Here is a 135,071-nt window from a genome sequence, read left to right on the forward strand (position 1 = left end):
GCACTTCTTCTCTGCATCTCCAGGACCCACCGACTGACCTCACAAAGGGAAGAAGATGGCGTAGAAAACCACAACTGGCCCTTAGGGCTCTGCTCAGAAGTGACACTGCCATTTCTGCCGACGTCTCATTGGCCCAAGCAAGTCACATGGCCACTCCTGAGTTCAAAAGGTAGGGATGTATCATCTTCTGGTTGGTGGTGGTAGTGGTGATGGGGGTGGGGTGCGTATTGAGGAGAGAAGGAGCTGGGGGAGGGACCATGAGCATTTTGAACAATAGTAACAGTCTACCGCAATGGTTCTTTCTCTTCAGGATAGGACCACAGCCAGTACTGACTAAATTTCTTATTAGAAAAGCAGTAGAAGTTTCACGGCCGGGGAAGAAAATAAGAGAAATGAGAGAGGTGCTTGGGTATGGAGAGGGGGAGTATCAAGGGAAGAAAAGATCTAAAGGTGGGTCCTGCCCTGAGGACACAACCATGAGAACTCCGATGTTGGTTATGGGCGAAACAGCCCAGGTCCGGTCAGTTCAGGGAGCTCATGCTCCTCACTTGCCTGTGGCTGTGGTGAGCACAGCCCGGCTGCCTTGTGGACAGAGTCTCAGTGGCCTCCTGGCCTCAGAGCAGGACAGAGGCCCTGCTGGCTGGCTCTCCAGCATTCTGCCCAAGGCTGCATAGGGACCTTGACTTGAGATCCTGTGGGAGACAGGGGGGCTGTAGGGGAGAGAGAAATGAGGTTCCTGTGCCCCTTTAATTTCTCCAAGGGCTAGTAAGGGAGGGCCTGAAAGTCCAGGGGAAAGTGGTTCTGCAGGAGGAAGACAATTTAGAAGATGAGGGAACCACATAGAAAGTGGACTCCAGAGAAAGATTCAGAGGCTCCTCCAGAGAAAGATTCAGAGGCTCCTCTGGCTGTGGGTAACAAAACCAAGATACTAGAAAAACAGATGAAATAGCCTCCTATCCAGCCTACAGAAAGTAATTGGGCAGGAAGGGACCCCAAGAGGGTCATGGGCCTGGCCTGGGTCACATGCCCACCTCTGTGACAAAGGAGAGTTAGGGGAGCTTCAGCCCCACCTCAACCAGATGGAATGGATTTCTTACAGGAAATGTGATTCTCAGATCCTAGGAGAAGCCTGCTAGATGTGTCCTCTGGGGAGTATGCATCTCTCTAATAGGCTAGTAGCCCCCAAATCAATTCAGCCTGTGAGCACAGAGCTGGGGACACACCTGGAGGTGTCGTGCCATCAGCCACCAGAGCCCAGGAACAACCAGTGGGGTGCTTTGTAAGATGGAGCTATTGAAACAGGGAATTATCCAAAGTGACTAATAATAAAATACTTATTGTCCCCCGAGCAAAAATGGCAACAAAGAGGAGAGACTGTGATGAGTGCAGAATTTAAATCAGTGCAAAAAGAAGCAGGCCAACTCGGGGAAGGTCCTGCTTGCCTCCTGGATGCCTCACTCCAGAATCAGCTCAATGGGGGGCTTCTCAAGGGCTCCAGGACAGAGTGCCTGGGCTTAAGGCTTGATTGTCACTGGATGACACCAAATAGTTGGTCTCTCCTAAGTCATCATTTTTCTGTAAACCAGGGACAGCAAATGCACATCATTCATGCCACCAAATCCTCATTTGATGTCCGTGGTAAAGAGATCACAGCTTTATCATGGTCTCCTTGTAGCCATCTCCACTTTAAGCTGAGCTTCAAACACAGGGTTCTGAGCAAGATAAAACAGGGACAAGAGTCACAATGCCTTCTTTTGCTGCCAGCGCCTCTTCTGAGTAAGGAAAACATTTCTCAGAAATCCCTTAACAGTTGTTCCTTGTATCTCCTGGACCAGGACGGGATTGTATTCCCACCCCTAGACAACTGGCCAAGGGGAGCAGGATGGCCATAGCTAGCCAGTCAGGGACTGCAGACATTGCTGTCCCAGCCAAGTCGAGGTGCAGGAGGGCACGTGTCAGAAGGCCAAGACCAACAGTATTTGCCTCAAGATAAAGCTGGTTTTTGTTTTGTTTTGTTTTGCAATCTCAACTTTTTAGGGTATAAATAAGAAAAGTTTTATTTTTCCAGTAACTGCCTGGGGCTGTGCTAGGTGGGAAGCCGTTTCCAGCGAGGTAGCAGAGCCCCATAACAACACTGTCTGATTCCATCCTTACCTTTAGTGCTTTCATCCAGCTACTTAAGCAGCCTCACTTTGTTCCTCAGGCCTCTGTCCTGGTCATTTTAAAACTTCAATCCCATATCCAATGTGAAGGCCTGTTCTGCCTCCTCCAGCCTAGGCTAGATGGGTTCTTGGAGGAGCGGGGATGGGAGATGTGGGTTTTTTGCCACAGACATAGGTAGGGCCCACTTCTCAGTGACAGTGAACTTGTCATGGTGTCTCTAGTGGCATCAGTCACAGACAGTCACTAGGATGTCTTCCATACAAACTACGAGATATTTCATTCCTAGTAAGAAAGCTTGTCGACCAAGAGCTGTGTGGCCTTGCCCTGAGCTCTGGTTTGCCTGTACAAGACAGGAGTAGGTAATCTAATTGTACAGACTTGGATATGTGAGGAGGGGGAGAGAAAAATCTAAGAAGGAACAGACAGAAGACTTCCCAGGGCTTGATTTGAGCTGGGCCTGGCAGAAATAGGGAGGCTCTGGCAGACTGCTTTGAGGAGAGGCATTCTAAGTAGAAACTACGGCTGAGTGAAGATGCAGAAGCAGGAGAGTCCGTCCACCCCAGGGGTGGAGCTGACAGCCTGGGAGGGGGTGGTGACGGGAGGTAAGGCAAGTCAGATGTGCAGCCTTGAATGCCAACCCAGAATGGCACACAAAGCCTCTGGCCCCGCCCTCCCAGCTGTACTGACTGCCTGAATAGCTCCGGTGTGCGTAGAACTGTGGCCATCCAACCTCAGTGTCACCAGAGACCTTCGAGATCACCCACTGATCTCGTTATCAAGCTGTGCTCCCTTCCTCTCTGTCCCGTGAACATCCTGGACTCTACTGAGGAAACATTAACTGAGCCAGGCTGGGTGCCAGGCTTCCACGGGCCTGGCCCCCTCCCTCGGAGTTCAGCTTGGGTCTGCTTTAGCTCCACCGCGAGAAGAAAGTTAAACGCACCAACGACACTGATGGCTTTGACACAGAATCCATAGGAGACATTTTCTTTTCCTTCATTTGACTAAAGGGTTTTCCTTAGGCCTGGCTGGTGAGCATCAAACCCACACATTCCCACAGAGGGCACGCTGTTTCTCAAAGGGCCCAGAGGCCCTGCCGCTCGCTCCCTCTCTCCCAGCTGCTTTGTGAGCTTTGCCAGGCGAGAGAAAGGGAAAGCTGAGGCATTGCTCCTCGGGAAGCCTCTTTCGCCAGTCCAGCAGTCTTGGAGCTGAGGAGTGGACTTTCATTTTGTCCCCAGAGGGCAACCCTCCCGGAAAAGGTCACAGAGTGAGTCAGGGCAAAGCCAAGTCCGAGGCCAGGTCTGGGCTTTCCCTGGCATGAGGCAGCTGGACAGAGTTGGTGTTTCTCAGGGCTGGAGCCAGCCATGCAGGAGAGCTCCGTGAAGGTGGACCCCAGGGGTGGGCTGAGTGAACGAAGTTCAGTGCCAGGTCAGACTGACAAGGCAGGCCTCTGGGTGGGGTCCGACAGGTCCAAGGAGCAACAGGGATCATAAAAGTAACAGACACAGCCCTCTTGCCCTTTCTTGACAGTGTCCACAGTGCTTTCCACCTTGTTCTCCCACTGACCCACTACAAAAGGGTGCACAGAGAACACATACAGAGTCTAAGGTCTGGTTAGGTTTTCAGGAAGTTCGGCTGGTGGGGTAAGAGTAAGGCAGGAAGCCTGCCAACACCTCTGCCCCCAGCACCACCCACTTTCATTTTTCCTAAATGAAGTTCACTGTATTGTTTTCTTATTCTAAAAAATAACATGCACATTCCCCCAAATACCTGGAAATATAAGCAAAGGAAAAAGTCACCCACAAGGCACCTTCCTCTCTCTGCTTCTGCCGGTGACCAGAGTCCTTCTAGAACTGTCTCTGTGCCTAATTGGGGCAGATCCTTCCTCTGTCTGCATGGGAGCAAAGGTGGTTACCTTGCTGCCCTGTGAGGGGAAGTTCAGGAATATGGGTTCATGTCTGGGACGTCGCCTGCTGGTTGGCACTTTCCGGCCTAAGGGTTCACAGGTGGAAGCCGCATCTTGGCCAGAACCTCAGCAGGCGATCAGCTGTCCTCCTGAGGGCTGCCCACTGTCTTCCCCAGCAGCCTCCCACTGGCCTGTGCTGGAGAGGTGAGCGGCAGTTTTCCTGAGCAGTCAGGGGAGCATTTACATTGATCAAGACCCAGCAGGAAAACAGGTGGCCCACCCCAATTAGGATAATTTGAGGAAGGCTTAATGAAGGGACTATTTACAAAGGTGTGAGCAGGATGTAAGAAACCACAGGAAGAGTGCAGGGTGTGAGCTGTAACATGGGGCTGTCAGCACCCCTAGACCCAGACCACTGAGGTGCTTCCCAGAACCAGGAGCTGTGCTGCCTGGAAGAGGCCTCTCCCCTCTCCCTTGGGTCTCCTCCCACTGCTGATCCCATTCAGAAACCAGAGGACAAGGGAGCCTACGGCAATGACACAGGTCAGCCTTCTCAGCAGAGAGCAGAGAATCAGTTTAGGGAAGGAAGTGGAGCAAAAGAAGATAACCAGCACCACAGGACAGGGCGAGGTCAAGTGACAGGACAGGCAATGGGACAGTATCTGCCTGCTCATCCCAGTGCCCCGCCCCAGATGGGAAGGCCTCTTGATTTCTACCTCTGGAGGAATCTCACTGAGCGCTCCTACCTTCGCAACCTCACTGTGTCCTCGCTTCCTCTCCATCCTCTCCTAGCCCTTCCTCACGCCCACATCTCCCAGAGTCTCTCTCCAGCTCCCTGAGAATCCCCACCCCTCCTCTACTCAGAAAAGATGCTTCCTGTGTCCCGCAGACGCACTCCCAGCCTACAGCGCTATAGCTCCCAGCTGCACTAGTTCAGGCTGTGGGGGAAACTTTCTCCTGCCGGGCTTCGCTGGCTCCCCAGCGGAGGACAGGCTCTGGCCCAGAACCCACCTCGCCTTCCCCATCAGCAAGGAGCTGCCCAAGAGCAAGCACCCTCCTCAGCACAAGTATTCGTTTTCTTCCTAAAACAGCCCAGGCTGTCTCATGTGAAGAAGGGACATCATCTTCAAAATAAAATGAATTTGATCATGTGTCAGTGAAATGAGTCTATACTTGGGTGCTTTTAAAATGGGTTGCTATTGTCAGTGTTTCTCCCATTATATATTCTAACTGGGTATTGATACTGTGTAAAAAAAAAAGCTGATTCTTAAAAATATTAGTCTTGCATTGGGCTGTACACCAGAGATTGACACATTGTAATTGACTGTACTTAGATAGATAGATAGATAGATAGATAGATAGATAGATAGATAGATAGATAGATAAAATTAGTCTTGGACCTGGCTCTCATTTGAAATTTTTTATATTAATTTAATGGATTTTCTTAGTTTTTTCCAGGGAGAAGCCATAATGAAAACTTCACTCGTCTTTTTCCAGCATTTGTACCTCTAATCCCTTTCTTTGTCCTAGTATTGGCTAGAATTCCCGAAACAGTGTGGAATAACAGTGGTGACAGCAAGAGACCTTATGTTTTTTACTTTAATGGGAACATCCCATTGTTTTACTGTTAAGCATGATGCTTAAATATGCTTTACTGTTTGTTCCAGGAGACCTCTCTTTATTCTGCTACGGGAAAACAACAGATTTCTCTAAAATGCAGTAATGGACATTGAATTGTAACAAAGATATTTTCAGCATGTGTTTAAATGACATTTTCCCCTTGACTTGTTAATATTATAAATTGTGAATATATTTCTTAATACCCTTGAAATAAATTTTACCTGGTCATGATATATTTCTCTTAATAATACACTGCTAGATTGAATTTGCTGATATTTTATTTAGGACTTTGGTATTTATATTCTTAAAGGTTTTTTTGTAATTCTCAGATTGTGGAATCAGGATCATTCTAACTTCATGACATGAAAAGAAGTTTTCTACGCTTTAGAACACATAAACAGTACCAGAATCATCCCTGTCTCAAAGCTTTGATAGAATTGTACTGCCCATTCATTTGGGTTCAGCTCTATTTGGGTAAGCAGTAGTGTTTTCCCTTTTTTATGGCTATTTTTTTATGGTTCATTTTGATTTTTTCTCTTCTTATTAAGTATTTATAACTTATATTTTCCTAGAAAATTGCCCAATTCAGAAAAACTACTAGTGGAGAGTTGATATTATTTTTCTGAACACTTCTAAAAAGAAGTTACATCCTCTTTATTACTAATATAGTACATTTGAGTTATCTCTCCTTTTAGACTTTTTTATTGATTTGATTTTATAGAGATTTATCCATTTGATATGTCTTCCAGCTCTAGGATGTATTTTTGCACTTCTGCTTCTTTTCTATTTTTATCTATATTAATTTCTTTGTTCAATTTTAAATACTTTATTATGGAAAATTTCAAATCTACAATGAAAGTGAAAAATCCATATACCCACCATCTAGATTCTACAATGAACATTTTGCTAATTGCTTTATCACTATTTATCCATCGATCCTTCTATCCATCCATGTTATATTTTATGTATTTCAAATTAAGTTGCAAACATCAATACATTTCACCTCTAAACACTTCAGCATTCATTCATTAATTAGAGTTCAATATTTGTTTATGGTTCTTTAATTTATTTTTTGTAACTTATCTAGCTCCTTTAGTCCAGCATTAGTTTATTTATTTTTCTCTTTTTAAATAATTGGTAAAATAACATTTACGGTTTATTGGCCAGCTATCATGTTTCAGGCCATTTTAGGGGAAATTTTTTAAGATCAGGGGAGAGCCTTCTCCAGGCCCCAAATTAGGTAATAGATTGTTTTTCCAAGTCAACAAATGTAAGGTTCAGAATTCTAAGATACATGTCTTAGTCAGTTTGGGTTGCTGTACCAAAATACCATAGGCTGAGTAGCTTTTAAACAACAGAACTTTATTTCTCAAAGTTCTAGAGGCAGAAAGTTTGAGATCAGGACACCGGCATGGTCGGATTCTGATGAGAGCCCTCTTCCAGGCTGCAGACTGCTGGCATCTACTTGTATCTTCATGTGGCAGGAGAGAGGGAGCTTTCTGGGGTCTCTTCTATAAGAGTACTAATCCCATTCATGAGGACTCCACCCTCATGACCTAACCACCTCCCAAAGGCCCCACCTCCAGATACCATCGCACTGGGGATTACATTTTAACATGAATTTCAGTGAGACACAAACATTCAATATGGATATCAGTAAGAAAGGATTTTCGTTCAAGTCACTTTCCTTTCTTTTAAAAAAAACCTATTATTTTCAAATCAAAAAAGTATCAAGTAATAAATCATTACCTATACATTTTTCTCAGCCCTTTGATAGTGAAGCTTCTCCCTTTACTGGTTCCCAAGCTCTGGGCAGAGGCGAATGTGTTCCCTCTCTTAGGAAGCGGGCACAATAAGAGGATCATCTACAGTTTAGCTACTTGGACATGATGTAGTGACTGCTTCTCTCCCTTCCACCTGCCTCCCTTCCTCTTGCTTATCCAGGATTGACAGTGATGTCATCTAACTACAGCTTTTCTTTCTCATTTGGAGCACTGAGAGATGAACTTGGTCTGTATGTTAACAGGAATACTATACTACAAATCAGTGAAATGTAAAAGCTAGCAAACTCTCCAGGCTTTGTTGTATCTTACATGTATTACCTCATGGAACTAGAGTAGCTTGAGCCTCATGTTTCACACTCTTCTACTGACAGTTCCCACTGGAAGGAAAATGGCCAAGAATGACCAAGAAGGTTCCTAGACCACTTTCTCAGGATTATCTAAGGATTCCTTTCACACAAGCATAGTATCAGTGTTTTAAATGAATTATTTCATGCAATTCTCACAACTTCTCTATGGGATAATTAGTGTTATTAATACCATTTACAGTTGATATAATTAAGAATTGAGGAGATTAATTTCTTCAAGATCACATGGCTGGGAAGGAACAGAGCAGGGATATTTTGAACTTAGGTCTAATTCAAAGCTATGATCGTATTTATTATCCTGTATATTTTCCTCTAAGTACAGCTTTGGCTGCATCCCATATATGTCCTAACAACAATAATAAAGAGAGCATAACCCAATAAAGTAAGGGGATTTTCTGCCAATGTTTTTCTCTTCCACACTTTTCTAGTTGCCATGGCTTCTACCTATGGAGCTGTTACAATGAGTTTTTTTATTCCAAAAAACTGTTCAAGACCCAAAGCCTGACTTAAAGCATTACATGTATTTTAAACCATAGTTTAAGGAAGAATTCATAGTAATGTAGGACTTTAGACACTGAGAGGCCTTAATCATAGAGTGTAGAACATTCTGGGGAAACATTTAGGACAGAAACAAAATTCCCCCTTCTGAAAAGGGAGACATGGTAGACATCTGCTGTGTTTTGGCTGCTCAGTGTGTGGAAAAGTCTTTGAGTGTAAAAGATTTTGAATCTAACTATGGAAGCTGAAGAGAGGCAGACATTCCCCTGTTCTCTTTCTGAAAGCTTGTGTGACAGCATGTGATCCAGGCTCAGCCAAACAGGTGCTCCTGCCCAAGAATCTCTGAGTCTTGAGGAGCTGACCCAGAGGTGTAGAGAGGGGCTGGGAAAGATTCTGGATTGCTTGAATATTTATCCCCAAGAGACTGAAGTAAATGTGGCTGAATATCCATCAATATGCAAGTTTACATTTTCTACCATCAGTGGAATTTGGACTTGATCTATATATACAGAGAAACAGTTACCTTTTTACAAATCTAAATTGTGAGTGTTACACACACAAAAATAAGTGATGTTTAAAGAGTGCTTTTAAGTATTGTCTCATTTAATTTTAAAAAATCCTTTAAGATCAGTGTTACTGTCTTTGTTTCAAGCACCTGGATCAGAATCACAGTCGGTGGGCAGCAGAGAAAGAACATGAACTTGGGCCACATGACTTCAAGTCCATGCCCCAGGCTCTTAAGTGAGTATTCCAATTGTCATTCATCTATGAACACCTGTTTTGATTTCGCCTTTCAATGCTCTAGAAAATATTTCTTTTTAATAGTAACCTATAATGGAAAAGAATCTGAAAAAGTGAATCACTTGGCTATACATCAGAAACACTGTAAATCAACTATACTTCAATTAAAAAATAAAATTAAAAATAAATATGGCCATACAAAACCAAAAAATTCTAAGTAGTTCAAAATTTTTTAGTTAATCTTTTGTTAAATTTTAGTTTTATTGCGCTGTGTTCAGAAAATTTGACTGAACAGTTTCTACTTTAGGGAATTTATCATGGTTTACTTTAAAGGCCTAATATTTGGTCAACTTTTATATTTGTTCCATAGAAATTTGAATAATGTTGTCAAATGTAAATGGTCTTAACACAAATTAAAAGGCGGATATTATCAGCCTAGATGAAAAGAAAGACTCAACTACATCTTGTCAACTACAAGCTGGTCACTTTTAATGTAAAGAAGCAGCAATGTTAAAAGTTAAAGAATGGAGTGGTGGTAAACATTTCTACAGTGCTTAATATTTGTCAAGAACATTCTAAGTACTTTACATGTATTAGCTCATTTATCCTCACAACCACCCTACGAGGGAGATACTAGTACTACTATCCCCATTTTACAGAGAAGACTGAGAAAACTGAGTCAGTTAACTTGTCCAAAGTCACACTTGTCCAAAGTCACAGGAAGTGTATTTGCCTGACATAGGGGAGGGAGTGAAGAGGGCAGTGCCCAGCCTTGCTGTTGCCCTATTGGATATTTGAAGCCTTTGGTGTTACAAATTCTACCCTTAGAATAGCAAGTCAGTTTACTTCAGTGCCCATTTATTGAAAGGTCTTCAAATTAGCTTCCTTCAATTAGGGTTTACTGAGCCCCTTCCCCAGTAAGGAGTTACTCTGGGGCGCCTCACTCAGGTGCCCCAGGCTATGTCTTTATGCAAGTGCTCTTCTCACACAGGAGTGGGTCTGGAAGTTGAAGGGACCTACATACGCTGAAGAACTTGAATGGGCACAGATGGGCCAGCAGCCCAGGCTGCTGAGGGAACAGCCTGAGAAAGGCAAGGAGGTGGGGTATCTCAAAGCATGTTTGGGGAATATCAAAAAGTCTAGTTTGACTGGAGCATGGGATGAAATTAGGGAGTTGAGGAGACAGGTCTGGAGCCAGACTTAAGGAGTGGGGGATTTGGCTTGGCGTGACAGGGACAAGAGGACAGGTCAGAGCGGCTGGAAGGAGCCTCCTTGGAATGGCCACGCAGGAGGGTTAGGAAGTGCCCAATTCCAACCTTAGCTTGCCCCAGAGGGTGTGTGCTGGGGAGAGGATGGAAATGTCATTCGGAGCCCGATGTCACTAGGAAGGGGAAGGTGGCACACTCGGGGCTTTAGGTATTTGTGGGGGTCAAGCCGTGGCGGGGAGAGCATCGACTCCTAGCGACGCGGGTCCAAACCATCCCTCGCACCCCGACAGTAAGCCCCGCGGTCCCTGCAGCATCAGCCGCTGAGCATCTACCGGGAACCGGGTAGGAGGCGTGGGGTTCCCTCTACACCCCTATTCCGCGTCCTGAGGTGGGCAACCCGGGCCAGAGATCCGGGAGGCCCCGGGCTCCCTGCCTGCCCCTGGAGAGCCCTGAGCGGTCGTTGGGGTCCCCTTGCGGAGCAAGTTTTCCGGAGTCGGGCGGGAAGGCTCGCGGAGCGTGGGGCGCGTGGTTCCTCCTCCAGGCAGCCGGCGGGGTGGCCCCAGGCGCCTCCTCCTGCAGCTGCCGCTGCCGCTGCCTTATAAGGCGGGGGCCGGGCCGCGCCGGGGGAGGGGCTGCGGCCGCCCTGCCTCCTCGTCGGCTCTCGGAGAGGATCGGGGCCGGGAGTACAGCGCAGCGCAGCGCAGCGCAGCAGGAGCCAAGCAGCGCGCGGAGCGGGCCATGGGCAAGTCAGGTGAGCCCTCCGGACCAGCAGGGCCGGGGTGCTGGGATGGCTCGGGAGTCCGGGGTTCCGGGACTCTGGCCGTCACCCTTCCTGCGGGGGGCTGGATCCCCGGGGAGCAGGTCGACCACCTCCTCGGTGGGTACATGGCGCTGCAGGACCACTAGTTGCGGGATGGAGGGGCGCACGGTGCAAAGCGCCAGGAGGCGCAGCGCGGGCAGTTTCCGGGGCAGCCAGGAAGCCGGGTGGCCGTCAGGCCACCGGGAGAGAGGGAGGGAAGGCGAAACCGCGGGAGGGTCCTCCAGTCTGCGAGCCAGAGATTGCGTCAGGGAGGGCTTCCAGGCGCTGATGGGATTAGCGCTCAGCGTCCGGCCAAGGCGTGGCTTTTGCTTTGTTTCAGGACAGAGTTAGAGTTGGAAAAAGCCACCAAACTGTGACAGCATCTCTTGCTGTAAAGCAGCTTGCCCCGACCAACCCTCCTAAAGACAGTTCTGAGCATCCTTTTCTTCTGTCGTCGCTCCTCCTCCCGAGTGCCCACTCTGTGCCAGGCTCTCTGCCGGGGTACACACTCTGGCTTCCCCCTTTACTGACCTGTCGTGGCCCATCCTCACCCGACTGACTATCCCGGTGAACTCTCTGAAATGCAGATCTCCTCCTGCATTCCCTAACACCTTCCATCCCATTGTCCGTAGGTGAAAGAGTACACACTCTTCAGCCCCACCGTGGGGCCCTCTGGGAGCTTATCTTCACCCCTTCCCTCCCCTTGCACTCAGCTCTCCCGAGGCTGGAACCCTGCGCCCTTCCCCTGGATTCCCTTCCCCAGCACTCACCACTTCCCCAGCACCCCACCCACTTCTCTGAAGTTGAAAATTCTCCCCATCCTTCTTGGCTGAACTCCTGGGCTGGGAGCCTGTCCCTGATTTCCCTACCTACTGTCTTCTTTGTTGCAGCCCTCCGAGCAGTCAGGTTGGGACTCTAGACCCGTGTCCCACAGACTCCTCACTTCTGGCAGCCAAGGGCCATGTCTATCTTAGCATAGTTCATGCCTCTCAGGAGGCTTTTAAAGAAGAGCTGTTGAACAGAGTTCAAAAGTCCTGCTTCATGGGAAGTTCAGGTTGTCAGCCTCAGATAGGTAAGGCTGGGTCCATTCTTGAATCTGTTCTCAAGAATTGGACTTATGAGTTCCCAGTGTTGAGAGTCAGTGGCTTTCCCTGGCATTGGTCCTAACCTGCCTTATCTACAATGACAAGCCTGGCTTTCCGCCATGGCTCTGCTAATCACTTGCTGTGTGATCTTGAGCAAAGCCCTTTCCTTCTCTGAACCTCAGTTTCCCCATCAGTACAATAAGGATGGTCCATTTCATCCCCAGGATCCTCCACAGTATGGAAAGGTGACGTAAGGAGTTGTCATGTAATTAAAGAATAGGATGATAAGTGGCGTGACAGGTATGAGAGGGCATCTTGAGAGCTTTAATTGGGAAATTCCTTTCTCTATATATTAGGAGAAAATCCACAAATTGTCTAAAGTTACATTTTAAGCAATTGCTTCTGACTTCTTCCCTAAGAAGCAGCTTTCCAGAACTGCTGGCTGCCCATTCTTCTCTCTGTTCATTCATCCCTCTCTTCTTCCCTCTATTCCTCCCTCCACCCTTTCCTCCCTCCCTCTTGTCCTTTCATTCCACCATCTATCAGCTCTGTACCAAGCTGTGGACCCAGGGCTATGTAGGGGGTGGCCCCTGTCCTCAGGATTGTTCATTTGGATTGTGAAATGAATCATAAAGCTGATTGGGGGGATAGACAGGCACCACATGGGTCTAGCAAGGGGTGGAAAGTGACCCAAGCCAGGAAACAGGTGTAGATGAAGAACAGTGGGAGCTCAGGAGAGGGGAAATCTCTGCCCAAGGGGCCCACTGAAGGCTCCTGAAGGACATGGTCAGATCCCAGAGTGTTTTGGAAGTTTGAACTTTCTCTGAGACACCTAGGGTGTCATTGAAAGGCATCTATCTACAAGATGCAGGGCCAGAGCTGTACCAGGGTGGAGGGCAGATCAGATGGGGAGAGGGTGGAGGTGGGGTCAAGGAGAGGCTGCTGGTTACTCAGGTGAGAGAGGACAGAGATATCTAAGGGACTGGGGACGAAGCGGGGATGAATTTTCAAGACGGTATCCTCAAGCAGACTTGGTGACTAACTTGTAATGAATAAGAAGGAAAGCTCAGCAGTGTGAATCTGGGGCAGGAAGGTGGTGACACCCTCTAGGACTGGAGATGCAGAGTCCAGCAGGATGGTGGTGGAAGGCAGGTTAGAGCTGGTTCAGGCAGTGGCTACCTCCACTCCTACCCAGGGACCTTCCAGGATGCTGGCCCATAGCCACATGCATTTTATTTGTCTCCCCCCAAGACTCTGAGCCTCCTGGATGGTTTCTGATTCCCCTAAGGATCTCCAAGAGAAAGTGACTTTTCTGGGCGACACAGGCCCAACCTTGACATTCCAGGCCACAAGCCTGAGGCTGTCTGTGGCCACAGGACAGGCAGGGGCTTTATGTGTTTCCCTAAAGGGGCTTTATGTGGTTCCCTAAAGACCTTCATAAGGAGCTCACCTCTTCTGGACCTGTTTCCTCATTGCTACAGAGGAGCCCATCTCTTTTTAATCTTTAACTTCAGATACACCCCAGAGCTGTTGGAGTAGTGGGCATTGCTAGGGAAGTGTCACATAACCAACACAGCTTAAATTCTAGAAGTCACTTGGCCCAGAGACTCCTAGGTCTTGCTCCTGGCCCTGGTCTTCCTGCTGGGCTTCAGTTTGCAGCTAAGCAGAGAAAGGCAGTGAATGGCCTGGAGCTCAGTGGCAGCCTCTAGTCCCTAGTAATAGTGATTACCAGTTATTCAGGTCCTACTGTGTGCCAGTCTTGGAGCTGATATTTCATATATGTTACCAACTTTTGTAACAGCCCTGCAAGGCACTTTTTATCAGTTTTATAGATTTACAGAGGCTGAGTACCTTGGCCAAGCTTACACCTGATCAGTAAGTGGACGAACTGGGATTTGCACCCAGCTCTCTGACTTCCCAGCCGTGCGCTGACCCCTCCACCACACCGACCCCTTGTCATCCTGCCTCTCTCAGACTGGACTCCAGCTGTACGGACATCTACATACCCTCTAATTATTTCTAAGAATCTTATTGTCCCTCGACCCACATCTCCCACCCCCAGAGATTATCAGAGCAGAAAGACCTGCGGGGAACAACTAATCCAGAAATTTTCTCCCTAGCAGGCCTCACACCTCTGCAGGGCCAAGTCAGTCCCAGCAGTTCTGTTTTCATCTGTTGATTCTAAAGAAAGTGTCAAAGAACGGGTTTCCCTGCGTTGAAGATGTTTGAAAACCACAAGTGTTACCCTTCCTTTTCACGTAGATGGGGAAGCAGGGCCCAGAGGGACAGGGACTTGCTCAGTGCTGGCGGGCGGGGCAGGCTGGAGGGGCCGGTGCTCTCCCTGCCCTGGCTCCTCAGCCCTTACTATTGTCCATCGCAAAGGGGCGGCCTGGGGTGAATACTCTGGGACAGCCTTGTCATTCTTGGCTTTGGGAGAGAAAGATGTTATGTAAGGTGGAAAGCATGTGAGATTTGGGGCAAGGGAGGGACATTCTTAGATCTGGCTCTAAGGTGGACTCACTGTGTGACCTCGGGCAATTCACATGTTCTCCCAAAGACCAAAGTTCCCTCTTCTGTAATGAGGAGAATCCCGTCCTCCCCAGTGCTGGTGCAAACATCTCATTCATTTGTTCCTGTACTCATTTACTCACTCAGTAAATATCTGCGCTCAGAGGTACTAAAAGAGGTCATCAGAGATCAAGTTAAATACCAGCAGCCCTGCTCCCATTAAAACCAGGGAGGGCATCGTTAGGGCAGTATTTCTGAGGCCAGAAGCTCTAAGGTTTCTGCCCAACAGTAATGTTAGTAATGTTAGTAAGTATAGTTGACACATAGTAACTGTTCACTTTGTTCCAGATCTGTTCTAAAGCATTTACATAGATTCATTCATTTAATTCTCACAACAACCCTGTGAGGTAGATACTGTTATCCCCATTTTGAACAGGGAGGAAATGAGGCACAGAGTGATTGAGCAACTTGTCCACAATCACACAGTTAGTAAAAGGCGGAGCTGGGATTTGCCTCTTGAATTTCCTGGAACCCAGGCTGAAAGAGTTACCCATCTGGAACTCATTTTTTTAAATCAACTTTTTATTCTTCCTTCCTGATAAACTAGCAAAACCAGATTTGCCCCAAAGGCTTTCTAGGCTCTTGCCAGGGGACAGAAGGGGCCTGTCCATAATTCCTGCTCTGGCTTCTGACGGCCCTGGGCCTCTTTGGTGGGGAGTCTGGAGAGGGCAGAGAAATGAGTCAGCTGGGCTCTGGGAGGCCTCCGAGGAGGTGGAGGAGAGGACAACTGATGCTGAGGGTGGAGCCTGTCCTGGCCAACAGCCTTGAGGGAGGAGGGGCACTGACCTCCTCAGAGTCTCTATCCAACAGTTAGAAGCTTGGGCCCTAAAGGACCTTCCAGAGCCCTCAGGTCAGCCCCACCCAAGATGCCTGCTCCCTCCCTTGGCCTTTTGGCTGCCCAGGCAGCCCCTTACACCTTTAGCAGCCCCAGATCTGCCTGGAACTTCTTCAGCCCCTGATTTTCCTCTGCAGCCCCTCAGGCAGGTCTGATAAAAGCCTTGGCACAGAGGAGGCTCTTGAGAAATCTGTTCTTTTCTCCTCTTCCTTCCTCCTTTTCTCTCCCCTCAGAGATTTGAAGGCAGCTGCCAACCCCACTGGGCCTGATCCTCCTCCCAGGTCCGGTGGCCCCACTGTCTCTCCTTCCTGATTTCCTCTGTCTCATTACCCTCGTGGGGTGGGGTTAAGGGCAGAGTTACTCTCCTTGAGGACCTACCTACCCCTGGACCAGTTGTGGGAATGTGGGCAGGTTACATCCTTCTTGCGTCTGTTTCCTCATCCAAAAAATGGGTACAGTAGTGGAAGCTCCCACAAAGGTGGTGAGAAGTAAATGAGATCACTCACAGGCCTGGCACCCAGAAATGGTTGGCCAGCAAGCACAAGAAAGGACCTCCCTCACTCCAGGCTGGCACACTGAGGCTGTGTGACCTCTCTGAGCCTCAGTCTCCCCCCTCTACAAAACAAGGGCATAATCCCTCCCTTCCCCCATCATGGGGTGGCTCTGAGGGCTCTCCCTGCATAATGCGGGGTTGGGTGGGTTTTCTTTGACTTTTTCTGTACGTTTATCTGTGTTCTTGGCTTTTTCTGCAAAAGGGGTGTGCCTCTTGCTGGGTGTGGTCACCAGTGTTATCTGGCCTCCCTGAGGCTGAGGCCCTGCTCGAGGAACCACCTGGGCTGGGACTGGCTGCTGTGGTGGGAGGGGACTCCTGGGCCAGCCAGAGGTGTGGTCGTGGAGCCCCCAGGCCTCTCAGCCAGGGCTGGGGAGAGAGGGCTCCCCTCCAGACCCCTGAACCTTGGCCCAGGGCACTGGCCCTGCTGGGGACAATGCCCAGCTTCAGCTGGGCCCCGAGCATAGGTTTGGTGCAGGAACTTTCACTTTTGTTTCTCTACTTGTGTAGTGACCTAGTTTTCAGCAGCCTTGTATGTCTCTGCCAAGGAGACAGCAGGGCCTGAGTACTCCGGGGTCCAGTGCATCCTAACCCCACACTCAGAGCTGCCTTTAAAGTAGCTTCACCATAGCAACTCACCATTCCCCTTATCTCCACCTCGCCCTCACAGCCCCAGGATACACCAGATCCCTTCCACCATGGCCCTTTCCTCACCTTTACCTCCTCATCACCTCTTCCAGGGAGCCTTCCCTGATACATCTGAGGTCACCAAAAGCCTGAAGACTTAAGGCAGTAGCTCTGCCTTCTGCCTTGGGCCCAGTTATCATCACCGTGGTTTCTTCCTCATGCCTTTGTTCACAGCATCTCCCTATCTGGTAACCTGTCAACCCAGACCTGCCACATCCTGACATTCAGCATCCCCCTCCTATCCCTGTCCCTGCCCCACTCCATGTTACTGTGACCGACCTCATTGGTTTGCCCCTCCAGGGCCCAGAGTGTTTTGAGTCCCGACCACTCCCTGTTCAATTTCTCCGAAACCCCTTGGAAAACTTGGCCACCACTGGCATGACCTGCAGTTCCCTTTCCTCTCCTGGGTCGGTGTCTAGCTCAGAGCTCCTGAGGGCAAGACCTGGGTCTTCTTCCCTCATGACCCTTGGTGGCCCACTGGGATTTGATTTGAAGGCCCAGGAGACATGGGGGATCTCGATGAGGGAGGAGGAGGTGACGCCCTGCTGGGCCATCTCCTTGGCCTCTGGGGGAAAAGACAACAGAGGAGAGCGTCAGCTGGGGGAGGTGAGCTGGGGCAGTGGAAGGAGGGGTGCTTCTTTCATCATCTGGTTTATACTCTCCTGCCCAGGCCAGTCCTCAGGGACAGGCTCCTGCCAGAGGAGACTAGCTAGGGTGAAGGACCCTCTGTGGCCCTCTCTCAAAACTTACCCAGCTCACCTTCGTTTCCATGGGAGGAACTCCAGGTTCCTGAGGCTGGCGCTCAGTGCCTTCACCATCTTAGCCTGGCCAGCTCCTGTCCAGACATCTGTGGGTCCTCAAATCAGGGGTCACCTTCCTGATCTCCCAGACCATGTTAGGCTACTTTTCTCCAAGTTCCTCTTGACCTGTGCTCACCTGCACCTTGGCCCTGTCACACTGTTGGCTAATGTCTGTTTACAAGGCTGTCTCCTTTCTGTGTGTGAGCTTTGAGGGCAGGGCATGGCTGATTTGTCTCTGGACCCCCAGCCTACAATATGGGAGCTGGCCCAGAGGAGGCAGACACAGAGCAGATGAACAGATGGATGGATTGCAATTGGATGGATGATAGATGGCTGGTTGGATGCTGCTGCTTAGATGATGAATCAATAGATGGATAGATGAGTGATGGAGGATGTGGGAAGGAGGGGAGGTTCCATTTTGGAATTGATATGACTTCTGTCCACCACTGACCTGGCCTCCCCTTGTGTTGAGCTGCACCCCCCACAGGCCTACAAGGCCTGTACTTGCCCAGCTTTAAGACCAAAGAAAGAACCTGGAATCAGTGACAGGGACATCAGTGGTTTAATGGACAGGGGGAGCTTACTTGTCTGAAGCAAGGTCCTAGAGCAACACCCCACCATGTGCAGTGGACAGTGGGCAGTCTTCCCTCCCAGAAACTGGGGGAGATTACCAGTTATAGTGGGATTTGACGTCAGGTTAGCTCATTGGTTACCAGGGAAATCAGCAGAGGGGCACACCCCTCACTACCTCTTCAATAAGAAAAATCACTAGCTTGGGCCTGGGGCAAGTATGTAGGAAGGGCAGTCATGTGAGTAGGTATAGGTGAAGCAGGCGCCGGGTGAGCAGGGGATGTACAGAGAGCAAGAGAACAGCCATCTTGAGTGGCCTGACCATACATTCACTTGGCTTCACCACTTCTTCTCTCCCTACTCCAGCCCCCTTGGCCTTGCCCTTTCTGGGGTTGTAACCCAGTTGGACACAGCCTCCACCTCTCCCTTCACTGCCCTCCTGAGCCTAGCTAATCACAGCACCGCCCCCCCCCCCAACCCCGGTTCTTTTCCCACCCTCCTCTTCACTCCACATCCCGATGCTGTCTTCCCCTAGTCTTCTTCTCTTCATCTGTCCTTCTGTCTTCCTGTTTCACCAGCCCAGTGCAGGCACCCCTCCACCCCAGCCAGGCCTGCTCTCTCTGGGCTCCCACCTCCAGCCCTTCCCAGTCCCCACCACCATTCACCATAGATCTGGTCTGAGAGACCCAGTGTCCTTCAAACATTTTCCTTCAGAAGTCCTGCTACTCCTTGGCCAGCCCCCAACATCTGCTCTAACCCCTAGCCCATCCCCCATGCAGCAGTCAGCAGGCTCCTTCAGAAACAGATCTCCTCAGCTCACTCCCCTGCTCCCATTCAGTCGCTTCCCAATGTCTTGGATAAAGACCCAAATCCCTGACACGTCCCATCGGGCCCTCATAATCCAGAGGGGATGGATGTGCAGAGATGTGTGGCCTGAGGTATGAGCTGGGCTTTGCTCTGAAGCCTGCTGGCCAACTTTCAATGGATTTTTTCTGGGCACTGAGATGTTCATTTTGAAACCACTGCAGCTTCCAAGCAGTTTAATAACGAGGTCCTGAAGGCCCACAACGAGTACCGGCAGCAGCATGGGGTCCCCCCGCTGAAGCTCTGCAAGAAGCTCAACCAGGAAGCTCAGCAGTGAGTCCCCCCGGCACCCCGTGCTGCTGCAGCTGCTGCAGCCACGAATGGGCTCTGGGTGGTTGGAAGGACCTGGGTTGTGGGGGTGGATACAGCCAGGCTTGAATAACCCCTCTGCCACTTACTTACCTAGGCAGGTCCCTTTGTTCCTCTGAGCCTCGGTTTGCTCATCTGTAAAATGGGGATTCAGGGTGCTCAGAAGAGATGCAGGTGTGATACTCCCGATTGCCTCAGCAAGCCCAGGGTGGGGAAGCAAGCTGGGCCCCACTAGTTTAGGGCTCCTACTTGGGGGGCTTCCGTGGGCTGTACTCTAAGGAAATACCACGGATTCTGGCAGGTATTCAGAGGCCCTGGCCAGCACAAGGATCCTTAAGCACAGCCCGGAGTCCAGTCGTGGCCAGTGCGGGGAGAACCTGGCGTGGGCATCCTACGATCAGACAGGTGCGTCATTTCTCAGCTCTCCTCCCCACTGCCTGGCCCCAGCCTAGGATATCCTCCATTCAACTCCTTCTGGCCCCAGAGCCCTGCCTTCCATGTTGTAGCTGGGATGCAGCCACAGGCCCAGAAAGGGAAAAGAACCCCAGAGCTTTCCTCTGTCTGCTCCCAGGGGCTGACTGCAGTTCACCACAAGGCCTCTGATGGCCGGCTCAGGGCCAGGCCTGTGCTGGGTGCCAGGGACTCAGAGATGAGTCAGACTGCCTGCAGCACCACCCCCCCCAACTCCACTTTCAGAAGAGCTCCCAGCTGAGGAGTGGGGGTGGGGATGACAGTTTCTGTGCAGTCTCAGAATGACCCTGGCGGCACCAAAGCATCTCCAGCTACAGAAGAATTTTACTTTCATCATGTTTTTCTAAAAATTTTTACAGTGCTGGTGGATTAACATTTTTCATGAGAAAAAAGTCCATAGAGCTTTTTCCATGTTGGAAAAAAAAAAGTAATAATGGGAAAGACAATTCCTCATCCAAGGTCGCAGCCTGGAATGGTGATCCCACACTGACCAAACATTCTTGAACTTCCTGGCTCTGATAGAGCTGTCGTGGCTTTTTAGGAAAAATGCTGGAGAGAGCTACCTCACACTCTGAAGCTTTCTCCAAACCCCTGCGGGAGAAAGGCTGCTCCCTCCCTGGCTTCACATTCCTGGGAGTTCCCTGGGGAGGCCCTGGGAGTCCTCTTGGTTTCCCCAGCAGTGTCCCTCCAGGAGTGGTGTGCGCATGCTCCTGGAGAAGGCAGGAGTCCGGGGCCTGCAACTCCTCCCCAGGCTCAGACTGTGGGCCTCGGTGGGCCCAGGGAGAAGGGAGAGGGGCCGGAAAGAGCCAGCAGGAGATGTGGTTTCATCCCAGTCTTGCGCTGGCTCCCTGCGGTGCCTTGAGCAAATCTGCTACCCTTGTGGCCCCAGTTTCCCCATCTCTACAGAGAGGGGCTTGGGTAGACGGCCTCTAAGGCAGTGGTTCCCCACCCTGGCTCCACCCTGGGATCATCTGTGGATTAAAAAATACTAATGCCTAGATCTCTCCTCCAGAGACAGCGATAGTCTGTGGCAGGCCCCAGGCATCAGTCATTTTGCAAAGCTCCCCAGGTGGGGCCAATGTGTAGCCACTGTTCTCGAAGGCCCTGATACTCAAAGTGTGGTCCATGGACCAACAGCAGCAGCAGCAGCAGCAGCAGCACCTGAGAACTTGTTAGAAACACAGAGTCATATGTTCCACCCTAGATCTACTGCAGTCAGAATCTGCATTTTAACAAGAGCCCCAGGTGATACTGTGCACTCATTGAAGTTCGAGACTTACTATTCTGAGGTGCGAGGCTCTTAGCTCTGCCCGAGATCAGCAGTTCTCAGGGAAATGCTGCGGGTTTTCTCCTTTTAACACCTGCTGGCCCAGTGGATGCTCCAGGTGAGGACCCTTCTGCCTGCAGTGGAGACCCTGACCCACCAGCCCAATCACCTTTCCCCCTGTGGATTTTTCCAGAGCCCAACTTGGGATGAGATAAGGGCAGATTCTCCCAGAAACTCAGAACATCATTAGAAGCCATTGGAGTATGTTGCATTCAACCCTCTTGTACAGAGGCCCAGAGGGGGGAAGGCCTTGCCCAGGATTACACAGCAAATTACTGGCAGGGTGGGGACACACATGCAGGTTCCCTGACCCCAGGCCTGGGCTCTTCCCAACCCCTCAAAAAGCCTTCTATTCAGCCTAGATTTGCTCACAGGCAGGAGTCCCCATTTCAGCTCATAGGTGTTTTATCAGACATCTAACTGGATGGGTGGTTTGGGGTTGATGGGAGAAGATGGAAGGAAGAAGGAGTTGGTTGATTTTGCTGCTGAGTTTTAAACAGTGTCTTTTCCATACAGGAAAGGAAGTGGCTGATAGATGGTACAGTGAAATCAAGAACTACAACTTCCAGCAGCCTGGTTTCACCTCCGGGACAGGTGAGAGACGTGGTCACATCAGTGACCTGGCCCTGGGCTGGGTTGCTGTTTGGGTCTGGCTTCAGAGAGAAACTAACCCTCTGAAAATCAATCTTTTCCCTTCTGTCTTGTCTCTTTGATATTTCCCCAAAGGGCAAAACTCTCTTCCCCTACCCCATCTCCCAACACACCCACACCCCTCTTCATCCAAAAGCACCCGAGCCACTGACTCCTGCCCCACCACTCAAAGCTCTTCAGGTGACTGGAATGTGTCATGAGGAGGCTGTGAATTTTAAAAGCCTTCTTCTCTGAGGAGTTGCCTCAGCACTTTTAACCGATCATCTTGCTTCTGGTCTTGCTCCCCTCTAATCCAGCCTGCTCCCCAGCAGCCAGAACATTCTAAGACCCTCTCTGCCCAGGCTGCTCTCCTAATTCAACTGCCAGTGACTTCCTGGGGCCACCGAGAAAAGGGCCAAGCTGTTTGCTCTACTCCTGATCTTAACTCCCACCTCCCTCCACACCCCCGCATCTTTCCTCCCTGCGCCCTACTCCTTATGGCCTCCCAGGCTGCTCCTTTCACCTTATGCCCTAGCTTGCAGTTCAGGTGAGCTTGGAGGGCAGAAAGCCAGGATCTGGTCTCAGCTCTGGACTATCAGTTGTGTGAACTTGGATCAACTCCCTGTCCTTCCCTGTCCCCGAGGGAGAGGGACAAAGTGGTGGTTTCTCCAGGACATTCTGAGAGCTGATACTTAGATGCAGGGAGGAGCCAGCTGTGGGACCAACCAGCCTTTCCCTTAGGCCTCCACGGTGAGCAGTAAACATTTGGCTTACTAAAGCCCCGGGCAGCGGCTCCGAGCTCTGGGATCCCTCTTGCCCCTTGCCAGGCCTCACCTGGCTCCTGTCTTTCCTCAGAATCGACTCAGACTCACCCAGGGCCCAGTGTTGGAAAGGGCTATGAGTTTCTCTGACCAGAAGGTGCCAGGGAAACTGAAAAGGGGATTGTCTGCCCACCCCCATTCCTCTACCCAACCCATCCCACCCATGGGTGGAGCACCTATGTCCTCCCACCCTCTGGAGGATTCTTCAGAAGCAGGAAGTGACTGCTCTCAGAGCCAGTCACCGTTTCCTGTGGTTTGTGCTCATCCTTTTGGGCAGGGGTTCTTGCAACTGTGTGGGCAGGACTATGGGGCAGAGGTGGAAGCATCTGCCCGGGCGTCTCTCCTCTCAGCCCTGCGGGGCAGGACGAGAAGGCTGCCATCAGGCCCTGAGTGAGAACTACTGCTTCTGTGGCAGTTAGATCTGAGAGGTGAGGGAGGGAACAGTGTCAGCCTCCTACCGGTGATTAAGGATGTGTAGGCAGAACCTGATCTTTTCATAAAGACCACTGACCAGAAGATGCTTTATTTCATAGCATCAGGATCTGCTTTCTCATGAGTAAGATTCTCGGGCAATTGGACATGGGTCAGAGCAAGTAATTAGCATTGTTTGTGTGTGTGTGATACTTGACAGTCAAAAGCATCTCCACAGAAACAGCCACGTAACCCTCCAACACCATTTGAAGGTGGGGCTTTATTTCACCCTTTTTGCAGAGGAGGAAACTGAGGCCCAGAAAGGGGAAGAGACTTCTTTTTACCTCCTACTCTCAATCCAGCTCCAAGGTGGGACTCTCTCAAGTATCATAGCTGGGAACGGGACTCAACTTTCCATGATCGCTGACCACCTGTCCCACTTATTGCCCCACATCTCCCACCCCTAAAGAGGAAACCCCTAGAACAGCCAGCCCCTATGCCATCCCAGGTGCCAATGGGCAATGCCTGGGGTCACACAGAGCCTGGTCCTCAGACAGGAGCACAGCTTTGAGTGGTGGTATAAGAGGGGCTTTCACGACCCTTAAAGATGCTCAGGTGCATCCCCCAGGCATCAGCTTATCCCAGAGCTGCTGCCTGCTGCACCAGGGTTCTGGGATTCCCTGACCTGAGTCCATGTTGTAGGTGAAAAGGTCTTTGAAACATCCTATAATCCATCTCCACCCCCACCCTCACCCAGGGCAACGTCTTGTGATGAAGGACACAGTTCCATGCTATGTGCTGAGTACAGGGAAGCAACTTCTTGCAGTTCCTTTGATATGGTCTCTTTTAATGAGTAGGTTTGTTTGTTTGTTTATTCTGATATAAATAAATAAGTAATACTTTTATGTGACATGAAATTTGCAAGCTGTATAAGGTGAAAAATCTTCCTTCCATCCCTGGCCTCCAGCACTTTCCCTCCCAACCAGTAAGACAAGTTTCTTGTGGTTCATTCTGGAGTTGTTCTGAACCAGCATTTGTGTAAATATCCTCTTTCTCCCTTTTTTATACCCTGGTGTCAGATGATCTGATTCACACTTGCTTTATTCACCCAGCAGATTGGCAGAGATTGTTCCACATCAATACAGAAAGAGATTTCTCTTTCTTACCTATTATCCTCTTGCAAGGACTTAGTGTATTTTTCAAATGTATATTCTAGGAAGTGTGGGTCCACAGCAGGAAAGAGGATGTGAAACCTTTAGGAAAAAAAGAAAAAGAAGGAAGCTGTTAGTCATTTAGAATTGGAAACCAGTGTGTCTGATGGTTGCTAAGGAAGTTGTGTCCTTTAATTCATCTCTAAATACCCAGGCTTAATTAGCTCTGTGCAAACAGAAACCTCCCCAGTCAGAAGAAAGATTACTTGGTCGCATCTGTTTGGAAAAGGCTTCCCCAGGCACTTGGGCTGCTGGTGCACACGTGCTGTTTGTAATCATTTTCTTAGCAACCAAGGAATAAATGGCAGCTCTTCCTTGTCTGGTGACAGAGTGGGTGGGTCAATGGCCAAAGCATGTGGTCCCTTGGAGAAAAGGCTTGAGCCTTAATGAAAAGACAGTCTGTAGAAACAGTGACACCTGACAAAGCTGCTGAAAGCCTGGAGATGTGAGAGATGTAACTCAACAGAGTCAGGACCAAGGGTGAATTGGAAAGTAGTGTTTCTTCTGTTCTGAGGTGGAAATTAGAGCTTATTGCACAACAGTTAACATGAGTTTAAGGATAAGTGGTGAGGATGCATAAAGTAGTGTTTGCTTTCTTTTAATTTTTGCTTTGATTGTATCACACCAATCCTACTGATTAGTGTTTCTGTTTGGTTATTTTCATAAAGAATCTAGTAACCTCAAACCTTTTACAGATGTAGACAAAGAAACTATATGTAAATTTCATAATTATAAAATGGAGTTCATCTATAGGGGAAAAACACAATTTACATCTATGTGTCTTAAGCAGTAAAGGTGGGGAGGACAAACTCCCGCTCTCTACTCCCAGGAGATGAGAATTTATGGTCATTGAGCAAAGAGTACATTACAGCATCAACTCTTTGACCCCAAAGCAGGAGGGAAGTCAGAAGCTAAGCTATGTTAGCAGCTTGAAAAGTCCAGGGAGTGAGGGGCAGGCAGGCTGAACAGGAGGAGAATGATGCCAGAGAGCTTCGGCAAGCCACAGAAGTGTCTGGAGGGTCAGCTTGAAAAGGAGCTGGGCTGTTTTGCTCAGAGCAGAGCAAATTGAAGGAGGCTGTAACTTATCAAGGTCTCAAAGAGCACAAAATATGGAAGGCCTGCACTTCCAATGACAGCAGAGCCCCATCCAAGATGGTTCTTCCATGTGCCTTTCATCCATTCCATTCATTCCTTCAACAAATTTTTACTTTACACTTTCCATGTGTCAGGTTTTGCCAAGGTTCTGAGTATACTTTGGTGAGTGAATCAGTTTGGTTCCCACCCACATGGGGCTCATAGCCTAGCGAAGGAGCCAAGCAATTAGAAGTAATCAAACAAATATATCATTGCAAACAGTAAGAATGCTATGAGGGGAAAAACAGGGAGCAATAAGACTGTCTTGGGAGGGAGGTGTTCAGGAAATAAAAGTGATTATGAAAATGTTACTCTCTGAACAAGTGATATTTGGGCTGAGACCTAAGGGATGAGAAAACATTGGTCATCAGAAGAGTGTTGCACCCAGTGACCAGTGTGTGCAAGGGCTTCATAGTGGGAAGTAACTGGATATGTTCAAGGAATGGAAAGGAGGCCATTGGGCCAAAGCATTCACTTTCATTTTAGGTGCTACTGGAAGCAATGCAAGGATTTTTAAGCAGAAAAGTAAACAGATATGATTTATGTCTCAAAATGATCACTCTGGCTATGTCAGTGGAAAGTGAATTGAGGAGGCAAGGGTGGATGCTGGAGAACTAGTCAGAGGCTATTGCAATGGTCCAAATGAGAAAAGTTTGTGGTTGGGACCAAGGTTTTGAGAGTGGATGACTTGAGCTGTATTTTGGAGTTAGATTCTTCAGGATTGAATGATGGGTTGTGGTGGGGGAAATGCGGGGGAGGGAGGAGCGCAGAGTGACCCCAAGGATTGTGTGCATAGAGGTACCGTTCATGGAAATGGGAGGGACCAAAATCAAGAGTGAGGTTAAATTTGAGATGCCCATGACTCATCCAAGTGGAAATGTCAAGTAAGTAGTCGTGTTTGGAACACAGGAGAAATTTGGGCTGGGGAAAGACATTTGAGAGCCAGGGAAAGATGAAATTGCCTGAAGAGTACAAGAAAAGAAGAGAGAGCCAAGGATTGAGCCTTGAGAAATGCAGGTCTTCCAGCCTTCACAAGTGAGATGGAAGAGGAGGAGGAAAAGGCAGTGACATGGGAGGAAAGCTAAGACAGGGTGGCATCACGGAAACAAAAAGGAGAGAGTGCTTTGAAAAGGGGAGGCGTCGACTCCATTCATGTTCCTGAGATGTCAAGTAAGATGAAGACAAAAAGCAACCATTGTTGAGGAACATGGAGACCGTTGGTGACCTTGAAGAGTGCAGTTTGGCGGAGGGAGAGGCAGGTGCCAGGTAAGGTGACATCCTAATTGTTAGGGTCACTGGGTTTTGCCATGACCTCTGGGAAACCGTGAACCCTTGGGGCATCAGAAAGTGGTAAGGTGAGTAGAGGCTGTATGGCTGATCGAAAGGATCTGATGCTTCAGAAAATCAGGCAGCCAATATGTTTTGGGTCTCCTTCCTCTGCTTGGTGGTTGAAGACCAGGCTTCCCTCAGCCTGGCAAGATGGTGCAGGGATTCAAGAGTCCCTTGAAACATCCTTCTCCAGACTCTGCTAACCAACCTATTTCTCTCTCCCCCTGCCTGTTCCCCTACAGGACACTTCACAGCCATGGTGTGGAAGAATACAAAGAAGATGGGAGTGGGGAAGGCATCTGCAAGTGACGGGTCCTCCTTCGTGGTGGCCAGATACTTCCCAGCGGGGAATGTTGTCAACCAGGGCTTCTTTGAAGAAAATGTCCTGCCTCCAAAAAAGTAATTTGTCCAATGTAATGGGAAGGTGGCAGACTTAAGAACGTGGCTATGAAGTGCCTAGAACAACAAAAACTCAGCCGTGTGTCTGTCCCTGTGGGTGTATGTGCTTGCGTGTGTGATGCTGTGAGAGTCTCTTGCTCTCTTGCAGAACACTCAGACCATTCTGCATGAGTTCATGGTTATCAAAGAAGTGAGCATATGAAGCCTTTACCCTGAGGGTTCCCTAGACCACAATTATTTGGACATTGGGGGAAAAAAATCAATTTTTAAACTTTATTTTTTAAGCAAACTTCTTTTGTACCTTTCTTACAATATCCATCCCTGGCCTTTCTGTATTCCAAATGTTTGTGATGCTGAGAAAGTGAAGTTCATTTTATGTGACCTTCATGCATTGTAATCTACTTTTGGTAGATATTTAAGAATATTAAACCATCATTTAAATGTGACACAAAATACAGTTTTAAACACATAAACATAACACATAAAAATAAAGCAGCTTCCATTAGAAACACGAGGTAGGCAGGGGCTCTATTTCACAGATTTGTTGCGATTTCTCAGTTATAAGACATGATGTCATCTGCATGCCTCCTGGAATTCTCTAATGGGATTGCCAAAGAACAAATGGAGAAAAAAGCTTTACTTCCTTGCATTTTTCTACCTTCTACTACCCCTTGTCCACCACCTGCCTTTTTCCTTAAAACCCTCTGGCATTTCAGAGTTCAATCAATATGCACCCCTTGGTTTCTAGGGAGCTGGGCTTGGCGTGAAAGTCACCCATCCCCCACGGGTGGCCCAGGGCCTGTTCTGGGAGAAAGCCCCTCACACTGCCTGGGCTCTTGGCCAAGCAGCCTTGGACGATGAAGTCAGTGAGTGTGGGGATAAGGGTGAGCTCACTCAGGGCCCCCAGAGGAAGCCCTCCAGCCTCTGCCCTCCCGCCTCTGCCCTCCCCCACCCTTCTGCACAGGGTGGGAGCCCAGGCCTGGCAGCTGTGGCTGCAGCTGTGCTGTTGCTCCCTCCAGGAATGTGTGACAGGCCCAAATGTTCCAGGGAGATAGCCCAGGCGGGCTTAGAGTTGCTAATTTACTTCTGTGTTTTGCCTCAATCTATGCAGTCCCCTTGAATAACAGTTTCACATGGGCCATGTGGGAGGGACCCACCCAGGTCCCAAGCTGGGTGTCCCTGCAGGTGGTGAGAGCAGGGGCCTAGCAGGCCAGTCTGTGAAATATGCTTCCTGAAGGTCTGTTTCACTGTGAACACAGTCTCATGCTGTGCCCTTCATTTCATCCAGAGATATTAACTAAGATGACAATAAAATCTTTTTCCTTTGTGTAATATCTTACTCCCATGTGATTCATGCCCATTCTTAGTGAGTAAGGTAATTCACAACTCTGAGTTCCCATCTTAGGTAACTCAAGATTCTGAATACCTCCAGTCTCTCCCCTGTAGACTGTGTTCCTTAGGTGGCATGTTTTGTTTCATTTTTTAGTTTGTATGTGTGTGTGTGTATATATATGTATTATATATATATATTAGGCGGTCATGTTTCGAACCATGTGACCCACTATCACACAGCTGACTGGACTAGAGTGGACACGTGACCCCAGGACAGCCAATCCCTGGGCTGGCCATGGACCAGGACTTTGAGCCAAGAAATAGGGAGAGAATTTACCAGTGGAACTGAAAAAATTAAGGATGCCATGAGTTTGAATTAAAGCCATGGCAAGCCAAAGCTATAACATGGCAAGCCCGGTTATGAGTTGGAAATACATAGGCATGAGAAAGCCAGTTGTTAGAGACATAAAACAGGTGGAAATACTGAAAGACCGTTCCTGACCTTTCTAGTTCCAGGCCAAATGTGTATCTTTAAAACATGACCTGCATTTTCTTCAGGGCTTCCCAACAAATTGCTGTATCAAGTTATGGCCCCCAGAAGGTTAGAATATTAGAGTCGCCTCCTCTAGGGCGTCTTCATGAGTAGAAAAAAAACGGGGACCTAGGCAGGAAGCTGAGGATGGGTGGAGCAGAACCCGGCTGAGGGCCTTGGGCTGAGGCACTATTCTGGCCACACCTGGGCAGCTACCACGAACAACACAAACTTAATGACCAGTCATTGAACTTCCTGGTGGTTCCCAGAGACACCCTCTACCCAATACCCACACATACATAACCAGGTGGTGGATGCTGGCAGGCAGCCAGACTCTTTAGGCTAGAGTCTGTTTCCTGAGTTGGCCAGGGTAAGGAAAAAGCTGACCAGAGGAGCTTTCCAGGCTGAAGACAAGCCAGACAACAAAGCTGGCTGAGTGGGTGGGCACAAATTAACTTCTTTAATGGGTTTCCCACAAGTTCAACAAGAGCTGGAGACAAACCAGACTGCCAGCTCTCCCTTGCAGCCAGAGGGCAGAGGAAGGAGTCAGGAACCCTGGCTCCCATCCCTTGCTCTGTGCACTCAGAGTTGAACAAGCCCCTTCCCCTCTCTGGGCCCCAGTCTGTCCAGCTGTACAGGATCTGGCACATGGTGTTACGTCTACTGGATCCTCTCAGGTCTCCATGACACCCCCTAGGCCCAACTTTTTTACTGGAAGGAAGCATCTGATGAGAGACCTTCCCACCCTGGTGTTCTGGGGCTTGAAACAAAAACAAAGGGGCATGGCCACCACCTCTACCAAAGTGGGTGTAGGGGCCAAGGACTGTTGTGAAGCACCAGGACCTGACCCACCCATCCCCTACTCTGGGTGGGCAGGCCTGGAGGCCAATGGGGAGTGACAAGTGTCTGGCATCACCCTGGGGAGACCTCATCCTCCTCTGCCAGAGTCACTGCTGCCTCTTGCCTTGCCCCTCCTCTCCAGCGATCAGGGCTGGAGAAGCAATTAAAGCTCAATTATCTTCACAGGGAGAGACTGGACCAGGTGGAACTCACCTAAGCCACACAGTCCGCCGAGGGGCTGAAATCCAAGCCTCCTTCCCAAGGGGAAAACAGAAGGTCTTAGCCTTGTGCAGACAAGTACCTCAAGAGACTGAGTGCCTTATCCCATTCCAGCATCAAGGTGAACAAACTCATCATTAAAAAGGTAGGAACTCATAAATTTCAAATGACCAAATCCCCAAGTAAAGAAGCTAGGTCTGGAAGGAAAGGGTGAGGGAGACAGACAGTGAATAATAGAACTTGACTACACCAGGGAGGGGTAAGAGCTGGCAAGCTCACATTCCCGAGGCTCCAGCGACACTGAGTTTTCCTCGTAGGGGCGCCAAGGACGGCCTGAGGGTCAGGAGTGGGGCTCAGGACCCAGGTTGGAGGGGATCAGGGGCTCGGCCCGAGCCCAGGTGCTCTCTGCGTGCCCTCGCCAATGCCTCCAGGATCTGTGTTTCCCCCCCTCCTGGGAGCCCGCCGAAGGCTGGTCCAGGTGGGGCCCGCAGGAGCCGGCCCTCCTCCGTGGGAGGCTCTGGCTGGTCCTCATCCCCTCCCGGGCACAGACGCGCCACGGGAACTCGGGGAGCCCTATGCCCGCTGGGAGGAGGGGAGTGCGGCGGACGTCCGAGCCGTGCCCACGAGCACCCCACCTGGCGGGGCACCGAGGGGGACGCCCCGAGTCTGGATGGCTTCTCTCTGGCTGCCTGGCCGTGCGCCTGCCGTCTGGGGCTCAGTACCCCCGTCTGTAAAATGGGCACAGGTGTATTTGTGGCTCTCGTCTGAGGCCCAGCCACGGGAATCCCCGGGTCTGCGGACGATCTATGCCCCGTGGCGGCCGCGCGGCTCTCCTCCCCAGGGCCCGGGCGGGGCGGGGCGGGGCGGGGCCGAGGGTGGGGGCGGGGCGCCGGCTCGCAGGCCGGAGATGACCCTTCAGCCCCACCGCGTGGCCGCGAGAAGCGCAGGGAGCCAGCCCAGAGGGGATGCGGGATCCCAAAGTTCCCAAAGACCACGAAGGTGGAAGGGAGCAACCAGGAACGCCAGCGCTTGGAGAACTCATGTAATACGAAATTAACGGCAGTTCGCATTTATTGGACGTGTGTTACGAGCCCCACGGTGCTTAACACTCTCTAGTCGTTTTCTCTTGTAAACTCTTAATAATCTTTGAAGCAGGCACTATTATCATTCCCATCTCACAGAGGAGGAAACAGGTTTAGAGAGAATGAGCCACTTTTCCGAGTCCATATTTGATAGAGAGCACTGACCCATCACAGATCCCAACATCTTACAATCTAGAGACTTGGAAATGTGAAATGTCCTAGTTTGTGGTGGAACTTAAATAATCAGGGCTTTGGAGGCCCTCCCATGCCCCAGTAGGAGGCTAACTCCTGCCTCTCTGCCCCAGTGCCTGGCCTCCACCTCTCCCTCTAATTTATAAAACCCATGGCCACAAAGGGCGGAAGCCAAAGGACAGAGGTTTTCTTCTCTGATACCCCGGAGCCTTGGCAGAGAAAGGTGCCTTGGGGCTTGAGAATTAGACAGGAAAGCTGAGTAGTTAGTTAAAAGCATCCTAGAAGTGTAGGGGAAAGGCCTATGTTACAAAAGGCCTGAGTTCCAGGCCCTGCTCTACTCTGGCTGGCTATGTGATCTTGGATAAATCTCTTCTCTTCTCTGGGCCTCAGTTTCCCTCCTGTACAATGGACATTCTTTTAGATGATCTAATAATCCCTTCCCCCAGCCTCCCTAACCCTCCCATCCTCCCTGCCCAAAATGGCTCTGACATGCCAGAAGCAGCCCTGAACTGAGGCTGAAAGTCTCAGGTGGGAGTTGCAACCCATCTCTGAGTTTCTTCCTGAGTTCTGAGCCCTGGCAACAGGTCCTGGTCAGGTATCAGACTTTGGCAGGTCAGGGCCATCAGAGGGAAGAAAAGCCCTGTGCCTTTGAGAAAGGCCTCAAGGGGGTCTGCATTGTGATGACCTCATCCACTCTATGACATCATCCTCTCTCCCACCCCAACTCCTCCCTGATCAACTGCTCTGCAAACAACCATCAATCTGAATCCCAAAGGCCTGAGAAAATCTGTTCTCCAGTACCTGCTGCTGATTGTCTGCCTCAGCCAGCAAGAAGCACCATGAAATTGGAATTCACTGAGAAAAACTACAACAGCTTCGTACTGCAGAATCTGAACAAACAGAGGAAACGCAAAGAGTACTGGGACATGGCCCTGACTGTGGACCACCACATCTTCTTTGCACATCGCAACGTACTGGCTGCGGTCTCTCCACTGGTGAAGAGCCTCATCTCCAACCACGACATGAAGACTACCGATGAGCTCTTTATCACCATTGACCCCAACTACCTGAGCCCGACTACAGTGGATCAGCTCCTGGACTACTTCTACAGTGGCAAGGTGGTGATCTCAGAGCAGAACGTAGAGGAGCTCCTTCGTGGGGCCCAGTATTTCAACACACCACGCCTTCGAATCCACTGCAATGACTTCCTAATTAAATCCATCCGCCGTGCTAATTGCTTGCGCTACCTCTTCTTGGCTGAGTTGTTTGAGCTCAAAGAGGTATCAGACTTGGCCTACTCTGGCATTCGAGACAACTTCCATTACTGGGCCAGTCCTGAGGGCTCCATGCACTTCATGCGCTGTCCACCTGTCATTTTTGGCCGCCTGCTCCGAGATGAAAACTTGCATGTGCTCAATGAGGACCAGGCTCTCAATGCACTCATCAGTTGGGTGTACTTCCGGAAGGATGAGCGGGAGAAGTATTTCAAGAAGTTCTTCAACTACATCAATCTTAATGCTGTCTCCAACAAGACACTGATGTATGCCAGCAACAAGCTGATGGGCATGGAGAACAGCTCAGCACACTCAACACTGATTGAGAGTGTCCTGGTGGACCGCAAGCAGGAGAGGCCAACCAGCCTGCTGAGCTACCAGCGGAAAGGGGCCCTGCTGGATTCAGTGGTCATCCTAGGTGGCCAAAAGGCCCATGGCAAGTTCAACGATGGGGTGTTTGCTTATATCATCCAGGAGAACCTGTGGTTGAAGCTCTCAGAGATGCCCTATCGAGCAGCAGCACTTAGTGCCACCTCTGCTGGTCGCTACATCTACATCTCTGGTGGCACCACGGAGCAGATTTCAGGGCTGAAGACGGCTTGGCGGTATGATATGGATGACAACTCCTGGACCAAGTTGCCCGACCTGCCAATTGGGCTTGTCTTCCACACGATGGTGACCTGTGGGGGGACCGTGTACTCAGTGGGTGGGAGCATTGCCCCAAGGCGGTATGTCTCTAACATCTACCGCTATGATGAGCGCAAGGAGGCCTGGTGCCTGGCAGGGAAGATGAGCATCCCTATGGATGGCACAGCCGTGATCACCAAGGGTGACCGGACCCTGTACATTGTTACCGGGCGGTGCTTGGTGAAGGGCTACATCTCCCGGGTCGGGGTGGTGGACTGCTTTGACACCAACACTGGAGACGTCGTCCAGTGTATCACTTTCCCCATTGAGTTCAACCACCGGCCCCTGCTCTCTTTCCATCAGGACAACATCCTCTGCGTGCACAGCCACCGGCAGAGTGTGGAAATCAACCTGCAGAAGATAAAGGCCAACAAGACGACCACTTCAGTGCCTCTCTTGCCCAATAACTGCCCCTTGGATGTGTCCCATGCTATATGCTCCATTGGAGACAGCAGGGTGTTTGTATGTGGAGGTGTCACCACAGCCAGCGATGTCCAGACAAAGGACTACACCATCAATCCAAATGCCTACCTGCTGGACCAAAAGACAGGCGAGTGGAAGACCCTGGCGCCCCCACCAGAGGCACTGGACTGTCCTGCCTGCTGTCTAGCCAAGCTACCTTGCAAGATTCTTCAAAGGATTTAAACAGCTTTTAAGTGGGAGAATAAGTAACTGCATTATTATTATTCACAATTTAATGAGAGAGAGAAAGAGAGGAAGGTGGCCTGTTGGTTCCTTCTTAGTCTATGTTCAGCCCTGAAGGTGGAAATCCTGGGCCAAGGCTCCTCCTAGTGAGGGGAATTCAGGGCCACCCCGTCACTGGAGGGATCTGAGCTGAGGCTGGAAGGACCCTGGTGGGTGAAGTTGAGGCATCTCCCAGGCACCGGCCAAGCTGTGGTCTGGAAGGCCTCCTATTCTAAATCCCTGTAGTCACTTTGCAGGCATCAGCTATCCTGAGAGGTAAAGCATTTCCTTAGAGTTGTGAAGCCTCAGGCTCCTCCAACACTCATTTCTGAGTCTGCCCAGAAAGGTAGGGGAAGGCCAGTTCCAGGTTGGGAGAGGAGCCTCCCAGGCTGGGGAGAGAGAAGGTGGTGTGGGCCAGACTCAGGGATGGGGGCGAAGGGAAGGGGGTAAGGGTGGGAGAGGAGGCAGGGTTAGTTGGCTGTCATGCCTGACCACTCAGCTGTGGTGTGTTTGTGTCTCATTTGTGGGGAAGCTGGGGGTGAGGAGTTACTTACAATTGTTTCCAGTAAGCAAGTTTCATTGGGAACTTTCTCAGGGAGTACAAGGTCTGAGGAACTGGGGGTGGAAGAGAGATGATTGAAGGGAGAAAAAAGAAACCTACATCTCTATTGGAGAGAAGCTTGGAGATGAGATGAGATGACAAGATAAGAGAGACAGGATGGTGTAGTAGTGAAGGGTTTGGACACTAGATAGATGGCCTGGTTCAAATACCAGTCCCATCACTTATTGGGTAATCCCAGGCAAGGTACTTAACATCTCTGTGCCTTAGTAAACGGGGGACAATAAGAGTGCCTACCTCATAGGGTGATGTGATGTGCAAAATGCCTAGGACAGTCTCTGGAATATATTAAGTGCTTCAGGAGGACTTTTTTAAAAAGTACTTACTTTAAAGTATTTTAAAGGAAAAAAAAAAAAAAGATACATGAGCCAAAGGTCCAGGCTCTTGGGCCCTTATATTAAGTTAGGTCCCATAAAATGTTCTTTGAGACTCCCTACCTCAAAGCCTTAGTGAGATCTCCTCGATTCTAACTACCTGCGTTTCCCTTTCATTCATTTGTGTACTTACATATAATCCTCAACAATTTAGAAGAAACTCATCTTTCAAGGTCAAGTCCTTGAACACCATATATAATTATCATTCATTCATTCATTCACCCCATTCATGAATTTACTTACTGTCCACATGTCTGTTCATACACACGCACACACATATACACACATGCGCACACGCACACACCATTCACTGAGGCCTCTCTCTGCTGGTCCCTGTTCTAGACACTAGGGTCATAGGGGTGACACAGACAATCCCTGTCCCTGGGAGCGACTATCTATACCAATGCCAAGGAACAGGAATATTATACAAGCAACATAAGTAATTTAAATTTTTCTAGTAGCCAGGCTAAAAAGTTAAAAAGAAACAGGTGAAATTAACTGTAATACTATATTTTATTTAACCCAATAGATCTAAAAATTATCATTTATACAAGTAACTTATGTAAACGTTCATTAATGAGATATTTAACATTTTTTTCATACTAAGGCTTCAGAATCCAGTGTGTACTTTAAACTTACAGCATGGCTCTGTTTGGACTAACCACATACATGAGGCCCCAGGGAACCAGCGGCTACTGTGTTATACGATGCAGGATGCTTTAGCTATCCTCGTGGTTCAAAGCTGCCCCATTCTCTTCTTTTTCCCACTCAATCCTGCTCCACCTGCTCAGTAGCAGCTTCCCGACCTCCCTGGTGGGTGGCCTCCCTCCTCAAAGCCTGCCCCTCTGCCCAGGTCTCCCTTTCCTCCTCCCAGGCGACAACTTGGACTTCACAACTGACCCTCTCTCCCTGGAACTTTTCCCACGTTTTTCACCTCTCCAATCCTGGGCAGCCCCCACCTCTGTTCACCTCACAACATCACACAGCTAAGCCCACCCCCACCTCCACCCCCACCCCACCAGGCTTAGCTGACCCCGAGTCACCTCTTATGACACCTGATGCCGTTCCCTACAGCTGATTCTCCAACCCTCTCTGGTGTCCTGGAAAGCCGCCCCTCCCCTCTCTTCCTTCTCAGCCACTTACCTCTCATTCTGCTTCCAGAACTCCAGAGAAACAGAAGTCAGGTGACCTGAGCTAAACAATCCCATGTCCCCTCCAAATCTCCCCAGAGCTTCTGCGGTTTTTCTGCACCTCAGAGGATGAGGTGTATTTATTTTTTAAATGGAGGTACTGGGAATGGAACCCAGGACCTCGTGCATGCTAAGCATGCACTCTACCACTGAGCTATACCCTTCTGCCCCATAGCAGAGATTATGGTCTTAAAAGACATGGCTTGTGAACTACAACCCAGGTCTTCGAGCTGGGGTATATGAAGTCTTTCCAAGGGAAATTCAGACATGCATAGTGTTAAGGGAATTAGTTTCCAAATCCTCAACTTTTTCCCTAAAATTGACCGACCTGTGTAGGGGATTTCATTCTAGTTTTCTTTTCCCATCTTCCCTTTCAAACTTATCTTTTAAACACTAGACACACACACACACAGAGCAACCTTTACCCATCCCAGATATTCCCAGTATGCACTGCCCAGGATGCCACATAAGAGTATAACCTGGTATCCATGAAGTGTTGGTGAAGCCTCCTTTCATCAAGACACCAACATCCAAAGAAAGTTTGTTGTATTTTTCTGTCTTTATCTATACAGTGTTTCTGTTAAGGTGTAGAGTCTGGTATTAGAAGCTAGGGTATTTTGGTCCAAGTTGGGTTGTTCAGAAATGTTCAATAGCACAGTGGAACGATGACATTTCTAAAAGCTTTACTGAGATATAATTCACATACCATACAATTCACCCATTTAAAGTATAGAATTCAATGGCTTTTACATATTCACAGAGTTGTACAATCATTGCCACAATCAATTTTAGAACACTTTCATCACTCCAAAAAGAAACCTTATACCTCTTAGCTGTAACCCTCTAACTCTCTCATTTCCCCAGCCCTAGGCAACCTCTAGTCTACTTTCTTTCCCTATGGATTAGCCTTTTCTTGCTATTTCATATAAAATGTGACCAGTCATCTGGCTTCTTTCACTTAATGTATGTTTTTAAGGTTCATCCATGTTGTTGTGTATGCCAATAGTTCATTCATTTCCATGGCTGAATAATATTCCATTGTGTAGGTATACCACATTTAATGTATCCATTTATCAGGTAGTTGATAGACATTTGGGTTGTTTCCACTTCTTGGCTATTATGAATAACACTTTATGAACATTTGTGTATAAGATTTTGTGTTCACATATATTTTCATTTCTCTTGGGTATAAACCTAGGAATAGAATTGTTGGATTAAATGGTAACTCTATGTTTAACAACTGGAGGAAATTCCAGGCTGTTTTCCAAAGCAGCTGCACCATTTTATGTCCTCACCCGCAATGTATGAGAGTTCCAGTTTTCCTGCACCTCACCAACACTTCTTGTCTGTCTTTCCACAGATAGTCATCCTAGTGGGAGCAAGTAGCACCTCACTGTGGTTTTGATTGGCATTTCTCTGACGCCTAATGATGTTGGATATCTTATTTTTGATAACAGTTGTATAATAATCTTGCCTCTTCGGTGCTCAACTGTTATTAGAGAAGGTAATACTCCTGAGGAAGATTTCTGTGAGGACAAAACAAAGATAGCATGGCCCAGAAACACCGACAGTCACAGTGCATTCTTTCATTCAGCCTGCAGAATCATGATGTGTCTGTGCCTTCCTACCTAGCCATCTGTCTTAGAATAATTAAGATTTTTAAAAGTATGTTAGAAAATACCCACTACTAAGCATACCCTCTCTGCATTTTCACCTTTCTCAGTAATGAGAAAGAGCTTCTGTTTTCTTGGGTCTAGTTGCATATTTTGTACCATTTGAAGGCTGACGTAAAAATGTCCACGTTTACTTTCGAAAGAGTAGTGTTATGTCTTTGAACAAAATAAATATGTCAGTTAGCACACCTATTATTGGAATGCTTTATTCAAACTCATAAGAAACATTTAAAACCTTTTTTATTAGGAATAAAACACACATAGAAAAGCAACAATACTTAATTGTATAGCTTAATGAATTATTGTTAAGTATCCACGTAACCATGACTGAGTTCAAGAAATAGAATATTGCCAATCCCTCAAAAGTCTCCTGTGTGGTCCCCTTCCTGATTATAATCCCTTCTCTCCCCTCTGACCTTTATGATAATGTGTTCCTTGCTTTTCTATATCATTGTACCATCTAAGTAGGCATTTTTAATACATAGTTTAGTTCAGCCTTGTTTTTGAACTTTACGTAAGAGAACTGTGCAGTATGAATTATTTTGTGTCTCGCTTCTTTCACTCCAATTGTGTTTTTACAAGTCATCCATGTTATTGTCTGCAGGGGTAGTTCCCCCCACTCTTCTCTTTGGTACTCTGTCATATGAACTTATTTTTTTTTATTTATCCAGTCTCACGTTATTGGACATCTGCGTTGTTTCCAGTTTGGACAGTTACAGACAATGCTATTCTTGTGACTGGATCTTGATGCACATGTACTCAAGTTTATCCAGGACATATACCTAGGAGTGGAACTGCTGTCTTCTTTAGTAGATAATAGCAAACTCTTTTGCAAAAGTGACTGTGCCAATTTACATTGCCATCAGCAGCATACGAGAAGTCCTGTTGCTCCACATCTTGCCAGGACTTGATATTGTCAGACTTTCTAATTATAGCCAATCGGATATGGAGTATTACCTTGCCGTAGTTTTAATTTGCATTCTCTTGATTGATAATTATAGGTTAAGCACCTTTAAATGTTTATTGGACATTTGGATTTCCTCTTTTGTGAAATTTTTGCTTTTTTCTATTTGGTTGACTATTTTCTCTTTTTGACTTGTTGGAATTTTTAATGTATTCTGGATATGAGCCCTTTATCAGTTTCACAAGTGGTAAGTATCTTCTCCCACTCTGTGGCTTGTCCTTTCACTCATAATGGTATATTTTAGTTTTAATTAGTCTCACTTGTCTTTTCCTTTTTGGTTACTGCTCTTGATACTTGAATAAATCAGTCTCTACCCCGAGGTCACAAATATCCCATGTGGACATTTAACTGTCCCACTGGCAGTTTTCCCCACTTCTCTGCAGTGCCACCTTCATTGCGAATCACATGTCCATACATGGGTGGATGTGTTTATAAGCACGCTCTTATTCCACTGGTCTGTTTGTCTGGCCTTATGCCAATACCACAATCTCCATTACTACAGCTTTACCATATCCTACACAGTTTAGAATTCATCAAGATCACACACACACACAAAAAAAAACTGTTGGGATTTTGATTGTGATTGTGCTGAATTTATAGATCAATTTAGGGAAATTTCATATATTTAGAATATCAATTTTCATAATTCGTGGACATGGTATATCTCTACATTTGGGGGAATTTTCTTTAATTTCACTTAAAGTTTTATACTTTACTTGTAGAGGTCTCACAAACTTTTGTTAGATTTACTCCTGGGTACTCGACATTTTAAAATTATATATATATTCTTAAATATATATAGTTATATACATTATCTATACAGTATTCCTTTAAAATACACATATAGTAGTCTTTCAAAAATTCATTTTTTATAGTCTGTAGAAATACAGTTGATTTCTGTATATTGATTTTGTATTTAGCAGATTGTAGTTCAGGATGTGAGCCCTTTATCAATTGTACATGTGGTAAGTATCTTCTCTCCACTCAATATGAATAATAGCTTTAAATGTAAAATGTAAAACTACAAAACTTTTAGAAGAAAACATGGAGAAAATCTTTGTAACCTGTGGTTAAGCAAAGATTTCTTAGATATGACACTAAAATCACAATCCATTTAAAAATTGATAAATTAGACCTCATCAAAATGAAAAACCTCCTCTAGAAAAGACACTGTTAAGAGGATGGAAAGATAAGCCACATAGTGAAGAAAATATTTCCAAATCACCTATCTGGCAAGGGACTGGTGTCCAGAATATATAAAGAACTTTGTAATAATTTATTTGCAGATATTTTGATATACCCAATTATATCATGTATAAATAATGACTTTTTAAAGGAAGTTTCCTCTATTTCAAGTTTTTACAAGTTTTTATTGTGATAGATGTTGAATTCACAAATACTTTTTCTGCATCTATTGAAATGAGCATGTTTTCTCCTTGTTTTAAGACAGTTCATTTTATTAATTTGTCAGTGTAAAACCATCTGTCCATTCCTGGAATAAGCCTAACTTGGTTATGGCATATTATGTATATATATTTATATAAATATATTTATATAATTATTAGATTCAGTAACTATATAATTTCTTTAAAATATTACTGGTTTCCATCCATGATATATTCACTCAAGTTTCTATCCATAAAATCATCATATGGAACTATTATTGTAAGTGACATTTTTTAAATCCTTGTTTCTAATCATACACTGCTAATACTATATAGAAATACAATTGATTTTTGTGTGTTTACCATATACCTTACAACTTTGCTAGACTCACTTAATTTTAGAAGTTTTGGGGGTAGATTTCTTGAAATTTTGTATGTAGACAATCATGTCGTCTGCAAATAGGAGTAATTTTATTTCTTCCTCCCTAATCTGTATGCCTTTTATGTCTTTTTCCTGTCTTGCTGTGCGGGCTAGGACTTCCAGTACAATGCTGAACGGGAATGATGAGTGGGAATATCCTTGAGTTGTCCCTGACCCTAGAGGGGACAGCATTCAGTCTTTCTCCATTAAATAAAATGGGATTTTCAGAGATGTCCTTTATCAGGCTGAGGAAGTTCTGTTCTATTCCTAGTTTGCTGAGATTTTTTTAAAAAGTAGATGTTGAATTTTGTCAAAAAACATTTTTCTGTGTGAATTAATATAATTATGTGGGTTTTCTTCATTGGACTATGAATGTGGTGGAATACCCTGATTTATTTTTAAAATGAATCAGCCTTGCATCCTGGAATAAACTCCGTTTTGCCATGATATATTGTTTTTATATGTTGCTAGATGAAATTTGCAAATATTCTGTTGGATTTCTTGTGTCTCTGTTCTTAGGGGATACTGCTCTATAGTTTTGTTGTCGTTGTTCTCCCTTTGTCTTCTTTTGGTATCAGAGTAATGCTTGCCCCATAAACTGAGTTCAGAAATATACCCCCCTTTTTCTTTTCCTGGAGACATTGTGTAGAATTGGTGTTACTTCTTTAAATATTTGGCTAAACTGGCTAGCAATTGCTATCTGGTCCTGGAGATTTATTTTTGTGGAAGGTTTTAAACTACAAATTCAATTTCTTAAATAGTTAAAAGACCATTCTGATTATTTATTTCATCTTTGGCGAGTTTGAGTAGCTTGTGGCTTTCAGGAATTTGTCCATTTCACTTAAGTTGTCAAATTTATGTGCATAAAGTTATTTGTAATATTCTCTTATTATCCTTTCAGTGTTTGCAGGGTCTTTCATTCTGTGATAATGGTGATTTGTGTCTTCTCTCTTTACTTCAGATATTTTTCCAGCTCTGCACTTTCTCCTCTCTTTCTGGAAGTCTGATGGAACGAATGTTGACTTCTTGTTGTTGTTTCACAGGTCCCTAGGGCTCTTTTCAGCTTTTCTTTTTTCCTCACTGTTCAAACTAATGTCTACTGGGGGTATAACTCAGTGGTAGAGCACATGCTTAGCATGCACAAGGTCCTGGTTTCAATCCCCAGTACCTCCATAAAGAAGGAAGGAAGGAAGGAAAGGAAGGAAAAAGGAAGGAAAGGAAGAAAGGAAAGGTTCACTAACACTTACCCCTGTCATCTCTATTTTGCTTCGGGGTCTATCCAAAATTTTTTTAATTTCTATTTTAAATTTTTCCAGTTCAAACATTCCCATTTTGTTATTCTTTGTATTTTCCATTTATTTACTGAAATGTTCTAGTTTTCCACTTGTTCTAAGCATGTTTGCATTACAAGACTATTTTTATAATAGCTGATGTAAAGTCTTTGTCAGATAATTCCAGTATCTAAGTCATCTTGTATTGACATGTGTTGATTGTCTTTCTATATGTGAGTTGAGATTTTCCTGGTTGTTCATATGCCAGGTAATTCTAGATTGTATCTTAAATATTTTGAGTACTATGATATGAGACTCTGGGTCTTGTTCAAATTCTATGAACAATGTTGATATTTTTGTATCAGTAAGCAATTGACCTAATTAGTTTCAGACCATAAGTACCAACTGACCTGTTGTGGGCTGTGGTTAGAATTTCATTTCAATCTTCAAAGACTTTGCAATGGTATCTGGATTTGTCCCATGTTTGCGCCACTGAGTGGCCAGTTTGGGACCTGGATGATGGTAAATTCAAACTGAGACTGGTCTCAGTCAAACTACAGCTCAGGGCTGAGCGGATGAATTTATAAACAACTTCATGGGATCATTCTCCCAAGCTCCTCACTCTCTATGATCTCCCTTGTACGCTTCAGTTTCCAGGGTTACTCTTTCTGGTTCTCCAGCCAGAGAAAAGTAAAAACTAGATCTTTACTTAGCCCACTTTGCCATGAACTTTCATAGCTGTGCCTATGTCTGAGATCAAGTGGCAGGAGGACCAGAGGACAAAAAATGGTGAACTCATTGCCAGTTCAGTGCTTCATAGTTTTGTCTTCCCCAATTCACCTACCACTGTTTACTTTTCAGAGCCCTCAAATAGCTTCTGCTCTATGCATTCTGGCTAGGTTTTATAGCTGCATTCAGTGGGAAAGACCAGGAGGAATGTGCTTACTCCCTATTACTCCCACTCAGGGTTTTTTCAACTATATTCATGAATGACTTTGCCTATAATTTTCCTTTCTCTTACTGTCTTTGTTGGTTTTTTGTAACAGGGTTATGCTTCCCATAAAATGAGTTGAGAAGTATATTCTCCTTTTTAAATTTTCTGGAAGAATTTGTGAAGACTGGAATTTTAACTAATGAAGCCAAATGGGATTTCCTTTGTGTGAAGGGTTTTAATTTATTAAATTTTTACTAGTTATAGGAATATTCAGTTCTATTTCTCCTTGTGTTATTTTTAAGTTGTATTTTTTCTAGGAATTTATTTCATTTTCAAATTTATTAACATACAATTGTCTGTATATCCTTTTATGATCTTTATAATGACTAGAATCTTCAGGGACCCTATTTTTATTTCTGATTTTGAATTAAACAAAACTTTTATCAGTCTCACATAGGTGTCTTTATGACTTTGGATAGGCAGTGCTTTCTTAGATATTATTCCCAAAACATAAATAACTATCATAAAAGTTAAAAACTTTTGTGCCTCAAAGGATACCATGAAGAAAGTAAAAAGACACAAGTTGAGAAAATATTTGAAAAGCGCATATAAGACAAGGCACTTGTACTAGAATATGTAATGATGTCTTATAACTCAATAATAAAGGGCTAAAAAAATTTAAAGATGGGCAAAGTGTCTGAATAGACATCTCTTCAAAGAAGATATACACATAGCCAACATGCAGATAAAAAGATATCATTAGCCATCAATGTAATGTAAATCAAAACCATAATGAGTTGCCACTTCATACCCCACTAGGATGGCTATAATTAAAAACACAGGTAATAAGAAGCATTAGTGAGCATGTGGAAAAATTGGAACCCTCCAACAACATTGGTGGGGTTGTAAAATGGTGCAACTACTTTGGAAAACAGACTGGTAATTTCTCAAATGATTAAACATGGAGTTACCATATGACCCAGTAATGCATATACTGGGTAATCATACCCATTTCTTTCTTTCCTAGGTATAAATCCTCAAGATAAATAAAAACATATGTGTACACAAAAACTTGTATATGAATGATCATAGCAGTATTGTATATAATAGTTAAAAAGCAAAAACAACCCAAATGTTCAGCAACTGATAAGTGGATAAATAAATGTGGTATATCCATACAAGGGAGCATTATTCAGCCATAAAAAGGAATGAAGTACTGATACATGCTACAACATGGATAGACCTTAAAAATATCATGCTAAATGAAAGAAGCCAGTCACAAAGGACCACATGTTGTGCAATTCCACTTGTCTGAAAGGTCTTAATGGGCAAATCTATAGAGACAGAAAATACAAAATTAGTGGTTGCCTGGGTGGGGAAGGGGGTGGTTTGAGAGCACTAAGGAGTGGTGACTAGAAGTGCAGTTTCTTTGAGGGTAATAAAATGTTCTAAAATTGATGGTGGTGGATGTACAATTCTGTGAATATAATAAAAGCCATTGAACTGTATACTTTAAGTGGGTGAATTGTATGGTATGTGAATTGTATCTCAAAACAGTTGTTAAAAAGATACCACGCCTCTGTCAGTCATTCTTTCTTTCTTGGATTCCTCACTTTGGAGGACATCAACTTGTGTGTCACGAGCAACTTTTGGAGAGGCCCATGTGGCAAGGAACTGCCACAGCCATGTGAGTGACCTTGAAGGTAGATTCCCCTGCCCCCATCAAGCTTTCAATGGCTGCAGCCCCTGGAAAATAGTTTAATTACAACCACACGAGAGATTCTGAATCAGAACCACCCAGATGAGCCCCCTCAGACTCCTAACCCTCAGAAACTGTGTGAAATAATGTTTCTTATTTAAGGTACAAAGTTCTAATTATACAGCAATAGATAATTCAAGCCCATCTATCTCATTAAGACATGAATTTCTAATAAAATTTTTTATATTCAATAATTATTTGTGAAAATTTCTGATATGTTTTGTTGCTTTGATTAAATGTATACTGCTAATAATTATAATGATGTCAATCCGAAACAAAATTTTAACATTCAGAGCCTTATGGTCATGAGATATTTTAAAAAGTCAATTATACTACATATTTTTGTTATAAGGAAGTATGGTAAGGGACAGTTGTTGGAACGTGTTCATGGAGCAAAAGTAAGAATCTGAAATTTATTAATATTAATGAAAAGCTTTATCACTTTTTAATGGATTATGGTGAGTATCAAATCACTATGATATTTAGATGCCACTGGATAAATATAAAAGAGCAATGCAATAATTTTATTTGAAAGGATCAATATTTATAATATATTATAAATTACATCCCTTGCAATTAATTAAGTTATGAAAATTTAGATGTCAATTTAAAAATGCACAGAGGCATGTAGATTTTCTTTCTTTTAAGGAGGGTACGTTTATTTTGCTTGGAGTTCATGGTGATTCTCGAATCTGTAGTTTGATCTCCTTTACCAATTTTAGGAAATTCTTAGCCATTTTCTCTTCTAAATATTGCTCCATTCTTTCTTTCCTCTCCTTCTTGCTAAAATTACATTATAAAACCTATTCCTTACATTCCATGTTTTTTATGCTCTTTTCTGTGTTTTTCATCCTTCTGAATCTGTTTCAGCTTAGATACTTTTCTGTTCTATCCCCTGGTTTACTAATTCTCTTTTTAGCTATGTCTGATCCACTATTAGATCTATCTGTTGAATTCTTAGTATCAGCTACTGTAAATTTTAGTTCTCAAATCTTCAAACTGCTGAAATTCTCAATATTTTCATTCCTTGAACTCATTAATCATAGTGGTTTTAAAGTCTAGGTCTGAGAATTCCATTATCTGAAGCCCTTGGGATTTCTTTTGTCTGCTGTCCCTGAAAATATCTCTGAGCATGTTCTGTCTTTACTGCTTAGTTATTTCTGGATGAAAATTTTTTCTGTCAATCAGAGAATTTACTCTTGCTTTTGACGGGCAGCTCTAGGCTAAGGGCACTAGAAGTCTTGGATCCTTTTAATTCAACCAAGGATTTATATTATTCAAAGCTGGGCTTTAGTCAATTTTCACCTTTATTCCCAGTGCGTAGCCCTTTGGGGTCCCAACAAAAAACCTGGTACATTTACCAGGGCCCTTCCTTCTTGGTGGGTCCTCAACTATTTTCTTCTCCCAGCCTTGTTCATTGAATGCTGTACTCAGCTTCTCAGCTTCTGCTTTTAGAACAGTCTCCTTGAGAGGAAAAGTGGCTTCAAATATTAGGCTCACTTTTCTTGGCTTCCCTTCCCTCCTAGAACTTGGGCCCACACTTCCTCACTGCTTTGGTGGTCCTCTGATGCCTTTTAAAAACTTTAAAGAGACTTTTAAAAACTTTTTGCTCAGCTCTTCTAGTTATTTTCAGCAGAGGAGCTGCCCTAAACAACTTGTCCACCATTGCTGGAATTAGAACCTCCTCTCTCCTGAACTTCAGACTTAGATTGTGAGTATCCTGTTGAATGGTCCCTGAATATCCCACGTGTCTCTTGTGCTCAGTATGTCCACACTGAACTCTCATTTATCTCATCTCCTTCCCCATTCCACACAACCGGCTTTTCCTGTTGTGGCTATTTCTGTTAATGGTTTTTCAAGCTGTAAATATTTTCTGTGAATCTCCTCTCTCTCTGCCTCCTTAAATGCTATCACTTACCAAGTACTGTGTGTGTACCTCCATTCCTTTCCTTCCACCTGAGCCCACTGCTCTGTTCTCTAGGGTATCATTCTTGGCCCCCCACATCTCCCGCCTGAACCCCCACAGCAGTCTTTCCTAACTGTCCTTCCTGCTTTCAGAAGCCTCTCCTACGCTATACTGCCTGAGCTGCTAGAGGATTCTTCCAGAACAGGGTTCGACCAAGTCACAGCCTGCATAAAGTCCTTCAAAGACTCCTCACAGCTTCTGCACTTTAGCAATAATTCTCACCTGGGCACTCAAGCCTCTTTGATTTGACTCCCACACACTTTCTTCAGCTGTATCCATTTACTTTCCTGATCTTCCAGTATCCAGCCAAATCACTTCCCAGAGCCCAGCACGACCCTCTGCCTTTCTCCCTCTCCATCATATATCTCTCTCAACCCTTCTCCTTGGAGATCCATCTCAAATACTAGTACATTCCATCAACAAATACTCACTGAACACCTGCTATGTGCCAGCATAATCCTAGACCCTGAGAATACAAAGATGAGCAAGGCAGACATTGCTCCTGCCCTTGCCTAAAGGTCTAGTGGGAGAGACAGACGCTGAGAAAGGACTTATCTCCTGTTTGAAACTTTTCTAGGACTTCTCAACAAATATGACTTGCGTCCTTCCGTCTTTTCGGTTCTTTGCTTGCTCACCACTGCCCTCTCCCCATCACCATCTGCACCTATCTTACAGCAAATTCGTATGCATTTCTTACTGCCCTTCTGGATCAGATCCTTTTGGGGTTTAGAGGGTAGGATCTGTGTCTTAATCTCTCAGCCAAGTCCCTTCAGACATCACTGTGTGGCCCTTGGTCTGGCTCTGGCAGAGTGCTGAGGAAGGATCCTGCACAGTCCAATCTCTGCCTCCCCCTAGAACCAAGGGCTCTTCCGAGCTGTGTCACCCAGTACTTCCTTCTCCCCATCCCTCCCATTCCAGGCCAGGAGCTCCCCTCCTTGTGCGTACTTCTAGCTATTTCCTGGATATCTCCTAAATCATCTTTGTCTTCTAGCAATCATCAGAACTCTCCCAAAGCCCTTAAACTAGTGGCTTCGGCAATTTCAGATACGATTTATGATCTTATCTTTTCCCCCTGCATCTCTCCCAGTCCCTACTTCTTGTCGTAGGTAAGGACTTCCCATCAATGCCCTCCATCCAACTGCACATCGCTGCCCTGCCTGGACCTTCATTATGCCATTCCTCAACTTCTTTGCCCACAGCCTCTGCTCCCATCCAACCTGCACACAGGGACAAGACTAACCTCTTAAGCAGTATGTTGACCAAAGCATTCCTTTTTCTGAAATCTTCCTTAATTCCCTTTAAGGCTCGTTAGCATGGGCTGCATTCAGGGCCCCAGCATGTCTCCAGATTTACCTTCAATTACACCTCTTCTTAAGCCCTTCAGGCCCAGCCAAACTAATTTACTCTCTGTCCTCCAAACATGCCCCAAGCTATGAAACTTTGCACCACGGTAAAATTAGGCCACCACGAGTGACTCTTCTAAATCTCACCCATATTCCATAACTGAGCTCCAAGCCACCTCCTCTGTGAAGTCATCCCTAAACACCTCTGCTGATTCCCCCAATTCTGTGTGTATAAATATATGTTGATTTTGCATGATGGGACATGGTGCCTCCTCTAGCAAGTGACTCTCAGGACAGCTTCCCCAGAATTATGCACTTGCTCCAGAGAGAATGCTGCCTGTCCCTCAGCTACTACTGTTGTGAGCAATCCAAAGGCTGGCTTCCTTGGACCCTCTCATGGTAGTCCCTGTCCCTTATGCTCCTAACAGGGGCAGGATAGACTGTTTCAAAGAGAAGATGAACATGAAACTATTTCATGCATTGTTGCTTATTTATGTTAGGGGTGGGCATTAAAACAAGGAGGGGGAAACTGAATCAGCTGCAGGCTCTATAATTTTAAGTTTCTTAAATGTTTTTCTTCAAAACTTTCCTACATCCAGGACTTTAAAAGACTTTAAAAGTAAATACATGCTTTAAGGAAACAATTTACTTTTTTTTTTTTTCCAATAAAGATACCATATACTTTTAGAAACCACTTTCTTGTCCCTTGCTGACTACCTCTGGAAGCAGCTTTGACCTTTGGCTCGTTTTTGGTTTGTTTCTGTGTTTGACTTTTTAGGATGGTGGTGGTAAAGGAGGAAAATCCCTCTGTTAGCCAGTGCATAAGCCCCCCTTCTCAACATTAGCATGAGTAACTGGAGTCACTCTACTATCATTTCTGTGGTTTAGACAAAATTAACTAGCCATGTTATTAACATGACCCTGATTTAAAAGAAATACTGAAGGAACGTTGTTTCTAAAGCAAGTTCCTGCTGTCCTTAAGTGGGAAAGGTGTGTACATACAAAAGGTGGCTAGTACCATTATGGAGTTGCCCAAGAGATCTGTTTCCTCTTGGCCAGTGATTCCCTGTGGGGCTCCCAGAGTCGTCAGTTTCCCTATGAACTAGGTGAGACTTAAAGAATTTTCCAGTTCTAGAAACTTCTGTCTAGCTCTGAAAAGAGTACTGGCTGCAAAAGGGCTTTGTAAAAGTAGATATATTTGCCTTTTTATGACACTACTGTGGGGGAGACAAGTCAAAGTGGATTTGAATCGGTTATATTTGTCAGGCGGCTCTAAAGGAGAAAATAACCCAGGCTGGGTGAATGGGTTTACAAACACAAATATTATAAAGTCCGTACACAGCTGTAAAAGGATTCAGTTTGCCCACTAATCCTGGGAGGGAGGTAGTACAGCATTCTTCTTTCCATTTTACAAATGAGGAAACTGAGGTTCACAAAGCCTAAGTAGCTTGACTCTTCTCCAACTGGCTAATCATCGCTGCCCTAACTTCACCTCATTTCCCGGTTCAGCACGAGAGTCCTCTCAGAGGCGGCGGTCAGTCCAGACACCAAAGTCGGGTCAGGCGAGGCTCCCTTAAGTCACATACCACTTCCGCCACCCCGGGCCGTAAGGGATTAGCGCGTTCACGCAGGTGCTGCCCGAGTCACGAGTTTTCCTCGGGGGCCCGCCCCCCTCATGATGATTGGCTGGGTCGTTAACCATTTCTGTCCTCTGATTGGTTGTTACCTTTTAGGCTTTCCAATACTGCCTAGACCGACCGGATATAGGGGCAGGGTTTCCGCTTCCGCCTTTTGCCTCCTCCCGCTTGCCCTCGGATCGCAGTCGCCGCCGCAGCTGCTGCTCCCGGACGCGGTGTCGGTGAGTCGGTTGGCGTGTCTTTCAGCGTCGGTGTCCGTGCCGTTGAACTGCCCGTCATGGCTGAATTAGACCCATTCGGCGCCCCCGGCGGCCCCGCAATGGGGAACGGAGTGGCCGGTGCCGGCGAAGAAGACCCGGCCGCGGCCTTCTTGGCGCAGCAGGAGAGCGAGATTGCGGGCATTGAGAACGACGAGGCCTTCGCCATCCTGGACGGCGGCGCACCCGGGCCCCAGCCGCACGGCGAGCCGCCAGGAGGTCCAGGTGAGTGCGGACGCGTTCAGGGCGGGAGCATTTGTCTGGAAACTCGGGCCGGAGTGGGTCTGAGAGTTCTGTGTAACTCTTGTTCCTTCTGACCGGGAGGCTGAGGAGGAGTGGAAAGAGGAAACGAGACCCCGGCTCAGTCGTGCAGAAACCCAGGCTTGAGAGGCCCAGTCCGTTCTGTGAGTGTGTTCGAGCGCTCTTGGGCACTGGCGGAGCCAGAAAGCCAAGAAAATAGGCTGACAGACGGAGGAGCCCGAAGAAGCTCGTTCAATTCAGGAACTTTTCCGTGAGCACTTGCTGTGCTTTGAGCCGGGCTTCTGAGGCTCAGTCTCATTGGCGCAGTTTGGCTAAACTTACAGGCAAGTCTGTGCCCAAGAAGGCCAGTTAGTCGGAAGGGAAGCAGCAAAAAATTACAACAGTGGTATCGTTTTTGAGACAAACAAAAATGGCAATGCAGTTCAGTGTTTAAGCACATAAGGTGTGCAGAGTGTTTGGTAAGGGGGAAGAAATGAGGATAGGGAACTCAAGAAACATGGTGTAGCCCTGGAGAGAGATTCTCCGGCCAAAAAGGGTAAGTTTTACCATCTGTCGAACATGTTATGTGTTGGACTTCTGGAGCTCTGCTTTGTCTAGGAACAGCTTTGGTAGGCAGCATTGTTTATCTGGAACCTGAGATTAGCCTGCACCTGTCTTTCAAGAGGTGAATGGAAAATGTAGTGTGGCCTTTCCCCAGCCAAACTCGAGCAAAAAAGCGAGGAAGCACCTGGTAGGCTTGCCAGTTTGACCTTTGAATGCGTTACCCGTGTGCAGTGTGGTTTGTGGTGGTGGTAGGAAAGAATGAGTGGAAGAGACCTTTTTCATTGTATAGGGAAGTAGGAAGTGAGCTAGAAGAAAGGACACGTGGCTTTTCATTTACTTAAAAAACATTCCACTTAAAAGAGAATGGGGTACCGGTGGAGCAGATAAGACTGTTTATACTACCCTAAACTCACACTTAAGAGGCAAGGCAGGTAACATAAATGAGAGAAACATGCTGATTGTAAGGTAATAAGGAGTGTTGGAGGCCCAGGCTTTGGTACACTTGAGTAGTGTTCTTCCTAAAAGCATTCAGACTCAGAAATCTCAGTCTTCAGCCAAGCAGAACCTTTTTGGGGAGTGGGGGTGGGGTGACTGCTAGTTTGTAGCCTAAATTTTTATGCTACACCCTGCTGCCTCCTAAGCAAATCAGTTCCCCAGCAAGAGCTTACAGGTGAAGGCGTAATACACCTGAGAATGCAATTTATAGCAGGCAGGTTGGACTGAACTAGGCTGTGGCTGGAAGATGAAGTTGGCTTTAAGTGATTAGGGCTTCTTTGTTGTTGTTAGGTAGTCTTCACCATTTGCCTGAGAATTATAAAATTTATTTTTAGATCTTAGTTTATCTCCCTCATTTAATAGAGAAAACAATCCTACAGAGAAATGCTTAAGAAAAAAGGGCAAGTTAATAGCTGAGCCCCACATCTCCCCACCTGAGGCTGTACCATATCCTGTTGTAGTTTAAGCTGGGGTAAAGGCGGTTAAGAGATTGTCATTTCTGAAAGGCAGCTATGGCTGCCCTGGGGAGGACAGAGTTGGGAGAATCAGGACTCACAAAAGACTGTCCTCATTCAAGGACAGTGTTAATTCTTGCCCATTGTTGTATCGCTGGTGCCTCGCAGGTTGTGTGGCACATAGTAGATACAAAGTAATATGCAAGGATGTCAGGTTCAGGGGGCCTTTGTAGAGCCAGCAGACCTTGGTGGTGGGCAGTTTGGAGAGGTAAAACGGAAAGAATAGAGTTGGACACGCGGATTCCATGTGCATCAAGATTTCAGCAAAGGGAAGGAAGGGATGTTTGCTGACTTAGTTCCTAGGAAGGACTTTCTTAGTGAACTAAGCATTTAATGACAAAGGCAGATCTCTGACAGTGTAGTTGAGGTTGGTAATAGTGCAGTGGTCAGAAAAAAAGTGCAGTGGTCAGCACTTCCTTTGGGGATTAGAACTATTTGGACGCTTTTTCTTTTTCTCTCTTTTTTTTTTCTCTCTCACATACACACACAAAAACTCTGAGTCTCACTCTAGTAGTTAAGGTTCTGTGCTGTCCTAGGCTGCTTGTGTGTGAGTTTAGCTTTGTGGTCTCAGACAGCTTCTATAATCACTGCCATTGCCTTAGTTTTCTCCTCTGTAAAAGGTACAAACACACCACACAAGATTGCTTGGATTCCATTAGAGAGCACCTGTAAAGTGCTTACACACAGTCCCTGGTATGTTTTTACTGCGCACAGACCTGGCTATTATTCCTTGGGAGTAGGGTGAGAAAGGTGTTACAAGGCCTGTAGGCTTTGGGGGCTACTGAAGAAACAGATTTTAGGAGAGAGCTCTGTATCTAATGTGTTATTATACAGAGATATATAGGCACGAGGCTCTAACAGAGATTGAGGAGAGAGGAATGTATCTAAACTCCCCCAGCCTTGGGGAAAACTCCCATGGAGGAGGGGTTAGGCCTGAGACTTGGATGATGCCCTCAGTTGTTAGGAGATCCGGGAAGAACATAAGTTTCGAGGAGGGAGGTAACTAGCTAAGTGAAGTGGCTCAGGGAGATTGAGGAAGAACAAATGGTCAGGAAAAAGGCAGCCTAAGCTTAGAGCTATGGAAAAGCCCTCAATCTAGAGGGCTGAGGATAGAGGATGTAAGAGGCAGTTAAGGAGCTACTGAGAGAGTATGGCAATGAGGCACTCGTTGCAGGAAGAGGGGTACATAAGTTAAAAGAAAACTTTCTGGAGGTGGAGAGTAATTTTCTTGGTAGCAGTGGTGAAGGGAAGTTCAGGGAAATCTCATGCATGACATTGTGTGTAATACTGCACATTTACTGCATGCCGGGTTCTCTGTACACCCTCAGACCCATGCAGTAACTCTGCAGGCAGAGTGACAGTGTTACCTTACTTCAGATGAGAACGGATTGTTGTGGAAGTTAAGCAGTGTTTCTAAAGTAGCAAACTAATACATGGCTCCACAGGATTTCTGACCCAGGTCTGCTTGACTTTCAGTGGTTGGGGAACATGGAAAGTTGAAGGTGCATCTGGGACAGTCTTTCACCTCTGGAAACTTATTCTGGCCCTTGTTTCTGTTCGGAGTTTGTTTCAGTCTGGAGTTCCTGAGATGCCTTAGAAAGTTTCCTTCTGGAGCATCAAGTTGCTTAGCTTAATTGTCTTAATGAATCAAGGCCCTTGATGGACTTTCTTCTGCATGTTTCTGTAGCAACAGACAATCTTTTGACTTGAGCCAGCTGAATGTTAGTACAGTAGCACAGTAGCTAACAAAAGCCCAAGGCACTTGCCAGTGGGTCTGGATGAGTCTTCAGTCCTACAGGTCAGGCAGCATGTGACTTCGGAACTACGGGATGAGAATTGCTTCTAGTTTTGTGTCTGGAGTAGTGATCAAAGTCTCTCATACTGGCAGTGGCCCTGGGTTTGAATGTATTAACTGGATAGTTGGTGTGTTAGCAGTAATATATTAACCAGAATGTATGCCTGGCCAGACTAGCCATTGTAGGTTCTAAGATTTAAAGTTACCTCACTCTTTTCTATCGTCTACAAAAATAAATTCGAGATGGATTAAAGAGAGGGTTTTTTTTTTTTAAGTACCAGAAGAAAAGTGAATATTTATCTTAGAGTAGAAGAGGCCTTCAGCATAAAAACAGAAATCATAAAGGGGAAAGGTTATTGTCTCATACAGGTTAAGTAGTTCTAGGTATTAAGTATCATAAACCATAGGAAAAGATAATGGGGGAAATAATTGCAATATGAGAGGGCAAATAATACAGAAGGAATACTTAGAGATCAAAAGATAGCAGAAACTGGGCAAAACTCAGGTAATTCAATAAAGAAGAAAATCAAGTATCAGGTGATCACCTCACAGGCATAAAAAACCACCGTAAGGGTTTTTTTTTTTTTTTTTTCCTGCTATCAGATCAGCAGAAATTTAAAAACATGGTAAAACTCAGTCTCTAGTATCAATGAAGGTCTGAAAAATGGGACACTGATGCTGGTTGTGGAAATAAAAATGGTAGGCCAAAGGGGGAAAATGGCCAGTGTTTAGGTTTTTAAAATATACATCCTATGCCCTGTCAATTCTGTACAAGGGGTTTATTACTGAAGAGCAACTGAATATGCCCCCCAAATACTGTTTCTAAAACTTGATAGGATACTTCAAAAATTATGTGGGTAGGTGTCACACAAACAGCTTGAAGTAGTGAAAAGCCACTGACAAAACTATAAGAAACTCATTTTTGTACTATTGTAAATAAAGCATAGGAGTAAAACAGGGAAATTAAGAAAAGTATGAGAAATACGTTGAAATAACTGATACATACACGGCAAGTGAGATGTGCATCAGAGCTGAGGGGGGTTAGTAAATGCTTAGATCCTGTGGTTTGTCTTCATGCCTCCCATTATCAGATGACCCTTCCTCTGATGCCCTGGCTGACTCAGGTATTGCACCACTTTTTAAGTGCTGATTATCTCATAACGCATGCATTCAGTGTTTTTCTTACATCTTAAACATAAAAAATAAATTGAAGAGCAAAAACAGTGTCATTAATTATCTGCCCCTGCAAGAACACCTTACTTACCTCTCAAGAAAGCAACCCTGCACGTATTTGAAGATCATTGGTGAAGTGCTGATACATACAGATTTGTTGTGAGGATTAAAACTTAATGTATAGAAAGGGTTTAACATTGTGCCTGGCACATTGGAAGCAATAATTAGTAGGTGTTTTGATATGAAAAAAGTAGAGAATGTAATGATACAGACGATTGGGTTACTAAAAAGCATCTGTTGTGGGAGTTTGGTTTTGCTGAAAGAAATTTTGTGTATATGCATTAGATAAATGAAAAAAATAGAAATCAGTGGGCTGAGTATTGAAATTTGCATGGCATTTTCTTCTGTCTCCAGTTTCCTTTTAAAAAACCCAATATTTTGGTATCAGGGAGACACACTGGGGAAATGAAAGTTTTCAGTACTCCCAAAGCAAGAGGAGGAGGGTAATTGGGAGAAGCAAGAGAATGAAAAGAGTGGATAAAATGTTAGCGGTGATTTGGAAAATAAGCAGTTCAAGTTGGGTTTAATTAGTTAGGAACCCAGAAGACAGGAGGAGTGATTTGATGAAACCACTTTGCCTGTTAGAAGGAAGGAATGCGCTGAGAGCACCCTGCACCTGGCTTCTAGGAAAGCTCTGATGTTTCTGAGGGCCTTGGGGTGGTGGCCCACACTAGCTGCTGTGCATTTCTTTTATTGTTTGGATTCTTGTATCTTTTAGATTCATCTCTTCTCACCTCTTCCCTCTCCCACCCCATGCAGTAAGATGGTCATCATAGTTTGAAAAAAATTGGACAAAATAATAGAAGTCCTGCATAGTAGGCAGTAAATGTGGGTCAACCAACAGATAAAGAATACAGAATATGTAGGTGGAAGCTAACCTTATGATGCCTGTATTTAAGCTTTCAAGGGAAGGCAGAGTAGCCACTCCAGAGAGCTGGTGTGCAGCCCTGTACAGACTGTCTCAGCGACAGCCGTTGGGTCAGGGCATGGGTTAGAAACACATGCTTATGGGGCCAGTCGGGTAACTGAATTAGTGACACACAAGATGGGTTAAAAGAGGGGAGGGGATAGCTCAAGTGGTAGAGTGCATGCTTAGAACACACAAGGTCCTGGGTTCAATCCCAAGTACCTCCTCTAAAAATAAGAGGGGCTAGTGGGGACTGGCAATGTCACCAGAGCCTGCCTTCGTTTCAGGAATGCAGGCCCAGTATTACCAGGTCTTCTTTCTGCACATTCCTGCCACCCCTCCCCCCCCCACCCCCACCCCCAAAACCCTGGAAATCCTGGTTTTGTGAAATTCCCTGAACTAGTACTTTGTATTTTAAATAAAATATTTTCAGCCTGTGGACCACCATTTTGTACTGTATGTGTTAATAATCTCTGGGTTTTATTTAGAAAGACATTTTTCTTCATATTTCTGAGATGGACTTTCTCATTTAGCTCATGAATAATTAATTGTCCAGTGAGATCAGGTTGTACACACTTTCAGGTTTTTATAACCTACATCTTTGAAAACACTGGCTTAATTTGGTTTGCCTGAATCTTACTGTTCTGGACTAATTCCAGGTGGACTAGAGGGATTAGCAAGAATCGTCAACTGTAGACCCTCAGGTGCCAAACCTACTCCATCTACAGGATGGAGGGTCCTGACCCCACAAGCACCTTAGTTTAAACGTGAAGCTGCGCATCTCTGCTTACTGAAGGATTCCAGGCCATGCTTCTCCTTTGCTTTCTCCAGAACTTTCATAGAGAAACTGTTGCTCTGTGAGACTCTTCTGCCAGGCTTCCACTCCAAGCCAGAAGACTATCAAAAACTTTTGGGTTTAGGAGCTTGGGGCAGATTTGCCCACATTTTGGTGAAGTTATATGTGTATAAGCACATCTTGACTTCACTAAATGGAGAGCTGTTCATTGTTCTGTCTGGTACCTAGCAGGGGGGTAGTATTCAGTAACTTAAAGTACCTGCAGCACACAGTTCTGTATCATACTGTATAATCCTTTGGCCCAGCATTTGACTAGCCCTGATTGACAGAGCAAAATCTTATGTCTTGCAGATGCTGTTGATGGAGTGATGAATGGCGAATACTACCAGGTACAGAGTACTCTGATTATGTTGAAAGACGGTTCTTGAGAGTATTCCTTTCCTATGATTTGAATTGTCTGACCTAGAAAGGACCCCAGTCCTTTGACTTTCGTGGATGTATTAGTAGCTGGTATGTTACCTACCAAAGTGGGAGGATTTGAAGAGAAGTGACATTGATAGAGCATTCTTTTAAAAAATGTGATTGACCTGGTCCTGCTGTTGTCACCTTTACTCTCAAAAAATGACCCTTCATGATGATGGTGGTGAAACACTATGTGCTGTGCCCTGTGTCAAACACTGTTTATACCAAACTTTATTTAATTCTCACAACAACCTGAGGGACCTGTACTATTGTTCCCATTTACAGGTGAATAAACTGAGGCACACAGAGGTTAAACCAGGAGTATAAATAACAGGTGGTATGTGGTAGGGCCAGCATTTGAACCTTTTCGATTGTATTGGGGGTAGGGGTGGCTGGTATTTGTGATGACTACCCTCATTTTCCCTCTGCATCACTAAACTTTTGGTTACCAGCCCAACTTGCATGGGCTTAAACATAGAGAATTTACTAGTTTAAAAAGTTGAAAGAGCTCTGAGATAGGCTCGGGGTCCTCGGACCAGGACTCTGACTCAGTTCCGCTAGGACTCTGGTTCTGCCTGCTGAGTGTGCAGTTTTGTGCTCTTTCATGGTGGCAAAATGGCTCCCGCATTTCTAGGCCTCACTGGTGCATGTGTTAGTATCTTGAACAACGTGGAGATTTCTCCCTGCCACTCAGCAAAAGTCCTGTATTTCCCCCTGCACCCTACGGAAGTAATCAGTGTAGCCTGAGGATATAGTGTGGTGCTTTTGCTTCTGCCTGGGTTTCTGCCCATCCTTCAACCATTTAACTGTCAAGAAGGAAATAAACTGTCTAATTGGTTTAAGCCAAAGGTGGACTAACTTTTTCTTGAAGGGTCAGGTAGTAAACTTTTTAAGCTTTGTGGGTCATAAAGTGTCTGTCACACTGTTCTGTTGCTGTAATGTGAAGCATCCACAGATAGTATTTAAATGAATGGTTGTTGCTGGGTTCCAGTAAAACTTAATTATAAAAACAGGTGGCTGACCTGGCTGTAATTTCCTATCCCTGGTTTAGAGCCTGACCTTTAGAGTGAGACAACTCAATCCTGGCTTTATCCCTTACTAGCTGGGAATGTAGATATGTCATTTCTCTGTGCCTGGGTTTAATCCCCCAGCTGTGAAGTGGGAATAAATACTTGCCCTGCAAGGTACTTGGGAGATGAAGCCTATAAGTGCTTGGCACATGGAAAGTGCTAATAAGTTAGTTACTAATACTACTGTAAATCTTTCCCCATCTTTTTAAGGTTAACCTGGTAATAGTCCCTAGTTCTATAGGTGAAATAATCGCTGAAGATTAAATTGTGTTTGAGTCTTTATAAATTTACTAGCTCCCAAATCTTTACTGTGAAGAACCCGCCCCTCCCCCAGTTCTCCACCACATACACTTGTGACTCATGTTTGCCTGCTTTTTTGTTCTTTTCCTTGGTGTGACTATAGTAACTACATTTTCTTTTGGAGTCTTTCCTAAAATTCACTATATACATATTTTTTAATTGAAGTGTAGTCAATTTACAATGTTGTGTTAGTTTCTGGTGTATAGCATATTGATTCAGTTACATATATATACTTTTTCATATTTTTTTCAATACAGGTTATTATAAGATACTATGGTTCCCTATGCTATACAGTATGACCTTATTTATCACTATATTTTGACTAGGTGGTATTAAGTGAACTTTTGTCTGCATTGTATGATAGCATTAGAAGTCTTCAGTTCTCGGCCTTGCTGTGCTGTGTATTTTACCTTTGTTACTTTGAAGATGTCACATAATCTCTGTGTCAAGTGAGGAAACTAAAACTAAAAATAGTGATAACACTATTTCCTGATAAGTTCATTACCCACCTCCCTAACTTTCCTGTCTCCCACTCATGATCCATTTATTAACAGGGTAACAACTACTCTGCCTTCCTTGTGAATCGCAAGGATTAAGTGCATAATGCTGAGAGCTCCCTGTTGGCAGGAAGGTTGTGTTGTTGCTCTTAAGGAAATCCTTTAACATTTACAGCAGCTGTTAGTACTGCACATAACCAGGGTTCTAACTTGGATGAAGCACACTTTCTTGGAAGAGGTTTGGTACTTACAGAGCACAATTGTGTTTGTGTTAAGGAGAGTAATGGGCCAACAGACAGTTATGCAGCTATTTCACAAGTGGATCGATTGCAGTCAGAGCCTGAAAGTATCCGTAAATGGAGAGAAGAGCAAATGGAACGCTTGGAAGCCCTTGGTAAGGAATCCCTTTCTGTCTGTTTTCAGTGGAATAGTTGACCTTGATTCTACTTTTATTCCTTTTTAACTTGAATTAGCTCATAATGTCCTTGTCCAGTTTGGGGGAAGATATCTTTCTCAACCTGCAGGTCACAAGGCTACCCACGTGGAGGCCACTGGGTGGGGACTGGGGCAGTCCAGAGAGCCCCAAGTGCATCTTCTCCTCCAGGAAGGGCGGAGTGGTGCTGTGGAAAGAGCCTTGGACTTGAAGTAGAAGACTGGCTTCCAGGCCCAGCCGTAACTCTTACACAGCACAAGCTCTGGGCACTTGGTTGCTCAAACTTTACAGAGTCTGTTTCTTCATCTGTGATGTAAGATCCATGTTACCAACTCCAAGGGTAGTCTGAGATGGTATTCATGCGAGTGCTTTGTAAACCTGACGGTATTACATCCAAGTGAGGGACTGCACAGTTTATCATTTGAAGACTGAATTTAAGGTAACGCTTAAGAGAAAAAGTGAGGGATGTAGGAAACATGTACAATTCAGTTTTCTTACCCTAGTATCCCTGTATGTTAAGTTTTTACATTTTTTACGGGTGAGGAAAGTGAGGATCATAGGAAGAATAAGTATTTGAGTGGTAGAGTCAGAGTTGCAGCTGAAGTCTGCCCTGCTTCAGAGTTGATACCTGTCCCCTCAGCCACCTTACGTTTAGTGAACTCCAGCTGGAAGGCAGGCTGAGCCTGGGATCAGCCTGGCCTTTGGCAAAGAGCCTTCTCCATGGGTGTCAGCAGTTGGTCAAGATCAGGAGAGAGTTGTTACCTGTACATGTGGGTTGGAAAGGTGTGGCAGAGCATGGGGGATGTTATCCACAAAGTACTTCTCAACTTTTTGTTGAAATTTCAAACACAGAATAGTTGAAAGAAGAGTGTGTCTTCCCCTCCAGATTCAGTAGTTAACATCTTGCCATTGTGGGTTATTGTATAAATGAGGCATGTATGTGTTACATATTCACATGCACTCACACATTTATATATGTATTATGAATGTACACATAATTTTTTTTCTGATCCACTTAAAGATATAAACATCACATACTTGCCTAAATGCTGTACTTCTAGAAATAATGATGTTCTTTTACGTAACCACAGTGTTAGCATTATTATTCCTTCTTGGGAGTCACTGAAGTAGTAAAAATGTAACTCAGATGGTGTAACTGACACCTAGAAATAGGAAGGGACTTGACCCAGATAATACAGCCAATTAGTGTCAGGTCTTTTCTCTCTCCAGCCCACCTTTTGTGGGTCTCAGAACAAAGGGCACACTTAGGTTTAAACCTTTACAGCACTATCCAACAGCAGCTTTGATGAGGAACTGTTCTGTATCTGTGCTGTTCAGTATGGTAGCCACTAGCTGCATGTGGCTAGTATGACTGAGAAGCTGAATTTTAAATTTTATTTAATTTTAATAAATTTAAATAGCCACATGAGGCTAGTAGCCACTTTACTGGATAGTGCAGCTTTAGAAAGATGCAAATAGGCCTTCATGGTGCTAGCAGCCTTGGTCCTTGCTTGTTCTTTGAGTACCTTCAGAGTAGGCTTAGAGGCAAGGCTTAGCTGGCATTACTAGTGGAGTATTTTTCATGTTGTAGAACCCAGTTTTATCTTTTTCTCTGAAGTTTAGCAAAGTCATCTTCTCTGTGGAGACAGTACATGGATACATGGAGAATGTCGAAAGATTGCATTTTCTCATTCAATTATCAAATTGAGCTCTTTGAAAGTATTCCATGAAGTGTTGTTTTCTTAACTCTGGATGCTTTCCTGGGGGAAGTCAAAGATTTGGCCTCGCATTCCAGTTGAATGAAGGTGGTCCGTGAATTAGGTGTTTCTGTAGTGTCCCCTTCCTTCCTTGCAAGAACTGTGAGAAAGTGCAAGATGTTAAAAATAGAGAAGCAGTGTCCATGTTTTTCACCTTAACTGCAGGCTGTGTTCTCCAATACTTTTCTTTTCTGCGAACAGTAATGAGGATGGCCAGAGAAGACAGCTGTCGGCGCGCCCTGCTCTCTAAGAGGATTTTTCACCCTCCCCTCACGCTTCCCCCTCCCACATTCAGAGAGACTGTATTACAGCTTGGATCTTTGTCCCGTCAAGCCAAGCGTTTAAGAATTCTAAACTCTTACTGCCTGTGTCACTTCACAAATCTGTAAAAGACAATTTAAAGGGACTGTTTTGTGCAATAACTACAATCTCTGCAGATGGTCACAATTTTTATTTAGATTAACTTTTCAGAGATAAATTTCCCTGATATTTTGTTCCTAATATATAATAACGTTTACAAAATGATAATAGACTATACAGAAAGAAAATGCTCTCCAATCAAAAATAATTTTCTGGAAGTAATTTCACAACTCTTGGAAAGGAGATCTTACATTTTAAATTTTTTTCAGTTTCTTGTCTGCAGGGCACCGTCAGCCCACAGCATCTCCCTGCACCACAGGGCCTGCTGTTCCACATAGACTTAATGCCAAGGATAGACACAGATCAGAAGCTTACTGTGTATCCTTGAGTCATCAGTGGAAAATCAGAGCAAAGTAATTCTCCTGAGCAATAGGTCACCTTCTGATAAGTTAGATAACAGAGTAAAAAGTTCTTTATAATCTGAAACACTGGGGGAGTTTCTAGCTGCTATTAGGCTGTTTCTAGTAGTTACAGAAATAGTAGTCTCCTGCAGGTTACTATAAGACCTTTTTTTGAAAAGGCCCTAAAATTGCCCCCAAATGCTTCATTCCTTCCCTGCAAGTGGTTCTTTGCTTTCTGCTCTCTTCCTCAAGGACAGTCATGAGAGGAGCGGGCTCTGGCTTCTGCGCTGTCCAAGCTCTTGTCTGGATCACTGGTGCCCACCTGCTGGTCACATCTCATGACTGTTGCTGGGCTTGCTTCCCTTTCTGTCCCTCCTTCCTGGAGGTGGTGTGATGAAGAATGTGTAAGCTTTAGAGTTGAACCTGGGTTTGAATCTTGGTTCTGCCACATACTAAATAACCTTTAGGAAAGTTACTCGCTCAGACTTACCTGAGCTGTAGTTTTTCTCACTGCTGAGTGTGGGAGTAGTTTACCTTCTTGGGGTCATTGTAAAGATTAAATGAGACATCTATATTAAACACCTGTCAGAGAGGACGTCCTAAAGAATGTGCTTAAAGTGAAGTATCAGAGTAACTTCAGGTTGTCAACTGCAGTGATAATATGACCTGTGTCTTTCTCTCCTACCGTCTACTGACAAGTTTCTTGAGCTCAGTATCTTAGGGAACCCCATGTTTAGTCCTCAGAAACTTCATGGCTGAGAATCCAGTCTGGCAAACCTGCTAAGGTGTGCATTTTCTCTCTCATCTAGAACCTTTTGGACAAGTGTTAATAATGATCCCTCACTCCACCCCTGTAACTCTCCCCATTGGAATTTCTCTTTCTTCCCTAGCTCTGCCTCTGAATCCCTCTGCAGTTTAAAGCAGGAGGAGATATTTTGTGGTCCCCCCAACTCCATCTATATTCTGCTGTTCCCTGGTTCCTGAGCCACCTCTACTCCAATAATTTTTCTCATAGCTCCCTGCTTCAAAGAAGTGCATCTGTCGTATTTAGTGAAGAGAGTGCCCTTGCATTTTACAAAACCATTAATTATCTAACGTGGAGTGGGGAATATAGTCTGTGAGGTTTTATTAAAAGATTAACATAAGTAGTCCAACTTGGACTAATAGTGGCAGCATTATTAAAGGATCACCAATAATCGCTTTTTCCCTAATTGCTGGCCCAAAAGCCTTTTTAAAATTAAAAGTCAGTATTTCTACCCGCCCCCGAAAAAAAAAAACAAACCCAAACTAGTCATCCATCAAGCTGTAGGTGGACTGGGGTAAATTGTGGTGAAACACCCTGAATAGAATTGCTCAGTTGGAGTGCTGGATGTATAAAATGATCATGTAGGGAACAGGCCTCGCATTGCAGAATTTTTTTCAAATAGCATTTTTATCTTCTCCCTCCAACACATGCACCTGCACACAGCATAAGATTAATAAACTCCAAACAAACAGATGAAGCAAACTTCAGTTTGCATGTTGCTTTATTTGTGTTGTCTTTCCTTCCCTTCAAAGATGCCAATTCTCGGAAGCAGGAAGCAGAGTGGAAAGAAAAAGCAATAAAGGAGCTGGAAGAGTGGTATGCGAGGCAGGACGAGCAGCTACAGAAGACGAAAGCAAACAACAGGTCAGTCCACGGTGCTTCTCGTTTGCCAAGATGGAATCAAGTCCCTTTCCACCAGCCAGTGTAGGTTTTCAGCAGCCGCCTCTTTTAGTTTGGAATGTTTGCTGGTTTTCAGAAAAATACCTGAAACAGGGTTGCAAGTCTCTTGGGTTTTATGAGCATAATTCAGCCTGTTTTTTCACCACCCCTGTTGTAGTGAGTCTAGTCCTGCAACTAAGAGTTCGGTTAACATGTGCCACCTGTAATGGTATGATTCCACAAAAGGAAGAGTTACCTCATAGAGCAAGTCCACATGTAAAAATGTCACCCTGGAATGAAAGGCCACTTTCGTGACTATGCCAGGATTTCAGAACTCTGGAGATGACTGTAGGCTCGGTCGGGCTGCATCCCCAAAATGCAGCCCAGCCCTCGAGGGCTGCTTCCCAGAAGATCCATTAGCAGGGACATGCTTAGGTGGCCAAGATGTTCCCACACGGTGACTTCAGGATTAAGGGTTCTCTGGGTGCTTGTTATCTGTGTCTAAGAAAACCTTGAATTGACTTTTAAAAAATGCTCTTTTTGGAATTTACTCACTTATTGAAAGTTAAATAGTTGTAGGGAGAAAACAGTCATTCTCGTATTGCCACCGACCAGCAGCTGTGGTCTTTAATGCTCCGCGCCTGGGGTCCACTTGGAAGTAGCTCAGAGAAAGAGGCGGGGCAGTGCTGCTTGCCTGGGTGGAGGCCAGGGGCTTGCTTTCCCTGCTGGATTCAGAACCCAGTTTTCACTTAATAGTCACCTGCTCACTTCAGCGTATAGGTAGGCCAGGCTGGGCCTGAGGATACTTTTAATTTTCATGGTAAAGAGCCTTAAATTCCTGTCCTCAGAAGCAAAGAGGGGTTTAAGTGCCCTTGTCTCTGGCAGTTCTGTTAGAAGGAAATCTGCCAGAAAAGAGGGAGTTGACTGCTTTGCCAGACAGCCTCTGCCGCTGTGGGGCAGCTGTGGCACAACAGTGTTTTGTGCATCGGCCTTCAGCTGCCTGTCTCCCATTGGCCGTCCTTGGTTCTGTCATGGTCTCAGATGCCAGGCTTCAGCCTCTGTCCGGCCCACCTTCCTGGGGGGCATGTGCTCTCTAGGTGTGTCTGTCAGGTTCCCTTTGAAGTTCTGTGACAAGTATGGTGGAGACTGGTCAGGATTCAGTTGCTCAGGGTACCGTTAGCTACCGAGGCTTCTGCTGAGATTGTGGTCATTGTGAAGCACTGATGGGCCCAGGCTCCTTTATCCTGTGCTCATTTCAAGATGATTTCCCCCAGGTGCAAGTTCAGATCTCTAAAGAAAGGTGGGAGGGTGCTTTGTGCAGGCACCCTGTGGGGCCATTTACCCTGGTGAGTTGCCTCAGCCTCTGGTCTGCTCTGAAGAACCTGGTAAAACTGAGTCCACATTCAGAGTCCCTGATGTTTAAGCAGACAGACATACAGATTCTCAGACTTAAAAAATGATCATGTTGGAGACAGGCTACCCATTGCAGAAATTTTTTCAAGCCAATATTGCTAAACTGTATCCTTATAAAGAAAGGGATACCTGTCTATATATGCAATCAGTCGTCCTTGGAGAGAGTGATCACGCCTGTTTCTAGGAGCTCAGTCTTGAAGGTTTAGTCCCTCCAGGCATTGGTTTAGGGTTTGGGGACCTTTCTGTACTTAGAATTGTAGAATGTTGGGTTAGATGTTCATAGATGAACTTCTCAAGTTCCAGACAGCCTTAAAACTTACCACTCACTGAGCATGCAGGACTGTTTAGAAACCAGGTCACTTGCTGCCTTGCAGCAAGCTTGTAGAGTGTCTAAAGCTAGTGGCACATTAGCCACCGTCACCAGAGTTCCAGGACACAAGGTTAGTTTTTACACTTTATTCCAATTATTCTTCATTGGGCTAGGATGGGAGCCATCTTAGACCAACTTCAGGGGACTTCTTTCATTAGCACACACCCTGCCCTGGAGATTTCCCCCTTTCCCTCTAAACACTTAGATGTGTAAAGTGACTCATCTTTCTCATTGTCTGTCTTCAGGTAAATAGTGAATTTTTTTTTTAATGGAGGTCCTGGGGATTGAACCCAGGACCTCATGCGTGCTAAGCATGTGTTCTACCACTGAGCTATACTCTGCCCCCCAATAGTGAATATTTTGAGAAAAGAAAATGAAGGTACTCATTCCAAGCAAGTGTCATTCTCCAAGGTGACTTGTAGCAGCTGGATGTTGAAGGGGCCCACAGAGACCAGGCAGAAAGGCAGAGAAGTTCAAAAGAGAAGATTCGGGGGTAGCAAGGCCTGTTCTTACAAGAGTGTCATCAGGCCTCCTGCTTTCCATGTGCCTTCAACCGAAGCTCTGGGAGCACATCTGTGCAGGGCAGTGGGCAACAGTCAGCAGCAAACAGACCCTGCCGTCTTGGCATCTGTAGTCTGGTGTCAGTCCTCAGACTGCATCTCCCTCCTTTATCCCAAGTTGGGGCCTAAATGTCACTGCTCAAGAGCCATGAATTATTAAGTGACAGCCTGTGGAAAAGAATTCCCTTTTCACAGGAGCCAGTCAGAACAGTGCCTGGTTCCTACAGCTGGGCGAGTTTACTCATTGAGAACAACCCTCGACCTTGTTCCCTTCCAAACAGCAACACCTCTCCCCTTTCACAGCTAGCTTTGGTACTGACTTTTCACCTCTTTCAAGCCTTGTAAAAGTTCAGGGACTCCGTGAGTCTCAGTGATGGCAAACATTTTCCGTGCCCGCTCTGGGCTCTTCATGTGGGTCAGCATCCTGGCGTCAGGCCGGAAGCCGTTCCTCCCCCTCCTCCCTGTGCGTCCCCCCGCCGCTGCCTTGCCTGAGGATTGCTTCTTTTGGGCCCCTCTGTCTGGTGGGTGAAGCACAACCAGGTGGAGGGGCCACCTGTGTTTATGTGTATGGTTTTCCTTTTGTTCCGGGGCTGTAGCTTTGACAGGGATGAGCTGTCACCGACAGCTCTTTCATCCCAGGCTGGCTGCAAAGGAGCAAAAGCCTAACACGCAGGCTTTTGTTGTCTTAGTGATGCTGTGAACAGAAGTCATTAAACACCTTTATTCTCTTCCACTGGGAGCAAGCACAAGTTGAAATTGACTAGGTTTACCCTTTGTGTAAACTGAAAGGATTATGGGCTTACAAGCTGGCCTGCCTTTCCTCTCCCTCCTACTCCTGCCCAGAACCAACTCTTGTTTTCCTGCTGACTCGCTTGGAGTTAAAACCAGACTGTTCTTATTGCTGTCTTTAAATTTCCACAAAATACCTCCTATGTATAAACTAAACAGGGAAAGAAGGAAGGGTATGTGTGAGTTTAAAAATAAATTAAAATTACTAGAATTTCCCTTCAAATAAATGAGTTTAGGTTAATGACCAGGCATGACTGTCCTTAAAAGACATCCTTTCCACTTCTATGCCCCCAAACTGACCTGGCAAAGGACAGGGTAAGACTCCTTGAGGGAGGCTCCCTGCCCACCCACGTGGACAAGGAGGGCTGGCTGGGCCCTGGAACTTGGCCTGGGGCAAGAGTCCAAGCCAGCCAGCACCCCCCTTTCCTCCTTGTTCCAGATCAGAGCTGCCATTTTGATCCATTCCCTTAATGAGAGTTAAGGAGAGGCGCAGTTCTGGCCTCTGAGCTGCACCTTGTCAGAGCAGTCAAGGCTGGCAGGGACTGAGCAGTTGTGTTCAGGGACACACAGTCAGTACACCAGGGGCAGAGCCAGGGCTCTTGTCTGCAAGTCTTCCCACTACTCACCTCCAGCTGCTTTTTTCTGTTAAAGTGGGCATTTTGACATGACCGTATGTGTTCCCAGGATACTGAAAATTGGTCCCACCCAACCAGTGTGGAGAAGTAGTCAGATAATCCAAGAACAAGCTGGCTTTGGGACCAGCGTGCCTGGTGCCTGGCAGTGTTTGTGCTCAGTGATGTTTCATGAAGCTGGCGGGAAGGGACGTGGCTTCCCAGGCACGCACCAGGTGGGAAGCAGCATTGATGCAGTGAAAAGAGCCAGGCAGCTTTGGTTTCGAGTTCTGCCACCCCTGTTGGCACCGCTGCTGAACAAGTGCTTCCTCTCAGCTTCGGTTCCTTGCTACCTCATCTGTAAAGTGTAGGGAGAACACTCAGTGTCCTAGGGTGTTGGGGTTGAGGATTGATGGACATGATTTCTGCCAAGGGCTCAGCCTGCAAGTGGGCACCTAGGAAGTGCTCGCCGTCGCCGGAGTCAGGCTGGGGATGGAGGCGGCAGCGCTCACTGCGGAGAGGCCTGCAGGGAAGGCCAGCGGGCACCTCACGGCTGGAGTGGCTGGAGTGGCTGGAGTGTCTGGCGCCGGAAGCTGCTCCCCAGAGCACAGTTGTGCCTCTATTGTGGATTTGAGATGTTTCTGCTTCTCAATGTTCTCTCTTTTTTCCTGCCTGCTTGCCTGCCTTTTGGACCTCTTGCTGTCTAGGGTGGCAGATGAAGCTTTCTACAAACAACCCTTCGCTGACGTGATTGGTTATGTGTATGTTGCAAAACTAATTCCTTTTCTTGTTTTGTTTCTACTTTTCATTTAGAGTTAATGCTCCTTTTATGTCACAAGTCGCTTTTGCTTTTAAAATTATTTCACATTGGCTCTGGGGGCTGCCTAAGAGTTAAGCTGGGGATATGTTCCATTGTCTCACAGAATCACGACTCCCCACAACTCTGGTTGCCATTTTTCATTTTGAGGGGAAGCAAGCTTACTCCCTTTCAAGATACGGGTCATTTGTGATCTTGGCTGGGAAGGCTTTGGGACCAGGGTGGGCTCTGGCCTCTTGCTGCCCCCTTGCCCCAGGTGGGAAGGGGGAATGTCTCCATCTAGGGGAGGAGCCAGTGAGGGCAGCACTTTCTACACTTGGTTCCTTTGACAAACATGTTCCCTTGGCGCAGAAGTGTCAGCGCAGAGGGGGCTGTCTCCTGTGGGGTCTGTACTTGTTTCTCTCACATATTGGAAATCAGTGTTTAGTGGCCAGCTTCTGATGCCCTGTCTCCCACCCTGGTGTAGAGACCCCCAGCTGTGAGGGCAAGATAGCCAGAGCTGTCTGATGTGGGCCACTTGGGCTTTTTCCCACAAAGAAAACTGCATCTTTTCTGGAAAAATGTTTAAGGATTTCTGTTTTCAAAGCAGTACTGCTGAATCACTTCTGTTTCCTCCTTAGAAATTAGGACTAGCTTTTGGTAGAAGGGAGATGAGGGTGGACTGGAGGGAGAGAGGAACTAACTTATGGGAAGGGGAGACAGACACAGGCTGAGGCCTTTAGAGCCTCTTAGGGCCTGTGGCTCGAGCTGTTCCTCTGGTTAGGAGACAGCTGGGTTTCCTGGGCCCCCAGGTGCATTTGCAGTGAAACTTGTGAAATGCTGGACTTACAGGTGGTATTGGGTTTGCTTTTTGCAAAATAGAGACTGGAAAGGTCGAGTCTGGGTTTGCTGGGCAGCAGGGTGGCCCAGCAAAGCCAGCTGCACGTCCCCAGCACACAGAGTGGCAAGGGCATGTCTAGCTTACTGACCATCTGCATTGAGCTCATTCTCATTTTCTGTATCTGACCTAAAGTTTCTCTTGTTTCTTTTCTTCTTTTCACCTTTAAGCACAAACATAAACCATCCTTGCTACAGCCTAGAACAGTTAAGTAAACCTTTCTCACTGCCCCTGTGTGTGCCATGAAGTCGCAGTGTTGTAGTGGCTCTGGGCTTCAGCGGTGTTTGCCACGGCCATCCCTGTGAGAGTGCCACCCCTCCCCGTCCCCACAGACCAGTCATCTCCATTGCTTTCGCTTTGCCGTGATGCCTGTTGGAGTAGATGAAATAGTGTGTCTTCCCTCCTCTTAACCGCTGTCCTTTTAGGCTGTAGCTCCTACCAGTTAGTTCCCAACTGGGGATGGGCTGACCTTGGTGTGAAAGAACGCTGGAGCAGCAGCCTACCACAAAGCAACTAACACTGGTTGGCTCTCGGCCGTTGGGCGCCCACCCCTGCCAGAGCGTGCCCCGAGAGGCACCCGGCTGGAGGGAAACGGCAAACTTTTGGCTGAACTGGAGAATGTCCTAACAGACCCCTTCCAGAATGGCTTTAGTCTCTAGTGCCTGCTAGCATGGGAGCTTTGTCTTGAATTCCTTTTGATCTGCCCTGTTTCTCTCCAGCCTTAAGAATAAATCCAGAGGCTATTGTGCAGTGACCTTCGTGCTTCTTAAAAATCTCTATAAATTTACTTGGAACTCAGTACAGCCCACCATGAACTACTGTTCAAGTTCTGGACTAGCCTGCTGCTTTGCCTCTTGCTAATGAAGACAGTGAGTAGCTGGCTAAGGACTTGCTTTAATTCTCTGTATCAACAGAGTAAGCCCTGAACCAAACACCTGTATTCCAACATTTTACACAGCAGTCCGGGCACCCCGTGCCTGGGAGAGCTGGCCACGCGTCTGCTCCCGAGTCTGACCTGGGCCAGGGGCTGTTACTCTTTGGCAAACCAGAATGCCCTTAAGTCAGGCATGAAGAGGCAGTTGCTTCCATATAACAAGGCAGCCGCCAGGTAGCCGGACAGGGGAATTCTACATTAAACCAACGTAATTTTGTTGTTGCTTCCAGGGCAGCAGAAGAAGCCTTTGTAAATGACATTGAAGAGTCATCCCCAGGCACTGAGTGGGAACGGGTGGCCCGGCTGTGTGACTTTAACCCCAAGTCCAGCAAGCAGGCCAAAGATGTCTCCCGCATGCGTTCTGTCCTCATCTCCCTCAAGCAGGCCCCCCTGGTACACTGAAGAGCCACTCTGTGGAAACACTACATCTGCAATATCTTCTTAATCCTACTCAGTGAAGCTCTTCACAGTAATTGGATTAATTATGTTGAGTTCTTTTGGACCAAACCTTTTGTCTTTAGAGTTAATCATCGTTTGTGATTGCATGTTTCCTTCACCTGTGTTCTCCCTGGCATTCAGAGAGTGGGGGGAGGCGGCAGGGGGAGGGAGGGAGGCCTCCCACCGGCAGTCTCAGCCTACGCTCTCATGCATTATTCTGAGAATAAATTTGTTTCAAACAATAAACATGAAGCTTCATTATTGACCTCAAGCTGTGCTGCAGTGTGGAGTGAGGTTGGTGAGGAATTTCCTCTCACCCTTTCTAGGGCTGAGGAGGCATAGCCCTTGGGTGCCTACCTCTGACTTGAACTAAACTAGCTCTGAGTTTCCACTGTCTGTAGTAGGGAGTCTGTGGAAGTTTCCATTGTTTCTAAAAGTTAACCTCACTGCCCACCGAAGATTGAGCTGTGAATCCCCTCGCACCCTAGATATTTTCCCCAGCTCCTGTTTGTCTCTGTCCCTTACTTTGGGATCCTGGATGGTGTATTTCAGCAGGGGGTCTCTGGGGAACATAAGCTAGTGAGACCTTTACTCCTTTAGATTCAGCCAGTAAACCTGAGTGTGGCCGGCCCATTACTCTGAATCCCCGTAGCACACCCCACATCTGTGCCACCCCTGGCACTTTGCTCATTTTTCTCTTGTCAAGTCCTTCTTAACTGTGCTGGCAGTTACAGTAGCCCATCTGGCACATGTGGCTACTTAAATCACTTAAAAATACAATTCTAGCCCTAGCTTCATTTCATATGCTCTATGACCACAGGTTATTAGGTAGCATCCAGGTTGTACAGGGCAGATTGTAGGACATTCACGCCATCACAGAAAATTCTGGATCAGGTGATCTATACAACAGGTGCCTGGAGGACTGTGTGCTCCATTCAGGCATCAACACATTCGTTATCTGCCCTCAGAACTTGGCACACTTTAGATGATAATTTAGATGATTCAAAGTAACTAATAAAGCCATATTCCAGAAAACTGTTAATAGTTACCTGATACTATTTCCAAGTTGGAGACTGATGTAAACTCCTGTAACACCACACTCAGGAGGCAGAGGAGCAGGGTTAGGTCTTGACATTGCCGAGAAGGGAAGTCCACCGTCTCTCTTATGGTAATTATGTCTGGAAGGGAGAGGAACTTTTACTTTTCTGCCTACCTCCCCGTTCCCAAGCTTCTAAGTTGGGCATTCCTTATCTGACCCGCATTTCTGGCCTCTGCTCATTCCTCCCCTTTAGCCACCTCTGATTGCAATCAAGCCGTCATTAGCTGCTGTTCACCAACTATGTTGCCTCTGGGCCTTGCTAATGCCGTTGAAGATGTGGAAATCTGATTTAAGAATTAGCTCAAAGGCCACCTCTACAATGCCTTTCCTTACTTCCTCCCCTGAGCTCCCGTGGCTCTCTGTGTGGGACAGCTTACCTTTTGATACTGTCTCGGTGGTGCTGTCTGGACCGGCCTTGCCTCCCACACCAGATGGGTTTCGTGAGGGTGGATGTGGCAGTTGTAAGACGTCAATAAAGTCTGTGACTTCCTCTGAATCAAGAGGTGACTGGATATGACAAAAGTAATGCTATACAGCTTCCAAGGCTAGGTCATAAAAGGCGACGTAGCTTACGGCTGGTTTGCTGGAACACACAAGCTGCTAGTCCTTGAGCCACCATATAAAAAGGTACCACCCTGAAGCCGCCATGCTATGAGGGAGCCCAAACCAGGCCACGTGGAGACACTACACGGAGAGACCCTGAAACCACAAGCAAAGAGAAATGCCTGGCTAGTCCCTCCTTAGTTTTCCAGCTGCCTCTCATTCCAGCTCCAGCCAGTCTAACTGCAAGTGCATTGGCCGCCCTGTCAGAACTGCCAAGCAGAGCCTTTTCCAAATTCTTGGCCTACAGAAACCATGAGAGAAAATGATTACTGTTTAAGCCTCTTCAGTTTTGAGGTGGTTTATTACACAGCAGTAGTAACTCTGGATTGTTTCTAATGCCTACATCACCCACATGGGGCTTCATAAAAAGGAAGGAGTTGCTCCAGAAAGCCAATGAATGCTCAACATTTAGTTTCAAACCTCTTTCTTTGGGCCACTTTTGCCTCTTATGTCAAATCTTACATGGTATTCAACATAGTACTGAAGTCCTAGTGAGAACACTTAGAACACAAGAAAAAGAATAAAGCGCATCCAAATTGGAAGAAATAAAACTCACTATTTACAGATGACATGATTTTATATATAGGAAACCCTAAAGACGCCACCAAAAAAACAGAATAAGTCAATTCGGTAAAGTTACAGGATACAAAATCAGTATACAGAAATCTGTTGCATTTCTGTACACTAATAGTGAACTATCAGAAATTAAGAAAACAATTCCATTAATGATTGCCTCAAAAAGATTAAAATACCCAGGAATAAATTTAACCAAGGAGGTGAAAACTGTACACTGAAAACTATCAGACACTGATGAAAGCAACTGAAGACACAAACAGAAAGATACCCCATGCTCATGGATTAAAGGGTATGGTTAAAATGTCCATCGTATCCAAAGCAATCAACAGATTCAGTGTAGTACCAATCAAAAGTCCAATGACATTTTTCACAAAAATAGAACAATCCTAAGATTTGTATTGAAACACAGAAGACCCTCAATAGCCAAAGCAATCTTGAGAAAGAACAAAGTTGGAGGCATCACTCTCCCTGATTTCAAACCATAGTAGAAAGCTATAGTCATCAAAAACAGTATGGTGTTGGCATAAAAACATACACACAGATCAATGAAACACAGTAGCCCAGAAATAAACCCACTCATAGAAGGTCAATTAGTTATTACAAAAGAGCCAAGAATATACAATCAGGAAAGGGCAGTCACTTCAATAAACGGTGTTGGGAAAACTGGACCATTACCTTACACCATACACAAAAATTAACCCCAAAAAAGACCTGACTCTAAGGCCTGAAATAGCATAAAAACAATCCAATCTAAAAATAAACAGAGGATCTAAATAGACATTCAAAAAATAAGACATACGGCTGGCCAACAGGTAAATGAAAAGGTGCTCAACATCACTATCAGGGAAAATGACAATCAAAACCACAATGAGATACCACCTCATACCTCTTAGAATGGCTGTTACCAAAAAGACAAGAAACAAGTGTTGGAGAGGATATGGAGAACGGAAACCCTCGTGCACTGCTGATGGGAGTGTAAATTGGTGCAGCCACTACAGAATACGATGGAGGTTCCTCAAAAAATTTAAAACTGGAATTACCATATGATCCAGCAATCCCACTTCTGGGTATTTATTCAAAGAAAATGAAAACACTAATTCAAAAAGATATATATGCACCCTTACATGAAGCATTATTTACACAGCCAAGATACGAAAACAACCCAAGTGTTCATCAACTGATGAATGGATAAAGAAAGTGTGTGTGTGTAACAGCATAGTGTTCGGCCATAAAAAAATGAAATCATGCTATTTGTGAAACATGGATAGACCTTGAGGGCATTATGCTAAGTGAAATAAATCAGACAGAGAAAGACAAATACCATATGATCTTACTCATACATGGAATCTTTAAAAAACAAAAACCTCAGAAGCAAGCTCATAAGATACAGGGAACAGATTGGTGATTGCCAGAGGCTGAGGGTAGGAAATCAGTGAAATGGGTGAAGGGCGACAAAAGGTACAAACTTCCAGTTATGAAATAAGTAAGTCCTGGGGATATAATGTACAACATGGCAACTATAGCTGGTAACACTATGTGGCATATTTGAAAGTTGTTATAAAAGTAGATCTTAAAAGTTCTCATCAAAAGAAAAAAAACTGTTAACTACGTATGGGGATGATATTAGCTAGACAGTGTGGTGATTATTTTGCAATTTTTTAAAAAGCTATATAACAATGGTTTATTATCAGTCTTTGGGGGCGTGGTTAAATCAATATTAAATGCCTTTAAAGAAGTTATATAACCTTCAAAAAGCAAGCAATGCAACAATATAAAATTTTGGGGGGAAGGGAAATGCTTTTAGCTAATGAGCTAATTAAGATCAAAACAAAAATACAAAAATGTCAGAATTTCCACAAGGAAATATATTTATTTTTTCTTTGGAATTTGACTCAGAACAGTAACAAAAATATTTACATTAAAATAAATTAAGATGTGATCATTTAACTACATGTAATAATTATGTTGGAATATATTATTTTAGCCTTTCCATTAATTTAATAAAAACTAAGATTTGGTTGTAGATTCAATACCATCCTTCCAAATGTTTGGTATGAAACTTGGTAGCAATGCAACTGTCTGGTGTATCAAATGGCTACAGATTTCACCAAGGAACACCTGATGCCCCTTCCAAGTACCCCAGCTCGCCCCAGACAGATGGCCAAGCCACCTAGCTTCCTTTCCAGGAATCAATGAGGAACATTTCAAAAATAACCAGGACCTGGAGATTATTTCAGAGCTGATAAAGTTCTAGGAATCAGCAAGCCTATCTTTTAACATTAATCCACTAGGAAGGAAGTAGTTCACATGAGATACTGATTCCTCTATTTTGTAGAAACCTTCAGGTTTCCCTAAAATAATCTAAAAAACCCATGTGCATCTGCTTTTTTAGATCATCTGAAAGTACCCATAAAAACCTGCCACTAGACCAAATACTGTACTGGCAAATTTCCACAGCATACAGGAATATTTTATTAAACACCTCTGAGAAGACAATGTCACAGATAAATCGAGTCATTTAATAAGCAGGCATTCTCGTGAAAGCTTTTGGTAGCCTGGAGTAAATTAGAATATATTTTGCCCTTTGAAAGTTTTTAATGTGAACAGAGGTTGTGTGGCTTAGCAGAAGAGCACAGAGGGACCCAGGATCAGACCCCGTCTCTAAGACTCACTAGCCACATGGCTTTAGGCATGCCACTTAAGACTTAGTTCTATAAAATGGGAATTAAAACACCTACCTTACTGGTTGTGAGAACTTACAATAATATGTATGAAGCACCAAGTTCAGAGCCTGGCACACAGTAGGCACTTAAAAAATGGTGGCTGTTAGTGTTTCTTCCAGGTTGAAACTGATAGCAAGAACCCTGGCCTTTGTATCTTGACACCAGTGCAAGCATGGAATCTTACTTAGCAAGAATGCGGATTCACAGATGTGGGCCTGAGGTATGACACACAGCAAACACTGCCATATGTACAGGCACTCCAGGATCACAGTCAGCATAGCCTGAAAAGCTCTTGAAGGGAGAGGTGCCTGCCAGTCAGTAGCAAAGATCCTTTTGGGATGGTTAATCTCCTTTCAGAGGCTGTAAGTCCTAGTGGCTTCTCAGCTGTCCTTAAGAAGATAAGGACAAGGTCACTAAGGCCACTGTAATTCAGATTCCTGGTCTAAAGTTGCTCATGATTCTGCAAGAGTAATAACAAATAACATCTTTCCACAAGTAACGCTTGGGAGGGAGACACGTCTAATGTCTTGATTATGGTCATGGTTTCACAGGTATATACATACATCAAAACTTATCAAATTGTGCACTTTAAAAAATACCTCAATAAAACTTTTTAAAATGTTTACTTAAGCCTTTCACGGTGAGATTTCCTTCTGTTCCCTGACTGGACCCCTTTCTGTGTTCTAAATTTTGGGTCAGAGGAGTAAGGATTAATAATCCAAACTCCAGTATCAAAGTCATACCCAAGCAAGGCCCACAGGTCTGAGTGGTACATGCAGTAAGCAGAGTCCGAAGGCTTCCTCGTCTACTACTGTAGTTCCTTTTGGCACAGAAGACCGTGACTGGTCCCTACAAGGTTTGAGCTGAAGTGACCCCAGAAAGAGCAGCATCTACAAAAGTGAGGGCTGGGCAAATGACTTTGGAAGAGGAGACTAAAAGCAAAAACTTCCCCGCCAAAGTCGCCTGCCAAAGAACAAATTTAAATACCAAATTTGCTTTCTAAGAAATGCTCATCTAGAAGACAACCTGATTCCACCAAGGAGCTCACGAGGCTTGGCCCACCTCCACGCCCGGGAGGCCTAGTAGATTCTGCGAGTCGTGTAGTCCAGAACCATGCTGGCCGCACCCAGCAGGGCAGGTTCCACCAAATCTGACACCACCACGTCCACGTCCTGAACCGAGGACAAGGCTTGCTGGCGGATGACGTCTTTGACGGTGTGGATATAGTGACTGGCTAGCACTCCAGAGAGGATCACAAGGGAAGGATTCATGGTGTGGAGGATGTTTACAACCCCAAGACCCAGAGCTGTTCCAGCTACAGGAAAACAGAAATTAAAATAAGTTTCAGGGAGACAAAAGTCAAAGGTGGAAAAGAGCACCGGCCAGAACAGTTATTCGCACCACCTCATGGGAAGCAGTGCTTTTAAAGATGTTTGTGATTTATCCTTAATATGAAAAGATGATCATGTGATACTTTGAAATGAAAAAAGCTGGGTTTAAACTGTATGTATACTATACTATGTGATCTCAACTATGTGAGAGAAAAAAAAAGACTGGAAGGAAATGTTAATACTTGATCTCTCTGAATGGTAAAACTAAAAGATACTTTTTCTTACTCTCCTGTATTTCTCTAAATTTCTAGAATATGAACAAGTAGATTTTTCATAGTTGTAAAACAAAATAAAATCCTGTTTTAAAAGGCAATGCTGCCAAATACCCTGAACGCAATTCACCCTTTGTCTCAGTGAGCAGGAAAGACACCTCTGGACAGACAGTGCAGAGTGTGGGCCCTGAGGGAGGCCGGGCACCTGCGGGAGCCCCGGTCTGGCTGAGGGCTCCCCCCGACAGCAGAGCTGTTCGCAGCCGTAGGCTCACCTGTTCTCAAGATGCTCTGGGCCTTCGCGTTGCCAAGTTTCGCAGCCTGGATGAGATGGAGTGCGCCCACGGCTTCGTCTTTTGGCACTGACATCCCTTCCACCAAGAGCTGGTCTTCTGTTGGAGCAGAGGTGAGAAGCAGCAGTCATTCATGAGCTGTGATCATCTTTCTATCATTCAGAAACATCCATACACCCCTGCCGGAGGCCTCTGCTTGCCTGCTGTACATCATCCTGAACTTCCCTAACCAGAAAATTCTCAACTCTGACCAGAGCCTCCCTCACTTTCCCTTCCTTGAGGTGTTTTTCCCCAAATTATCAGAACTCCTCTGAGTTCACATCTTCCTTTTCCATCCCAGATGCAGTGATGCATCACCTGTCAGTGCCCCACCTTGGCAGGAAGGCACAGCACCTAGGAAACGGTCAGACCTGGGTTCAGCTGCCACCACTAGCTGCCCTCCCTGACACTGTCGCATCCCCTCCACACATTTCTCTTCGCTGTAAGACTGTGGTATCGTACCGACGCTGTAGATACTTCTACTGTCATCTATAGTCGCTGTCTTTCTGCCCCTCACTCTGCCAGTCACCAACCCAGATCAATCTCCCTCCTCATCTGCTATTCTCGGGCTCTGATGGGAGGAAACCCCAAGCATGCAGACCTGGACACCAACCCGGGTCTCACTCTAGCCACGCTCCCCCATTCCGGCTCCCTGCCCTTCTAAGCCTTCACCTCCTCAAATGGTCTATCCTCGCCCCTGCTACCAAAAGATTTCCCTGTTCTTCTGCCCCTGCCTCTACACACGTCTGTTTCCCACCCTCGCTCCTTTCCCTCCCTGGGCCCTCCACCTGGGCTTTGTGGCTCATCTCCTCCCCCGTCCCCAGGGCCTCCTGGTGAGGACTCCACCACCCTTCCTCTGCTCTTCCTCTCCAGCCTTCTCAGCCTCACTTCAGCTCCCTTGTCTCCTGTCCATCGGCTCCCAGATTCCATGCCCTCCCAGCACTTCCTCCCTTGACTCAGGGCAGCTAGGCTTCTGTTCCCATGACTTGACTGAGCTTTTAAGACATGCATTTACCCCTGTGGGGGCAAAAACTGGTTCTTGGGGGCAAAAAAAAAATCTTTTAATACAGAGAGTACATAAACAGATAAACCTATATGTGGTATATGTTCCTTAGTGGGGGTGATGATAAAAACAAGGTTGAAAAAATAAGTTTTAGGGCTTCAAATTATGTCCTTCTTCATGGTCAAAGCCAGTGAACTTTTCTGGTTTTCTCCTCCTCAGCACCTGACGCTAGCAACTACTCACCCTCCCAGAAACACTCCCTTTCTGGCTTCTGTGACCTTACCCTTTCCTGGCTTTCCTCTCTGCCTTCAAATGTTGATGTTTCACAGGATTCTACCCTCACTCTAAATCGCAGGCAGAGGTCTAATTCCCACCTGCAGCCCAGTCCTCCCCTGAATCAGACCCCTGTAGCCAGCTGCCTCCTACACATTTCTACCTGGGTGTCCCACTGGCACCCAACCTTCATCTGCCAAAACCTGTTCCCCCTCTTACATTCCCAACCCCAAAGGCGTCCAACCAGGAAACTGGAAGTCACCCTAGAATTGTCCCTGTTGAAGTCATCCTCCATTCAACTACCATTTTCCCCCTAGGAAATGAAAGTTACAGTTTGGTGAAGGATCTAAAATTCAGATCTGTGTCTCTTCCCTAAAACTTTTCAGTGGCTTCTCCATTAGCTGCTGGTCCTGGCTTACCTCTTGCTACACTGTAGCTTGCCTTGCCTTGCATGTACCAACACCACTGTTTCCTGTGCTTGGAAGTGCTCCCCTGCACATCCAAACTTGCCTTGTTAATTTTATTTACTTTCTGACTAGACTCCCAGGACAGCAGCCTAAAGCTCCCTTCCCTGTGTGCAGAGGGAACACTGGGGTCCTTCCCATACGCATCCACGTTCCTTAGCTGTCATTCTCATTGTGCTTACACACCATGTGATGATAGTAAATGACTCCTTCTTGTATTAGACTAGAAGCCATCCTGACTTTTTAACATGTCCAGAAACAGCTGTAATTCAAGTAGACCCCTCAGAATTCAAAAACTGTACTATGTTCATACATTTAGGTCTCCATTAAAATCTATATAAAGTACCCACCCCGTGCTAGGGGCTGAGAAAACAATGAAAGAAATCTCCCCTGCTCTCCTGGAGCTCAGCACCCGTCCACCTCCGCTGCTGGAGAGGAAGAGTGCAGGTCAAGGAGACAGCTGCTTCTCCTCTAGGGGGTGAGAAGGGGAAATGTTCTGGCTTCAGTGTTCAGCTTTCTTTGGAATATCTACTTTGAAGGACTTGTCTACCATTTGGCTATTTAATTGCACAGGTGAAAGAAACTGACCGTCATGGAGCTTTTTCGCTTCCCTCTGCAAGGCCATCCCAGAGGCATAGGCTTCAATACACCCATGGCTTCCACAGGAACAGTCGGGTCCATCCAGGGACACCACAATGTGGCCAAGCTCCGCGGCGCAGAAGGAGCTGCCATGGATCAGTTCATGCTGATGGATGATCCCCCCGCCAATTCCTACAGCGAGAGACGACAGTCACTGATGTGGCCCCTCATCTGAAACAGAAACTGTGCTATGGCCATGCCTGGTCTGTGCAGCAAAGCTTTGGACTGTGAGCTCCTACGTAGTGCCTACTCTCCTAGGTAGCTGAAACTTACTAAGTATCAAAACTTTCTCTGGAATCATTTTGGATGGAAATATTTTTAGCAGGTACTTGGCTGGTTTCAACCACAGCTGTGGAAGACAGTCCGTGCAACCTCAGAGTCACCTCACGAAGACAGTGTAACACCTCCAGCACACGCTGCCCGTGGTTCTCACCAAGGTCTTCTCCAACACTAAAGTAAGAGCCTAGCAGCCATGCAAGCACAGTGCCGAGGCAACCCTCAACCAAGGTGAGAGGGGAGCCAGCAGATTAAGTGGACAACTCCGGATGGTATTCTGCAGGCCTCCTGGGAGGTTCTGGTAGACTTCAACCCCCACTGCCCTCAAGGCAATTTTAACAACACACCCTCTAATGGCTCGCCTTCTTCCTACTCCCTCACTGCCGCTCCTCAGAATCACCTCCAAAATAAAATACCCACACTCTGAAATCCTTCTCTCAAGCTCTGCTTTGGGGGGAACTCAAGATAAGACAATCTTTCTAAAAGTATCATATACCACCTGCTTTCTTAAATGGAATATAAAATATAACTTTGCCTCTTCTTAATGCCACCATGTCTATAAAAATCTATGGTTCAAATAATTGTGAATATCAACGACTACCTTTTGTCATGGAGTTCAGGAGTAACTAGGGAGTAAACGGCGTTTCACTCTAATAGGCTCTGCGTTTAGAGTTGTCCTGCCATTTATTACTTCTTGTGGCACTGAGTCAAACCCCACCCCTCTAATTTACAGGTTATTACTGCTCTGAACCAGGAAATGATAGCCAAGCTTGCTAAAACTGTGTCCGACACCAAGAGAAGGGCATGAGCTTAGTGCAGGGAGACAGCATAATGTGGAGTTTAAGAGCACCCAAGTTTTGAAGTTGGGCATGTGTGGGACCAAATGCTGGCTCGACCACTTACTAGCTGAGTCTGTTTCCTCATTTAAAAGACAAATCGGGACATCAGCAGAAGTGGCAGAGTAGGGAACTCCAAAATTCCATCCCTCTGCTAAAGCAATGAGTAAACTGGCAAAAATGGTCAGAATCAACTTTTTTGGAACTCTGGAAACTAACCAAAAGTTTGCAACAACCAGGGGAATAATCAAGAAAAAAACAACTGAATCTAAATAAAGAGATATCTGGCATTTTCTGGTCCCATCAGCCCCACTCCTCACCCCTCAGCTTGGCGGTGGCCTTGAGTAACAGCCCACATTCCCAGCACAGATGGCAGCACCGGAGGGGGCAGATGAACCCTGTTCTCAAAGAACTGGTTAGTTTCGACCTGCCTGGTGGCTCCTAGAGGACCAGCTCAGTCCTGCCTTTATCTCACCCACCTTCCAACTCCTGAGGCTCAGGGGGCATTTGTCAAAACATTTAAAGATATATGTATTAGGCTCTGCTGCCTAGGACAACGGACAACAGATGGGACAAACAATACACTAACCAAAGAGAGTGGGAGGAAAAGCTGGGGAATAAGAGATGAGATGCTCTGGGGAAGAAGGGCTTGAACGGCTCTGACCAGATGCTGGGAACGCAGACAGCCACAAGCCTGCACAGGGCCACGCACATGCTCTGAGGAGACCTGGGTGGGCCCTGAGCCCTTGCTACCAGGCTCTGCTCAAGCAGGCAGTGAAGGTGAAAGCGGAGCTCAGCACTGCCTGGCCGAGTAGTGAGGGCACGTGCCCCAACACACGCGCTGGCTCCTGCAAAGACCTTCTCCTTCTCCTCTTACCTGTGCCTGTGATAAGCGTCACAAAGTTTTCCAGGCCCTTTCCCTGACCGAATTTCCTTTCCGCCAGGGCGGCACAGTTGCCATCGTTGTCCACCCACACCGGGAGATGCAGAGTGTCAGACAGGGGGGTCCTGAGATCCACGGAGTTCCATTCTTGAATCAGCTTGGTTGAACGCAGCACAATTCCTTCCCGAGGATTTACACGGCCACCTGTGGAAATGCCTGAACTCCACCAAAAACACAAGGAGAGTAATTCTGATTAGCAATCTCAGAAAAGTGTGCTGACTTCCTAGGCTTGGAGCACAAATTAACCCACCCAAGATCTAAGACAAATAAGCACTGCAAGGAAACAAGGCTGCTCTGAGCTAAATCTGTGGCTCCTCACAGACTGATCATTCCATCAAAGCTTCTCCCATAATGCTTGTTGGGGTCCCAGGGAGTCCCCATGCTTGGGCTCCACAGACAGAACCTGGAGCCACTACACACAGGGCAGACAGTGACTTGATGTTCCGTCACGCATCAGAACTCGGCAAACTCTGTACATGAAAATGAACACTGCTTGGACATGTAATTCACAATCTCACCTACTCCCAAGATTCTGCAGTTGAGTTTGACAGCTTCTGCTGCGGCTTCTACACACATCTGTAGGATTAAATTAATCCTCTCTTCATAGGTTTTAGGATTGAACTGAGTATACTTCTTAACTATTTCACCCTAAAAGAGAAAAAACAGGTCCGTCTCACTGCTTAGCTAAGGAGCATACAATGAATCTTTTGAGCTAAATCAGACATCGCTCTAGGACAGTACTGCAGATTTAGATGACTGCTGGGGAAGGGAGCCACTGCCTGGCCTGGGCCAGCCCTGGGATACACCCAAGTAGTTTCCTGGGAAGCCAACCTGCCATATGGCTGTTGAGGCAATGACAACTCCACAGCCAACCAGATGGGCCCTCTCTTAAGCATAAATTGAACGCTGACTAATCCAAGTCTTCATTAAAAGGTCATATTTTACTCTTTCAGGATGACAGAATTTCCTTGTTTAAATACTAAAGCAACTAAGTAAATATCCTAAGTAGTTAAGCTTTAATTAGCTCCCTTAACTGAAGCCAATAACGGTAAGGCACCATGATGTTTAAATTACTGTGCTTGGTGACATGTTTTAGTATCAGTCAAGGATAGTCCCTCCTAATCTTGTTTTTAAATTTTTTCCTTGCTCTTCTCACTTGTGCATTATTTTAAGTAAATTTCAGAATAATGTTGTTAAACTTTGAAAAAACTCTCACTGAAATGTTGACTAGAATTAGATTAAACTTACAATTCAATTTGGAAAGTGCTGACATTTAAAAAATACTCAGCAATCCCATCCAGGACATTATTCAAGCCTTTTTATTTTAAAGTTTTATAATTTTCTTTATATACATCACATAATTTTCTAGTTTAGATTATTCTTAGAAGTTCTGTTGTTCTAAACAAGACCTCTTTTTCCATTCTTGTTATTAATGGATCTTTGTTCACATACAAGGGTTAGAGCTGTCATTAACGACTGTCATTAAAAATAAACCTAGTTGTGCTTCTCAGCCGTCACTCTGCATCAGAATCACCTGGCAGCTTTGAACAAGTCCTGATGCCTGGCCCCGCCCCAGAGATTGGCATCTAGTTAAGTCTGGGTTGGGAGCCAGGCATCCATATAATTTTTAAAGCTTCCAGGTAATGCTAATGTGCAATCAGGGTTGATAAATACTCACCTATGGAAAACTCAAATCTTTGCAGACAATTTCATATAAGTAGAAAGTTATTGATATTTATATATTTATCATATCTAGCCATTTTACTTAATGGTCTTAATTCCATGAGCTTCTTGGTTTATTCATATTGTCTATAAACAATATTTTTTGTTTTATCCAGTCCACAAATCGCCATTTTTGCTGTCTGTTCCTCGGTTTATTCCCTTCAAAACTTTGAGAATTATGTTAAATAATGTTGCAGAATACATCCTTCTTTTCCTCTTCATTTTAACAGGAATGCCTCTAGAATTTCACCACTACAAAGGGTATTGGCCATTGATATGGAAAATTATCATCTTTATGTTAAGAAAATATTCTCGCATTAGCATTTTTTAAAGGGTTAAAGGAGACCTTTTGGCTTCACTAGATAAAATCATGTTTTATTTTGCTTTTCTTTACTTGATCTAAACAACTTTCTGTTTAAAATCCTCCAAACTTCGTACAGCTATAATGTTTCAAACAAAGATTTTTCTGGTAGGTTTCTTCTTCCTTGTTAAGTTACAGAGATCATTTTAACATGGATAACATGGTGTTCTATGAACGCTCTGTCAACACTGTGGTACTGGTTTGGTTACGTGACTGAAGGTACACTGTACTCAACTAAAATCATGTTCCAGAGGAGAAGCAGTTCCCCTCCCCATTTGCAGATACCCTCCTCTGGTCAGTGAGAGTCATCAGCATGCTCCATACTCCAAGTTGTCACTGAGTACAGAATTTCAGGTCTCTTGGGTGGCAGACGCCCTCTCTGGCACCTGATGGGTCTCCCATTGTCAACTCAAGTCCACCAACTTGGATTCCAAGAATTTTACTTCTTTAAAATGTTGGTGATTAGTAAAATAGAGAGACAAACATTGTGAAGGATCCAGGAGTCAATACTGTGGGCAAACAATTATAAGCTCTTGTGTATGTTTCTTGTCCAACTTTCCAACCACACTTTTAAAAAATCAACTGTTTTATATGGGATACAAAGTTAAGATCTTAGGAATTATTTTACCTTCATGCTGACTATTGCAACTCGGAGGTTCGTCCCACCAAGATCAACAGCCAAGGCACTGAGAGTTTCAAGAATATGGTCAATATCTTGGGAGATGTTATCCTTCACAGGAGGAAAGCAGAATTTCTTTTGTAGTGGCTCTTGAAGATCAATAGATTTGAGAAACTTCAAAATCCTTGGAACAGCATTTCCATCCCCATATATCTTTGAACTGCAATGTCCAAAAAGTCAATTAAATTAAAATGTTTCTCTCATACATATTTAATTATATTAAGGACATGGTATTAATGGAATCTGAGACTTCAGGTAATAAATCGTGTGTGCTTCTTCCTTTTAAAATAACCACCTCTGGATCTCTTTAGCAACACTGTAACTAAACACCTTCACATTATCAGTGGAATACCTAATACACTGTTGATTGACATACAACTATTTCCAGCCTAAGATACCAACAAAATGCCTGAATCATCAAAGAAAAATTATCTTTGTTAAGCCAATTTCAGAATAAATCATAGTTTGGGACAGTACTTTTTTTTTTGCTTTTGTACTTTTTGTTTTTACTTTCATGGAGGAAAAAGTTATTTTCAGAAAAAAAAGATTCAAATACAGGAAGACCTCATTAATTTGAAATAGAAAGGAGGACAGTCTAAATTAGAAAGCTGAACTACACTATTTTTAAAGAAAATCAGTTATATTCTCTAATACTTATAGAAAGTCAAAGTAGGCTAAAGCAGTATTTCCTAACAGAAATGCTATATTAATTGAGACAAATAAATTATTCTCCATTGGAACCCTTCCTTGGTAGAGTAATAGGAGGTATATTAGCAAGCCCTGTCTCACCAGCAGCTGGGGACCCTAGGGTTGTAGAATGAGAGCTGTTAGGATGACTAAACAGTGATGACAGCTTGAAAATGGTGCCCAAGGCAGCTCCTCCTTTTAAATCACTTTTAAAAATATATATATACACTCACCAAGGGTACTGTTTACCAAACTGAAGGTGCAGTGCTTGCAATATTTTGTCTTGGGTATCGGCATCCCGGACATGAAGAACATTCTCCCCTAGGTAAATCCAGTGATGTTACAATGATTCAGAAGTGGGAAAAACCATAGAATATAGAATCAGCAGTGTGTTGTGTTCACAATTAGCCTTGAAACCCAGAAGACTTCAAACAAGTTTTCTATCAGAGAGAACTTTCTACTTTCTATCTTTCAAAGCACTCCCTGCAGTATTTCCATAGATCAAATACTTAAGGGCTCTAGGTTTCTTTACTTCCAAAGAGCAGAAATCATGCTTTTGTTTACTGAAGTAAATAAGGTAATGAATCCAGTAGCCACCTACCACTCATCTACTCTTCCAGCAATGTCCACTCTTTCCATCTGCCCTGCCTTCCATCTACTCAGTTCAATAAGCTGGTCAGTCAGTTCGTCAATTAGCCAGTCAGCTGTTGAGGCAGTCACTTTCTCCCCATATATTTTCTGACCAATTTGAGGGAGTAAATACAGTGACAGTGACATGTTTTTCAATAGGCCTGGCTAAGAAGAGATGAGCAGAACAGTGGTGGCTGGAGAGAGGCGTGGGGTCAGGGAAGGGGTTGTTTTGTATTGTTTTGTTTCTAAGGTAAAAGAGGCCTAGGCATGTTAAAATGAAGAGGCTAAGCATACATGTAAGAGAAAGGAAGACTGACAGTCCTTGGGAAGGCAGGGGATTCAGAACACAGGTAGGGAGCTGAGCAGTGGACCGGCAGGAGTGATCCCACCCCAGCCCCTCCAATGTAAAGGCAGGTGTAGAGGATGGAGGACATGTGTTTATGGAAGTGTGGTGACTGACAGAAAGTACACACTGCCTTTGAAAGGAGACCTCGGTGCCAAATTCAGCGTTCAATTCTCTGTTCACTTCTTATCTGAACTCTCAGCAGCATTCAGCACCATCTCCTTGAAACGCTTTCTTTCCTGGGCTTTAATGACACCACACTCCTGGTTTGCTGAAGTTCCTTTCCAGTCTTCCCTCCTGGCCTCTCCTTCCTCATCAGAAGGGCTCCAGAGGTTGGTCCTGGGCTCCATTTCTCGCAGAATGCACCATTATCCTCAGTATCTTTTGTACTAATAACAGAACTCTTAGCTGGCACTGATCACCCAGCTAAAGACTGTATGTATTCTCCTGCTTCCCTGGCAGCTAGACGTGGCCATGTGACAACATTCTGAAGACGTGTGAAGAAGTGCCTGCGATCTCCAGGTTGTGCTTTTAAAGGGAAGGACATCTTCCCCTCTCCTCCTTCCCCAATGGCTAAAATGTGGACTTGACAGCAAGAGCTGGAGCGACCATAAAAGACAGAGGGAGGCTGTCTCTGATGACTGCAGAGCTGCCACACCAGCGAGAAACAAAGAAAATCTAACTTATTTGAGGCACTATTATTCTGGGTCTCTCTGTTACAGCAGCTGAACTGATATCCTAACTAAACACCATCTATATGCCAATCATTTCAGATTTGGATCTTAGCTGCTTATCTGCCATAATCTCAAACTTAACATGGCCATGACAGGACTCTTAATTCTGCCCCCTCCCAAACTGTTCCTTCCTCAGAAGCCAACGTACCAGGAAAGCACATCCCCGCTGCTCAACCCCAAAATCTAAGTTATTGCTGATTCCCTTCTTCCCCGCACCACTCACATCTAAGCACAGCAAGTGCTGTAACAAACCCCAAATCTAACTTTCCTCCATCTCTAACACTACAGTGTAGTCTCAGCCACTGTCATCCCTCACATGAACTGAAAGAACGCCTCCTAACTGGTCTCCCTGCTTTCACTCCTGCCCCACCACACTCCTCTCTCCACGGGGCGGCCAGAGTGATCTTTCTAAATTCAAGTCATACTGTGCTATCCTCTCTTAAAATGGCTTCCCATCATACTTAGAAAAAATCCCAGATTGTTTGCCCTGGTTTACAAAGGTCCTCCTCCTCCTCTCTCATCATCCTGTACCACTCTTCCTCTCCAGCTACACGGGCCCTTCTTGTTTCTCAGACACATCAGGCTTGTTCCTGTCTCAGGGTCTTCACACTGGCTTTTTCCCTCTGCTTTTCCCTGACCCTCACATAGCTGACTCCCCGTCGTGCAGATCTGAGCTTACGCATCATCTCCTACCTGAGGCCTTCCCTCATCCAGTCCAGCATTACCCTACCTTGTGTTGTAACCCTTACCCTACCTTGTGTTGTAACCCGCACAGCACACAGAAATCATAGACTCTTCTTTTCTTTGTGTGTGTGTGTGTGTGTGTGTGTGTGTCTACCATCTCATCTCTTCCCAGACACTAGAATGGAAGTTACATGAGAGCTCAGCCCTTCTTAGTCCAGTTTAGTTTAGTCTGAATCCCAGTGCCCAGCACCTCGCAGGTACTTATTAAATATTTTCTTAATGAATGCATTAATTAAACCGAAAGAATTTTCATCTAATGGCTTCTATTTTCTGTGAAGTAGGGAACAAAGTAATATGTTGGGAAAGAAGGTTGAAAGATAACAGAAAGTTAGGGTGGCAATTGTGCGAATCAGGAGAAAGAGCAGAGCTGGAACTAATCTCTTGGATGCCATTCCAGTTCTTTTTCCAGTAACTACATTTTCCCAGTAGCTACAGAAATATATTTGCATGTAAATAGCATAAGAACTTGAACTAATGTTAATAATGAGATCTCTCTCAGTTCAGCAAATTCATTAATGACATCCTACTTATACTTTAGTTATTTAGGGGCCTCTTATTTGGATTTGCCATGCTCCAAAGTACTGACTACAGGGTCTCTACTGGGCCCAGAAAAATGAACACTAGCATTTACACAGCTGCAACACACACAACCACATTCTCTCTTAAACACAGCCATCAAAGGCCATAATTAACTAAGGAACTTTTAGCTCTGGTAAAACAAAGACAAAAATGTAAGAGCCCTAAAAAAACTCGGTAATCACCGTGTGCTATTTGTAGACTTCAGGCTACAACTGATCATTAACCTCACTCACTCACTGATAAAATCGTATGCCGGCACTGATCCATGCATACCTGATAATAGCTCATACACAGGTGTTAAGCCTAGTCAGTTGAAATATAAGCAAAGGTAAATACCTGTTTCTCTTCCAATCTGACGTGTCCCTAGGTTGATCACAGGTGTTCCAAAAGCACCAACCTCTCGTACCCCACAGCTGCTGTTCCCAATCATACAACCAGCGTGGGCGACCAGCTGTATAAACTGGTCAAACGGAACATGTTTAACTGCACGAAAATTGGGATGATGCTCGATGCCCTTCTTCCTCATCACTCGAACCATCTCTTTGCTCCCTGTGAAAATGAAAAGCAACAATTGTTAAATGGTTTCTGAGCTGACAATCTTCATTGGCAAGTATAGGCCCCACTTAGAGAAATCTCCTCTATAAAACTCATAAGTTATTAGGGAAATAATCATTTTAATTACTAGTCTTTTCATGAATGATGAATATCTAAAATGACTGGTCAGCCCTCTGCTTGAACTTGAAACAGCAGCAGTGAGGTCTCTTCAGACAGCATCCACAAAGCAAATACTAATGCCCTAGGCAAAGCCTTTACTTTAAAGAACAATTAAGAGGCTCAAAAGTCTCCATCCCTTAAGCCAAGAGCTCCTCAATGGAAAGGCCTCAGCACTCCACACACCAAGCTGATCAGGGGGCCTCACACGCACATTTACATGAACAATGAGACAGCAAGCAGGCCCACGTAAGTGGATTAAGCTCCAAGGAAATACAGATAGGTTCTGATACTGTGGCTGATATTTTATTTTAAATGCATGATTTTTTAAAAAGTTACAGATGTATGAGGGGGAGCAATATTTATTAACGCCTCTCTACTCACCCCTTCCTGGCTGCTGTCTCCCAAGGGAGGGAACACGGCTAATCTGATTGGTTAGAAGGCAGGACAGCAGCCACACCATGTTCACCAGTGGCAGGAGCCACGGATTTAACAGAGGCTGTGCGTGTAGGTGTTCTCTGTCTTTTTAACTTTCTCTCTGTGGCCAGGTAGGTAACAGACTGAGGGTCCAACTCCTTAGAGCAGGTCTGGCCACTTCTCTCCTGCCAGAACGCACCAGTCATCACCTGTGATCACTACAGTGTGTGGCACACCAGAAGGTGCTACTATTCCAAGACTCAGATTTGAGCTCAGCTGAAGGCTTCTCTTTGGCCTTATGTCTAAATCACAGGCACTAAACCTGTTTTCCAGGGAATCCTACATTAGGGAGCTGAGTACTAAGTCAGATACTGAGAAAGTGATGCCTTGACTCCTATTTCCCTATTGTTCCTTGTATATATTTTATTGAAAGCCCTGTGAAAGGGAGAGGTGAGTGACAGATACGATTTAGGCATTCCTGGGACCCTTTACTTCCACAGGGGTAAAATATCTCTAATTATAACTTATATACAATAAGGAAAGTATAATACAAACAGAATGACACTGACAGTGAATAATGAACAAGAGATATACTTACATTATAAATATTTATACAGTTTAAAGGATTAGAAAAGAATATTAAGGTTTCTGAAATACTGATACATTAGCTGGATGAAATCTGGGTTGAGTGGTTCTTAAATTTTTTTCCACTAACATCCTACTTTGTTTCCCGTAACAGAAAATATGATTCAAGACACACTAAGAGAAGGATTCTTTCAGAGTAAGATGGTGACATCTTGGCATTGCAGAGAAGGGGTCCTGCCTCCTTTACCAAAAAACGCCTCAGAGCTCAGCAATGAGTGGAGTCAGCTAATAACAACAAGTATTTGAAAACCCCTCAGTGGCAGGCCCTGCTCCAGCATCTCTCATTTGTATCTCGTATCCCCCCCATTAACCTGCCTATGGTCTCACCAGCCCCAAAGATTACAGTTCCACCTACTAGTAAGGTGATCAGTCAGGTTACGGTTAAGGATCAACTGGTTGGGAACCAGATCTAAACTGCTGAAGCTCAAGATTAAGTTAAGGCATAGCTAACATATATAAGACAACAAGAAGTAACAATAATGGCTATTTTACTGTGGTCAGTGGGATCATTACTTTCCTAGAGACACTCTTTCAACTTCTATGGTTTGTATCTCTTGGCCACTGCATTTTCTCGTGGATGGAAATTGGGAGGGAGGAGACTAAACATGAAACTAGCATGGAGATAAGAGATTTTTTAAAATATTTCTTTCTTTCCTACTAGGTTTCTACTAGACTTGACAATAATATCATGAACTCTTCAATCTACTGCAAAACTGGTGATCCTTTGAAAATTGAACTTCATTGTATTTTGGAATAGAATGGCCTTCAGTGATAAGACGAGGAAGAAAGGAAGGGCAGTCAAAAGAAGACAAAATAGGAACATGAAACTGGGAAGCAGGTGGTATACTTTACTTTCCAAGTTCAATTACCTGCATCAATATTTGGAAACAGAACTAGGGTCCGCTTGTTAAATGAGATAAGTGCATCCAATGTTAATTCAAACATTTTAATGGAATGCTTAATGTCAGTGGTCACAGGGTGCTGTAGTGCAACAATGTAATCTTTAGATTTTACATCATCACCTGTGAAAAGAAAATCAAACCACAGTGCTTCGTTAGTTAAGAATCTTAAAAGAGGAAGATGCAAATTCTAAAAAGCAAGACCCCAAAGTCTCTGCTTTTAAAAATTATAAGGAAAAAAAATTTTGTCACATTCTAGGCAGGGCATCCAAATTAGGATCAAATGATAAGAACTTACAGCAACAAATCCAAGGATTTTTCAGCAAACTTAATACTTTACAAAGGTTTTTGCTATCACAGACAAAATATGTAACTTTAAATAGCAGGCACTAGACTTCATTGTTTTAAAATCCAAAATATTTCAAAGCATTAGAAAAATGTGAATCTTTCCAATTTTTAACTAGTGTTTCTAATGAATTATCAGAAATGTTAATGAGTAATAATATGTTGCAAATCAGGGCATTTAGAGATTGAATGAGCATTAAATACATTTCATATAATGCACAGAAGCTTCCCCATACCGTTACCCACCAGATTCAACAAACGGCCAGTGTTTCTTACTCTGTTCACAGGACTAGAAAGGCTTCACTCATCCCCAGGCTGGGGATCCAAAGGACAGTTCCACAGCAAAAATGTATAAGTGTAAAAGATTTGGATGGATACTGCTATGCCAAATAACACAAAAACACTTTGAAACAGGGCCTAGATTATCCCATAAAACTGAAAATGAGCTCTACTCGCTTATTTTTAATGAAAGAATACATTTCTTTGTGGTATTAATATTAATGATCAACTTTATCATAAACAGTAAGTTTATCATTGATCCAAATTCAACTAGCAGCAGTTATCTTTTATGATTTAATGGTAAGTTTTTACTAAGAATCTTCAGAAGTATTAGATATAAAAGACTACAGCCTCCAAATTTTTATTTTAAAAAATTATTGGTTCCATATCATGTTCTAAATGGGGGTGGGGTGGGCATATAATTATTAAATTTTTGTACAAAGTAGGGAAAAAAGACTCAAAAGCTTAAAAGAATCTATCAGAAACAGAAGTCTAGAAAGATGTGATCATCACAAACTCAGGTAATCTACTAGATACAGATTGGGGCCATTAGAAAGAAACTATCTCAGAGAGAATTAAAAACTTGGGGAGAAGAACAGCAATAAAAGAGGTGTCTGCTGCAAAGGACATGAAAATATTATGTATGTGCTGCAACCCAGCCACAGGCACAAGTTGGTCCTTCTCTAATGTGTATTTCTACAACATGAATTATCTCATCTGTGCCTGGTAAATAGAGGAATAATATCAGTCTTTAATGTAGCAGCTGATTTATTCATACATGACTCCCTGTGGCTGATTATAAAACTGCCCCTAAGGCAAATGCACACAACAAGCTGCAAAGAAATGCAGTACTTGTCACCAGGCCCCTCACCCCAGCTCTCTCTCCGGGTTCAGCGTGCCCATGTGCTCTGTCTTGAGAACACTTACAGGGCAAGTCTCTGATCTGTGTGCCTTTCCTTTTTGGTGGCAGTTCTTTGAATGAGGATTTATGGAGCCTCTGTGGTTCTATGTAGAGGATTATTCTATACAATACAGTCATATTACTGCTAAGGGGCAAGTGGAAGAAGAGGAAGAAAAACTCCAGCAGTGTGCCCCATGACAGCTTTCCACATGTCATTTATCCCCTACTTTAATTGTGATTAAGAACCGTTTGTAGTACACAGAAAATAACCCTATAATGCAGGATGCAGCAGGACTGCACTTTGTAACTTACAGCTCTATGTGGAGCCATTTAAGCAGTTTCTTCACTTAAAAAGGACAGCAAAAGAGCAAAAACTGGGCATCTTTTTTTTTTTTTTAAAGGACAGTGAAAAAGAAAACAGGATGATGAAGCTAGAGTCATCCATCCCTGGCAACAAAACATTGCGTGCAAAGCCTGCACCTGTTCCTCAATGTACAACTTCTGACATTGTCTGCCTTTGTCTCCACAAGTCAGCAGCTTCAGCCCTTCCACACAGCCCTTTTCATTACCCTACCATCATCTGGTTCTGTGTCGTAAAGTATTTCTCTCATGATTAGGAATATAACATGTCCTTTGAACTTTGCCAATATTTTTATTAGGATTGTTATTTATTAATGTTCTGGATAAAGCTGAATGTTCTTAGTGGCTTACCCAATGCGATTTTCCCTTTAAGCAGAGGCATAACATCAGAAATTGCAGGCAGGGCTCTGCACAAAAGGTACAGCTAGACTTTGGCTCAATGTCTTTTTTTTCCCATCCACTGGTTTAAAAAATTTTTTTGAGTTTTTGCTATTCTGTCATTATTCTTTTCACAAAGAAACTGCTTAAATGATTCCAGCTAGAACCTTAAGCCCTACAAGTACAGCTTTGCTGCATTCTGCTTTATAAGGGTTATTTTCTATTCATTGCAAGTTTTTCAGAAATACAAAGTTTCTCAGAAGACATACAGAGCTAAGAGTATAATCAGAACAGAATGCAGGGCTGTTTACTTAGAAGCACAAAAGAAGGGGAGACTGCAGAGGCAGAAGACTGTTCCACCAGCACTGTCTTGACAAGTTCCCTGACAGTTACGAATGTGCCCGAGGATACGAAATATATAGAACGAATTAACTTACACAATAGAAAAGCCCAATTTCTTTCCTGTCTAATGTGTTCCGGATTTAAAATATATACAGTCACTTTGATTACATGGTCACTAAATCAATTTACTATTCATTAACTTCATTATTCAACAGATCGACCTCTTCACAAAGGAGAGTCCTAAATACCTAAACAGATGATTAGTCCTGATTTGTCCTCTTGATAGTACTCACTATAAAGTAATCAACTGACATCCTGTTTGTAAACCTATTTTCTTTGCCTCTTATTAGCAAAAGGTAATTTCCAGGAATCTAGATCAGTGATCATTGAAGATTTCAGACCTTAACGCTTAATTAGAGGTAACAAACTCTAATGGTACCACTATGACTTTTACTTTTTCATAATAATCATAATCCCTTATATTAATAAGTATTTATGGCTCACTGCTTTCAACATTCATGATCTTATCTGAGTATTCTAACAAGCCTATAAGAAAGGCATTAAAATTAAAAATAACGATTTTTCCATTGTACTAAAAAATAAAGGAAAACAAAAATAAACACTCATAATTCAACTAACCAGAAGTAAATATTGTAAATGACTTAGTGTACATACTTACCAACCTTTCCATTATGTTATTGTTTTTATAAAAATAGCATCATATTATATGTATACTTTTATAGCTTGCTTTTTTTTTTTTTTCCTTTTTGGTATGTCAGGATCTGTCCCTGTAACTAAATACTCACCCATAACATTATCTTTAATAGATTAAAAGCATTCCATTGTATAAATATAGTATAGATTTAAAAAATTCAATCATTAAACCTATTTTACAGAAAAGGTGAGTCTCAGAGAGATGAAGTCAAACCATTGGGCAAGATCTATGAACTAAAAGCCTTAGCCTTCTGACTGCTAATGGAATATTCTATCCACACAGTTTCTAAAAAAGGACTGAAACACATCCAAACTTTCTGACAAAAGCAACCAGTAGACCGAATGAAGTCTGATACACACCTAACCACATCCGAATGATGCTCATGTAGTCTTTGTTCTTGGCGGAGAGAAGTTTGTCATAGGAGGGGCAGCCTGCCAAAAGGATACGATCGTGGTCCTCACACATGGATATCAGGTGTTGCTCTGCACTTCGGGTGCAGCACACATGATAATGAGCCAGTTTCGTTATGGCGTGTCTGATAGAGTCATCAATGGTCCCACTGACTTCCCCACCTTCGATGTGAAGGATTCGAATGTTCATCAAGGCAGCAGAGGTAGCCAGAGCCAGGGCATCAAATCTGTCTCCGTGAACTATCATGATATCAGGCTTTAGGCGATTAAGGACATCTGGTAGCTTCACAAGGGCGAGGCCTACTGACTCCACCATGGCTGCCTCATCTTCCCCTCTAACAATCGTGTGTAGCCGGGTGTTAATGTCAAAGTCATCTTGTTCAATCATGCGATATGTGTTTCTGGAGCAGGAGAGAAATGAAAATGTTAGAGCATGTTCTTAAGTACAGGGCTATAAAAACACAGGAGAAAAGAACCTAACATTAGCCTGGAAGGAAGAAATACGTTACAAAATTACCTTGCTAAAATAAGTAAACTTAAGTATAACTTACAAAAATTAAAAGCACAGACCATAAGTATACAGATGGCTTAATTTTTCTACACAAATGCCCCTGTTGCCACCACCCAGATCAACACATCCCGCACCTGGAAGGTCTCACTGTGCCTCCCTGGAGGGAGAAACAGCGGAGAAAGATGTTTTTATTAGGAAAAAAGAGACCAGATTTTACAGTAGTCATGACTTTTGCTTTTTAAAATATATATATAAACTTGTAAAAAGGAATATGCTGCTTAATAGGAAAAAAAAGTAAAGCTCATACAAAAAATACTACAAAACCAGGATCCCTGACAGGTCACTACAATATAAATTTCTGAATGATGGAAATTATCTCCTGAATTCTCTTTGTATGGCACCATTAATGCAGCATAATTCTGACTGGGGTGAAAATGTAGGTTTTATAGCATTAAATTGGCTGTGAAATGCAGTCTTGGGTCTGTTTCATGCTTCAATAACAGCAGAAATTTTCAATGCCTTAAAGTCTCCTGTCTGACTAAATTTTAAAAGATACATGACTTTTTTCTGAATATATAATATTTTGTTAAAATTGGAAAATACAGAAGATTATCATGCATAAACCTACCACTCAGCAATACCAGTATTACCATTTTGATTTTTCTTTCTAGCCATTTTATGCATAGTAATTTAACATGGTTGAGAACACAGCACAGTATAATTCTGTAATCTACTTAATCCACTTAACACTAAACTTTCTCAGATCATGAAGCACCCTTAACGTAGGGCACCTATACTGCCCTAGCAGTCATTTTATAGATTTCTTTGGGTTTTCCTACAAAGGCTATGATATTGTCTGTAAATAAAGACAACCTTTGTGCCTTTATTTATGTTTCTTGCTTCAGTGTGCTGGCTGTTACATCCAGTACATGCAGAAGTGATGAAAGTGCGTATCCTTACCTTGTTCCCAATCTTCGGAGGAAAGCGTAGATTTTATATTAGCTACAGGTTTTTCACAGCTGGCCTTTATCAGACTGAAGAATTTCCTTTCTATTCCAAGTTTGCTAAAAGTTCTCACCATAACTAGCTGTTGAATCTTGTCAAATGCTTTTTTAAACATCTGTTGAAATGGTTGTATTGGTTTTCTCTTTTATTCTGTTACTCTGTGAATCACACTGATTTTCAAACATAAAATCAACCTTGAATTCCTGAGATAAACCCACTTGGTCATGACGTATTATTTCTTTTATTTATATTGCTGGCTATGACTTGCTAAATTTTTTTTGTTTAAATTTTTTATGTCTATATTCATGAGGGATACTGATTTGAATTTTCTTTTCCTATAATGTCTTTGTCAGGTTTTGGTATCAGGATTATGCTGACTTTATAATATGGGAAGTCCCCCGGCTCCTCTATTTTCTGAAAAGAGTTTGTGTAAGATTGGTGTTACTTCTTCCTTAAATGTTTGATAGAATTCAAAAGTGAGGCCATCTTTGTAGGAAATTATTTTTATAGGAAGTGTTTGATAATGAATCCAATTTCTTTAAAAGATACAGTGCTATTGAGATTTTCTATTTTTTGTCAGTTTTGGTATGCATTGTTCAAGGAGTTTGTTCATCTAAATTGATTGTCAAGTTTATTGGCCTAATATCCCCCTTTTATTCTTTTAATGGCTGTAAGATCTGTAGTTGTATCCTCCTTGTCATCTTGAATTGGTAATTTCTGTTCCTTTTCTTGTGCTTTGTAGGATTTTGTCTATTTTATTAATAATTTCAAAGAAATAACTTTGGGCTCTTAATTTTCTCTGTTGTTTAATCTGCTTTTATATTTCACTGATTTCCACTCTGGTTTCTACCTTCTACTTACTTTGGGTTAATTTTCTCTTTTTCCTGTTTATTTAAGTGGAAATGGATCTTTTTCCTTTTTTAATGTATTTGAACCTATAAATTTCCCTATAACCACTGCTTTATCTACACCCACAAATTTTAATATATTGTAATATTTATTATTCAGTTCAAACTATTTTCTAATTTCCCTTAGGATTTCTCGTTTGACCCATGAGCTTAAAACTCAGTAAACAACCCAATTAAAAAATGGACTAGAGACCTTAACGTACATCCCACCAAAGATGATATAAGGATGGCAAATAAGCATATGAAAAGATGCTTCACATCATATGTCATCAACGAATGCAAATTAAAGTGAGATACCACTACACACCAACTAAAATGGCCAAAAGCCAAGAACACTGACAACACTAAATGCTGGTGAGGATGTGGAGCAACAGGAACTCTCATTCACTGCTGGGGGAATACAGAATGATACAGCCACTTTGGAAGACAGTTTAGCAGTTTCTTGCAAAATTAAACATGCTCTTACCATACAATCCAGCAATCATGTCCCTTGACTTATCCAAATGAGCTAAAAACTTATGTCACACAAAAATATACAAAATGGATATTTACAGCAGCTTTATTCACAACTGCTGAAATTTGAAGCAGCCAAAATATCCTTCAGTTAAGGATAATGGATAAGTAAACTATCATGCATCTATACAGTGGAATATTATTCAGCCCGAAAAAGAAGTGCTATCAAGCTATGAAAAAACATGCAGGAAACTTAAATACACATTACTAAGTGAAAGCAGCAAACTCGAAAAGGCTACATACGGTATGATTCCAACTATATGACATTCTGGAAAAGGCAAAAATCTACAGAAATGGTGAAAAGATCAGTAGTTGCCAGGGGACTGTGGGGTGGGAGGAGGAAGGGATGAAAGGTAGTGGAGAAGATTTTGGGGGCAGTGAATGACTCTGCATGATATAATGGTGGATACATGTCACTATACATTTGTCCAGACCCAGAAGACTTATACTACCAAGCTGAACCCTAATGTGAAGTATGGACCTTGGGTGGTAATGATGTGTCAGTGTAGGTTCATCAACTGTACCAAGTGTACCACTGAGGTGTGGTAGGGGGTGCTGATAATGGGGGATGCGAAGCATGTATAGGGGCAGCAAGGTCTATGGGAAGCTTCTGTATCTTCTGCTCAATTTTGCTGTTAGACCTAAAAAATAAAGTCTTTTTTTAAAAGGCAGTCTTCCTTTTACTCACCCATATATTTTACCATTGCTAGTCACTCCTTCCTGTAGATTTAAGGTATCATGTCTCTTCAGTTTAAGGAATTTGCCTTAGCATTTTTTGTAGTGCATATCTGCTGGTAGTAATTTGCTTAGCTTTTCTCCGAAAATATCCTTACTTCAACTTTATTTTTAAAGGATTTTTCATTGGATAAAAAAATTCTAGGTTAACAAGGTTTTTTCGCCCTAGCTTTAAGCACATTAAAGGTGTTCCACTGTCTTCCGGCCTCTGCTGTCTCAGATAGTGAGTTAAGTATCATTCATCATTGTTCCCCTGTAAGAAATGTCATTTTTATCTTGTTGCTTTCAAGATTTTCTCTTGTTTTCAGCAATCTGACTATGCTATGTCTATATGTAGTTTTCTTCGTATTTAACTATTTATTGGGGGTTGTTGACCTTTCTGGATCTGTACACTGATTCTTTTTTAACCAAATTTGGAAACTTCTGTCCATTACTTCTAAGATTCTTCAGCCTCATTTTTCCCCTCCTCTCCTTCTGAGACACAAATTACATGTATATTAGATTGCTTCTAATATTGTCCCAGAGCCACCCTGGCTCTGTTCTTAATTTTATTAATTTTTTTCATTCTGTTCTTCACCTGGATAACTCCTATTGATCTGTCTTCAAGTTCACGGACCCTCTCTTCTCTGCAGCATCCACATCAAGTGAATTTATTGCATATACGGTACTTATAAGTTCTAGACTCATCTGGTTCTTTTTCACAGTTTCCACTTCTCTGTTGAGATAGCCGCTCATGGAGATGGTCCCTGTCTGCTAATTCCAACATCTGAGCCACCTCTGAGTCTGTGACCTTGACTACTTTTTCTCTTGATATTGGGTCAAATTTTCCTGTTTCTTCACATATCTAGTAACTTGTGATTATATACTGACCACTGTGGATAAAACACTATAGAGACCCTGGATTCTGTTATCTTAAGTCCTTTGAGTTTTGATCAAGCAGGCAATTAACTATCTGAGCACTTTATGGAAGCTCAGGTTAACATTTTATTAGGGTGAATCTGTTTCAGCTTTGCTCTTAAAGAGCAAGTGGAATGTAGGTTTTACTCCTAAGGTACGGCCATTCGGGTTTCAACAAAAAGCCGGAGAACATGTGACTAAGCCCCTCTAACGTGGTAGGACTCATGCTCCAAACTCCACCCTGAGGTGGTCAGCAGTTAACCTTCTCAGCTTCACCAGCCTCCAGCTGTTATTTTCTCCTAGGCTTCCTGGAGTACCCCCCACCACCCCCCATGCCTGTGCAGCTCAGTGGTCAAACAAGAATTTGAGAAGAGTTTATATCCAGATTCTGGGGTGCTCTGGGGCTTCTCTGGGCTCCTTCTCAATTTCTCCCCTCAATTTCCAGATACTGTACAGCCCAAGTTCCACTTCACCCTAAACAACCGTGGCTTTCTGCTTCAGTTCTAGCCAACTGACACCGTGCGGACTGGGGAACACTGCCAGGAAAAGCCATTTAAACACAGATCTCACCTCTTTTTCTCGAGGATCAAATCCCCTCCAGTTTTTGCTATTGGTCACTCTCCAGTGCCTTTAACTTTTTAAAATATTGTGTCCACAATTTATAAGGGTTAGCTGCAGGAGAGTTAGTCAGATACAAGCTGCTCTGTCATTACTAAAGCCTGGGCTTCTTTTCCTTAAAAAGTATTTTATAACTTCTTGAGTTGAATATTTAGTTCAGTTACTCCTTATTTTCCCCCCTCATATAGAAAGTAAATAAGACCATAAATTTACTTCTAACTAAAAGTTTTCCTTTATTATTTTATTTCCTTTTAAAATTATCTTTTATTTTTATTACTTATCTGCTTATCATTTGTCTCCCCCACCAGCGTCTGAGTTCTATGAAAGCAGGGACTTTCTCTCTTATTTGCCACTTGATATATTCCAGATGCTTAATAAATATGTGCTGAATTTGCAGAGATTCTTTGCACATGTAGCCAAGCTGAGTTACATAACTTTAATTAGAAAGAAAAGTCATGCTCAGCTTTGGCAGCACATAAACTAAAATTAGAATGATGCAGAGAAGATTAGCATGGCCCCTGTGCAAGGATGACACAAATTCGTGAAGTGGTCCATATTTTTCTACATATAAAATAGATAAACAACGGCCTACTGTACACAGGGAATTATATTCAATATCTTGTAATAGCCTATAATGAAAAGAATATGAAAAGGAATATATATATATTTATGTATAACTGAATCATTATGCTATATACCAGAAATTGAACACAACATTGTAAACTGACTATACTTCAATAAAAATTTAAAAAACAACAACAACAAAAGTCCCTTCACAGTAATAACATTTCAAGAAGGCCAAAATACTATTTTCAGGATATAAATTCTATCAGGAATTAACTTAGCTGAGCTTGAATTTTGGACTGCTTCGTGTTTTATGTTAACTGATTAGTTTTGTATCCCAAGGCCACAAAATAATTTCACTCCCTGAATTCAAAGCCATACTTTTTCTTTTAATGGAGGGCAGAATGTGATTAAATATGCATTTTGGTTCTGAGCAATGACAGGTTAGCTGAAGGACCTGGATTTCTGGAGCTCTATCTGTGATGAACAGCTCATGCACCATCGCTTTAATTCTGAGACTGTCCCACCTACATAATGTTCATACCTGACCATGTGCATCTTTCAGGAACCAGAATCAGAATCCCCTTGAAATAGTATCTCAAAATATAAAACATTATGTCCCATAACACCAAATATACTTGAAGAATTTGCTGAAGCCTGAGTTAAACCAAAATACTGACTTTACTTCTAAATTCTGTATTAAACAAACAAGTTTTAAGTATTTGGTTTGAACTGCTGCCAAACTTGAACATTTTCAAAAACTATGGGACTGTAACAAAACTAGGTCATCAATATACTCTCTAAATGAAATAAAACAAATGCACTGGATCAAGTCTAAAGTCCTCAAACTGAACCTCTTCACAGCAGTAGGGTCCCCACAGTACCCATACCACCACAACCAACTTTCTCATTAATCTTTACTGACAGGACCATTCCCCCTTCAAATAACCTTGTCTCTAATTTGGAAGCATCTTTCTTAGATGAAAATCAACTGAATGACCTACCAGTTTTTGTTTTCTGATTACCTCTTTTCTTTGTGCTGCCACATATTAAAAGTGTAAAGAAACATCACCAGCAGTTCTCAAACTTCACCTTCCCATCAGCAGAGGGAATCTGATCCTTCAGGGGTTTAAGTTTTCTCCTCAGCTTTCACATTGGTGATAACCCCTCTACCACTCAGACAGTTGTATAAAGAGTATCAACCATCTGATGTCTTGAGATACAAAAGTTATGCACAATTATGCTGAGATACTTATTCTGTTAGAGTCAACTAGACTTGAAAATTATCTCTTCCAGCAAGACTGTCACCTCCATTATTAATCAGCATGTTTGACAGTCAGTTATTCTAAGACTGAATTTATTTTAACTTCTTATCCAGAGCTTCCTTTAGACATTAGGATATTAACCCCTCTGACTCCAAGACAGTCATTTTAACCCTCTCTATCTGAGCAACTGGTTGGTATGGGAACCAGTCTTCACAATGTAATGAGCACCAGTTGAGTATACAGTGCGGTGCACTCTGTGTTAAATATTGTGTGTGTGTGAGAGAGAGAGCAAAAGGAGGTTACACACACACACAAAGGACAGATTTTTGGCATGCATGACTTTAAAATTCTCAAGCGCTCCTGAAGTGCCGAGTTATGTAGTCGTGAAGTGATGTGCAGTGAGCTAAGTGTGAATTTGAACCCCATCTATTTGAGATTACTGTTAATAGGGGAGCAAGTCGCTTAGCTAGTAACACAACTGTCCAGTCCAAAATACAGCACTGTTCTAATCATTTTTCCCACGTGTTTGTCAGAGGAATACCACAGAGCAGGGTCTCTCAATGTCGGCACCTTGGCATTTTAGGCCAGAAAGAACTTTGTTGTGGGAGCTGACATGTGCGCTGGAGAATGTTTAGAAACATTCTTAGTCTCTTTTAAAAAGTGTGTTGAATAACTAAATGACCAAATGAATTTTTAAGTAGTCTATGTTATTTATTTGATGTCCTTTTTTGCCCAATTTATAAGAGTATAAAAATTAAAAAAAAAATACCCAAGTAACTGAAGTAAAAAAGTAGCTTATTTTTTCTGTTGGTTTAATATCTTCTTAAAATAAATACATTCATGTGGTTTAAAATTCAAGACACAAAAGGCTGTATGGTGAAAAGGCTACTTCTCACTTGTTTCCCCGTCATCCAGTTTCTTTCCCCAGAAGCAACCAATTTCCTATGCTAGAATGCACTATAAACTTCCATTTCCGTTAAGTACTAGTCAAATTTCCTATTTAACAGTCTCACCTGACAAATACTACCTCTCCCCCGTAATTACTGCGGTAGGCAGATAAGAAACCTACCGCTATCTCCTTGAGAGCCTGTCTCAACCTCTTCTCATAGGAGTGAAAGCACCCACTTAGCCTTTCATCTCGGGATCTAGCTCAACTTTCTCTTCAACTTTGTCCTATCTTTGTCCAATAATGTAGGAAAACCCAAGTGGGTTTTGTTAGCCAGCATTCATTCACATTTTGAAAATCTATGACCTTTTGGGCAATCCATAAGTTCTTCTCTTTTAAGTATTTTCTTAGAGCAAATTGCTAAATCGGCTTTTGGAGGCAAGTTTTTGTTTGTTTTTGCCACTGTTACTATCTTAGTTAAAAAAAAAAAAAGCCTAAAAAAGACAATTTTATTTTAACACAAGCTTCTTTCATATTTAACACTATATTTTTGATCATCTTTGGAGGCTGCATTAATGTTTTCATGCCACAAGGGTGCACTAAATGCCACTTTATATATTGCACACAGCAAAATGAATGTTCATCTTTCGTTTATACATTCTGCCTCTTCAAAGATTTCCCAACTTTCATTTTTCATATTTAGACTGTGATCGATAACAAACCTAAAGTCACCAAAATAAGTGTCAACGGTAGTGGTAATATAATTTCTACTTTATCTTGTAGATCAATTAGATTTTTAAAATCTTGTTCCATATCTACTCCCTTATATGCAGTTTTAATGTAGAATTACCATTACAACTCACAAAACAGATTACCTAGAATCATATTATAGTCACACAATATGTATTTATAAATGGCATTTCTGAATGTAATAGCAAATAATAGTAAGAATAAAGATAGCTATAATTTATCAAGCATATATTAAGCAGCATCACTATATAGACATAAACTTTATATCACTATGTCCATTCTTCACAATAATCTACAACACAAATTTTCAATCCATTTTATAACTGGGGAACCTGAGGCTCAGAGATGCTAGGCAACTTCTCCAAGGCCACATGAAAATTAAGTGACAGAACTGGGATTTGAAGCTGGGTCCACACAGCTCCAAGATCCAAGTTCTCTCCAGTACACCATGTTCCAATGAAGAATATCATAAGAAAATACTTTCATCTTACCCATAGTCATCTATCAGGTGAGAGCCAAGTACCACCACATCAAGTTCAAAGAACTCAGGTTCCATTTTAATGCCAAACATGATCGGGGCAAGTTTAGAATAATCAGCACGGTTGCAAGTAGCAACACAAACCCGAAGCTTTCGGTTATTCTCTTTCTTCTCCATGATTTGCTTTTTCTTTTTTGTGAGGTTCTTAAAATAGAGTTCCTGGAGTTGCAAAAATAAAAATTATTTATAATCTGAACGATAGGTCCTAGATATAAAATTTTACAGTTGTTAAGTTCTTAATCACCATTTAGTATAGTGATTCTTAACCTTTAGTCCCACCCCAACGTCTGTGTGACACACCTACTGGTATATCAAGTTATGAAATTCCAGCAGACCAACTATAACTCCACCCCTTTCTCTTACACTTAAGAAAACATACTGGAATGCAGTTAATAACATAAATCAACCCTCATTTAAAAGGTCAGCAAACATCAGCTGTTTACTATTAATTAAGAATTACTTGCCATTCCTCACAACTGATCCCAATATACCAGGCAAGAGCAAAACTTTAGCTGAAAACTACTGATCTAGTTCAACTCCCTCATTTACAGAAAGAGAAACAAGTCTTGAGAAAGGAAATTCCTTCCTCAAGATTTAAGACCACACCTTAAAAGGAATGAGAGCTGTTCACCCTCACATTATACACTATATACAAAGCACTATGATTTGTGCTGAGGAAGAGAAAGATGAATAAGATAAAACAAAAATACCTCCTTAGCACCATAGCCAGTGCCTACAAACTTGACAACTCCAAATGCCTACCAGCTGTCTCCTATCCCACAGGCACCTTAAAGTCACTGTTCCAAACCGAACTCATTTTTTTACAAACCTGTTCCTCCTTCCGTGTTTTCTGACTCGGTCATGAACTTCGTTTATCCAAACACCTTTATATCCTTGTTGTCTCAGTTCCTCACCCTGTACCTCCTAAGCCCCGTCAATTCAAACTCCTGAAAGAATATCTTTCAAATCTATCTCTTCTCCATCCCCACCCACCAGGACATCCCCTAGCCCAATCCTTCATCTTAGGTCTGAACTATTCTCACACCTGTCAAAGTGGTTTGCCTGTCTCTAGTCTTGCCCTGCCTCCCACAAACTTTCAGCGTGATCTTGCCAAAGTTCATAAATCTGATTACATTGCTAGACAGGATATACCACCTATGGACAAATTCCAAATTGCTGATCTGGACCTAGTCCATCCTTCCAGCCATTTCTCCCTTACTTACAATCACCCCTTACTCTGTGCCAAAGCCACACCCAAGTGCGTGTAGTTCAACTGGTGGGTCTCCACGTCTCCGTGCCTTTCTAGACGCAAGTACCTCCACCTAAAACTTCCCTTCCCTCTTGCCTGGACTCTTCCTCAGCCTTTAAAACTCAGTCTAAGGGCCCCATCTTCTGGAAAGCTTTCACATAACCTCAGTTCCTCGTCACCCCACCTCTCTTAGAGGCAGCCTCCCTTGGAGCACTATGGCCCTGCCCACCACACACAAACTATTGCTCAACTCCTCTGCCCACCCATCCCCCCAGAATTCCATACCCTTCAGTCAAAAAGTAAAAACCAGGGGGAAGGGATAAGAGCTATGTTTCAGGGAGCTTTTTAAACTTGCTTATATTGATGTAAATTACTTCATGGACTGACCTCAATGCATATGTCTCAGGAAGTGTATCAATATTCAGAATTTGCAATCAGGAATCCAGAGAAGCTTGAGAAGGATGTCAATAAAAAGGGAGCTGCCTTTTAAATCAGAGTAGACTCTGGACAGTGGAAATCCCACCTCTGCTGTTGATGCCTCATCTCTCTTAGGCTAGAACTGTAATCACACAAACTGCCCATCATTAAGCCCATTCATATCAATTAATAATCTCCAGTAAAAGCTACTTCCACCCAGCAGAAGGCATTAAGAAGATAATGAAGTGAGCATTCTGTCAAGAGAGTTGTATTTGTAAGATCTAAGCACTACCTAATCATCAAAGGGACAAAAATATTTTTCCAAAAATGGCTGTTTTAAGTGTCCCTGTACATAAACGTTCTTCCATGCATCATTAAATTTGGGCTGAATAAATTGTTAGTGATATTTAATTTGCTGAGTGAGGCAAAGCAAATCATTCATGATTGGTAAATGTGTATTTATTTTAAAAGAACAGCAAACTTTTCATCTGGCAATTCTAAAATGCTTAGTATTTACCAGGTAACTCAAAGGTTATTCTACTAAAACTGAAAGTAAGGTAGCTATATAAACTATGAAAAACACATTACTAGGGCCAAAACTTTAAGGAAAAAAAAAGTTAAATCTGAAAAAGGAAATAATGGTAAAATGCCTTTTTAAGGGGGGAATTCTTTTTCAAAAATAATTTTAATTGACTTATTTTTTTGATTAGGTAGTACATTCACATGATTTAAAACTGAAAAGTCACAAGAGGCTATATAGCAAACAGTCTTCTCATCTGTGTTCCCAGATATGTAGTTCTCCCTGGATGCTTAGAGTTACTAGTTTCTTATCTGTCCTTCTGCTATGCATTTATAAATAAATACACATATATTTTACGTATATAAATACATACGTATTTTATAAATACACATAGTGTGTATCATGCAATTAGTATTATATTCTACAAACTTATTGCTTACCTTGCTTTTTAAACTGTTCCTAATTAAGTTTCTGAATTAGTGATAAAATGGGAAAGTTTAAAGTCTGATTAGAAATATCAAACCTAAAAGTGCAATTTTGAAAATTACTGGCCATCAACTTTTCAAATATATATAGGGCTATAAGAGCCCTGAAAGTAAAAATGACCAATGTCACAAAGAGTTATTGAAAACCGACTCTGCGCAGAGGACTGTAAAGTACACTGAGAGATGTGGAGCTGAGAAAGACCTCACCTCTGATTTTTAGGAACTTATAGTCTAGTCATGACATCAGGCCACAGAATAGATCTTAACTTCACTTGCCCAAACAGAAGCACCAGGAAGAAAATTAATACATTTTCTTTCTCTGCCCCATATGCATTATTTTTTGTTCTGAATATCAAGCCCAAAGATCCATTTTTATACTGAGAACTGTGATCAGAGTCTTCATGACAAGTATAGGATGAATAAATGTGCCAAAATGGACTTAAACTATAGTAGGAGGATTTATGTTGCATAAAGTGCAATGCAAAACAAGATAAAACTAGTTTCTTTAGAGTGGAATCCTAGACAGCAATGAAAACAAATGGACTGTGTCTACACATGTCAATATTGATAAATCTCAAACACATAATGTCAGAGGAAAACAGAAAATTCTAAAAAGTTAAATACAATAGGGCACCATTTAAAAAATGTATATAAAACTTAAAATGGAGAAGAACCTAAAAACATTTGTGAGTACATATATGCACGTATATGTATAACTGAATCACTCTGCTGTACACTTGAAACTAACATTTAAAATCAACTACACTTCAATAAAAAATAAAACTTAAAAATATGTAAAACATTACTGTACGTTGTTTATTAAGCTATAGTAAAATTACACACCAACTCAGGAAAGTAGTTACTTCTGAAGAAGAGAAGGGAAAGGAAACGGGGGCTTAAAGGGTTTTCATTGTCCATGTAAAAATTTATTTTTAATTGTAAGTAGAGGTCTGAAACAAACATGGTAACACATTAATACACGTTAAATCTTGATGACTGGTAGAAGATGTGATATTCTCTCCTTTCAGCACATTTGAAACACCATACCTAAAACAGGGAATCCTCTTTTACACAGACACTGAGGATGCACTGTCCACAGTCCTTAAAGCCCAAAGCTCAGAAAGCAGGTCGGATTGGATATTTGCATCCATTTCATTCAATTCTGTAATAGTAACAAGTGCCACCGAAACATAGATGCCAGAAAATGTGCCTTCACCTTGAACTCACTGGTAATCTCTGAGAAACCTGCATTCTCTCAAGACTGACCATTATAAACAGACAAAAAGTGACCTTTTCCAGAAAAATAAAGACTGTTGTCCCACCCAACAATGGAAAAAAGACAGATGAACACTTGGCTCAAACAGTCTCGGGGCAGAGGAAACCATCACAGTCAATATCTGCCAGGCACAGGTGAGCTTTACAAGCATCAACACAATTCATCCTCACAGCCCCACCTCATTAGTCTCATTTGACAGATGGGCACACTGAGGTACAGCAAAAAATCAATTTACTTGCCCCAAATCACAGATAATTGCCAGAACCAAACACCAAATCTGCATTCAGGTAGTGCCCACGTCCAGTGTTTGCCTGTGTCTGTTGATTTCATAAACACCCATAAGGGAGAATCTTCCCTAAGCCTAGGCCTGCCAGGCATCGCTTTTCCCTCAGTGCAGAGGGGATGAGACTCACAGGAATAAGGAGGAGGCTATAAAAAGTGGTCTGAAATTCAGAACCCTATCCTGAACTAGACTCCAGTGTGACTTCTTCCAGAGCTTCTATAGTGGGTTAAACAGTTATCTCTAAATGCTATAGCTGTACCCAATCCCTCTTCTCCATCAGTATTCCAAACTAATACTTTTTCGTGCTCTCACCATTTTACAAGTGTGCTCAAGATTAGGGGTGCGGGGTAGGAAGGGAAATAAACACGTATTAAACTTCCAAGGAAGCTCAGACTCCGAGTATAGGGTTCAGTGAAGACACTCAAGATTATCTTTCAGTCCGATCCCTGATGCCGGAGGGCCACTTATCTGCCCCGCAGCTCTCCGCCCTCTCCTGCACACCCCCGCGACGGGACGCTATCTTTCAGGACAGCCGGTGGGGATGGAGTACAGCCGGGCTTCGCTCTAACACCCTGCGCTTCAACTTCCCGGTCATTTTCCCGGGGTCTGCACGCAACCTGCCTGCAACCTGCGTCTAAAGCGGGGCCCGCCACCAGACTAAAGGGCTCTGGCGTGCAGGCCCGCGAGAGACAGCGAGGCCCGGGCCGGGTGCCGTGCGGAGCCGCCGGCCGAGGAGCTGAGGCCTCTGGGCGAGGGCCGAAGGAAGCCCCGGGGGCCAAAAAGCTGCGCTCCCCAAGCTCGCCTGCTGCGCTCCCCAAGCTCGCCTTCCCCCCTCCCCGCCTCCCGAGTCCCCAGCAGGCGCGCGGCTCTCACCAGAAACCGGTACGCCGCTCCTCCCGCACCGCCGCCACGGCCTGGCCCCGCGGGAAAAAGCCGAGCGCTACGCCGGAAAGCACGACGGCGCGAGCCCGCCCCCTCGGCTTCCGCCACTGGGCCCCGCGGGCGGGGGCGCGCGCACGACTCCGGCTCCGTGCGCCTCGTGCACCTCGCGAGCTCCGCACGCCCACCCGCGCGGCTAGCCTGCGGACACGTCTTACGTGGCCCGGAGGAATTCGGGGATTGGCTGTGCGGGAGGGCGGGGCGGGGCTGGGCCTTTCGTGATCGTGGCGCCTCCAAACCCGTGGTCCCGCCCTGCAGTCTCCGCCCGCCGCACGGACGCTCGGAACCAGAGTTCCACGCGGGTAGTTGTCTTGGTCTGGCGCCTGAGGTGCAGTTTCTTAAGCCTCTCGTCCCCGCAGTCATTTCATACTCATGACCAAAACAATACGGTCGTGTGGCGGTCCACCCAGAGCCCTCTCCTGAAAGAAGCCGTGCCACTCCAGAAGCCTGTCTGTTAGAAGGCTCCGTTAAATGCTGATGGCCAAGGCGAGGCAGAGACCAGCTGAGACTTTTAATGAGCTCAGCCTCGGTCTTCCCTGCAGAGAAGCCCCAGGCCGGGCTGCCTCAGAGACGTGCAGAGAGGAGCACAGAGGTGGCAGAGAAAGTAACGGGAACGGGTTCACGCGACTCCTCATAAAGACTTTAAACGGCCTTTTCAAATTACTTGGTCAGCTTGAGTTGTTAATACAAAACATTAAAATATTTTTTTACACCTATTAAACAATTCACCACAGGTGAAACTAAACAGTCTACTAATTCATTGAAGGTTCTTGCTATAAAGTGAATTTTGAGTCCAATCATTTGCACTTGTATTTTGGTTAATGATGAAGCTCTAATTTGCAGAATACTTATGAACTGTTAGTTCCCTTGTAACTAGCTTAGAGCCACCAAAAGGTCGCATCAGCCACAAAGGACAGACATTAAGTGGTTTTGTGCAGGAAATACCAGCCGGCTTCTTTTTTAAATATCACTTTGGCTACTGTGCAGAGAATGGATTCAGTGGGAGTCGAGAATGAATTGGGTGGGAGTCAAGAATGGTGGCAAAATCTCTGGAAGGATACCAAAAAAGCCTGGTATCACTCATTGCGCCTGGTAGGGTTGGGAGGAGATGGACTTTTCACTTAATTCCTATTTATAATACCTTTTGTATTTTGTAGTATATGCACACATTTTGTATAAAAGAGAATAAAATAAAATTACTTGTAAAAAATGGTGGTAGTGAAATTCAATTGAAGTAGATGGAGATGATACTTAGTTTGGAAGTAAAATTGATGAAACTTAGTTATGGTATGAGGAGATGATAGAGAAAAGGAACGAAACAAGATTGACATCCAGATGTCTGGCATTAGTAATTGGGTGATTAGTGCCATTTACCAAGATGAGAAGAGCTGGGGGAGTGACCAGTTTTGGGGAGTTAAAAGTAAAGTTTTAATTTGTAACATGTTAGGTTTGAGATGCCGAAGAGATAGTCATAGGAAGCTATTAGATAGGCAATAAGATATATGAATCTGGACACACATTCACCAGATGATGTATTAGTTTCCTATGGCTGCTGTAACAAATCACATAAAATTTAGTGGCTTAAAACAACACAACTGTATTCTCTTGAAGTTCTGGAGGTTAGGAGTCTGAAATGGGTTTCATGGGGCTAAAATCAAAGCAGCAGTGTAGGTATCATTGCAAGAAAAAAAATTTGTAACTATACGTGGTGATGGATGTTAATTTTGTAACTATGTGTGGTGATTATTTCACAATATATACATATACCAAATCAACATATTGTACACCTGAACCTAATACAATGTTATATGTCAAATATATCTCAATTAAAAAAAAAGGTATCAGCTTTGTCTTCCTTAGGCTGCAGGGGAGAATCTGCTTCCTGGCCTTTTCCAAGGTGTAGCGGCTGCCCACATTCCTTGGCTTGTGGCCTCTCTGATTCCTTCTTCCCTTGTCACATCTCCTTCTCTGACTCTTCTGCCTCCCTCTTTCACTTGCAAATATGTTCTCCCATTCAGGAAGTAGTCTTTTCATTTTGTTGATAGTTTCTTTTGTTGTGCAAATTTTTTTAGTTTGTTGTAGACACTTTTGTTTATTTTTCCTCTGCTGTCCTTGCCTGAGACATATCTAAAAAAAATATTTCTAAGACCAATGTCAAACAGCATACTGCCTATGTTTCTTCCAGGAGTTTATGGTTTCAGGTCTTACATTTAAGTCTTTAATTCATTTTGAGTTTATTTTTTTATATAGTGTGAGAAAGTAGTCCAGTTTGATTCTTTTGAGGTAGCTGTCCAGTTTTCCCAATACCATTTATTGAAGAGAGTGGGTTTTTTTTTCCTTGTACATTCTTGCCTCCTTGTCATAGATTAATTGCCCATATAAATGTGGGTTCATTTCTGGGCTCTTTATTGGTTCCATTGATTTACGTGTCTGTTTTTCTGCCAATACCATACTATTTTAATTACTATAGCTTGATAGTATAGCCTGAAGTCAGGGAACGTGATTCCTCCAGCTCTGTTCTTCTTTCTCAAGATTGTTTTGGCTATTCAGTCTTTTGTGTTTCTATACAAGCTTTAAAATTATTTGTTCTAGTTCTGTGAAAAATGCCATTGGTATTTTGAAAGAGATTGCACTGAATCTGTAGATTACCTTGGGTAGTATAGTCCTTTTACCAATATTAATCTTTCCAGTCCATGAACACAGTATGTATTTCCATCTGTTTGTGTAGTCTTCAATTTCCTTCATCAGTGTCTTACAGTTTTCTGAGTACAGGTCTTTTACCTCCTTAGGTAGGTTTACTTCTAGGTATTTTATTCTTTCTGATGTGATGGTAAATGGGGTTGTTTCCTTAAATTCTCTTTTTGATAGTTTATTGTTAGTGTATAGAATTCATTGATGCACTCTCATAGTTTTCTGGTGGTGTCTTTAGGATTTTCTATGTATATATCATGTCATCTGCAAACAGAGACAGTTTTACTTCTTCCTTTCCAATTTGGATTCCTTTTATTTCTTTCTCCTGTCTGACTGCTGTGGCTAGGACTTCCAACACTATATTGAATAAAAGTGGCAAGAGTGGGCATCCTTTTCTTGTTCATGATCTTAACAGGAAATGCTTTCAGCTTTTCACCATTGAATATGATGTTAGCTATGGGTTTGTAATATATGGTCTTTATTATGTTGAGGTATGTTCTGTCTATGCACACTTTCTGAAGAGTTTTTATCATAATGAATGTTGAATTTTGTTGAAAGCTTTTTCTGCATCTATTGAGATGATCATATGATTTTTACTCTTCAATTTGTTAATGCAGTGTACAATACTGATTGATTTGCAGACACTGAACCATCCTTGCATCCCTGGGATAAATCTCACTTGATCATGGTGTACACTCCTTTTAATGTATTGTTGAACTCGGTTTGCCAATATTTTGTTGAGGATTTTTACATCTATGTTCATCAGTGATATTGGCCTGTAATTTTCTTTTTTTGTGTGATATCTTTGTCTGGTATTGGTATCAGAGTGATGCTGGCCTCATAGAATAAGTTCAGGAGTGTTCCTTCCTCTGCAATTTTTTGGAATAGTTTGAGAGGATAGATGTAACTCTTCTCTAAATGTTTGGTAGAATTCACTTATGAAACCATCTCGTCCTGGACTTTTGTTTGTTGGGAGTTTTTTGGTTTTGTTTTTAATTACTGATTCAATTTCATTACTGATAATTGGTCTGTTCATATTTTCTATTTCTTCCTGATTCAGTCTTGGAAGGTTATACACTTTCAGGAATTTGTTCATTTCTTCTAGGTTGTCCATTTTATTGGCATATGATTCTTCACAGTAATCTCTTATGATCCTTTGTATTTCTATTGTGTCTGTTGTAAGTTCTCCATTTTCTTTTTTTTTTTTTTATTGTTGTTGTTATTTAACATTTTTTTTCTTAAGTGTAGTTGATTCACAGTGTTGTCCTAGTTTTTGGTGTAAAGCAAAGTGATTCAGATGTATATATATATATTCTGTTTCATTTTCCTTCCCATTATGGTTTATTACAGGATATTGAATATAGTTCCCTGTGCTATACAGTAGGACCTTGTTTATCTATTTTATATGTAGTAGCTTGTATCTACTAATCCCAAACTCCTAATTTATCCCTCCTCCACCCCCTTTCCCCTTTGGTAAACAAAAGTTTGTTTTCTACGTCTGTGAGTCTGTTTCTGTTTTATAAGTAAGCTCATTTGTACCATATTTTAGATTCCACATATAAGTGCTATCATATGGTATTTGTCTTTCTCTGTCTGTCCTACTTCACTTAGTGTGATAATCTCCAGGTCCATCCATGTTGCTGCAAATGGCATTATTTCATTCTTTTTTATGGTTGTACACAATGTATTTCATTGTGTGTGTGTATATATATATATACACACCACATCTTCTTTATCCATTTATCTGTTGATGGACATTTAGGTTGCTTCCATGTCTTGCCTATTGTAAATAAATTAACTTGGTGATTTAATAATGAAGTACTCTTCCTCTCTACAAATTCTGTCCACATATTAGTAACCTCCTATTCTGAACACTTTATTTATGTTCACTCAGTATTTCTAACAGTCTTAAGATATAGAGTCTATCACCCCCATTTTATAGGTAGAAAGACTGAAGCACAGAAGGAAAACTTCCCTAAGGTCAAAGAGCTATTAAGCAGAAGAGCCCAGCCCTTGGTCCCACATGCTTAGCCACTATCCTATATTTCCCTTCTATACTAAACAGAGCCTTTATACATTATGACAAAAATCTATCTTCAGGTTGATCTTGATCTTCAGTTTTTGGGTAAGCTGTTCCACTAGCTAAGAATTCACATTAACTCTTCTATTTATCCAGCCCACATCTCTCTGAGTTACACATAATGGTCTTAGGAAATTTTTTAAGATATCTTCTTTAAAATCAAGGTATATGCCAATGACATTCTCCTGATGTACTAGTTTGATAAAGCCTTCAGAAAAGAAAATGAGATCAGTTTGGCACAATTTTTTAAAAATAAACTTCTCACTGAAATATAACAAAGAAAATTGCACATAAGCTTGTGTTGAATTTTGAATTTTTATGAAGTGAACACACCTGGATAACTGTCACCAAGATAAAGAAAGAAAACATTACCAGTATCCATGATCCATGAAAAAAACCTAGCACCATGGCTATGCTTAGTAGCAGACACTGGTAATTAACAAGTGGTAATTAACAAAGCACGCAAACTCACTCTCTGAAGCATTTGGACTATGGAATGCAAAGAGGACTGGCCAGTTGGAAGTGAGTTGGGAAATGGGGCACACTAAAAACCAAGATACAGATACATTATGAGAGGTTGAAAGGTGGGTCATAGGGAGAGAATCTAGTCCCTGACTTGCCTTGTATCCTGAACAACTCTCTGACTTCAACCCTTGTGTATATTTAAAATAAATCCCCTTTTTCTTGAGATGCCCTGTTCCTTGTAATCACAAGATATGAATAACAAAACTGTAAGCCACAAAGAGCCCCCAACCCTATCATTTCGATTCCCAACTCAAACTGATTGGTAATGACTGCCTGGAGAACTGTGTGGGAAATGACTCTTGAGGCTGAGTTCAGTGGAAAACAATTATCATGGTATCTGCCACGTAGTTCCTTTTCTTTGGTGGGGGTAGGGTGTGGAAGGGAGGCAGAGATGGTGCTATATACTCACCATTCCTGCTTTTAGCCAATATCATGGAGAAATCAATCAACAGCTGGAAAAAAACTGAGTAATTAATCACCATATTAAGCTAGATATTTGTTTAATAAATATCCTCCCCTTCGCTGTTCCCCTCGCCCCACTCTGTATCTCAGCCACAACACTTTTAATTGCCAGAATCTCTTGAGTATATAAAGAGGTAAAACATATCTCACAAACCAGACATCACTACATAAGCCCGACTGTTTATAGCCTAACCAAGTCATACGGATGCCTCCCCAGAACAGAGAGAATGGCCCCTCTAGTACTGATGAGGTTACACTACATAAATGGGAAAGCAGTTCTCTTCCTCTTGGGACAGGCACGTAAAGGCTAAGTTTACACTGGCTGAAAATAATTCAATAACATCCTAAATGATATGGGTCAACTTCAGGTTCATAAGAGCATGAGATTGAAAGATACGCTTACAAATGTACTGATTAAGATACTTATGATAAGGAGAGAAAAGCCTTTTTGAAATTTGTATTTCAGGACCATATAATCACTATCCATAGCCTCAATTACTAATCATGTCAGATTTTTAGAGCACCTGTGTTAGCGAGCCATCCTGTGCTAGCTTTCCCCTTTATAGAAGAAAAGTACAAATAAATACAATGACTCTGTGCTCATTTTTCTGAAATACTGCCCTTTGTTGGACAATTTAAAAATGTATTTTTATGGGCTATGTAAGTATCATATTTTATTTTTTAAGGTTTTTTTGGGGGGGATTAGGTTTATTCATTTATTTTTAGAGGAGGTACTGGAGATTAAACCCAGGACTTCCTACATGCTAAGCATGTGCTCTACCACTTGAGCTATACCCTTCACCCTAAAACTATCATATTTTAATCTGATAAAGAATTTTATTTCTTATCTATCTGCTAGGGAAATGAGCTAAGCCAGAGAGAAGTCAGTCACCCCTGACTAACAGGGGTTCAGAAAGTTTAACTGGCACAGCTATTCCAGCTGAACTGGAAAAGTGTTAAAAACTAGTTTGCTTTTAACTTTGACTCTGTTATAAAAAATTGGATCAATAAAATTATGTTGTTAAATAACTGCTCATTAAGGAGTTACATGGAAAGTATGTTCTTTTGGACTTTAAAGGATCTGGCTAAGATCAACCACACTCGATACCAGCAAAAGCCTTTGGAGAAATTTCATGATTTCCCAGCAAAGGCTGCGGAAGCAGCCAAGATACTGGTCCAAAACTCCTGGAGCTGAGGAGTTGCCCACAGTTAGTAGTCAGCATCCAGCTGAGATGAAGCTGGGAGCCCATGTGGACATTCCTTTGGAGAACTGCTGTGGGCTTAAGTGCAAATGCTTAAGACACATCCAAGTATATGTAATTAATGACCATGAATCCTAAGCATGAACATAAGGCCTCACCCTCTCTCTTCTCATGTCTTTATGCCCCTACTCTGGAGTGTATCTGCTTCAACCTTTCAAATCATTTCTGTTGTTCTTCCCTACCCTGCTTCCTCTCTGGAAATGTGCACTCCCTTGTGATTACACCTCGGCCCCTGGTCCTCTACATACTTGGTCTTTCAGAATTTCATTCACTCTCAGATCTTCCATTCTGACTTCCACGGAGGTAATTCCTTGAATGCACACTCTGGCCTGATCTTTCTTCCTAGTTCTAAGTCCATTATCTTCAACTGCCTGCTAACTATTTCCTCACCTCCAACTCAGTATATAACATTTAGTTTGGTTTTTTCACCTCTCACTTCCTTATTTCTTTTAATGGTACCAACTGGGCACTTTTATTCCAACTCAAAAATCATAGAGTCATATTTTAATCTTCTCTCTCTGACTTTTAACATCCAATCTCTCAAATTCTTCAAAATGTTGGGTGTTTTTTGTTTTGTTTTTTTTTTTGCATCTTCTCTTCCTTCCTGTTTGGTTCAGATCTTCATCCTCTTATTTCCTGAATTCTGAAATGCCTATATTTTCATAATTTTTACATCCCTAAAATCAAGATTTATTTTATAATCAGTGTATACATTTAGTGTAGAGTTTCTTATTACAAAAGTATGTCATGTCCATAGTGTCTTAGAATAAAAAACTATAGCATCTCAGACCTAGATTAATGTGCTTCCACTTGCCCTTCCAGTCTGTGTTCCCTTGCGTTTCATATCTGTCCTGCACAACTACTACCTGATTAATCTCCTTAAAAGACTGCTTCCATATGGTCTTTTTTTTTTTTTTTCCTGCTTACAGGAAACTTCAGTGGCTCCCCATTCCCTCTAGGTAAAGTTATCAAAGGTCCCCACAATCATGCACTGACCTCTTCCTGGTCCTTACCAACATTATTCCCGTACCCAGATCCTTCTGCTCTGAACCAGATCCTTCTCTGCCTCTGTCTGTATCATTTCCACAATTACAAAGCTATCCTCCTACTTACACCCTGCTCAGGCTTCAGGTCCCATATCTGCTGTGAAAACTAATGTAAACTCCCTCTCCCCAAATAATCTCTTCCTCCTCTAAATTCCTGTAGGACTTGTCTTGACTACTCATTTCACACTTATTATTAGTTATCTGGTATCTATATATATATAAAATATATATATATAAAATAATGCATCTGATGTTTTATAATGAACCTGAGAAAATCAGTCACATTAGTTACCTCACTGTCCTATTTCTCTCATCAGATCATAAATTCCTTGAAGTTAGCTCTGTGAAGTATACTTGCTTCCCTGATCGTTCCTTAAATCATGACTTAGTGACGAAATAGTCTGGGGGGAGGGTATAGCTCAGTGGTAGAAGGCATGCTTAGTGTGCATGAGGTCCTGGGTTCAATCCCCAGTACATACCTCCATTAAATCAATCAGTCAATCAATCAGTCTAATTACCTCTCCTCCAAACAAACAAACAATCCAGATCTCATACACACACACACACACACACACACGCACACACACACACACACACACAGAGAAATATAGCCTAATAAGCATTGAGTCCAACAGGGGGAATCACATCTCTTATCAAAAAGCCACTGCCACCCCTATTCTTTTCTATGGCTGGTCCAAATCACTTGCATTCAACTTCTCTCATCTACCCTCCTCTAGCACCCAAGCTTATGAGCTTAGTAGCACAACACTTGCTCAGCCTTTATAGTGAGTCAAGAGTAAAAGAGCATGGTGGGTTGAAGATTAAGGAGAAACTTAGTGGTGTTATAAGACAGATGTGTGGGGGCAGAAAGTTGCTGAGAAGCAGCTCAGATGTGGGGCAAGGCCAGGTCAGCTGGGGCCTTGCATGATGTCATGCTAAGGAGGAAAGACTTCCTTTCTCCTCACTGGAATTGGGAGATCTTTTTTTTAATCAGCAGAGGGACATGATCAGATTTGCTTATTTAGAGTTGTGGAAGACGGATTGGGAAGAGGAGAAAGATCTAGAAGAAGGCAGACCAATTAGGAATAATATTTCAGGACCTGAATCAGTTGGTGGTGGTGGGAATGAAAAGTAAGAGGATGGAATCAGAAGAATGTGGAGACAGAATGGACAGAACTTGATGGCAGAGATGAGACCAAAGGGATGATGATGAAGAGAATGAATGACAAAGGTTTCCCCTTCAGACAACAGGGTGGCTGGCAATGCTGGTACTTGAAATAGAGGAGAAGCAGGTTTAGAGATGGGCTGGAGTAGGCGAGAAGATAATGTGATCTAATCTAGATGTGCTGAATTTGTAGCCTCTAAAGGACGTTTCCATGAGATTGAGGACCTGAAGAAAGATATGGTTGGAGAGACAGATTTGTGATAGGCATTACTCACCTAATAAAATGTGTATCTGTTTTGAAATACACTGCTCACTCTTAGCCCAGTGCGCCCAACTATATTTCTTGTCCTACCTGTTTCACCAGATTTTTCTAACGTTCCTGACTCCCAGTTTGTTATACTTTTACTCTTGGCCAGTTCAGAACTCTTTTTATAATGTATTACATATAGTAGTTATCTAAGCCGTAGGTAATCAGACTCTTAGACATTATTAAATTTCATTTCATAGGGAGCAAAGTTCTGTGGAAACCAAGGAACTCCAGTTTATTGCACTTTTTGTTACACATTCAGCGGTGCTTTCCTGGCCATGTTCCCTCTTTTCCAATTCACTTCATTCAACTGCCCATGCACCTAATCTTTTCTGCCCTCCAGCTTCCATTCTCTTTACCCCTTCTTTACACTTTTGGTCACTGCTTCATTCTTGAAACTTTCTTCTTCCTGTGCTTCATGACATGACACCTCCCGATTTCCCGCCTACCTCCAACCTCTCTGGCTGCGATCCTTCCTCAAACCCCTACTTAAAAGTTAATGTTTTCCAGGATTCTGTATTTAGCCTTCTTTTCATCTCATTTTCATACACACATAGTGTTACCTCATCCACTTGTGTGACTTAACAACCATTAAAATTAGTTCTTAATCAGAATATCTAACCCAGTCTTCTCTGTCCAAACCCAAATATCTAACTCCTTTTAGGACATCTTTATTGGGATGTGTTCCATAGGCGCCCCAAATCAACTTGCCACAATGAAGTTTTCTTCTTCCCCATAAACCTGGGCTTTCTCCATTCTTATTCTCAGTGACTGTATTACCATCCACCCAGTAACCTGGGAGCCAGCCCTGACTTCTCCTTCTTTCTCTCTCAAAGTTAGTCTGCCGTGAAATCCCACCTTTTACATTGTAAGGGAGCATTTCCCTACATGAGAACAGTATGACTGAAGATAACAGGAAGGGAGTGAGACTAGCCTGCAGGAGAAGTTTTGTTGAGAAATATTGCAAAATACAGTTGGATTATTAAGTGGGAGAGCACCTTGAAAGGTAATGTTGAGGCAACATAGAGGATTTCAGAGTTGATGTAGTCATAGAACCATGAAACATCTGGCAGATGATGAAAAGGTAATTTCAAGGTGCACTTAAAAAAAATCAGTGACTTGAAAAACGGGAGTCAGAGCAACTATTACCTTTGTAACTAGAAACAAACATTTCCTACATTACATTGAAGACATGAGGAAAAACAAACTTAAGAAGTTCCAACTGGAAGCTCAGAAGAGCTGACCTGGAATTTAAATCTAAGTGCAAGTGCTACTAAAAATTAAAAATAATACATTCTCATTGAAGAAGGCAAATTGAAATTAGGCATTAGTGATACAACTAGAGGTAGACTGTGTTGAAAATAAGTGCAAGAATGACATCATTTGACTGAAAAGTGCTTATAAGCCAATTCCTTAAGTATAAATGATCTTTAAATTCAATACATTGAATTTTTTTAAAAACCACCAAATTGAAATGTGTTGATTTCCGATAACATCTGGACTTCCATATGCTTCTGTAAAAATTTTAGGTTAAATAAACTATGTTATACTATAGTACACTATATGGCATACTTTTATATTGATAAATATGGTGATTTCCACTTAATTTGGTTTAGATACTGACTCAGAATAAACGCACTCCCCTCCCCAGTGTGGTTAATCAATAGGTAGATAGCTGGGAGAAAAAGTACTATAAGCCAGGCAGCTCTATATACCATGTTTCAAATACAAAGGTAAAAATAAAAATAGTTGTAGTCTACAGTGCACTTCTGGAAATAAACTGCATTCATGAAGCAAAGTAAAAAGTAAAAGCTAACCCTCTTTATGTGATGAAAGCATGAGGAATCTGAAGGAAAGAGTTCTTTTCCAGCTTTCACTTTAGAATTACTAAGGGGGATGATATAGCTCAGTGGTAGAGTGCCTGCTTATTAGCATGCACAAGCCCCTGGGTTCAATCCCCAGTACCTCCATTAAAAAGAAATAAACCCAATTACCTCCCCTCAAAATTTTTTTTAAAAAATCATTATACTTTAGAATTGGTAAGAGACCATGAGTTTCAGCACAGTAACTGAGAAATAAATAGCAACCACAGAACGACTACCAGGAGTGAGCAGTAAAAAAATGACGTTAGAAAACAAAGGTGGATGTGATAGATTTAAAACCAAAGCTTTCCTCTCCCACCTTGTCTTTTCCTCTTTTTTTTCCCGACTGCAATTTCAATGACAAAGAATAAAGTTCTGTCAAATTCCTAAGTTACTTACATGAGGGCCTGGAAAGCTCAAGGCTTGGTGAGGATACACATTGATTTCCATCCTGTAGCACAAACTCCGTACCTGGTGCTGTTTGATTTAATGAGCAGGGCAGCTATTTGTTCTCTTGGTTTAACTGCCACAGAGCACTTATTAACAGGCATCTGAATTCCAGACTAAATCTTGAGCCCCGCCTCTTTGAAAAGGAAGAAAAGAAAAAAAAAAAAAAGACTCTGAAGTCTTCCTGTATTCCTGGACAGTAGCTTGAAAATAGGAGGACAGTGTCTGAGTGTTACTTTCTTGTTTCTGACACACCGTTCTACCTGATGATTTCATTTTCCACTAGAAAAATTATTTTCTTCTGAGTTTCTTGAAGGTAAAAACAAAAATCTACGATCAGAATCTCAATAGTCATTTTCACATTGTCTTCACACACAGGTACATTCAAAACATTTATTGATACACTACTTAGAGCAAAGAAGTAAAGAGATTAAACTAGAGAATTTAAGGTTCGTCAATAGTCACAGACCTCAACAAGTTCAGAACCCTTAGTTTCATGAGATTGAAGGAAAAATCAAGATTGTTGTACTTTACCTAAGTTACGTTAGAATAGAAAACTGTTGCTACATTTTATAAAGGATGTACCTTATACTTTCGGTGCTCAGGGACCCCCATAGCCAGATTGGTGGCAAGGGATACAGGCTGATGAGCTGCTTATTTGGGTTTGATTGGTATATACTCATCTGAACACATCACTCTCCTAGCCTTATCTACCACACAACTTTGCACTCAACTAAGGAAAGCTAAAATAAAAAGTAATCCACTTTTAAGAAGAGAACACTTTACACTGCTGTTTTTAAAAGCTAATGAACAGAATGCGGACCATGTAGACAAGCACAGCCTGCCACAAACCAGAGTGAAATCGACTTGAAGAATCCTAAACAAAATATTAGTAAATATTCGACCAATGTACAAAAAGAATAATACCAAATGACTAAATAATATTTATCTCTGGATGATGAGGATGGTTCAGTTTTAGAAAATCTTTTGATACAATCTGTTATATTAACAAAAGAGAAAACTATGTAAGTTAGATTCTGAAAAAGCTGCTACACCCATTTCTAATTTTTAAAAAACCAAAACCAAATATAGAATATATTTGCCATATAGAATATATGGAAGCTTCCTTAACTCATTACAACTACCAAAATCCATAGCAAACATCACATGTGATGATCAAACAAAAGTCCTCTTATGCCATTGCAATTACTGTTCACACTACACTGAAAGTTGTAACCAGTGTAACAAGATAAGAAAAATATATGAAGTATAAATATTAGAAAGCAAGAATTAAAGCCATTATTATTTATAGATTATGTAGTTGTCTACCTAGATATCCCATGAGGATCAACTCAAATAACTATTACAATTAATGAGACTTTACTGAGGTGACTAGATAAAAAATCCCCAGTAATAACAAATAAAATATAACAGGAAAAAAAATCCCATTCATGAGAACCACAAATACAATTGAGTACCTAGGAATTAACTTAATAAAAATGTGCAAGACTTATATGAAGACAACTTACTGGAAGAATGTTGATTCTTCCCAAATAACCTACACATCCAAGGCAATCTTAAAGAAAATTTTCAAAAGATTTTTAATTGAACATGAAAAGCTACTTCTCAAATTCTTCTAGAAGAGAAAATAAACTAAAATAACAAAAAATAATTTAAGGGGAAAAAATGAGGTGGAGAACTTGTGCTACCAGATATGAAAACAATCTATAAAACTGCACTAATTAAAATAATGTTATGTTGGAGTACGAATAAACATATGGATTAATGAAAGAGAATGGAGTCTAGAAATTGACCCATGTACTCCTAGGAATTTAGCATATGATAAAGGTGGAATTTCTAAACAGTGGGGAAGATAAAAGATTACTCAAAAAACAGTACAAGGACAATAAGGGAAAAAAATAAAGTAAATCACTACCTCATCCCATATTCAGAAAAAAATCCAGATTGATTCGAGATCTACATTATAAAAGAAGAAAATACAAGGCAATATGTTTATATTTGTGGGGTGGGAAAGATTCAGTAGTCATAAGAAAAAACAGACAGATTTTATTAAAAAGAAATTTAAAACTCCTCAGAGCGAAAGACCGGGAAAAATATTTGCAATATATACCACAAACAAATGCTTAATAACCACAAGGTGAATATACTGTGTAGCCATTTCCAGGTTAAAAAAAAAAATGGACAGTTAGCAGCACCCAGAAGCCTCCTCCCAAGCACTGCTTCCTCTCTCCTCCATAGAAGCTGCTCACCGGGTTCTGCAGGACCCCAGGCTCAAGATGCCAGGCAAGCTCAGGGAAGCCCACTGGGGAAGCGCGTAGAAACACCTCTGGGGGAGGGAAAGAACCTTGTTGCCATTCCAGCTTCCCTTCCAAACTGGGAGTACCTGGCCATTGTCAAAGTGCCATACCAAGATTTTCGAAAGGTACAATGCAACAACACAAAATTTACAAATACCTCCAGACTCACCTTCTCCTACCTTCCTCCACTGCATCCGCCACTGTGACCCCTGAAAAGGCGAGAGGTCAAATGCCATCACGGCAAGGAAATGAAGCGGGGAAACTGATGCGAGAGAAAATAAGCCCTCTTCTTCCAGCCTCACTGGATAATGGGAGGAAGATGGGAGTGGGGTGGGGTAAGGGGAAAGTGACCAGAGAGCACGACTTGTATTTCTCCCTCTCCAGACTGAAACCTGGAGTGTGGTCTGGGGTGCTGACAGGTGAAAAAGGATGCCAAAAATAGAGGAGAGTTTGCCCAACTTGCCATTTGGGACCTGGAATGCCTATCTCAGTCTGTTGGAGCTGCTACAACAAACTACCAGAGCTCCAACAGAGCATACAGTGGTTGATAAACAATAGAAAATTACTGCTCACAGTTCTGGAGGCTGAAAGCCTGAGATCAGGATGGCAATGTGGGGAAGTTCTGGTGAGGGCTCTTTCAAGATGCAGACTACGCACACATCCCTCCACTTCTTGTGGTAACTTCATGTGGCGGAGAGCAGAGGAAAAGCCAGCGCCCCCCTTGGTTTTTTAGGGCACTAATCCCATTCATGAGGGCTCCACCCTCAAGACCTCATAGAATCCTAATTACCTCCTGAAAGTCCCACCTCCTAATACATCATAAGGAGGGAGGATGGTTTCAACCTGTGAATTTTGAGGGGACACACACACTTAGTTCATAACAATGCCTCGAAAGATAAGCCCCCTTCAATCCGGCCCCATCAACATGGGGTGGCTGCGGGGGTGAAATTAACAGTATGACGTGGTTAAGCAGAGGGAGGTTTGAGCTGAATTTCCCAGATGTTCCCCATCCACTCCTGGGTGGCAACTGTTCTCCAGGGAGGGAGTTCCATCCCCAACAGGGGCATATTCCAAAAAGTGTGTGTGAGGGTAGGAGAGGTATTTTTAGTTGCCACAATGAGGAACAGGTGCTTTTGGCTTCACTGGGTAAGAACTTTGGTGCAATGCCAGAAATTGTCCACCACAACAAAAAATTCTCCTGCCCCAAATGGCAGGACCACTCCATTAAGAAATTCTGCTGAAGAAACTATATCTGCTCTCCTTTTAGCATATGTAGAAAGCTTAAGGAATCTGTAATTACATAATAAATAATAGAATTGTCTTCTGCAATTTCTTTGGGAAGCTCAAGGGTGTTAGGCATCATGGATCTCCCTCTGGGCACAGAAATTCCTAATTAATCATTCTGTATTTACAGACTATGAAGCAAGCCACAGTCTGAACTTGAAGCAGTGTTACAATCAGAGAAAACAGCTGGGCCACCAAAAAGTAATTTTAAAATAACTCAAAAATTTTCTTACATTTCCCAAATATGATGAAGGGTATATACACAACCCTGAGCAACATTTTTTTGGTTAAATGTCCACTCTTCATTCCCATCTATTTCCTCATATCTAGTCTGCTTCTTCTCACTTAACTAAAAATCCTATTTAAAACAGCAACAAAAAAGTCCTCTCCCTCCTTTTCTAGTCTCTATCAATAAGCTCAGCTCTGAGTGCTCAGACTTGGAGAATGTGCTCGTCACTGGGCTTCAGGCTAGGGGTCTGGGGGCCAGATGGCTCCGCTGGGAGCAGAGTCCCTGCGCAGGGCACACTTGCAACATCTGCCCTTCGGTTGCTTGTGTTTGTAAAGCGCACACCAGGCCAAGGTCGAGGCCTGACCGGTTGAAGAGTAAAGATACAACAAGCCAATTTAGCCAGCTTCTTGCTCCCTGTCACACACACCACAAAGGACAGCACAGGGACTGTAATGTGGATGTGCCCGAAGCTGAGGAGGCTGTTCCAGGCTGTAGCAAGCAGTTTAACCTTCTGCAGCCCTATTCTGAAGGGATTGGGGCAGAAAGCCCCGTACCTCCCCAGAACCTGGAAGGAAGTAAGAAATGTCACAATATCCTCCCAGGGGAGGTAGGGAGATGGATGGGAGACGGCCTACAAGCCTCCCATTCTCTCATGTGAAGGTGTGTTTAAACAGAAACATACAGCAAAGTTATATACCGACCAGTTGACAAAAATGTTGTGACCAGAGGCTCACAGGAACCTAACTTTATATTTCCCTTGGGAGCAATAAACAGTTCGGTATTCACTAATACAGCGTTCACAGCAACTTCATAGAATCTAAGCACTGCAAAAAGTGAGAATACACTGTATTACTATGAACACAGGAATATGTTTGGGCTTCACACACAACCTTTCACACACAGTCTCAGGGACTCCTCCTCTCTTCCCAGGGGTCCCCAGACCACACTTTGAGAACCGCTACTCCAATTCATGACAGTTCAACAGCCTGGGGCTGGGAGTAGACTGAAAACTCCATTAGGGTCGCCACAGCTATTTTGATCATCTTTGTATTTCCAGAATCTTGCATAGTGCCAAAAACACAGCAGATAAATTCTGAATTAAGTTAAAATGGGCTAGGATAAGGTACATATGAGGAGGCTAAAGAAACCTGAGAAAGACAGAATGGTGTCTTTGGTACTGAAGGTCGGTTCAGTCTTAATTTATATGATTTTATGTCTAGAGTAGATAATTTGATCTATGAAAAGTGATTACACATGTTTTGGGTTATTGAAAGTGAAAATGACTGTATCAAAGATATGAAAGAGGATTCTTTTTTAAAAAGAAAATCAGATATAGTCACTCAAAGAATATGATATTTGATAAATAAATGCAAATCTATACTAGTGAAATATCTTGATTATTGAAGTGGATTTTACAATGCAAATTGTTTTTTAACATTTCTTTTTTGGGGGGGGAGGGAGTTAATTAGGTTTACTTTATTTATAGAGGGGATACTGGGGATTGAACCCAGGATCTCATGCGTACCAAGCATGCACTTTACCATTTGAGCTATACCCTCCCCCTGCAAATTTTTTTTAAGATGCAGGATTCACATCAGGCCTCATCTCACATTTTCCTAGTGACTATCTTAACACTTACGTAAATTTTAACTACTCTTAGTTGGAAAACATAACATCATTGTTCCTTATGTTTTCTTATACAAACATGACTAAGGGTGAGTTCTATGGCTTTGAGGAAATAATGGTTTACAACTCCAGGTGTAAAATCCAGGCCCTGCCTTAATTCCGTTTGGCTTATGGCTTCTTCCACAGCAAAGACCAACAAATGACACTGTGCACATTTGGAAAAGGGTCCACTGTCAGATTCTGGTTCTAATACCCTATGCAGTGGGATCCTTGCACCTGGAAAAGCAGAGGAGCAGGCACTAAGCAGGTGCTGGAAATCAGTGACCACAGGCCATGTGTTCAGACGAGAGGATGGGAAATCACTGAGCAGACAGTAAACTTATGGAGGGTGGGGACTTCTAGGTGCCCCCCATACTTCAAAGAGTATCTGATTCCCAGTAGACACACAACAAATGCTGCTGACTTGAGAGATGGGGACAGTGGGTGGGTTCAGGGCTGAGCAGAAGGATTAAGTCCTCCTGGGCTGGAAAGAGACTCAGGACTACATCCCTGGAGCCAGGCAATGTGTGAGGAGGAGGTACCCAGGATTGGAGCACTGAGTAGGCAGGAGATTCTTACTAGCAGTGGGGAGACAAACTGAGCCGCTTTGGTAGAGTGGGACCTGGGCAGGAGGCTTGAGGAGCGTAGAGGTTAAGGGTCCTGATTAGGTGGCCTGAGGGCCTGGAGTCAAAGCCCCCAGATAGAACAAGGAGTAGGAGAGAGGCCTGCCTCTTGCCTTCCTTCGCATGTGTGGAAGTGCAGGGGTGAGGGACCACAGCACAGAAATGCGGGAGGAGGAGCTGCTCGCCATTTCCTAGCTGAATTCATTTCCAGGAGAAGCACAACAAATTACTGCAAACTGGACAGCTGAAAACAACAGCAATGTATTCCCTCACAGTTCAGAGGCCAGAAGTCCAAAATCTAGGTGTTGGCAGGGCCACACTCCCTCTGGAGTCTCCAGGGGGAGAATCTTTCTTTGCCTCTTTCTAGGGGCTTATTGGCTGTGGCCACATCACTCCCACCTCCTATTGGTCCCCATGGGGCCTTCTGTGTATCTCTCCTCTGTGCATCTCCTATAAGGACCCTTGTCATTGGATTAAGGGCTTACCTGGATGATTCAGAATGATCTCTTCATCTCAAGATACTCAATTCCAAAAACTCTTTTTCCAAATAAGGCAATACTCACTGGTTCCAGGGATTTGACACGGACCTATCTTGTAGGGGAGTGTGATGATGAATTTTGTGTGTCTATTTGGCTTGGCCATGATGCCTAGATATGTGCTCAGACATTGTTCTGGATGTTTCAATGAGAGTGTTTTTGGATGAGATTTACATTTAAATCTTAAATGCATTTTGAGAAAAGCAGACTGTTCTCCATGGTGTGTGTGGGCCTCAATCAGTTGAAGGCCTGACTAGAACAAAAGGCTGACCTCCCCAGAGCAGGAGGGAATTCTGCCAGCAGATAGCCTTCAGACTTCATCTGCAATATTGCCTTCTCCTGGGTCTCCAGCCTAACTGCCTTTGGACTCAAACTACAACTCTTTCCTGAGTCTCCAGCCTGTTGCCTCCCCCATTAGATTTCTGGACTTGCCAAGGCTCCACAATCATGTGATCCAATTCCTTAAAATAAACTTCTTTATATACACACATCCTATTGGTTCTGTTTCTCTGGAGAACCCTGACTCATACGGGGGTGGGGGGGCACCAATCAACCCACTACATCAGTATCTCATTTGCAGCACTGCTTCTCAGGCCTGAATGGGCACGTGATCTTGTTCAAGTACAGATTCTGATTCAATCGATCTGGCATGAGGCTCAGGGTTCCCAGTTTTAACAAGCTTCTAGGTGCTGCTGGTTATCTCAGCAACTCATCTCAGGACTATCCCAGTTTTAGCACTGAAAGATCCTTGTCCCAGGAAAACCTTCAGCCCCAAGCAAACCAGGATGGCTGGTCATCCTACTGCTGGTCCATGGACCACACTTTGAGTAGCAAGGAACTAGGGATCCCTGGGGGAGGGGAACTTGTGAAAACTGGAGACTTCCCTCAAATTGGGAATCAGTGTAAAAAGTATCTTGCCGTGGACAAATCCATCAGTATTAGCTCCTGACACGAGGTGCCGTGGGTGTCACAAACTCTCTGAGGGTCTTCCTTTCCCAGTTCTCTTATGTCTTTTAATTTTCTATCAGATCAGGATGAAAGCTTCAGTGATGGTGATTTCTTCTCAAATCCTCTGCTGCAGCTGAGCAAATGGACTCACCAATGACTTTGTGGAGACAGAGAACCTTCCAAGGAATTCCCTCCTGCTTCCTACCTGAAGCTGAGCATTTTCTATAGACTGAGTCCTTCACTCCTCCTTGCTCGGCAGTGAGACAAGTAGGGTTGGGTTTGAACTTTGGCTCTGCCATTTACAGTTGATTGATCTTGGACAAGTTACTTAACTTCTCGAAGGCTGATAATACTTCTGAAGAGGTAATATTCCAAGGGCTGTTCTCAGGTTGAGGGAGACACTGACACACAATGCATATCCAACACCTGATGCTCCATGAGTTTCTCTTCCCTCCCCCAGCCCAGGCAGAAGAGTGACAAGGCTCTTGTGGACAATGCAGGCAATGGGGGAGACAGTATATCTTGGTCTGATGACTTCCCTATCTGCTTGTAATGTTACTTTACTTACATTGTTTCCTGAATCAACATTAAATCAATTCTTTTTTTAACTTAGCCTTCTCCTAGCCAATAATATCTGTGAAATCATGGGTTTAACTTTCTAGTGATATAATTTTTCCAGTGCACAGTAAATACACTTAGTCACTCATTTGAGAGTAACTTTTATGCTCACAATGGGATGAACATGCTATTTATAGACCTTTCTTCTAATACACATCCAAATGAATACGTTCAGGTCATTGTTCATTCAGCAGATAGGAGAACAGCCTGGCATTGCTTTAGGCTCCGAGCACCCAAGCAAGGCAGGTGACCCCAGACCTCACTCATTCCCGGGACTCAGAGGGTCGGTCCGTTATCTGCCGTACTGCTTAGGAAGCTCTGTCTTGTGTTTACCAAGAAGCCCAGTCTGGGTGCACTAAAGCCCAGGCCTGGGCTTGGAGCTTTCCTCTGCTCTGCGTTTGCCCCCATGCAGTGGGAGGGAGGTTAGAAGAGATAGGGGATATATTTTAAGCCCTAGGCATCTTCTTGCTTTCCATCTGATTCTTCCTCATAGGTGACTAAAAGAAAAACTGACTCAAGTCTGCTCTGTGGGTTTGGCCATCGTGTGTGTGTGTCTTCTCTCCCTTCATTTCTTCTTGCCAGGCAGCTTCATGAGTCAACGGGCTCAGGGCCTTATGACAACTGGCCAGCCAGCCACGTTCACCCTCTTCCCTCTTCCTCAGGGGCCCATGTTCCTCTCACAACTCTGCTCTGGGCTTCAGGTCCAGATGGCAAGACTGAGACCGGGGATAGTTTAGGAGATGCCACCGTTAGGCTGAGCCCAGAGCTCCAGCCCAGCTTTCCCGGACCCCATCGGATTCGCACTGGGGGTTTGACACACTGCTTCCACTCACACGGGGACTCCCACCTTCAGTGTGATTCTCCAAGGCTCCTCCCTCACTGAGACTGACTCTGTCCAATATGTCCTTTGTCTTTTGCCTCTTCAGGCTGTACCTTTCTCTCAGGGCCTTCGCCTCCGAGTACCAACATGTTCCTCTGTGGCAAAAACAAGCACAACCAGCCCAAGCCAGTCCTCCCTGCTGTGTACCCTTGAGTGTCAGTGCCAGGCCGGCCTTCCTCATGACACCATGCTGGGAGAATGGGGTGCACCTAGGGTCTCCACTTGCCAGACACCCACTCGCTCCCTACTTTCTCTGGTCTGTCTTCTGGTCCCACCACCCTCCTGAGACTGCTCTCCCATGGGTCAGCAGAGACATTCTCAGGCCACTCACTGACCCCAGCAGCCTGGGCCGGGCAGACCCTCCCTGGGCACCGGCACCAGACGGCCTCGTGCTGCTCCTTTCCAAAGCTTTCCCCCTAGCCGACCCCCTCCTCCTCCCCGCAGGACCAGGGCGCCCTGAGGGCTTGTCGTCTGGCCTGGCCTGCCTCCCCTCTGCCCTTCCACAGGGCGCCGTGCCCTCAGCCTTCACAGGAGAGAGAGGCACCACCCTTGGCTCGTTCTCCTTCCCTCTGGGAGGCCAGAACTAAAAATAGAAGCCTCCAAAGCCTCAGGACCAGGCCTCTGGGAAGGCCGGTGGGAACCACTCTGGGATTCAGAAAGGAAGCGTGAGACTTCCCGGGAGTCAGGAGGGTCAGAGGAACCAGGAGATTCGTAAAGAAGGGGGCCCGGCCGACTCACCACCCTGCCCTTTGCTGAGCAGGCGAACTAGTGAGCTGCTGGGCCGCGTGCAGATGTGGGTGCCTGGGGCAGAGGGCGTCCACCACCGCTCATCAGTATAGACTGTGGACACGAGGGAAACCTGGGCACCAGGGAAGAGTGAGGTGAAACCCTTTACCTTAAACACTTGTGGATGGAACACAGGGAGAAGGCACGTGCTGAGGCACCAGACTGTGTCTGAGTGACCTGAGGTGCCTCGGGTCGTATTGAGGGGGAAATGGAGGCCGGGGAGGGGCTCCAGGGATTGCGTTATTTTCCTCATCCACCTACGCTGAGTGCTAGCACTCTGCACAGATCTGGAGGCCCTGACAGATGCTCCATTGATCAGGCAGGGGCAATACCTGTTTTAGACATCAGTGGGTTCTGACCGCAGCCGGCAGCAAGCTGTACACTGGTCAGGAAACAGGCGCGTGGGGAGGAATGCAAGGTGCTTTCCCAGGGCCACGCCTGGGTGCTGCTGCAACAGGAAGCCCCAGCTCCTTAAAACTGCTTGGGCTGACCCACTGGCATGTAATGAGGGAGTGGAGACCGGTGGGCTCCCCTCCACCTGGTTACAGAGACAGCTTCTGGGGGCAGAGTGGACAAGTCAGCCTCAAGCAACTCAGGCAGGAAGCCCCAGTCTCTGCTTTTTATCAACAGATATTTGAAATACAGTTGCAGAATCCCTAGCACACCAGTCTGGACCATGGACATATGTGTGTGCATGTGTGTGTTTGATGGGGGATATGTTGCTGAGAATATAAAATAAAGCACGCAGACACAGAGAGGAGGAGTGGAGGAGCTGGATGATAGGGTAGCATGAGACCTGCAGTCAGGACCCAAGAGCCAGGGGAGGAGATGAGGCCTGAAGAGACTTTCATAGCCTAAAGCAGCAGGTCTTCTGTGTGTGGGCCCTCCAGGAGTTATCCTGCACTTTCCAAGAGACAGGGCCCAAAAGTAGGGGTTATCTATCAAGTAGAAGACAAAAAGGGCTGTTGACAAAGGAGGCAAGGCATGGATGAGAAGAGCCCATGGTCTGGGAGAGGCAGAGGCAGCACCAGATCCCCAGGGCTTGTTAAGAACCCCTGGCACCATCCCTGCATTCCTCCACCTTTGTAGAGTGTGGGTTAAAATCAAAACAAATAATCTAAGCATTTTCCTCTCCAGATTTTCCCTTTTTTCTTAACGATACCCTCATTTTGGATAAAATATAGAGGTAAGTAGAGAAAAATATGACAAGCCAGCTATAAAAGTTAGCATTATGCCATTGTGCATCAGATTTTGTAGCTGAGAGAATAGTTATCACAGATGCAGTGGAGGAATCTGCTCTTTCTATCTCTAAGAGGCTGCTTCGTCTCCATCAGTTCCACGGTCAGTGGGGCTGCCTTGTGGCAGGGGAGTACACATCCCCTTAATTTTTACTTTTGGGGGGGTAATTAGGTTTATTATTTTATTTTAGGAGGAGGTGCTGGGGATTGAACCCAGGACTTCATGCATGCTAAGCATGTGCTCTACCACTTGAGCTATACCCTCCCCCACATCCCTTAAAAAGTCATGGTACTTAGGTCGTGGTGTAGGAAGGCAGGCATGGAAGTGGTCCCTAAATTCCCTCTCTTGCTCAGGAAGGCTTGCAGATGGCAGAGGGTGGACATTTGGGCAGGTCTGTCCTTAAGTGAGGTCTAAAGAAACAAGATATCTACAGAAGCCTTCAAGCTGTGCCCATGTAATTAAGAGCTCCCGCCCAAGCATTGGCACCAGTTTTTCTTGTTTATGACCTTAGTTTTGCTGGTTGTCTTTTCACTCACATCTTTATTGAATTTTACACCTTTGTTTACAATGTGCCCTTTAAACCACTGGGATTTATGAATCATTACTATAATTTTCCACTTATGTTACTTGATCAGCAGATAGGTGTTACTGTACTTAATCAGACATTTCCTGTTTATTCACCTGCAAAATTAGGACAATAATACCTATTTGAAAGATTTCCCGGGGATTAAAGTAATATATGCTGCAATTGGCAATATAATAGTAAATTTTTTTCCTTTTTCTTCCTAAATTCTCATAAAGCATCTGTTTTAAAACTCCATGTAGAATTCTCAAAGTATTGCCAACAAGCACCACAGCTGGAATTTCTGGAAACTACTTTTGGTCCACTAATGGAAATTGTGGCATTTTCTTTCTTCTGATTGATTAACCTAGATGCTGGAAAAAGCTGAAGGAATTAAGAGTGTATGATTTTTTTTAATGTGAAAATATAACTTTCACACAAATATAAAATAAACAGGGGTCAAAGATAAATTAATGGGCATCTTACTAGTACCCATTAATTAACAAGGGCACCAGTGAAATATTAAGACTGTTTCAAAGGAGAATTTGAGGAATGGAGAGGCAATAAGGAAAGATAAAATGGTTTTGCTAATACATGTAAAACTGGTTTAATATCCTCATGGAATAAAATGTAATGTTTGGGGTTACTTTTTCTACAGAGGAGAAATCAACTGTATCTTCACCAGACAAAATTCACTGGCATTGCTATGGACAAGAATCTTTTGCATTACTATACATTTTTCCTACAAGTTTACTTCAACTCCTCTGGAGATGCAAAATAGCTGGTAAGAAATCAAACTGCACAAATCTATTGAATCAGAAAATCACAGAAATTCCAGCAGGCAATGATAAGCATTCCACTGAACGGAAACCTAATCCTCTTTTGCCTGTTTCCAAATCTTAGACAAGTTTTCCCAATGATACCTGTACCATTAGGATGTGGTCTAGGAGGGAGGCCTTGGAATTTTCTTGCTCTGAATCTTGGGACCACAAAGTCAGTCTGGGACAGCCTAAGTCTAGACACACCCAGGCTTCTGTCTTGACCAATTCCTTCCTCCCAGGCTCCCATGACAGGCATTCTCCTCTCCTGGGGCCTTATGGGGATTAGGGAGAGGGTGCTGGGGCAGCTAGTTCCAACATTAACCCTTTTGTTCCTGTGTTCAGTAGCTTGAGGGCAGCTGCATTTATAGCACCATCATTTACAGGCTCCTCCAGAAACTGCTCCAAAAGGCCTCCCAGACTGCTCTCCTTCTTTGCCCTTGCAAACCCTCCACCCAAGCCAGAGAGATAATGAATATATCCTGAAATTTGTCAAATTTCACAAGATGCTTTGTTGAACAATTCATGACGTACCACCTTGGAACACCTCTTGTGTCAAATTTTTCAGCTTTTCCACAACTTTTAAAGTGTTATTTCTTGTGTCTTCAATTAAAGTTGTACTTCTTTGGTAGCAGAAACCATCCCCATCTACCACCATCCAACATTAGATGTTAAATTAGGTGTTTAAACAGGTGTCTAATTAGATGTTAAGCGAATACTGATTGAAGGGATAGATGACATTTTGAATAGAGTCCTTCTCTGTTCAGAAACATTGTTTGACTTCTCAGTACCTACGGAATAATCTGCAAACTTATCAGAGATCCCACCTCCCCCATTCATATTGTCCACCTACTCCTGCCAGCCAGATGCTTACCCCCAATACAACTTCTTTTCCCTGTATCTCTGTATCTCCTCTCTCAACCTGGAATGCTCTTTTCCTCGCCTTCAGGGCTTAAGTCAAATACTACCTCTTCCACGAAGTCTTCCCTGATCCCTCTGGTTAGAAATGACCTCACCACTTGCCTTGTCTTCACAGCTGGAGTGAGATCACAGAAGATGCCTGACCACCTGAATCCACTCACTAGTTCTGTGATCTTTGGCTAGTTATGGAACCATCCTGTGCCTGAATTTTCTAAGGCAAATTTAGGGAGAATACTACTGCTCACCTCAGGGGTTTTGTGGAGATTAAATAAATGAATACACGTAAAGCCCTTAGAAGATGACTGGAATGGAGTGAGTGCCCCAGAAGATGAGTTACTATTATTCCTTTCAGATGCTCTCCTCATTCTTTACTGGGGCCGCTTCCATCAGTTCATCCTGTCCCACATTGATTTTATTTACTGGTTACTCATCTGTCTCCATCACTGAAGTGAACTCCTTAAGAGATGCTTAGGGAACATTTGTTGAATGACCAAACAAATTAAAGAATAAACGAGTGGGGAATTGCCACTCTGACTTACAGCAAATCCATCCTAATCCAAGAGCAGAATTTTTGCTAACAGTATGTGGGAACTTTTTCCCCCCAAACCACCAGTCCTTTTGAGTTTTTCTTTGGCAATTTCAGGCCTCTGTTTGCTCTGAAGTGTAATGTTTGGATAGCCCTGACACTTCTTACAGCCCCAGGATCTTTCCGGGATAAACCATCTTGGGCATATTTGTTTTCTGGGTGTAAGTCATAGTAATAACTTGACAGTTGATTTGCCTTGCCTTCTAAAATCCACACACATAGTTACTTTTTTCCTAATGAAAGCCTTAGGTTGGAAAGAAGGAACATTACTGCAAACAAGCTACATGACCTTGAGCAATTCACTTCCACAACCTGGCTTTTTAAAAAGGAGGTGATTTCCCTCCTGTGAGGAGCGAAGAGTTGGTTCACATATCTAGTCCCTCAGCTTTTAAGACCCCCACCTGAGGGACAAGTCCCCCAAACACCTAGCTCTAAAAGCCAACGGGGTTTGTGTCCACCACACCCATAGGACTGTAGCAAATTCACTGCAACTCAGCGCAGAGTGAGTGTGTGAAAAAAATACCTCCCTCCCAGTCTTTCCACAAAAGAGGCTTGACTGCAGACTTTTC

The 135,071-nt window shown here is 43.7% G+C and overlaps 4 protein-coding genes and 2 non-coding genes across 12 annotated transcripts; 4 read left to right on the forward strand and 2 right to left on the reverse strand.

Moving 5' to 3' along the window:
• The first annotated feature begins 10,897 nt into the window (after positions 1-10,897).
• GLIPR2 (GLI pathogenesis related 2) lies at positions 10,898-28,414 on the forward strand. The gene is made up of 5 exons (XM_010995577.3): positions 10,898-11,033; positions 19,205-19,313; positions 19,651-19,754; positions 21,664-21,741; positions 26,926-28,414. The coding sequence occupies exons 1-5, from the start codon at positions 11,021-11,023 to the stop codon at positions 27,084-27,086; spliced, it is 465 nt and encodes a 154-aa protein (XP_010993879.2). The 5' UTR covers positions 10,898-11,020; the 3' UTR covers positions 27,087-28,414.
• Positions 28,415-31,213: 2,799 nt separating this feature from the next.
• On the forward strand, positions 31,214-33,978 carry CCIN (calicin). Its single transcript, XM_010995576.3, has one exon. The coding sequence runs from the start codon at positions 32,119-32,121 to the stop codon at positions 33,883-33,885; it is 1,767 nt and encodes a 588-aa protein (XP_010993878.1). The 5' UTR covers positions 31,214-32,118; the 3' UTR covers positions 33,886-33,978.
• Positions 33,979-49,607: 15,629 nt separating this feature from the next.
• Positions 49,608-70,281, forward strand: CLTA (clathrin light chain A). Of its 3 annotated transcripts, XM_010995571.3 has the most exons (7): positions 49,608-49,942; positions 56,614-56,651; positions 58,868-58,985; positions 63,100-63,211; positions 67,677-67,730; positions 68,834-68,869; positions 69,828-70,281. In XM_010995571.3, the coding sequence occupies exons 1-7, from the start codon at positions 49,738-49,740 to the stop codon at positions 69,997-69,999; spliced, it is 735 nt and encodes a 244-aa protein (XP_010993873.2). In that variant the 5' UTR covers positions 49,608-49,737; the 3' UTR covers positions 70,000-70,281. The 3 variants fall into 3 exon arrangements, with proteins under 3 accessions (XP_010993873.2, XP_010993875.2, XP_010993876.2); XM_010995573.3 differs by lacking the exon at positions 67,677-67,730 and having other exon boundaries at positions 49,609-49,942; XM_010995574.3 differs by lacking the exons at positions 67,677-67,730; positions 68,834-68,869 and having other exon boundaries at positions 49,609-49,942.
• On the reverse strand, positions 59,023-120,537 carry GNE (glucosamine (UDP-N-acetyl)-2-epimerase/N-acetylmannosamine kinase). 5 transcript variants are annotated; one of them, XR_010382719.1, is made up of 14 exons: positions 120,442-120,537; positions 103,427-103,632; positions 94,233-94,684; positions 90,524-90,676; positions 88,218-88,430; positions 85,085-85,172; positions 84,114-84,324; positions 81,921-82,050; positions 81,337-81,558; positions 79,297-79,479; positions 76,912-77,028; positions 71,512-76,351; positions 71,085-71,213; positions 59,023-60,881 (listed from the first exon to the last, which is right to left on the reverse strand). XR_010382719.1 is itself a non-coding variant. In XM_031450025.2 (13 exons), the coding sequence occupies exons 3-13, from the start codon at positions 103,588-103,590 to the stop codon at positions 76,116-76,118; spliced, it is 2,169 nt and encodes a 722-aa protein (XP_031305885.1). In that variant the 5' UTR covers positions 103,591-103,632; positions 105,110-105,281; positions 108,577-108,635; the 3' UTR covers positions 73,356-76,115. The 5 variants fall into 5 exon arrangements, 3 of the variants coding, with proteins under 3 accessions (XP_031305885.1, XP_031305883.1, XP_031305886.1); XR_010382718.1 differs by having other exon boundaries at positions 71,085-76,351; XM_031450025.2 differs by lacking the exons at positions 59,023-60,881; positions 71,085-71,213; positions 120,442-120,537 and adding exons at positions 105,110-105,281; positions 108,577-108,635 and having other exon boundaries at positions 73,356-76,351.
• Positions 99,926-100,031, forward strand: LOC116152809 (U6 spliceosomal RNA). Its single transcript, XR_004136515.1, has one exon. It is a non-coding gene; the product is annotated as a U6 spliceosomal RNA (small nuclear RNA).
• Positions 120,538-125,806: 5,269 nt separating the features above from the next.
• Positions 125,807-125,880, reverse strand: TRNAT-GGU (transfer RNA threonine (anticodon GGU)). The gene has a single exon. It is a non-coding gene; the product is annotated as a tRNA-Thr (tRNA).
• Positions 125,881-135,071: the final 9,191 nt, after the last annotated feature.

Source organism: Camelus dromedarius, chromosome 10 (assembly GCF_036321535.1).
Source record: "Camelus dromedarius isolate mCamDro1 chromosome 10, mCamDro1.pat, whole genome shotgun sequence".
Taxonomy (NCBI): domain Eukaryota; kingdom Metazoa; phylum Chordata; class Mammalia; order Artiodactyla; family Camelidae; genus Camelus; species Camelus dromedarius.

Excerpts from the sequence above, each read along its gene's own strand:
- GLIPR2 (XM_010995577.3), top strand. Across the intron at positions 19,755-21,663 it reads GGCATCCTACGATCAGACAG|GAAAGGAAGTGGCTGATAGA; the intron begins GTGCGTCATTTC and ends TTTTCCATACAG. Across the intron at positions 21,742-26,925 it reads TGGTTTCACCTCCGGGACAG|GACACTTCACAGCCATGGTG; the intron begins GTGAGAGACGTG and ends GTTCCCCTACAG.
- CCIN (XM_010995576.3), top strand. The coding sequence starts at position 32,119 with ATGAAATTGGAATTCACTGAGAAAAACTACAACAGCTTCGTACTGCAG.
- CLTA (XM_010995571.3), top strand. The coding sequence starts at position 49,738 with ATGGCTGAATTAGACCCATTCGGCGCCCCCGGCGGCCCCGCAATGGGG. Across the intron at positions 63,212-67,676 it reads AAGACGAAAGCAAACAACAG|GGTGGCAGATGAAGCTTTCT; the intron begins GTCAGTCCACGG and ends CTTGCTGTCTAG. Across the intron at positions 67,731-68,833 it reads GCTGACGTGATTGGTTATGT|CACAAACATAAACCATCCTT; the intron begins GTATGTTGCAAA and ends TTCACCTTTAAG.
- GNE (XM_031450023.2), bottom strand. The coding sequence starts at position 103,590 with ATGGAGAAGAAAGAGAATAACCGAAAGCTTCGGGTTTGTGTTGCTACT. Across the intron at positions 94,685-103,426 it reads CACCTGATAGATGACTATGG|AAACACATATCGCATGATTG; the intron begins GTAAGATGAAAG and ends CTCCTGCTCCAG. Across the intron at positions 82,051-84,113 it reads TTGCAATAGTCAGCATGAAG|GGTGAAATAGTTAAGAAGTA; the intron begins GTAAAATAATTC and ends TTTCTCTTTTAG.